We start from the raw sequence: 144,179 nt of genomic DNA, 5'->3' as shown, positions 1-144,179 counted from the left end.
TTTTTTGAAAAAAAGGACCACAATATCGTTCTCCATCTAAATTAGGTTTGAAACAGTGTCGTAAGGTCACAAAAGACGCTCGTTCGTCGTATTGTTAAAATTGGTGTCAACGGAAAAATGGCGGATATATTTTACGCCTGTAGCCCATTCTCAACAACTTTACAGCATTCAATTGTGATGGACTTCTTTAATTGTTGTTCTATACATATAAGATTTATAAATAATATTGTTGTGTGAATCAATTTTGTACTTTATTGAAAGTAGCCTACAATAATAGAGTGACAATATGTTTTCCGGTCTGTATGTTCGTACTGTCTCTTATCAGGTTAAATTTTTCTTTAAGGTAGGTTAAAGTTTAGATTAATGCTGATTCTGGTTCCTTCATCTTGAAACTTAGTACACATGCTCATCATGAAGTAAAAATGAAAAAAAACAAACTATACGAATTTCTAAACAAAGTAGAAAAGCGTTTTCGCTGAATCGTCATACTTTCCCCGAAACTTTCCTCTGCTGTCTCGCTGGGTCCTCTAAATTAACTTAGGCGATTCTTACTTTGTTGAGTAACAATAATAAGAATATATTCATCTACGAGCTTCAATTACAATGAGTAATTATTTTTTTGCAACACAAAAATGTACACATCATGCTTTTTACACATCTATAAAGAATATCAATCAGTTGGTATAGGGAATCGTTCTCTTATATCTAAAATCATTTGAGGAACGCTACTGTATGTTATTCAAAACTTATCGGCCGATATCTATGAGAAATAAAATTCAATATTCGATTTTTCTTTCCAGATCAAATATCCAACTGATTGTTTACAAGATATTTCAACAGTCAGCCACAATCTGCTATTTTGAAAAAAAAATGCACAATGTGAATCTTATATGCGTTTAGGTCTTACAGATCAGACATTAATATATATATAAAAAAGTAAAATAACATAAATACCAAGCTCAAAGGAAAATTCGAAACGGAAAATCCCTTATTAAATTTCAAAATGAAATGCTCAAACACATCAAACAAATCGAAAACAAATGTCATATTCCTGACTTGGTACAGGCATTTTCTTGTGTATAAAAGTATAATTAAACCTGGTTTGATAGCTAGCAAAACCTCTCACTTGTATGACAGTAGATGAATCTTTTAACCACATGTTGTATATTTTAAAAAAAAAAAAAAAAAAAACTGATATGGGTTCGTAATGAGATAAATACTCACAACAGACCAAAGAACAAGGAAGTAAACTCCTTCGGTCAATATATATTTGATTTTAAAGACGACGCTGGTTTTATCTTGAAAGGGGGATACACTTTAGTAAAAAAAAATCGAAATGATAATATATATGAAGTTCTTATTGGAAAAACTAGCATTGTAGTGGTTTTTTAAACAATGTATGTATTAGTAAACCCTAGTAAAACTAGTTCATAACTCTAACCTGTAGTCGTATTTATTACTATCCAAAACTAAAACCGTATTGGAGAAATTTCATATAAAATCCAAAATCTATATTGGTAAATAATATAAAGTTATTTTAAGAACCTTTCTGAAGATTAATTTATCAATAGTCTATCCTTTTGTCAGTTAACTATCGGATTCTGTTATAACATATTTTTAACAAAAATGTTTTCTCTTTGCAATTTCTATATAAGAAAAATGGTCTGCTGCCCATGTAAAGTATGATTAGTCGAAAGTCATATATATATATATATATATATATATACGTTTTAACCAATTTGTAACGAAAAATAACTATATATATTAAATTGTGTTTAGCTTAACAAAAAAAAAAAAACGTCATTTAAAGATTTTAAAAACTTAAAGATTAAACACAATACGCACAGATAAACTTGCTGTTTCTGCTAGCTCTTCATTCCAATGTAAATTTATGTCACTCATACTGGAAACAACTCGTTAATGAATCTCTAATTTCAATTTCAAACTGTATCGGCAAAAAGACTATAAACTGAATGTCTTGATGTACTCTTGTTGCAGTCGCAATATTTTCGATACTATAGCAACATCTACTGTTTAATGATTACCAAGAACAAGTCTTTTCTTGGGCATGGAGAATATATCTGGTAAGACCAACAACAAAGGAAGGACGAGTTTAATTGTTTTCAATTGTTTCCTAATTTTGTTTAATGAATAGCTTACACTTAATAATATAATAGTTTTATTTGTTCATTATGTAAACAAACTGTAAACAAAAAGTGTACAATCTTGCCTTGAAAATATGTTATAAATCTCAAACACTTATTTTGATATGTTCCTTATGTCGTAACTACAATACCTTTCCCTTTTTACGAATGTGACTTACCGAATTAGACTATTTACCGGATTTGTAATAACATAAGCAACACGACGGGTGCCACATGTGGAGCAGGATCTGCTTACCCTCCCGGAGCACCTGAGATCACCCCCAGTTTTTGGTGGGGCTCGTGTTGCTTAGTCTTTAGTTTTCTATGTTGTGTCATCTGTACTATTATTTGTCTGTTTGTCTTTTTAATTTTTGGCCATTGCGTTGTCAGTTTGTTTTCGATCTATGAGTTTGATTGTCCCTCTGGTATCTTTCGTCCCTCTTTTTGAACCTGTGGCAAATCATCCATATCAACATTTACAAAACATAACGCTTTTTTCAAATGAATACCCATTTTGATGACAACAAATTAGTATTACTCTGTATGCCGCGGATTAAATCAATTATAGAAAAGGATCTTATCTCAGGAATTGAATAAGTGTATGTGTGTAGACATTTGTGGTTTATATATCATGTTGTGCTTATTATCTTTGATGATTTCTTTCCATCTACTGCACTTGAACCAGGATATCATGCTTATCTGGTATTAAAATAGAGGTAAGAGGTGAACTCGAACAGTTCGATTTATCGAAATTAACGGTTATGGAAAGACCAAGCAAATACAAAAAATCCTACCACAACGCAAAAACTTATTGTTCTTCCAGTTTGTTAGTAGATATTATTCTCAATTATAAACATACAGGCTAACTTTTATTGTATCAGGCTATATAAGGCTCCGACATTAAAAATATGAAACAATTCAATGGAGAAAACTCCCGGCATAATTTATAACAAAACAATTTACGAAAAACAAATATGACAGACATAAACCAACGAAAACCACTGAACTGCAGGCCCCTGACTTGGGACAGGCACATTACAAATGTGGCGCGGTTTAACATATTTGTGAGCGCTCAATCTTCCACCTTAAATTGGACATTGGTCTTACAGCACAACATAAGAACTATGAAATCAGTTGAAAAGGGCTTAACTCATCAGATGGATTCAAAGCAGAAATTTCTAACAAAAACACAGACCGGACGTGGCAGGGTATTTAAACATCCCTAATAACAAAAAAGACATAAAGTACAGATCTTAGTGTATTCGTAGTTACTGACAGCTAGTTCAAAGTTAATAACAACTAATACAAAAAATTATGTATCTTAGACTAAAATACCAACATCCAATGGATTTAGTGTAAAGACGATATTAACAGTCAACGAAAAACATGACCATGTGCAATGTCAAAATGAAGGTATCGACATATTAGTGTACCGTGAAAGTGCATATGTGTATAACAATGATATTTAGTATGGTTTTAATCTACTGAGAACAAATCAATATTTATACCAATAAAAACAATATTAAAAGATCTAATTTCAGTGTTGAATTGGTAACCTTTTAGAATAAGTTTATTTTTTCGAGTTCGTCAACCTGAATTTGTCAACTTCTTTAGTATCGCAGAAAAAAGGTACCGAAGATTTTTACATGTTGTAAATTTCAAGCCAGAGCTCATTCTTTTTGACATCTTTTCCGTATAATTTGTGTTTCCAGTTGTTGTTTTCCTACTATATAATATCACTGGTTACCCCCCTTTTTTACAAAAAAATTAATCTCCAGTATTGCTACTTTGCTTTTGTGAATCTTGTTCTAGAAAAGAAATATTTTCAATACTGACTTGCTTCCAAAATATTCCGAAGCTTGCTTTTCCTTTATTTTTACTCGCACTGTGTATGCCTACATACATATTTTAATGTTCGTACAAATAGTGAAACGGTAACGACCTTTTCGACGATATTTACACTATTACTCGTAGGACATTGTTATGAAATACAACATACGGAATTTAATTGTTATAATAATGTTAAGTGTCGAATGATGATTGAAAAGTATGAATGAATTTTTTTAATAGTCTTTGCAACTTGTAAATTCATCTGAGTTTCCCAAATCTGTGTTTCGTTTCAGCACTCTTTGAAGGCTCCCGAAATTAATGTGTATATATTTTCATTGAAATAATGTCTCACAATGGGTTTATATTTACCCCGTATAAAGTCATCTGAAACACTTTTGAATGCAAAATTGTGAAGACAGTAATCTACATAACGTTTTTTTTTCCTCCAGTACTCGTTTCTAAATGGTCACTCAAAGGTATTCAGGTTGCCTGATTTGCTGCTTGTGAATCATGATTCTTTCGCAAGTATTGTTCCTAGTATGCCCAATGTAGATTTTTCAGTTTGGACAAATTATGCAATATAAAGAGTTTTCTGACTTACATGTCATGTTTGCATTTATATTAAATATTTTGCTGTTTTTAAAGTGTTTTGTATTTGCTAGTTCTAAATAGTTGTTATTGTCTCTACAACAAACTCCACCATGATAAAGAGATGATAACAATTTTGTTTTTTTATCAAATCCAGTTATTTAATTTTGAAAATTTGGAAACGAGCATTGGCGAGATTCTAGGTTATCTAAATTAACTAAATTTACTAATGACAAACGTGAATACAAAGGTAATACTTTTCAACATACATGTATGTAACTTGTTGAATAATTTTGAGATGACGACACATACGTCGAGTTCAAGAATTTACAGGTTCTCAAGCAGTGGCAACATTATGAGAAATATTTTATTCTTCATCTTTTTTACTTACAAGCTATGTCCTTAATATTCCGAAGTTTGTCAGCCAGGTAGTAAAATGAGGCAATAATGTCTGTTTTCATGTGCAAATCAACCTGAAAAAAAGATGGTTATAGAAATTAATTATATTGAAGAATACCTAAGGAATTTCCAATTATTTGAATTCCCAGCAAACACACAACATTTTAAAAACATTTTTTAAATGTCATATGGACGTCTCTCACAAAATATTTCAATAAGATATCATTTAAACATAAAAAAAAATTTTATTTTATTGTTTTTGAAATGTTTTATTTCTAACATTTAAGTAAAATGTTTTTACAACATTAACAAAATATTATTTGCTAATATCTTTTATTCATGTTCTCAAACATTGTTCTAATATATCCCGTAGATATTTTATAATATAAAAAAAATAATATTTTCTTCAATTGGTATTTTATATTTTAACAACATTTAGAGTAAATATTTTCCAAATATCCAAAAAACATTCTGCAAAAAAATGTTTTACAGAAAATATAGTTTTGCTATTTGCATAAAATGTTTTATAACGTAAAATTTAAATGTTTTACATAAAACATCTGAAAAATATCAGCTAATTGTTTTCTATAAAATATTCTGACATACACATTACTAAATAGTCTTACTGATATTTTATTCAACATTTTACGGATATAAAAATAACATTTTATTTAAACTTTATTCAAAACCCCACAAACAACGTTTTGTGGAATTAGCTCGTTTTTTTTTCAGGATAAGATATAGTACTACATTTCATCAATATGATGACAAGCAAGATACTATGGTTGAAATCCTTAATTGATATCTTGAAGATCCTTGAAGTCAGATTTTATTACTTCTTATATTAAAATTCAAAAGAGTCAACATTAAATTAAGCAATAATGTATTAATCAACGATCACCGTTCTTTAATGTTTATTCATTTCGTTCGTGTATATTTTAGAAATTAAGAAATGAAAGCTGAAACTGTACTAAGTTCAATTTTCGTATCGTTTATATGCCTTACGGAAAACCGACCTTTTCCGGAATCGACTTTTGTTTTATCACCGGAAATGATTTTGAAATTTGAATTTCGAAACGAAGACAGGATATCAACAAAGAGAGCCAAGAAAATTGTTTGTTACGCGATATATACTCACTTGGTAAGAATGCTTAATCTGTTAAGATGAAACTTGTGCATTCATTGTGTGTGTTCAATCATAATCGGAACCAAATTACATATGTTTCTGGAGGTGCGGATCAAGGTTTTGAAAAAAAGGGGGCCCCTGCCCAAGGCAAGCAAACGTTTGGAGTGATACTTGTAAATAGTCTATACATTTATCTTATAAGTAGCTCCATAAGGGGTTCGGGCCCCTAAATCCGCCACTGTTCAAGCATCTACCTCCACCAATTATGAATTTGTTCATTGATATAAAAAAATTATAAGGATATGTGGCTTGTGTGTTTGATTGCCAATACACCTTATCGCTATTTGTCCGCCATTACTGGCCATGGACATCACAAAAGTTCCCGTAAAATGTTGACGTTATATTAGAAAATATTTGACACCACAATTGAAAGTAATACACCTTATCGCTATAATTTTTGTCCGCCATTACTGGACATCACACAACTGTCACAAGTTCCCTTAAAATTTTGACATCATCATAAAAAATATCTGATGCCACAATGGAAAAGTGATTGTTGTTTGACGTCAAAAGTTCAAGCAGGATAGATTCTCGGGTCAAGCGGGAATAGCGATAAGGTGTATTATTGTATGACGTATGCTGACGTAAAAAGTTCAAGCGGGACAGATTTCCAAATACTGAAATAGCGATAAGGTGTATGAGACAGCTATCCACCAGAATTTAAATGACTTGGATAAAAGAAATTATAGGTCACTGTACGGCTTTCAAAACTGAGAAAACCAATGCCATATAGTCCACTTTGAAGCCTTGACAAACAAATGTTAAATTTTTCTCAACACAATTGAAACAAAACAACTAACTGCCTACATTAAATACATACATGTATTATGAAAAAGAAATTTGACAGACTTAAACCAACAACAACTATTGCAATAAGCATGACTCAATACCTTGTTTCCGAGGCACACAAACAAGTTACAATAGCACTAATATAAGCACCATTTGAATATGGAGATTTTTTTTTTCTAGTAAAATCAGTGTATGTATGTATTTGCAAAACAGTAAATTATATTTCCCTTAACAGCTTAATGAACATTACAAAGACTATGTAAGACTTCAGCACAAGCAAGATAATATAAACTGTTGCTTAAAATTATATTTATTGCTTCATACACACAATGTACATACAATGTATCTTTTATTTTTTAACAGGAGCTAAAAGAAAAGCCACAAAGGACAAGTTCAATATGCAGGTTTACAATTTGGAAGTGGCACAGGTTCTTTGAAATGTCTACAACCTTTCAGGAGAATTTTTTTTTGAAGTAAGATTTTCATACAGAATTACTGTTATTCCATATTTAATTCAAATATTTAGCATTAACAATGCATTACATTCAAGATTAAGGGCATACAATACAGAAAAGATATCTGGATATTTGAATAAATTATTTTTTTTGTGACAAAATAGAAACAAGTTGTTTATTTAAATCAATCTTTTAGTCCAACAGTGTGCTTTCATAAACATATTTGCTTTCCTTTGAAGTATTTCAAATACATATAAACAACTCATTTAATGTGTTTCTCGGAAGTTAAGTTATATTATAATCATCATTGCGAAAACAATGCGTAACACTTCGATAAGTTATGTGCCTATAGTATACTTCTAGGACTGTATCATATGCCCTTAGATACAAATGACAAGTTATAAACTATGTCACTCTACAGAGTTTAACACTTAAAAAGGACAATAAGATGTTTAATGACATTATGTAGCAGGGCTTTTAAAGGCCCTTACATGATACAATGCATTTAATTAAAACTAAAAAAAACAAGAAAAACAACAGCCTGATTTATACAAAACAATAAAAGAAAAAAAATATGATAGACAACAATCAACGAGTATAATGAAATAAGACTCTGGACTGGACACATATCTAGTCTAAAGTTTTTTATGTGTTTTTTTTTAATAACTAAATGAAGTTCAGCGTGGCATATTGCTCTCTCTTAACACGGTCAGCCATTTATCGTCCCCTTCCGACAGACTATCATCGTTATTTGTTTCAAAACTTTAAATGGGAGTGGATGTATATCCTTCAGGCAAAGTGAATCGTTCTATAATAAAGGAATGTGCAAGAAGTTCATAAATGAATGTAAGATTAATTTTTTTTTTCAGAAGCATGGCACAGCAAGAAAAAGATATAAGACACTACAAGACATTCCAAGTGATTTTGAATAAGACAATTGATTGACATTTTCAATGTATTCTTAAATAAATCAAATAGTTGATGTAAAATGGTGTTTTGTTCTCATCTGTTCAGCCAATTATCAATGATTATTGACTTAAAATGTAACCCTATTAGAAGTGTAGCGTTTTAGTTTAGAAAGAGAAGTTATATTGAAAAATCTGAATTTGGGACAAAAGTTTTAGTCAATGTAACTTGAACTTAAAAATGTGTATAATGTTTGCATAATGTCCAATGGCATATATGTCATGCATGTTCAGGTTGACATATGCATGATGTGTATAAGATAGGTAATAAAAGTTGAGAGTGAAAAACTAAACATTATACCATTGTGGTTGGAAAGTGGGCTTTCTTGCACTGTCTGTCGTCTGTCCACCTATATTTGTCGGATTTTGTCCAACAAATATTTTCATCAAGTGCTGTTTTTCCCAAAACTGCTGATAAAGATGAGTTCATATTTAATGAGCTGCTTGATAGTGATGAACTGTGATGTGTGAACATTTTTGTATCTGGCACCTGTTTCCTGTTTGCTTATACTTTGTATTTCAAAATGTTGAATGTTCTCAAATTTTTCATTACTTTAATTAGTAATGCTGATGAACAGAATGACTTCATATTTGGTAAGTGGCTTGACCATGATGAGTTGTGTCTGCCATTTTGGATGTGTCAAAATTTGTAGATACTTCTTGTTTTTAGATTTTTAGAGACTCTGAATTGTGAATTTCATATGCTTAGCAAAACAACTGATTTATTCTTGTTTGTATATAGAATTAATCACTGTGTATAAATTAATTTAACTAATGATTTGTTATTTAAAAAAGCAGGAAACTCAATCAAAAGTATAGACATTTTTTTATTGATATGATCTAGATATCAACCAAAAACATCTTCTTAAAACATTTTGAAAACATTTTTTAGGCACAGTCTCACTTGCAAGAAAACATCCAAAAAACATTTTTATAACATTATTTGATGTTCATGATATTTTTCAAACGTTCAGAAAATATTTCTAGAAAATATTTTTTAAAAGATTATCAAAATGTTTTATACGCCATTGTTTTTCACATTATCATGATATTTCTTTACAACATTTTAATTATATTATGCAAATATTTTAGAAAATATATTAGAAAACGTTTTAGCGATATATATTCTACCATACATTTAATGTTTTTCTGACGTTTTTTTGTGATATTTTCATGACATTAGACACAACATTTTAAAAACATTTTAAAGATGTTTTTGTGTTTGCTGGGTTAGTCACTAGTTTTGAAAACCATGTAAGTATCGGTACAACTGTGTATAAATATACTGTCTGTTCAATTTTGTTTTTTGGCGATTTTTTATTGGTTTTTTTTTTGGAAAATTATTGTCAAAAGCAGGGGGTTTTGTTGTGACACCCCTGTGAGTGTATGTTGTTAATTGACACATTTATCTACAGGTTCTCCGTAAAAAAAACAATAAAAAACAGACAAGCTTAGGCCGTCAGTAGATCTACACGTACTTGCCGACATATTCTGAATGTAAAATATGTGTTAACACATCTTATTATGAAATAAAGAATAATGAAATCAAAGACATATACTTTTATCAGTCATTTTGGCATTCACTTTGATGTCAACTAGTTGATTACACACACGAATATTGCTGTGGCGACTAACCCAATCCATATGGGGTAACTCGCCACCTCTTGTATTTGCACGTTTTCTGTATTCACCGATATGAAATGGCACACCTGAGGTTTACAATCATATAATGTAGATGTCGAAGACTTCGCTTGATTTGATCACATAGAAGTTATTTTACGTTTTTACGCAAGTAAAACATTTGGTTCTCATTGAAATAATTGATTTCCATTACACCATGACGTCACAAGTCACAAAAAAGGCGGAGCTTTCAGCAAATCATGACCACGGTTGCATGAAGTTTTCTACATTATCTCACCTCACAGCACTAGAATGTTGCATATTTAAATAAATACAAACCATATAATTATATTTATGCAATTTTTTTGTGTTTAATATTATATATTTTGTTGAAAAAATATGATATTGGTGCCATCCCCCTTTTTTGCGGGAATATCTGAGACTGTGATCCATAAGTACGTGAAATTAGATTAAAAATTGTAAGATTTTAATTTCATAGCTTGCCATAAATCTTATTTTTGACATGTGCCTACACTGTTTTTGTGTTTTGACACAATTTTCCAAAACGGAGTATTTAACTTTCAATAATCAATCCGGAACTACACCGTTCCAACATTCTAGGGAGTAAATATGCGGTTTCAAAATATGCTGAAATGTGGTGCATTTTTCTGTCTTACTATTTTTCCAAAGAATAAAATGCACCTACCTGTAAAAGTTTCCACTTCCAATATCTTGACTCAAATGAGCTTGATGACGACTGAGACGCGATGACGTAAATGACGGATGTTGTAACGTTCAGACGTAATCAACTTTATACAAAGAGAGACAACTCAAATATAAATAAATGACAGAGATGTAAAAGGTGGCGAGTTACCCCTTATGGCGAGTTACCTTACCCTCCCCCTAATTTATTACTATTGTCCAAAACTGCATAGTTTCATGTTGTGCCTTAATACAGAAATAAACAGGGTGTGAACTTTTATTAGTTTTATGTCTCTGTGAAGCCAAAAACAGTTAAAGTTATAGTAAAAGGTCGAACCCTTTTGGAGGTATATATTTAACATATATACACATTAATATGTCGTCGTCTCATCAATGGTCATTGCGCTGACGGGAGATACACGCTGTGGTGGCGACGTAACAGTAATATCCCCAATTCTAGACTGCTGGATTTGCTAAGAATTGCTCATTGATTGAGTTTAAACCATACAAACAATTTAAGCATAGTACTACTAATTAAGATAATTTTCATAACAATTATTTTATAGCAAAAATACCAGAAAAATAGTGGGGACACCCGGGGGGTGGGGGGTGGGGGAGGGGGTTACTTCCTATGTTTTTAGTGATACGAGTGTGCCGCAAAACAGGGTCGGTTTTTTCATGCCTTGCTGGTTAGAACAGGGTCCCTTTTTCATGTCCTGCTGCTTAGAACAGGGTCGCTTTTTCATGCCCTGCTGGTGAGAACAGGGTCTTTTTTTAAACAAAGTATTTGTCTAGAACAGGATCGCTTATTTAACTGTTTAAGATACAGTCTAGAACCCGGGTCTAGAACAGCATCTATTTTATACGGATTAGAACAGGATCATTCCCGGTGCATATTTTAACAACTGTCATCTTTAACAGTTTAACAATATGCCAAACTATCGTATTTCTATTTTGTTTTAACGTTAGTATAGACTGTCCCTGCTTGAACTGGTCGGGACCAGCTGCCATGCCGATTCAGATTGTTCCAATCGGATCTACTCTGCCTTTCTGGTTGCACGAAGAATAACGGTTATTGTACTGCGTAGCGAGAATGGCCGAGTAGTTACGATTGAGCGTCTGTCTGTTCCTATATTTTAATAGGATTGCTATATTTAGTTTTAGTTGCTCACCAATGAATCGTTTGTCTGCCTCTTCCATGACTCTATATATTTATGTTTAAGTCCGGGGGTTTAGTGCGATCTTAAACTAAAATAAGAATTCAAATTTCACTTTTTTAAAATCTGACTTCAGTTATAAAAGTTGGGATTTCAAAAAGATTAGAATGGGATTAGTGTTTCAGTGATTTATTTGGTGACAGGGTATATATTTCTGAACTAGTCTAGAACATTATAGGTCTCTGTCTAGAACAAGGTATACATTTTCTGAGCGTGTCTAGAACAGGGTATACATTTTCTGAGCGTGTCTAGAACAGGTTATACATTTTCTGAGCGGGTCTATAGAACAGAGTATGTTTTTCAATGTTTTCTGGTTAGAACAGGGTATGATTTGGCAAGTGCTGTCGGCACAGTTATACCCGAAAGGATAGTCAGTAACCCCCCCGCCCCCTCCCCCCCGGGGGGGGACATAACACTATAAAAATACTTTTCTGTAAACTAACCAGATGAATAAGCCAATGGTAATGTGGAGATAGAACAGTGGAGTTCTGACAAAAACTTGTAGTATTGTATTATAGTTGTATAGGGATATATACCATTGCACTTGAATTTTTGAATTTTCCTCGGAGTTCGGTATTTCTGTTATTTTACTTTTTTGGCATATCAAAAATATAGATATCTCCATTTTTATCAAAATTGGACATATAAAAGACTACACGACGATTTGCTAATCAAATACAGTCGATATATAAAATTTAATTTAACAAAATAAAGGCTGGATTAATGTTCTTCAGTCAGAGTTTGTGTTCCATTAATTTTGATGTAATTTTAGATTTTGGAGGATTTCATTTGACTGGTGATTTATTTTTTATTTAATTTTGTTGTTTTTTGTGTGAGCCACATTGATTTTGGTGTTACATTACTTACTCTTGTGAAGGGAGTGTTAAAATATCACAAGTATAAGAAAACCCTGCCACAAACTTAATGTCGCTGTCCTTCGCCAATTCCGCGAGAGTTCCTTGCAGACCGTTGGATGATCTGTGAATGTTTCGTGAATTTATCTCTTAGGCAATTATATCACACAGGTATAGAATGACTGAATAATAACATGAGCTAACACATAATATCAATTTATTGCAACAAGTTGAGAATTTTTATGGTGCAGCTGTGGGTGCAGCTGTGGGGTGTCCAAATCGATGAGCAAAGCTTTGGAGACTGCAAAAGAATAAGTAAAAAAAATATATCAATCATTATTCAAAAGGATAGGGTATTCCCAATGCTAGGTATAAGATTTACTTAAACTACATATTTTCAACACACAAAAAAACACAACACGTTTGTTAATCTACTTGAATAGTGTTTGTTTATATCTGTTTGAAATATTGGTGTAGAACAAATAAGTTTTTAAATTCTTTCCAAAAATAAACATAAATAACTGATACAATCAATTGATTGAGTTACCTAAACCAGTCCAATGCGACGGTCTCAACGAGCAAACTGATATTTATTTAATGTATTTTATTAAAATTATTCTCTTATTATTCATGAACAGAATTTAATTATTTCTAACGTTTAGTCATTAGTCATGCTAAAATTTCATGCATGAGTTGTTGCAAAATACACGTTTCCTTTTAAACTTTTGAAATACGTAAACTTCAGAATTAAATCTGAAGTCCTCTACTCTGCCTGATATATTGTTGATTCATGTGACATTAATTCTGGATAAATTCAGATTTGGAGAAGGAAGAAAAGAATCTGAATTCAAGGACAGAATACCGATGTGTTTTGTTAAGTTAAAACATCTTCTTTTATTCTCCCTACACAATAACAAGTTGAAGTCAATATAATCCTTTAGTAAATAGTTTTATATACATAAGGGTAAGGCTTTGGCGCCAACAAACATGTCAAACCCCGCCACATTCTGCTTATGTCTGTCCTAAGTCAGGAGCCACTAATTTAGTGGTTGTCGTTTGTTTCTGTATATCATATTTATTTTTCGTTTATTTGTTTTACATATAAACTAGGCCGTTAGTTTACTCGTTTGAATTGTTTAACATTTGTCATTTCGATACCTTTTATAGCTTATCATACGGTATGGGTATTACTTGTTATCGAAGGCTGCATGGTGACATATAGTTGTTAATTTTATGTCGTTCGGTCTCTGTTGGAGAGTTGTCGCATTAGCAATCATACCACATCTTAATTTTATATATAAATAAAGTGCTAAAATAACGTTCAAACAATTGCCATTATGTACAAAATATTTTTCTTTGGAACGAAACTTAAAAAAACAGTCCCTTATATTCTAATTCATTTACGGAGTAAAAGTTTTTTTGGTGAACACTACTTATAGCTGTTCATGCTTTCCAGTTATATCGTTTTTATATACATTAGACCATTGGTTTTCCCGTTTGAATGGTTTTACACTAGTAATTTTTGGGGCCCTTTGTAGCTTGCTGTTTGTTGTGAGCCAATGCTCCGTTTTGAAGGCCGTACCTTGTACTATAATGGTTTACTTTTATAAATTGTTACTTGAATGGAGAATTGTCTCATTGGCACTCATACCACATCTTCCTATATCTATATACAATATCGCAATATAATTAGTACTGCATCGTATTGATTTTACTTAATAGTTTTTAGTTGTTTTTTCCCCCGTTGGAATGAATGACCCGTTTAGTTTGTATGATTACCAAATTTACATTCCAATGAATTTTCTATCACAGTTTAAATACTTCAATACATTTAACAATACCTTTTGCATATAAGTGGACATCCAAACTGAAGAAGATGATCTTGTTGGATGAGTGTGTGGCATTCACTTTCGCATGCTTGTTCACTGGCATCTGAACCCAATTGCCCAACTATTCCATCAACTAAAGTTTTGAGTTCAGCTCCTTGCAATAAACTATCTGAAAAAAAAATATGTTTTCACATTACCCTTCAGTATGATGCATTGCCACTTGTATGTGTACAAATAACGAGATAATGGCAGAAATAAAAAAAAACTCAAGTATAAGTTATAGCTTATAATAAGATAACAACTGTACATTACAATGATTAACACTGAAAAACAGACATTAAAAACAATAAGTAAAGTTAATATTAAAACTTAAAGCCAGCTTCTTCGGTTGTGAAAAATAAAAGCCGTTCACTTGTGGATGTGAAAATTTGTACTTTCACTGCTTTGTTCTGTTGTTGAGTCGATTCGGCAACCATATCATATTTCCTTATTTTCATATAAAAATACTGGTTGGATCTTAACATTAATTCAAACGTATCTTTAGTTTTAATCTTTATTATTATTTTAATTTTTTTTTTAAATAATAATAGATACTGGAATCGAAAGCATTAGACCCTAAACAGAGTCTTTGTTGGTTTTATTGCTTTCCATACAAATATACGTCGTCTGGTCTGCTAAGTATCGAACTTGACCTTTTCCCAAAAACGACTATTTTGCTGAGTGTGAATTCGCATTGCTATACGTCGTGTCTCGGTATTCATACATCCAACATTCATATATTTAGTTATAATTTGTCTTCTGTAAGGCTGGTTCGGTATTGTTTTATGTCTTATCGTTTGGGTTTGAATTCTATTTTTATTTTCTATATGCATGTAAAAATTAAATTAATTAATCAGCTATTTCATTTATATGATTTTTAGTTTAAAGCAACTATTTCCACAGGATTTTTTTGTTTATACACAATTTTGATTTAGAAGAAAAACCGAAAAAAAAAGAAAAACCGACATGGTTAGAAAATACAAATAATTACACCATTACAAACACTATTTCATTTTAATATTCTTGTCAAGATTAGAAAATACATAAAATAGCACAATTACAAACTCAATTCAAATTTTATATTCTAGTTTACGAAATTTAAATTTGATAGAATAAACGTCACAAAAAAAACGTCACTTTTTCCGGCGTTGATACATTCGTGTGACGCAAAATTTATAATTCTATTGTGGTGTCATGGTGTACTGTCGTGAGTTCATGGGAGGTGTCTGTTGTTATTCTGTTGTTATGTACTATTATATTATTTATCATGTATTTCTTTGTCCTGAATGTTCTTGCGTTTATTTGTACTGTATTCCTGTCACGTAATATTGTCATTTTAACGGTATTTTTAACATTGCCATATAAGCGGGAGGTTTGACTAGCCATAAAACAAGGTTCAACCCACCATTTTTTCTTAAAATGTCCTGTACCAAGTCAGAAATATGGCAGTTGTTATCAAATATTCCGTGTCTATGTATGTTGGCGTTTGTTTTTGTTGCAGTTCAATATTTCTGTTGTTCCGTAGTTTCCCTCGGTTTTGGTTCGTGGCCCGGATTTGTTTTCGATTTATGACTATTGAACAGCGGAGCAGCAGTATACTACTGTTGCCTTTATTAGATGCTCTGTGAAAGTTTTATGATTTTTATCTTGAGTGAAGTTCTCAATTCGATTAAATGATTTTTAAAATAAAATTACTTTCAACAAAGGTTGGTTCATTTTCTATTTTCATGCTGTTTGATTTCTGCATAGAACTATTTAATATAAAAAAAGAGAAACACCATTTGTTTAGTGTAAGATTTTTATTTTATTTTCTTGTTTAGTCAGATTGTTTTTCTCTGCATGGCATGCCTTAAAAGACCAAAAACAATCGCAGTGGAAAGGAGGTGCTTATTATATCAGTCGCAACAGTAGCACTCCTTTTTTTCATACTTTATTCTATGTTCTCATATTGCAATTTTGTATCTGTCTGAAGAATTTTCTATATTATATTCAATAAAATCGGACAAAAAATGTACAAAAACTAGTACACTACAAATGCGTATCGTTGAATCATATCCCTGACTAATTGTGAATGCTATTCTATTGGAATGGAATTTGGTTGGAGTCAGGACTAATACACGATACTTCTCAAGATTTTAATAATTGTGGGGGTTAATTCATTAAATAGAAATGAGACACGCTACTTCACAATGCGTTTTGTAATTAACAAAAAACAGTGTTGACCAAACACACATATACGTAAATCGGTGTTTCTATGTTTAAACTCTATTACTTACGTATAACTACATAAAAAATAGGAAAAATACGCGTTTTGTTGGTTAGATATGGAAAAAATTAGGATCATTGTGTCGAAAATGCGTCATGAAACATTATACATAGAATTCAATACATTTTGTTCGATTTACTAGTGATATAATGTTTTTGTAAAACTGTCCGAGTCGTGATTTCAAAAAAACAAAAGGTGAATAGATATGCAACATATAAATCACTCGGACCATTCAGATTTCGTTCTGGGATTTATTTGTAGAACGTATATGAATTTAAGCATTAATTTCAATTTAATATGACGTCTGATTGATGTACTATATAACGATTGACGGTTATAAAGAAATAACTTACCAAGAAGTAATCTCCTTTCTGGCATAGAAAATACCATAGGTAAAATTACTAAGAGGGCAAATGCTATCTTCATAGTGACTGTTGAAGTAAGATGAATGATAATGCATTAAAAAACAAACATGCACTTTTCAGTATGGTAACTCCACCAAATCTAGTTAAAGACAATAGGTCATGCGCGGTCGGTTTTAATAATTAAAAGCATTTTTATGATATGTTCATATTAATAAAGTTTGATAAGCAGTTTGTCTGAAAATGTATAATATATAAGTCTATCCTTTTTTGTCATGGTGTTTTCTGCCTCTCTACGAATTATTGTTTTTGATTTCTCCTTTTGTTTTATATAAAATTTTAATCAGTGTCATATTTATTGAGCTTATAAGTATTTCAAGACATATTTTGTTTAAATACCATAACGCCGAACAAACATCATTTAAAAAAAAATGTGACGTTTTATAATTGACATAAACGATGAAATAAATTTAAGAGAAATTGTCTACTTCAATACTTTAATGCAAGTTGTTCTATCTTTTCGTCCATTTTTTTTTTACTTATAACTGATGCACGAAATACAGTTCCATAGTTGTTTGATATTTTGTATCAAATATGAAGAATATTTACCTTTTTCAGTAAGTAATTGTGAAGTACACTTCTAGTTGATCATTTACCCTTATATAAACCACCAGGCTGGTGTTATCTATGCTAATTGTTTACCTTAAGACATGTCCAGTACAGGTTCAAATGGTTTAAATTTATTTTTGGCCCAGTTGACCATTTATCGTGACCATTTTCAGATTGGATAACAGGATATCAATACTTCATGCCTTTCTCGGTGGTTATCATTACATAGCTTCTTTTGATTTCGGTAACCCTTCCACTTGTTTTGACAACTTGAAGTCACAAACGTCATTATTCAAAAGACTGAAAAATTTAAAAGAAAACAAATACAGTTTGGTTTAGCTATTTGCAGAAAGAGTGTTTCTATTATAATTCAATCAAAGATCAGTTAATGCAGCGTTTAAATCTTTAACAACTTAACCATTTCGTTTGATAACATCAATATAAGTTGAGTAATGAATCTTAAAGTACAGGAACATGTACATGCACATATTTATGTACCAAATGAATTCTTTGTGAATCCATCTGTTGTATTTGACAGTTTTTCTACTCTTCTAGCATATGCCAACCTAAATTTCAAACTCCCTTCAAACGTTTTATGGGTAAGATCATAACGTTTATACAATTGAGTTATATCATTCGTCTAAGCATAATTCTGTTTTTCATTCCTCGTTCATGATGTCATAAAATTTGACTTATAATCAAACATATCTTGGTACAGGATTTTGCACTTGGTATCAGCAAAACGACAGATGTCGCTATTAAAACAGGAACCACAAACCCTTCCTAATTAACCTAAGTTCATCTCCGTTTTTTACTTGTGTTTGTATAGTTAATCTTTTTCTGTATATATTTCGTTGACTATTGCCTTTGTTTCTCGTATGTTTTGTCATTGCTTGCTAATGTTGTTGTATGTCTTTCTTCTTCTTATAACTAATATGAGGCAGATCCCACCTAGTGACCTTTTTGGTCACAGATTTTATCTATATATATTGTCTTTATATAATACTAATTCATGAAATAAAAATCTAGAATTCAGAAGCAAGCAAAATTACTTTTAAAAATCTGCCTTCTGGAATACAATTGATGTTTTTACTTGGTCAAAGCAGTGACACGTTCTGCAACAAACATATAAATATAAAAAAAAGTTCTGGACAATAATAAATAACAAGAAATTATCTTGTATTGGATACAATGTGAACAAGAAATGATTGTAACAGGATGCTGTTACGAAGTCTCCCAAACGAAGCTCCCGTAATTCGTAATTCCCAGGGTCGCCTGACATTGGGCAAATTCCAGTGAAAATTGGTTTGGTCCAGTAAAGTTATATGCATTAGTGATGCCTGAGGACTAACCCTGCATATCATTCAAATCATCTTCGCATGACAACTAGAATATATATGGTTTAGGGGTAGAGATCTCGACCATTTACAAGATACTAGAACATTGGGGGTGGGGGAACCCCTGGGGACTGACCCTATACGTCACTCAAATGTTTGAGATACGACGGACAGGAATATATATGGTTTAGGGGTGGGGATCTCGACCATTTACAAGATATTAGAACTTTATCAAATGGCAGGGGGTCGGGATGACCCCTGGTGACAAATCCTGTATATCATTCAAATCATCTTCGCATGACAAACCAGAATATATATGGTTTAGGGGTGGGGATCTCGACCATTTGCAAGATACTAGAACATTGGGGGTAGGGGGAACCCCTGGGGACTGACAATATACGTCATTCAAATGTTCGAGACATGACGAACAGGAATACATATGGTTAAGGGGTGGGATCTCGACCATTTACAAGATATTAGAACTTTCTCAAATGGCAGGCGGTCGGGATGACCCCTGGGGACTAACCTGTATATAATTCAAACTTTCTTCGCATGACAAACAAGAATGTATATGGTTTAGGGGTGGGGATCTCGACCATTTACAAGATACTAGAACATTCGGAGTGGGGGGGACCCCTGGGGACTGACCCTATACGTCATTCAAATGTTCGAGACATGACGAACAGGAATATATATGGTTTAGGGATGTGGATCTCGACCATTTACAAGATATTAGAACTTTATCAAATAGCAGGGGGTCGAAATGAACCCTGGGAACTAACCCTGTACATCATTCAAACCATCTTTGAATGACAAACCAGCATATATATGGTTTAAGGTGCAGATCTCGACCATTTACAAGATACTAGAAAATAGGGGTGGGGGAACCCCTGGCGACTGACCCTATACGTCATTCAAATGTTCGAGACATGACGAACAGGAATGCATTTGGTTTCGGGGTGGGGATCTCGACCATTTACAAGATATTAGAACTTTCTCAAATGGTAGGGGGTCGGGATGACCCCTGGGGACTCACCCTGGATATCATTCAAACCATCTTTGCATGACAAACCAGAATATATATGGTTTAGGGGTGGGGATCTCGACCATTTACAAGATACTAGAACATTCGGGGTGGGGGACCCCTGATGACTGACCCTATACGTCATTCAAATGTTCGAGACATGACGAACAGGAATATATATGGTTTAGGGATGTGGATCTCGACCATTTACAAGATATTAGAACTTCATCAAAGGGCAGGGGGTCGAAATGAACCCTGGGAACTAACCCTGTACATCATTCAAACCATCTTTGAATGACAAACCAGCATATATATGGTTTAAGGTGCAGATCTCGACCATTTACAAGATACTAGAAAATAGGGGTGGGGGAACCCCTGGGGACTGACCCTATACGTCATTCAAATGTTCAAGACATGACGAACAGGAATGCATATGGTTTAGGGGTGGGGATCTCGACCATTTACAAGATATAAGAACTTTCTCAAATGGTAGGGGGTCGGGATGACCCCTGGGGACTCACCCTGGATATCATTCAAACCATCTTTGCATGACAAACCAGAATATATATGGTCTAGGGGTGGGGATCTTGACCACTTACAAGGTATTAGAACTTTCTTAAATAGCAGGTGGTGGGGTTACCCCTGGGGACTAACCCTGTATTTCATTTGATGTGCTTTATCATGACAAACCAGAATATATATGGCTTAGGGGTGGGGATCTCAACCATTTACAAGATATTAGAACTTTCTCAAATGGCAGGGGGTCGGGTTGACCCCTGGGGACTAACCCTGTGTATCATTCAAACCATCTAAGCATGACAAACCAGCATATATATGGTTTAGGGGTGGGAATCTTGACCACTTACAAGATATTAGAACTTTCTTAAATGGCAGGGGGTAGGGGTGACCCCTGGGACTAACCCTGTATTTCATTTGATGTGCTTTATCATGACTAACCAGAATCTATATGGTTTAGGGGTAGGGATCTCGACCATTTACAAGATATTAGAACTTTCTCAAATGGCAGGGGGTCAGGATGACCCCTGGTGACTAACCCTGTATATCATTCAAACCATCTTAGCAAGACAAACCAGAATATATATAGTTTAGGGGTGGGGATTTTGACCACTTACAAGGTATTAGAACAAACGGTTTTCAATTTATAATAATTTTAAAATTTTAAAAGATAAAATCCCATAGAAGAAGAAGAAGAAGAAGAAGAAGAAGGAGAAGAAGAAGAAGAATAAGAACTGAGCAAAACCAATAAGTCTTTATAGAAGTTTGGGAGACTAAATTACTTAGGTATTTTTAATGGTGGAGCATTACAATCAATGAATAAAACGTTAGCTTCTGATAATGTATTCGGTATCACACACAATAAAAGGCTATTTTGCTCGTCGGAGAATACGTTTGAGCCGAAACGAAAGATAATAGAGTCAACTTTGACGGGAAGGACTGAAAGGGAAGCCAATATTCCTTGTCTTCAATTCGTGTATATTAGACATGGTAACAGGAAGTGACTATGCGAGTAGCATTAAGCTGGCTATTTTCAAGTATATCAATCATATTCTGATTTCAGTAGTCAAATACGACGTCCGCCTATTTTAGAACAAAGAACAGCAATAAAAGCTTGTTCCTCTGCTTTTTGAATTTTTTGCTGTGCATGTACTGATTATGTGTCATGGATGGATACCCCATATCCTTTGTTTTTCTATTATCAAAACAAAATGATGTATAAATTTAATCAAAAGTAAACCAAGTCAATGTTCCCTTTCCTCGTAACATTTATTCTGTTTCAAGATTTAGTGAAAATATATTCAATACGGTCATTCAATTTCTGTTGTTGGTAAAAATAACATTTAAGTGTTTGTGTTTGTCCTCTATTGATAAGGTTTATTTTATGGAGGGTTTTTTGGGGGGTTGGGGGTTGGGGGTTGGGGGGGGCAATTTTCAAGCTTTCGGTCTTTTGAGCTTTTGATTTCACATGTCATTTCTTTAAGGTATTATTTGAAAATGTAGCTCCTTCTTTTTTTTTCTTTTTTTTCTGTCAAAAAAATATGTACTGTGTATGATGAAATTTACAAAAAAAAAAAAAAGCGGAAAGAAGTTTCATCGCCGATATGCTGTGGGTTTTTCAGTGCAATAGTTTGTTTAGGTTAACAGTAAATTTGTTAAATCAGGGATTTGAAAAAAAATTAGTGATTTTATTAAATCACTAGCAGTTTCAGTGATTTTGTAAATTTCCTGAAACTGTTAGGAATCTTATATAAGATCTTTATAAATATTGCCAGGGATTTTGTAAAACTTTTAACTATAAATTTGAACTTAATATCAAAAATGTATTTGCCTTAATACAGAAAGACCATTGATTCTTCAAAGGTATTTATTTGATTTAGATTTTACCGATTACAACGGTTTCACAATGACTATGAATAATATATCGAGACAACACCGCCTGCACTGTGTCCAGCGCTCTGGACCACTCGGCCACCTAGACTGAACTAAAACAATTCAGCTTTCGATGGCTTAGTGTTACCTTTCCTCGTCAGTAGAATCTAGAGTTGTAACACAGTACATGATACATTAGGCATGAAGATGGAATTGATTGCAGATTAGCTAAATTATCTATCATAAAGGATCGTGCGATGCAGTCACAGATATAATTATATGATAAGTACGTCTTAACATCAGCACAACAATGTTAAATCTGCAAATTTGCGAAAGCAAATTTTTGTTCTTCCCTCTCCGGGATTCGAACTCATGCTATTAAGATATCGAGACAATACAGCCTGCACTGTGTCCAGTTCTCTAGACCACGCGGCCACCTAGACTGAATTAAAAAAATCATACTCTACTGGCGAGGAAAGGTAACACTAGGCCACCGAACGCTGATTTTTTAGTTCAGTCTAGGTGGCAGAGTGGTCTCAGAGTTTCACTGCATAAATCATTGTAATGCATGTGTCATAAGTCAGAAACATAGAAAAAAATAAGATGATTTGATTTCGATGCACAATGCAGTCCAAGCGCACGCTAATATTTTCCTTTTCGGTGTTTTTATTCCCAATGCAGTGTAGAAGATCACGATTTTGCGCAACGCTAAACTAAAAGTATCAACAGGATGTTGGACAATAAGTGTTCTTTGCATATGTAGTTTGAATATGCATATTCAGGACGAGAAAATGAATATGAACCCGACTTTGTACTAAACCTTCACGCTGGTACAAATTTTTAACATGCTAGTTCACAAAGTCCACAGGATGACATGACACTCTACCCGGACACATAATTCTGACTCCGGACCATAAATTTTGCTGTAACTTACTACTATACCATATATCGCGTGCTTAGCAGAGATGCAGCCAATCTTTGATTTGAACCAGCCGAGTATCGAACCCAGGACCTCCCGCACCCGAGGCGAGCAAGCTACTACAGAACCACAGAGGCGGTTATAAATATTGAAGATACGCATACATGTACATGTGTGTCCCCTGACATTATCACATTTCCATGTTCAGAAAACGACTTAATTTAGGTAAAATCCTTATTTTGTATATGTAATTCTAAAAGTTTTAAGATTAGAACGGGACGGATGAACGGACGGACAAACAGACAAGAAATATATAATAACCCCTTGCTATCATAAAAGGGAAAAAAAGGGACTTTCAAACTCGAAAGTCGAAAAAAAACTGACAACACCATGGTTAAAAAAAATAAAAGACAAACAGACAAACAACAGTACACAAAACACAACATAAAAAATCCAAAGACTGAGCAACACGAACCCCAACAAAAACTGTGGGTGATCTCAGATGCATCGGAAGGGTAAGCAGATCCTGCTCCACATAAGTTTGTAATAAAATAAAAGAATCCTTCTCAACAAAACTACAATAAAAAATTCCATACATGTTTATGTCCGTTTTTTAGACGCTTTTGTTTAAGCTGCTTTTCAAACATTTCACAAAAACAATTTGTGAGCAATGACGTTGAATTATACCCATGCATCTTTAAAAAAAGAAGGGGAAAAAACACTGATTTAGTGAAGTGTAATCATGTTTTTCTTGAAAATGCATTTCAATAAAGGATGCTTCTATAATTGAAACTTTATGTAAGAACTAATCTGCTCTTTAAATTTGGTTTATATCAAGTTCAATGTCCTGATCATTGATAAAGTATTTTGAGTTATAAAAATATCCCCCTCATCATCATCAATATTAGCTACTGGATTGACTCAGATTAATTAAACTGGTTCCTTGAAAGTCATTTTAATTTTAACCCATTTATTTATGTAAACAATAAACAAAACAACGATATAAAGATCGACGCTTTCACACTTTGACGATTTTTTAATCGTTTGTTTTGTTTTGTTTTTTTTTGTTTTTTTTTTCTGCCAATTGTTGAAGATGCACATATACCTAGGAGAGCGACGCATGCTTTTAAGAGCCTCTAGTATATAAATATACTAACTCAAATAAACTTTAGAAGTAAAATTAATTCATTACGATTGATCATTTTAGTCTACGAACTTCAATATCATTTTGTAAAAATTCTAAAGTTCATATATTGCTTGATTTACTCCGTATAAAAGTGTATATAGGTTCACTTCTTCTTTCTTCAAATAGTATATCTTAGATAAGGAAAATATAAACAAATGGTTTAAAATATGCAAGATCATTGGCATAAAAAAATAACCGAAGTGGTTACGACAACAAGAATATTAAAAAATTAAAACAAAAATAGCATGTTAAAGACGACTGCAACTAAACGGATATTTATACATATAAACAACACTAGAGACTCAACTTAGAGCAAAAAGAACATTCACGAAACCAAATATTAGATATTAAACATGTTCTTTATATTTCGTTTGTTAAAAAACGGATGTTCAACGTAAATAATAATTTTGAGTAAGCTTGATTCTTGATTGTGAACAGTTGCTGAAAATGACATCATCAAGATGGTTGATAAATACATTTGTTATAAGCATTCTATTTTTTATGTTATGTGAACTTGTTTTTCAATGGACCGTCGATACTCCTATGGAAAATGTCTGTATTTCTCTCCTTGCTGACTTGTTTTGTTAATTGTATGTAAAAGATTTTATACAAGTGCAGCATTCCCAAAGGCATTAAAGAGGCTGGCGTTAGGCGTTTATTTCACTAATTGCATGAAGTGGATCCAAGCAATTATAGTCAACCGTAAGGCCTTCAACAATGAGAAAATCCCATACCGTATAGTCGGTTATAAAAGGCCCGAACATGAAAAATGTGAAACAATTCAATTGAGAAAACTAACGGTCTAATTTATAACAAAACAATTTAGGGAAAACAAATATGAAAGACATGAACCAACGGATTTAGTGTAAAGACGTCATTAACAGCTAGAGAAAAACATGACCTCGTACAATGCCAAAATATAGGAATCGACAGATTGTAGTACCATGGAAGGGTATATGTGTATAACAATACTATTTAGTATGGTTTTAATCTACAAATAACAAAATCAATATACAAATAAAAACAATATTCAAAGTTCTAATTACAGTGTTGAATTAGTAACCTTTTAGAATAAGTTTATTCAAAAGGTTGATAAGTTTACCTGGATCGTATATAGATTCACACAGTCAATTAAGATTGAAGTACACCTGCCACGTGCAGGGTTCGAACTCACAACTACATCGTTGACAGACTAATGTTACATGCAGTAATTGAACTACTAAGATCACTCGGCCAACGAGGCCCCCAACTAGACAGTGAAGGTTGGGTTAGAACTTAGTTTTACGACATGTATATTATTTTTGTTCATTGAGGAATCCTTTTTTATGAATCAACACTCTAGGATCACTTTCATACGAAGCATGTTTCTCCCAATTGATACAATTTTCTAAAAACTCAAAATTTATAAACGTATATTGTATCTTTGTTCGGAGCACATAACTATTTCTGTAAAATTTCCCCAGTTACGATCAACAGATTTGTTTCTCAGTAAGATTTACTTACAATTATAACAATAAAATTAATATCTGATATAAATTGAAATAAATAAAATAAAGGCTTGGATGAATGCTTTTCAGTAAGAGTTTGTGTTTCACTAGTCTTTATATTATTTGGCAGATTTTATTTTTTCTGATGATTTATTTTCATTATGATTGATTGTTTTTTGTGTAGGTATAGAACCACTAATTCAGGCCCGGTCGGAAAGAACATACAAGAAAGTAGTACATATTTTAAACAAAATAGTTCCTACGCATAGCTGTATCTTTGTCAATAGTGGGAATATTTGGGTAGTTTTAGTATCAAATGAAAGATTTGGGACTTGGGATCACTGTAGAACCCTAATTGAAAGTTTTATTTGAATAATAAAGAAGTATATGAAATTTTGACAGGAGGGCTCATTTGGCCTGTTGTTCAGATCAGAAGTTCCTGTTTCTGTACTATCAAACTTCCGGGAACCAGTACGCTCTAATATGCAATTAAAGGTATGTTGATTTTTTCAGCACAAGTCAGCATAAGGTACAGTTTTGACATGAAATAACTGCCACTTAATTTGAACTTAAGACAAAGTAGCCATTTATGCTTGAAATTGCAGAATTTAACATAGAAATCAATGGGGCTATGAATTAGTGGTTTTATACCTGTATGCAGCATTGACTTGGTGTAACATCATACTCTCTTATGGAGAGGATTATAAGCTATCACACGTATGAGAAAAACCCTGCCACATACTTAATGTCTCTGTCCTTCTTCAGTGCTGTGACTCCGGTAATAGCTGTCCATGTAGACCGTTGAATAATCTGTGAATGTTTTGTTTTCGAGTATCTATCCTTTTTTTCAGTTATATCACATGCGTATAGAATGACTGAATAATAACATGAGCTAAAACTGAATAACAATTTATTGCAAAAAAGTTGATAATTTTTTATGGTGCTGCTGTGACGTGTCCAAATCGATGAGCTAAGCTCTGGAGACTACAAAAGAATAAGTCAAGTATATTATCTCAAAAAAATCATTATTTCAAGTGGAAAGAGCATTTCCAATGATAGGTATGAGATTTACTTAAACTACATATTTCCCCCCTCAAAACCAACACCTTTGTTAAACTATTTGAACTCTGTTTGTTTATATCAGTCTGAAATATTGGTGTAGAACAAATAAAATTTTAAAGTTCTTTACAAGATAAACAAAACAGTGATACAGGTAATTGCTCGAGTTACCTATGTCAGTCGAATGCGACGGTCTCAACGCTTAAACTGATCTTTATTCAATACATTTTACCACGATCAGCTAACTTTTTTCAAATAGAAAATCGCGAAGGAAAAATAAAAACATAAAATGTATGAGAGAACTGTACTCTTCATTAACAGAATTTAATTATTTTCAACATTTAATCACAAAAATGATTATGGTTTTAAAAAATCAATACAAAATATTGCAAATTCGTAGTCAATAAGGAAAAGTATGAGTCATGCTGAAATTTTATGTCTAAGTTTGATTTAGAATACAAGTTTCTTTTAAAATTTAAAACTTTTAAAAAACGTTAATTTCAGACTTATATTTATATTCCTCTACTCTACTTCAGATATTGTTGATTTCAAGTGACATAAAGTCTTGATATATTCAGATTTGGAGAAGAAAGAAAAGAATCTGAATACAAGTACAGAATACCGATGTGTTTTGTCGCAAAAAAAATGTTAAACCTCGCCACATTCTGTATGTGCCTTACCATGCGGTATGGGTTTTGCTCATTGTTGAAGGCCTTACGGTGACCTATAGTTGTTAATTTCTATGTCGTTTGGTCACTGGTAGACAGTTGTCTCATTGACAATCATTCCACATCTTCTTATCTTTATATATGAATAAAGTGTAGAAATAATGTTCAAACAATCGCCATTATGAACAAAATATTTCTCTTTGCAAAAACAAAATTACACAGTCCCTTATGTTCTAATTTATTAATAGGGTAAATGTCTTTTTGATAAACACTAATGTTAGTTTTTCATGTTTCCCAGTCAAATATAAAACAATATAAATGATAATTCATTGTATAGATTTTACTTGTTAGTTTAACTTTTTTGATTGTTTATTTTTACTGTTGGCCTTTTTAGCTTGGTTACCGAATTCACATTCATAGGTAATTGCTGTCACAGTTTAAGTACTTCTATACGTTAAACAATACCTTTTGCATATCAGTGGACATCCAAATTGAAGAAGATGATCTTGCTGGATGAGTGTGTGGCATTCTGTTTCGCATGCCTGTTCACTGGCATCTGAACCCAGTGTTCCAACTATTCCATCAACTAAAGTTTTCAGTTCATCTCCTTTTAACAAAGTATCTGAAAAAATAATATTCATATTACCCTTCATTATGATGCATTGTCACTTGTATACGTACAAATGACGTGATACTTGCAGAATATGAATAAAAACTCATGTACAAGTGACAGCTTATTATAAGACAACAACAACTGTACAATACAATGATTAAGGTAGATCGGGTATATTCTGCCACCATGGATTGTAAAATTGTAGAACACAAATGGCCTAGATCTTTAATAAGATATTCAAATTTTGAGAGAAAAGGTATTTTATCTGTAAGACTTACATCTAAATGAAGAAAAGCATGTGTAATATTAGGGAAGACAAGTCAGATAACTTTTACAAAGAAATAATTTGTTTTGTAGCAGGAAAACGAGTCCCGTGACCCTAAGTATTATTTTTATTTTCAGAAAGCACATTGACAGAGCTATCTTCTCAATTTTTATCGTAAAATTTTATTGTTTAGTTTTATGTCTTTCACACAAAAGTGGGTTTGTCGTGTATATTCTAACACAACCTGGTAATTTTTCACAACCTGTAGCTTGAAAAATTCCCCTAGACCCATGCTTTGTATTATATTTTTGTAAAAAACATGACATAAACTACATTTTGGCAATTTATTAAAAAAAAAATTGATCGGTTTTAATTTAGATACTTGATCTACTTTAAAACTGAAAACAAACTTTAAATACGAAAAGCAATTGAAAGTTTATATCAAAACCTAAACAGCAGTTGATTTTTCCGATTGTGAAAAATAAAAGTCCGTTCACCTGTGAATGTGACAACTGGTACTTTCAATGCTTTAATCTTTGATTGGTAGTCGAATCAGCAACCATTTCACAGTTCCTCGTTTTCATATAAAATACCGTTTTGATCTTAACGCCAATATTAATGTATCCTTTGTTTTAATCTTCTTTTTTTTTGTTATTTTCATTTTTCCAAGTAATAATTAATGTTGGGATCGAAAGAATTAGAGCCCAAAATGAGTATTTTCTGGTATTATTGCTTTTCATAAACCTTTAATTGTTTATTTTAAAAAATTATCATTGCATTTTAACCAGGAATTGTGATATATTTGGGTTGCAATGCATCTTTCGATTGGTACGGGTTTTATTTATACCCTCGCTTTTATTCCGTACATTATATCATCTAAGACCCCGTTCACACAAGCATTTTTTTAATAGATTTAAATTTGAATCGATCTTAATAAAACCAGTTAGCGTTCATCATGTTCATATTATCATTAATCCTAACGATCTCTATCGGTCTAAAGGCCGCGGTCTAATCTGAACCACTGCGTGCACACTACAAGTAAAAATGCATTCGAACTGACCTACTTTACCCGGGATTTGTAAAAATTGTGTATAAATAGAAACATTTAATCAAATTAATGTGTTGATACACACACTTGCAAAAAAATAATGGATGAAGTAATTGTTTCACTTGAATTACAAGTTCAAATGTTGATACTGCTATTTGTATAGTTTTCGTTAATTTTCAGTCCTTTTATGTTGGTCGTTCATTTTGTAATAAATTACACGTGTAATTTTTTCCGCCATACATTTTTTTTCGATTCAATCGTACTAGTTTAGATCGGTCTCTGTGTTCACATTTAAAGTTAGATCGGTTCACTTTAGATCGATTCAAACTAAACTACTTCGTTTGGTGTTTTAGTTTAGACCGCCGATTCAAGATCGATTCAAAGCGTTCACATTGGGCTTAAATCGATCTCTAGTTTAAATCGATCTAAAGTAAACCGATCTAGTTTAAATCGATCTAAAGTGAACCGATCTAGTTTAAATCGATCTAAAGTGAACCGATCTAGTTTAAATCGATCTAAATGTCCAAGTGTGAACGAGGTCGTAGTCCTCCTAGACCAGTGAATGGTTTTCAATGAATAATTTTATTTATGTTTTGTGCACTTCTTGGTCTATTTTTTATATACATTAATGTTTGTTGTTTCGTTGTACATAATATCTGTAGGAAAGGGGGCGGTGTGTGTATGCTATCGTCACAGGGTTTATAGTTCTAATCTCCAAACAAAAGGGTTCATTTTCATTCTGATTTTGTTTTTCGTTTTTTCTCTTTTCGTGTATCTCTGCAAATCAACAAACAAAAACTTACTTTCAACATAGATTGGTTTATGTTTCATTTTTCTGCATTTTTATTCTCCTTACATTATACTATGTACTCATATATCTATTTTGTATCTGTCTGAAGAGCAATTACTATCTTATATTCAATAAAATTGCACACAAATGTAAACATTTTGAACAACTAGTACTGAAAATACGTATTGTTAGATTATATCACTGACTAATTTTGAATGCTATTCTATTGATGTGAAATTTTGGTAGGAGCTAGGACTAATAAACGATACTACTCAACACTATAACAATTGTGGGGGATATTAATTAAATAGACGTGAGACACGTTACTTAATATAGTCACTATGCTTTATGCTATTAATAAAAACAGTGTTGACCGAACGTAGATTTACGTAAGTTGATGTTTCTATGTTAACTCTATAACTTAGGTATTACAATATAAAAAATTGTATCAATATGCGTTGTGTCGGTAAAATATGTTAAAAAAACTAGAATTACAGTGTCCAAAATGCGTCATTAAACATTATTCAAAGAATTCAATAGATTTTGCTGGACATTAAAGTTATAGACTTTGGTTTGTGAAACTGTCCTGGTTGTGATTTCAAAAAAACAAAAAATGGATAGAAATTTTACATATAAATGTATCGGACCATTCAGATTTCGTTATGGGATTCATTTGTAGAACATTAATATGAATGTAAGCATTACTTTCAATTTGATATGATGCCAGATTGATGAATCATATGACGATTAACGTTTTTAAAGAAATAACTTACCAAGAAGTAATCTCTTTTCTGGCATCGAAAATACCAAAGGTAAAATTACCAAGAGGGCAAATGCGATCTTCATAGTGACTGTTGAAGAAAGTTGAATTGAATAAAAACAAAAGTATTCCGTTTTCAGTATGGTAACTTCACCGAATCTAGTTAAAGACAAATGTCAGTCGGGGTCGGTTTTAACAATTAAAAGCAAAAAAACTGTTCAAATCAATAAAGTTTGATAACCATTTGTTAAATTGGACTCCAGTTTGTCTGAAATTGTATAATGCATAATTCTATCCTTTTTTGTCCTGGTGTAGTCTGCCTCTCTACGAATTGTTTTTTTTTATTTCTCCTTTTTTCATATAACATTTTAAACAGTGTCATATATTTGAATTATTATAAACTTTTTTCTTCTTTATTGAGCTTATAAGTATTTCAAGACATAGTTTTTTTAAATACCATAAAGCTGAACAATCATCATTTAAGAAAGTTATGAAAGTGCATGTGACCTTTTACAAATGGCAAGTAAATTTAGTAGAAATTGTCTCTAATTTAATACTTTAATACAAGTTATTTTATCTTTTCTGTCATTTATTTTTTACTTATAACAGTTGCACAAAATACAGTTCCATAGTAGTTATTTTGTATTAAATATAAAGAATATTTACCTTTTTCAGTAAGTAATGGTCAAGTACACTTCTAGTTGATCATTTACCCTTATATATACCACTAGGCCGGTTTTATCTATGCTAATTGATGACCTTAAGACATGTTCAGTACAGGTTCAAATGGCTTAAATCTATTTTTGGCCCAGTTGACCAAAATTATCCTTACCATTTTCAGATTGGATAACAGGATATCAAAACTTCATGCCTTTCTCGGTTGTTATCATTACATAGCCACTTTTCATTCCGGTAATCTTTCCACTTGTTTCAGCAATTTGCAGTCACAAACTTCATTACCCACAAAAAATAAAAAGATAAAAAGAAAACAAAAACAGTTTGGTTTAGATATTTGAAGAAAGATTGTTTCTAGTATAATTCAATCAAAGATCAGTTAATGCAGCGTTTAAATCTTTATCAACTTAACTATTTCGTTTGATAACATCAATATAAGTTAAGTAATAATGAATCTTAAAGTACATGAACATGCTCATGTACATATTTATGTACCAAATGAATTCTTTGTGAATCCATCTGTTGTATTTGACAGTTTTTCTACTCTACTAGCATATGCCAACCTAAATTTCAAACACCCTTCAAACGTTTTATGGGCAAGATCATAACGTTTATATAATTGAGTTATATCATTCGTGTAAGCACAATTCTGTCTTGCATTCCTCGTTCATGATGTCATAAAATGTGACTTATAATCAAACATAATTATCTTGGTACAGGATTTTGCACTTGGTATCAGCAAAACGACAGATGTCACTATTGAAACAGGAACCACAAACCCTTCCTAATTAACCTAAGTTCATCTCCGTTTTTTACTTGTGTTTGTATAGTTAATCTTTATTTTTCTGTATATTTTTCGTTGACTATTGCCTTTGTTTCTCGTATGTTTTGTCATTGCTAATGTTGTTGTCTGTCTTTCTTCTTCTTGTAACTAATATGAGGCAGATCCCACCTAGTGAACTTTTTGGTTACAGATTTTATCTATATATATTGTCTTTATATAATACTAATTCATGAAATAAAAATCTAGAATTCAGAAGCAAGCAAAATTACTTTTAAAAATCTGCCTTCTGGTAAACAATTGATGTTCTTACTTGGTCAAAGCAGTGACACGTTCTGCAACAAACATATAAATATAAAACAAAGTTCTGGACAATAATAAATAACAAGAAATTATCTTGTATTGGATACAATGTGAATTACTTAGGTATTTTTAATGGTAAAGCATTACAATCAATGAAAAAAACGTTAGCTTCTGATAATGTATTCGGTATCACACACAATAGAAGGCTATTTTGCTCGTCGGAGAATACGGTTGAGACGAAACGAAAGATAATAGTGTCAACTTTGACGGGAAGGTCTGAAAGGGAAACCCATATTCCTTGTCTTCAATTCGTGTATATTAGACATGGTAACAGGAAGTGACAATGCGAGTAGCATTAAGCTGGCTATTTTCAAGTATATCAATCAAATTCTGATTTCAGTAGTCAAATACGACGTCCGACTATCTTAGAACGAAGAACAGCAATAAAAGCTTGTTCCTTTGCTTTTTGTATTTTTTTGCTGTGCATGTACTGATTATGTGTCATGGATGGATACCCCATATCCTTTGTTTTTCTATTATCAAAACAAAATGATGTATAAATTTAATCAAAACAAAATGATGCATAAATTTAATCAAAACAAAATGATGTATAAATTTAATCAAAACAAAATCATGTATAAATTTAATCAAAAGTAAACCAAGTCAATGTTCCCTTTTCCTCATAACATTTATTCTGTTCAAGATTTAGTGAAAATATATTCAATAAGGTCATTCAATTTCTGTTGTTGGTTAAAATAACATCTAAGTGTTTGTGTTTGTCTTCTATTGATACGGTTTATTTTATGGAGTTTTTTTTTGGAGGGGGCAATTATTAAGCTTTCGGTCTTTTGAGCTTTTGATTTCTTTAAGGTATTGTTTGAAATTGTAGCTGCTTCTTTTTTTTCTGTCAAAAAAATATGTACTGTGTACTCATTAATGAACAAAAAACGGAAAGAAGTTTCATCGCCGATACGCTGTGGGTTTTTCAGTACAATAGTTTTTTAAGGTTTACAGTAAATTTGTTAAATCAGGGATTTGAAGAAATTAGTGATTTTATTAAATCACTAGCAGTTTCAGTGATTTTGTAAATTTCCTGAAACTGTTAGGAATCTTATATAAGATCTCTATAAATATTTCCAGGGATTTTGTAAAACTTTAAACTATAAATTTGAACTTAATATCAAAAATGTATTTGTCTTAATACAGAAAGACCATTGATTCTTCAAAGGTATCTATTTAAATTAGATTTTACCAATTAAAACTGTTTCACAATGACTATGAATAATATATCGAGACAACACCGCCTGCACTGTGTCCAGCACTCTAGACCACTCGGCCACCTAGACTGAACTAAAACAATTCAGCTTTCGGTGGCCTAGTGTTACCTTTCTTCGTCAGTAGAATCTAGAGTTGTAACACAGTACATGATATATTAGGCATGGAATTGATTGCAGATTAGCTAAATCATCTATCATAAAGGATCGTACGATGCAGACACAGAAATAATTATATGATAAGTACGTCTAAACATCAGCACAACAATGTTAAATCTGCAGCAAATTTTTTGTTCTTCCCTCTCCGGGATTCGAACTCATGCTATTGGGATATCGAGACAACACAGCCTGCACTGTGTCCAGTTCTCATACCACTCGGCCACCTAGACTGAACTAAAAAAAATTCAGATTCTACTGACGAGGAAAGGTAACACTAGGCCAACGAAAGCTGCTTTTTAGTTCAGTCTAGGTAGCAGAGTGGTCTCAGAGTTTCACTGCATAAATCATTGTAATGCATGTGTCATAAGTCAGAAACATAGAAAAAAATAAAATTATATGATTTCGATGCACAATGCAGTCCAAGCGCACGCTAATATTTTCCTTTTCGGTGTTTTTATTCCCAATGTAGTGTAGAAGATCACGACTTTGCGCAACGCTAAACTAAAAGTATCAAAAGGGTGTTGGACAATAAGTGTTCTTTGCATATGTAGTTTGAATATGCATATTCAGGACGAGAAAATGAATACCAACCCGACTTTGTACAAGACCTTTACGCTGGTCCAATTTTTTTAACATGCTAGTTCACAAGGTCCACAGGATGACATGATACTCTACCCGGACCATAAATTTTGCTGTAACTTACTCCTAAACCATATATCGCGTGCTTAGCAGAGATACAGCCAATATTTGATTTGAACCAGCCGAGTATCGAACCAATGACCTCCCGCACCCGAGGCGAGCAAGCTACTACAGAACCACAGAGGTGGTTATGAATATTGAAGATACGCATACATGTACATGTGTGCCCCCTGCGATTATCACATTTCCATGTTCAGAAAACCACTTAATTTAGGTAAAACCCTTATTTGGTATATGTAATTCTAAAAGTTTTAAGATTAGAACGGGACGGATGAACGGACGGACAAACAAACAAGAAAATATAATAACCCTTGCTATCATAAAAGGAAAAAAAAAAGGGAAATTCAAACTCGAAAGTCGAAAAAAAACTGACAACACCATGGTTAAAAAAAATAAAAGACAAACAGACAAATAACAGTACACAAAGCACAACATAGAAAACCAAAGACTGAGCAACACGAACCCCAACAAAATGTAGGTGATCTCAGATGCATCGGAAGGGTAAGCAGATCCTGCTCCACATAAGTTTGTAATAAAAATAAAAGAATCCTTCTCAACAAAACTACAATAAAAAATTCCATACATGTCTATGTCCGTTTTTCAGACGCTTTTGTTTCAATTGCTTTCCAAACATTTCAAAAAAAAACAATTTGTGAGCAATGACGTTAAACTATACCCATGCATCTTTAAAAAAAGAAAGGGAAAAATACTGATTTAGTGAAGTGTAATCATGTTTTTCTTGAAGATGCATTTCAATAAATTCTATATTCCATTTTATTAAATTCTACGGAAAGATGACAAAGTGCTGTCAGATAGAAGTATTGTTATCTATTTTGAGTCGGACAAAAGTGTCTTGAAATAAATTAGAGAATTGTGCTAAAAAAAGAAGTTTGTCGTGTACACCTTTTACATTCCGGCGTGTTTGAAACTCTTGTTTTCACATCACTATTTAAAGATCAAAAATGAGAATATCATCTCGCTTCAGATTCATTATTTTCATTTTTTCAAACTTAATTTTTATTGTAGCGGTTTTGAAAATTCCTCATTTGAGAACTAAATATATGGGTCAAGTGAAATGACCAAGTAACGATCGGTGCATATGATTTCGGTAACTGAATTATTTATTCTCTCAAAGGTCGTTGTCAATAAAATCTTCCAGAATTCGATAACAAAATATGTAAAGATTTAAAATAGTAGATTGGGATAATTTTTTAATAACATGTATTGCAACATAATATATACATATATACAAGGCTCCGTGTTGAAGACCGTCTTTTGACCTATAATGGTTTACTTTTATAAATTTTGACTTGGATGGAGAGTTGTCTAATTGGCACTCATACCACATTTTCTTATATCTATATAATGTATTCAACGAGCAAAAAATCATGCAGTCTATGCGCCCCTCAGTCATGCTTCAATGCAATAGGCCGAGATACGTTCAGATGCGTTGGTTATGTAGAGTAATGTCATTTTATTGGAAATCTCTATCTCTACTAGAGATTTCCAAGAGATTTCCAATAGAGATTTCCAATAAAATGACATACGTACGTAACTCGACGTACGGACCTAATGGGACTGGTTATTGCCAACCATTGAATTTAATTAAATACGTCGCCCAAGTTTAAATAAAGTATTCAAAGACTTTTAAAATCACACATTGGAATTTTCGTTCATACAAAATAATTTTATCATTACAAAAAATGATAGAAATCTTGCATTATTCGTGGTTTTCCAGATTCCCGCCTTTATTTTCACTGACATAAGATCACGTATAAACACACGTATCCCATACCTATCATACGTACGATTTGAGTTATCTTTCATGGTTTTGATTATGACATTTATTTTTCAATAGACTTTGCAGATGAACGCCCCATAATACTTTTTTTCGGTCTTTCTTTATAGTTTATCTATCTTTTTATAATATTTGTTGCGGGGAAAATATAAAGAAGGATATTTTTCTAACAATTTCAGAAATATCGAACCAGAGTTTGTCAGAATATTTCTCTTTATAAAATTTGAAAATTCAGATAAAACTATCGCTTCCATTTAATTTCTAAACAAAAGTTTTTTTCATTTATTATAAAATGTATTGATAAAAAAATCCCTATAAATGTTGTTTTCTAGAATTAAGGTGTGTTCGATTAGGGATTGTTCTGTATTGATTTGTTTAACGGGAATGTTATCGGAGTCCAAATAGAAAAGACATTTCCAGGCAATTTTTTTTTATATCCTTTGAAGTAAATTAACTTATTGTATTTTATCCATTTTATTGATAAACAATTAAAACGAGGTCACCGAATTCAGTTATATGAATAAATCGTTAACGGAAATGTGTAAGGTAAGTAACACTGAACAACATAACATAATAAGATTTCGTTGTATAAGCGGATCCAGGATTTTGAAAGGTGGGATATAGGCAACGTTAGAAGCGGGACAAAAAATAGAAGTATTAATAGGATGTAGGGCCATATATATAAGTGTTCGTTGCATATGTATTTTACGTATATCTAGGACAAGAAGATGAATATGAACCAGACTTTGTATTATACCGCAGGAAGACATGTCATCCTACCCAGACATATGATTTTGACCCCGGACCGACCAAACTTTGCTCTTACTCCTAAATATTACGTGCTTGGCAGAGTCAGACAATCTTCGATTTGAAACGGGCGAGGATCGAGCCCAAGACTTCCTGTATTCGAGGAGTGGTGTAGCTTTCATTGACGCAATGAGGCAACCGCCTCACTAAATTTTTGACCATTAAAAAAGAGAGATAAAGAGAATTATATACCATGTCCCTCATAGTATAAAGTATACTGAGTGACGACGGTTCAAAACGTTGACTGCTTTACTCTTTATATATACTCACTCATTCCTCATTTTTAACGTCTTGAAATTTTTCTTTCATATAAAATGAACAAGGTAAATGCAAATATCTTTTTTAAGTAACAGACAAAGTATACCTCGCAAAAGAACTGATTTAAACAAGAGGTCATAACTGTGAAACTGATATGATGCTTGATTTTCTTTTCTTTTTTTTTTTAACTTGTTACTATTGGTGGACAAAGTTTTCAACAGACACTTGGCATTCCTACATTTTATGTAGTTCTCTTCTACCTTGGTTAATATAAGCTAGACTTCATAGTTAACCCAGTTATTATCAACCATACCTTTTGACAACAGCTAAAAGTATAAAGTTAAAAGGCATAGTGGATCTTAAACTTAATATCCCCAAATCTGTACAAAAGCATTTTAGAGGAGATCATACATATAATTCTGTCATTTATTTATTTTTGTTTTGATCAGGAGCTGTCTGTAACTGAATATTGAGAATTAAACCTTTAAGCAGCAGTTTCATTGAAATATATTGATTTAATGCGCACTAGAAATATTATTTCATAATGAAATTCCACAAATCTGGATTTTTCATAAACAGGATCTTATTGCCAGTGTGTGACCTATCAAGAGTATGATCACCTACACTTATTTTTGCGATTCATATTTTCAATTAACTGTCTACTCCCTATTGGCATTGACGTCTTTTAACCAAGGTGAGGCTTTGACTGCCAAGATTCAAATCATTTTCCTCACCAGAAATAAAATTCAAGTTACCCTCCTGTCATGGCGTAGCTTACGTTGAGGCAACCGAGGCAGTTGTGAATTCAAGGCTTATGGAAACATTGCCCTTCTCTACTTGGAAATCCCCTTTACGGTAGCTTTCTGTAATCTAAATTTGTCGGAGTAAAAAAAATCGACAACAGATTTATTTAGTCCTACCCCATTGCAAGCAAAATCAGTAGAATAGATGATGATCCAACTTACGAGTCTTCCCCGATCGAATCACTCTACCACTGAATCGGGTAAATTATTTAATTTTGTGTGAGAATAATTTCTAGTATATGAGGGTCTGGATGAGATTTATAGAAAACAGAAAAATGCCCTGAAATGAATTTAAACTTAAAAGAATAGAAATTTAAAATGGTGCTTAAATATAAAAGAAAGGAAAATCAAATTATGGGAGAAAATAATTAGAAATAAATATTTGAAAACCCCATTCTTAGACTTCAAACCCTCATTTATAACCGTGACGTCTAAAATTGAAACATCGTTGTGTTTTGAAATTTTTCCCTACGTGTAGAACTTCAAATACACAGTTTTTCATTGACTTTGATACCAATCAAAATGAAATATGCATCAATCAACATGCACAGAAAATAATTTATATGTTGCGGTTCTCAAGTTTTATTCTCGCTATTTTGAATTTATAGTTTTCACTAGGGAATTTAAAATATTTAAAGGAATCAATAATTCCAGAGAAATATTTATTATATGTCTGTTAGTTAATACATAATGTCAGTTTATATTTAAAAATTCCAACCAAATACTGTTTTCCTTTATCATCGAACAAGGTCATGATTTCTTTTGATATGACGTTAAATCATATGTCACAGTGAGATACAGCCACCTATATTAGAGTGTACGACGGCTTGGAAATATATTGGGAGATTAGGCTTTTGCGCTGGCTTTCAGTTACTGCTAGCAAGTCAGGAAACTGACTTGTCAGTGGTTGTCTTGTGTGATATCTTCACGTGTTTTGTTGTTTTTATAACTTTGAGTTGACCGTAGATTAGATAGTATCGGTTTAAATCATACACAACTTTCTATATATATAGACTCAGGGCAATTTTGATCTTGACAGATCAATCTCCTGTATCCGTAAAGAATTTAAAATCTGGGAAGTTCACTGAAAGGATTTGATTTGAAAAAGTGGTATATGTTTTTGATTTATGTATTCATCTGATCATTGAAAATGATGCAGGTACCAGAAATTAACTAATAAATCGGTAGTATAACTTAGAGAAAGGCATATTAACATTAAAATGATGAAATAAAATTAAACAAGAACTATTATTTTTAATAGATTCTTCTTGTTCAAATTGTAAAAACCTCGATAGCTTCTGGGGGCCTGCGCCCCAAGACTCCCTGCCTCGGTAAAAACATGAATTAAGGAAAGCTACACCACTGTTAAATATTGGAAATCTCTGCTAGACGTTTAGATACAACATGGAGTTACCTTTTCATACTATTCTGTCATTTTACTTTGTCATGAAGATATTCTTTTATACTATGAAGACATCTTGTTATAACACAAAGCTACCTTTTCATACTGATTTGTCATTTTACTATACTATTATGTCATATTAATATCTTATGACGATTAAGTCGTATACTACAAAGACATCGTGATATAATATGGAGCCACCTTTTCATACTATCTTATCACATCACTGTGCTATTCTGACAGATTACTATGATATCATCACGATACATCTTTATACTATAAAGACGTAATGATATAACAGTAATGCTGACCAAGGAATCTAAAAAAAGGCGCAAGTTTTTTTTTATGTAGAATTTATTTAATAATATCGAGGTGCATATGGCATGTGAAAAATTGCCTCCACTCCTTTTATATCAAAAAAGTCCATAACTCTGGAAGGAAAAATCAAAATTTCACCAAAAATTATACAGACCATTAGACTATCATTAAAAACAAGTGTAAAGTTAAAAGTTTATTTTCATCGTGACAAAATTCTTTAATTTTGGATATGATAGTCTTTGTTATAAAGTGTACTTATTCTGGTAATATGCAATAAGTCTTAGATACATGATTTTTTTCATTAGTTGTTATTGGCTTTGAACTAGCTGTCAGTAACTGCGAGTACTCTCAGATCTGTACTTATTGTCTTTTTGTTTTTGGGTTGTATAACTACCCGTCCAAGTCCACTTTTTTGTTATTGTTAGATGTATTTCTATTTGTATCCATCTGATGAGTTAAGCCTTTTTCAACTGATTTTTATAGTGTGTTCTTATGTTGTACTGTTACACCACTGTCCCAGGTTAGGGGGAGGGTGAGCGCTCACAAACATGTTTAACCCCGTCACATTCTTTATGTCAGGAGCCTGTAGTTCAGTGGTTGTCGTTGGTTCATGTCTGTCATATTTGTTTTTCGTAAACTGTTTTGTGATAAATTAGGCCGTTAGTTTTCTCAATTGAATTGTTTCATATTTTTCATGTCGGGGCTTTTTATAGCCGACCAAACGGTATGGGTTTTTCTCATTGTTGAAGGCCGTACGGTTGCCTATAATTGCTTACATCCACTTCATTGAACTTTGGTGGATAGTTGTCTCATTGGCAATCATACCACATCTCCTTATTTGTATATCAACTTTAGATTAGAAATGATACTTATATAAATAAACTCATCATAATACCAGGATTGAAATTTTGTATGTGCGTCAGACTCGCGTTTCGTCTACAAAAGACTCATCAATAATTTTGCATGTGCTAAAAGTTGTATGCCCATGTAATCTGCACTTTTTATGAACCTACAACTTTCTCAAAGTTTTGATGCCCTTCTTTTGCAAAAGATATTGCTATTGATATTAACTGTTACCCTTTTAAGTCAGCAATTAAAACAATTGAATTTTATCACTGTAAAAATATAGCAGTGGCTCCGCAAACAAATAATTTGTACGATTGGCCGCCAGGCTCCTCGTACGAAAACTTTTTTTAACCAAAACAAATTCCAGAAATTGTTTGTATGATTAGTTGTGAGGCTCCTGGTATGAATACCAGGATTGTCGTCGTACTTACATTTATTAACTGCGACGGTTGTGCACCAGTTTAAAACTATTAAATTCCAGAAGGAATTAAAAAAATATGTATTCTAAATAATTTCATAAAGAAGTGTGAGCAAGACTGTGTGTTACCAATGCCAAAAATCTTCAAAACAATATTAGGGAAATTAAATTTACATGCAGTAACAATTTCGTTACTGAATTTGTTATTTTTCTCCAAATCTGTGCAGCTCAGAAAACAAGGTCCCGTTTTTCAGCTTCTGTCTGTTCAAATTGTAACAGTTGGCCTGTGTTTAATGCATTGCATTCATTGTTGATTTTTGTTGCTAGTTCAAGTTCTTGTTTTCATGTTTAGATATTTTGTTACGAACTGCCGAAATGGTCAAGTTTGTTCGTGTACCTCAAGTTACGTTCACATCCCAATATTATAAAGGACGAAGTGGTTAATTGGTAGGAATTTTTTCTCAAGATAGACAAATGCTATCTTTTTTTTTTTCTTTATATCAACATTTATTCCTTTATACGGCGTATCTTGAAAATGCCTTGCTTGACTAAATTCAAACTTGACACAGTTGTGTTTTATGATAGTTTTACGGTAGATCTGTATACTTTTTGGTGAAATTTTGATTTTCTTCTTTCCAGAGTTATGGACTTGATTCTTTCAAAAAACAAGGAGGCAATTGTTCGCTTCCTCGTGCAAAAATGGTCACGGTGACCTACTTTTGCCTGGTTGGTTCTCTATCTTTTGAAATGCAGCAGGGTCCTATTCAAAGTGTGTTGTTCGGATTATTAGTTGTCTATTTTTGTTAATTTTTCTTTTGAAAATAGAAATTATTTTTCTATATGGAGCATATTGATAAGACAACACTTACATGCACTTACTTGCTTTTCTTTTCACTAATCAACGATTGACGATATTATTTGACTTGTTTCCAAAGTCTGTATTTATTCAAAAGATTGAAACCGCTCCATCAGACCAAAGACTTGAAAATTGTCATTTGCTGCTTCTCTTCTATACACGCAGGATGAAGGAGTAAGAGACAAGACTGATCGGCTGGAGTCGAAATAATCTGTAATGTCCGTGTAGGGTGACATGTTTTCCTGCGGACTGTTATATTGTGAACTAATATGTTAAAAATTCTGGCTGAGCGTGTTAGTCTAGCACAGGGTTTATATGCATATCTCATTAACATGTTTTTGTCATAATATGCATGTTATATTTGCCACTGGATGGCATGGCATAAACCAATCAATTTCTAACTCTTTCCATGTGGTTTCTCCTTTAATGACGGTTATTAATTCAATGTACTGCCCATAGATTGGTTTTACTTTTACTAGTAGAGATATTTGTTTCTACTCTTCAATGTTTACAGAAGCACTATACGAAACATAAACTCGTTGTTTTCATTCGTAAGATGTGTTTGAGCTTATGATTTTGCTATTTTATAAAAGGACTTTCCGTTTTGAATTTCAGTTTGGAGTTCGGTATTTTTGTTATTTTACTTTTTTCCAACAAGTTAGCTGTATAAGCTGGCGATGTCTTCTTTCTGCGGTTCTTAAGCAATAAGTTCCACAATTTTCTCATATTTTCCCGGTTCCATATATTACATTTTGATTTTCTTTCTGTTTTTTTAAAGTAACTTCTGTGTGTAAGTTTGCTCATGATTTAAAGACATCTCTGCCTGAGCCATCTCTCTGAACAATGCTGAAGTATGTCAGTTGTTAAGTGAAATATGAGTCGCTTTGTATTAATTTCAAAAGTAGGACAAATTAATCTCAGACTTGTAGAGTGATACTGTTCTGGGCTATTTTTTTTTTTTCGATGAATTATGTAAACAAAAAGAATTATTATTTTTTTTACAAATTACCTTAACTAATACAGAGAATCTGTAAAAAAAATCTTAATAATATCAGTGAAGTTGTAAAATCCCTCGTCAACATCAGGGATTTCATAAAATCCCTTTTCACTTCAGTGATAATACAAAACTCATGAAATTTCGCTGTAACATTTATTCATGTATACCCAACCATTTATACTCTTTTCGGGATAACAGTAATATCGATGCCTCCTTGTAATTGTTCGTGAAACGGGACAAGATGATTAGTGGAAATTGCTCGTTGTGACATTACCGAATTAGACTCATCGCCGAATGTGTACTGCATTGAAGACCTGTTAGTGACCTTCTGCTGTTGTCTGTTCTATGGTCGGGTTGTTGTCTCTTTGACACATTCCCCATTTCCATTCTCAATTTTATTACCATGAGTAACACGGCGGGTGCCACTAGTGGAGTCTGCTTTCCCTTCCAACGCACGTAAAGCTACTACAGTTTTGTAGTGGTTTGTATTGCATGTAGTTTGCTATGTAATGCTTTTTTTTTACTTGTTATTTTTTCGGCGTCTTTCGTTTTTTTGACATGGCATTGCGAGTTTCTCTCGACTTACGAGTTTTGAATGTCCCTTGGTATCTTCCGCCTCTTTTTCTTATCAACAGAATTATTTTGTCAGGTTTTTAAGTGCTTTTTTTTTTGTAAATGACTCATACGTAAACAGATATCTTTTACATACATATGCCAGACCTACAAGGATTTCAATGTCACTAAACTGTGATATTTGAAATGTCAGTAGTGAAAAAATCTTAAAGCAACAAGGTAAATGAGATGTAATGATTAATTATGGAACGCCACAGCTGTCTTATATGGAACTCTGATATTACTTTATGTTGTTTTATTATTACTTGATGATATTTTGTCTTTACTTAATATGGTTTTGACATTACGTAATGATGTTTTGATATGACTCAATATGGAATAGTCATTACTTAATGATATTTCGATATTACACGATATGGTTTCGTATTGACTTGATATAGTTTTGTCATTACTCAATATGGTTTTGTCATTACTCGATGTGGTTTCACCATTATTTAATGTGGTTTCATCATTATTTAATGTGGTTGTGTCATTAGTCAATGTGGTTTTAACATTACTTGATGTGAATGTGACTTAACGTTATGTAGTTTGTTTCATTACATGATGTGGTTTTGTTATTTTGTAATGATGATTTGCCTATTCTTTATATGGTTTTAACATTACGTAATGATGTTTCAAAATTTGACGATTTTACACTACATGATGTGTTTGTTTAATTATTTGATGTGGTCCTGTCATTCTTTGATGTGGTTATCCCATTACTTGATGAGGTAAAATCACGTGACCAATTCGGAAAAACCTGTTCTATTTTTAGATAGATTTCCATGTTGTATGTGCCTTGGATGAGTTTGGCCATCCATCGAATTAGCTGATACTACAAATGTCAAACTTTTATTTTTTTTAAATACAAATGTTATATAATTAGTGTTTAAAATGCACTACAATGCTTAAATAGATATAAGAAGATGTGGTATGAGTGCCAATGAGACAACTCTCCATCCAAGTCAAAATTTATAAAAGCAAACCATTATAGGTCACAGTACGGTCTTCAACACGGAGCCTTGGCTCACACCGAACAGTAAGCTATAAAGGGCCCCAAAAAATTACTAGTGTAAAACCATTGAAACGGGATAACCAACGGTCTAATCTATATAAAAAACGAGAAACGAGAAACACTTATGAACCACATCAACAAACGACAACTACTGAACATGTTAAATGTTTACCGGTATTTCTACTGTTATGAATTCACAATACACTACAAGGATAAATTGTTTATTTCTACTTTTATGAATTTACAATACACTACAAGGCTAAATTGTTTATTTCTACTTTTATGAATTCACAATACACTACAAGGCTAAATTGTGTATTTCTACTGTTATGAATTCACAATACAATACAAGGCTAAATTGTTTATTTCTACTGTTATGAATTCACAATACACTACAAGGCTAAATTGTTTACTTCTACTGTTATGAATTCACAATACAATACAAGGCTAAATTGTTTATTTCTACTGTTATGAATTCACAATACACTACAAGGCTAAAATGTTTATTTCTACTGTTATGAATTCACAATACAATACAAGGCTAAATTGTTTATTTCTAAGGAGTAAATACTGACAGTGAAGTTCATTATATTAATTTTGTATTAGTCAAAATTCTCTCACTGAATCTTGGCTTTAGGTATCTTTCTAAGGAGTAAATACGAACAGTGAAATTCATTTTATTAGTCTAGTATAGCATATCAGTCAAAACTCGCACTCAATATTGGCTTTAGGTATCTTTAGTAAAGACATAGAGCATCTTCGACAACATAAAACTAAAAATTAACATTGGTGTTAGGGATACATGATTATAGTAATCAATTTTTCTGCTATTTGCTAAATAATAACAATAACAATTCGGGTTACTGTTTGAGTTAAACTTTGAGTTAGTTTTCGATTTCGAATTCAAGTCATTATTAGAATTAAAGTTTTAGTTAGCATTGAGTTTCGAGTTGGACTTCGAGTGTGAGTCACATTTACAGGTAGAGATCTAGTTACAACATTAAATTTGAGTCACTTTTTGAGGTAGTCTAGAGTTTGAGCATGGAAGTAATATTTAAAAGGAATAACAACGACTAATTAGCATGTATTAACAGCCTGCAGAGCTCTGTACTAAAGTCATATGATTTTATCCAATTATAGTCTCAGCGGCAAGACCCCTTTGGTTACTATCTGTGATACCGCGGTTGTAAAATGGCATCTGGAATTTCTTATCAGTCACGTGATTTTATCGAGTCCGGTAATTACAAAGCACCTGTGTGAAATCCGAGGTTTATTAATAAGAAGGTGGCGCTGTATCATATAAAACCTCTACCCTCAGAAAGAAGTCGTATGATGTAAAAAACTTGAAAAACGGACGAGAATTGTTCAACCTACAACAGTTTAGCTTGGAAAATTGTATTTAATTTAGCATATTTTTGCTTTTTACCGTTTGTTTTAAACTGTTCTAAAAGTATTTTCCGGTTAAAAGCGGATCCCGAGTAAAACAGTTAAATACCGATGAATCGATCAGGTTTCACATGATGTTGAACAAAATAATGTAGACAGATGTAGACATAGAATATTTTACTGTTGAAATGTGCCAAGTTTATCGAGATTTATAAAAATATTTACTTTCAAGTAATTGATTACGTTATTGAAACTGGACAATGAAAATCGGGATCAAAAGTTCGTAAACATGTTAAATTTATATCTATTTTAAAAAAGTGTTTACAATTGAATTCTAATATTAATGTAGCACGTTACAGCAAAAAGAAAATCAACCATACAATACGAGCTTGACGCTATCTGTCTAACCGCAAATTTATTTTATATGAATTTGTTTATGTACAAATTAAAGAATAGAAACGTTTAAAATTGTGAATATTTAATTTGCCTGGTATACACGGAAGACTTGGATTATTCGTATTTAATAAAAGGGGGTCGAAACATATTTTTTGTACAATCATCTTCTTAACTTTCAGAAATGTCTTCTTAATTAACTGCATGGTTTTAAGTATTAAAATTGAAAATGATCCACCCTTTTTCTTAAATTCAATATGTGATAACTGTCGGCCTAAACTATTAAGATCGAAAAAGACATAAATAGGAAAAATAGACTAAAATCAACATTGAATGACTGACTCTATTCGGTAGCGTACAGCAGCGGAATGTAACGAGTGAACTATTCGGGTTACTTCGTACGTACATACGACAACAACTGGTCTATTCGTAATTTTCCGGGAACACGAAAATGACCGAAAAGTGTCAGTGATTTGATCTATCACATGTCGAGAGTCAATTACCATGCCATATATTTAACCAATTAACGAGTTATCGAAAGATGGGCGGTAACGCAGATGAAACCTTTGAAGTGACGACGATGTTATTCCTTTCAATATTACTTCCATGGTTTGAGTAAGATTCGAATTGAAGTCTCATTTAGATTAATTAAGATTTTGAGTTGAAATTCGAGCTATCTTATATGAATTCGTAATTAAATTTTCTATCGCGGAACAAGGACTTTTGCTCGGGCTTCCGAAAAGAGGGCTCCGGGGTATGCGTACAAAAGATAAACAATGTTACAGTATACAAAACGCAACATAGAAGTTGAAATAAAGTTAGATGTGGTGTGATTGACAATGAGACAACTATCCACCAGAGTTTAAATGCAGTGGATGTAAGAAATCATATATAGGCAACCGTACAGCATTCAACACACCGTAAAGTCAGCTACAAAAAGCCACCATGCACCATGTGAAAAAATTCAAACGAAAAAACAAACGGTCTTATTTATAGATAAACAATCTACAAAAAAAATGACACACATTTATACAACGACAACAATTGAACTTCATGCTCCAGCGGCTCTTTTCACAAAAAATCTTAAGAGTAAAAATACTCGTAAGTCATACACATTTCAGTATAACTTAGGATCAATTTTAATCGTAAGATTTTTTTGTGAAAAGAGCCGCTGACTTGGGGCAGGTAAATGTACATAAAGAAAGTGCACGTGGCGGAGTTTAACATGTATGTGAGCGCTAAATCCTAACCTTACATCGGACTGTTACAGTTGTGTAACAGCACAACACGAGAAAAAATGTAAACTAGACAAAATGATGCCCCCGCACTCAACTCATTTAACCGCTTATACCCCAAAAATGACAAAAAAGTTCAATTATCTCCCAAAAGAGCAAAAGATGATAAAAATAAAAACCTTGACCACATGCACACCTTCAATATATGTACAAACAGCCAGCAGAGTGAAAAATTCCTAGCATTCAAACTGTAGGAGGAGTTATCTGGAAACGCTCTTCTTATGCAAGTAAATTTCCCCAAAAAATACAAAGTTCAACTCTCTCCCAAAAGAGCAAATATTAATAAACATTAAACCCTGACCACATGCACACCTTCAATATATGTACAAACAGACAGTAAAGAGAAAACGTCCTAGGATTCAAACTGTAGGAGGAGTTATGCGGAATAACTTTATACCCATAATGGGACGGACGGACGGACGGACGGACGGACGGACAGGGGTAAAACAATATGTCCCCAACTTTCAGTTGCGGTGGCATACAAAATAGTTTCATTTGGCTGATTCAATAGGTCGGTATTACTGGGTAATATAAATCCATCGGGGTGATCTCGGATGCTACAGAAAGGCACCCATCGTGTTATTCGAGAAAGTACAAACCCAGTGATTTGGTTTTATTTGGTAGTTTACATTCAATGAAAAGATGAAGGTATTATGGTTACGACCACTGAAACATGTCCGTCGTCAAATGTGAAACAGATATTCCAAAAAAGTTTATTTTTTCAATTAGTGCGAGGTAGATCAGGGAATTCAATTGATTACAAATAAAAGATTGATATTCGTATAAGACGCTAAAAAAAATCGAAGAATTCTTATTTCATAGTATTGATGCTTTGTCGCTAAGTACGAGCCCCCCTCCCCCCGTTTCCCTGTAACTTTAGTGTGAGTTGATTTGAAGTGTTTAATTTGTTAACAATAAAGTTCAAGTATTTTGATTTGTGTCGAGCCTGTGACATCAATGTAGCGGCAGTGAGACACAACAAACCTATATTTCGTCGTCTCCATCTCCATTCTTTTTTATTTCTATTGAGTTTAACCTTTCATTATACATGTTAGTAAACATGTATGCCATCATAATTTTGTACTTTTAGAATATCATACTGTATTTGCTTACCTCGACTATTGTATCTGTATTTATATTGAATGTTTCTCTGCAAACTTGTATTTAGTTTTTAGAGAATAAAGTATCTATCTATCTATCTATCTATATATCGTTAGGTTTCTAGTTTTTCTCATTTTTCATTTCGGGACCTTTTATAGCTTACTATAGGGTATGGGTTTTGCTCATTGTTGAAAACCATACAGTTTTGTTTTAGTTACATAAAACCGAATTAAACTGTTTTGACATGATAAATTTGTAAACCTCCATGAAGTGTTTTAAAACTTGTATAGGAGTTATTCCTCAATTTCAAGAAAAAACATCTACAGAAAAACATTTTTTTTTTTAATTTTGTTTTTACCGATAAATGTATAGATAAATGTACAGCCGATCAACATGGCGCTTTTACACTTACAGCAGCAATATCAGGCAAGACACAGGGTTCCGTGGAATATTTTACAAAATTACAAAAATACTGCTTCCGTTTGAGAACTTAGGATAAAAACAACAGGACCAAGTGGTTTGGGGATATCCCAATTATGTCCGAAATAGTGTAAACTTTTTAATACTTTTTTCTTATTATTGTCTGCCGTTCCCCTTTTTCTTACCAAATTACTCTGAACAACCACTCGAACTTTAATTTGAACTTTAACTCAATGGATAGAGATACCCATCCAAAGCACATTAAACAAACGATATATTGAAATCTGTTTAAAAATAGAACATATTTTTTCCGAATTGGTCACGTGGTTTTACCTCATCAAGTAATGGGATAACCACATCAAAGAATGACAGGACCACATCAAATAATAAAACAAACACATCATGTAGTGTAAAATCGTCAAATTTTGAAACATCATTACGTAATGTTAAAACCATATAAAGAATAGGCAAATCATCATTACGAAATAACAAAACCACATCATGTAATGAAACAAACTACATAACGTTAAGTCACATTCACATCAAGTAATGTTAAAACCACATTGACTAATGACACAACCACAATAAATAATGGTGAAACCACATAGAGTAATGACAAAACCATATTGAGTAATGACAAATCTATATCAAGTCAATACGAAACCATATCGTGTAATATCGAAATATCATTAAGTAATGACTATTCCATATTGAGTTATATCAAAACATCATTACGTAATGTCAAAACCATATTAAGTAAAGACAAAATATCATCAAGTAATAATAAAACAACATAAAGTAATATCAGCTAGAGTTCCACATAAGACAGCTGTGGCGTTCCATAATTATTATACAACCGCTTACCAATCGTCATGTTTGATTGATCGCCGGGTTCCTGTTTAAGTGACCTTATTACAAATGTAACCGTAAAGAGCCGACATCAGTCGTTTCTTTTATTGTGTTTTATATGAGTTGTTTTAAATTACTTCAGAAAGTTGATGGTCAATACTTTTATCAATTTTATGACGTTCATTTTGATTAATGATGTCGGACCTTTCATGCGGTACGTGGGATGCACTGTAGAGCTAATATAATAAATATAATCTTAATCATATATCTCCTGAGAAAAGTTAGAGTGGTCAGTTTAGGTTAAAATATTTTAATTGTACGCACGCGGTGTAATTTGTGAAACTTGTACAAAATTATAGCAATGACGACGATTTCGAAATGCCATACGTAAAGAAATACCATTCAAACTACCAAATAAACGTAGGTTTTAATTCCATAAGAAAAGTTCTTCGACTTCGTTCGCATGAATAATTTTGTTGTATTATCTTTCTAAATCGTGACCAAGAAAACTTCATGTCATGACTTTGAACAAATGTTAGTTCACAAACTTCGTATAAGTTGGTCATTCTTCTGACGTAAATTCTCCTGAATGTTAAATTATGGAAATCCATGTACACTTCGTATAGGATTATTTTCACATTCTCAAATTGTTCACCTTCAAAACCTGTGATTTTCATTGTGTGGCTTTGAGTTGCATAGATTTGAAAGATGCATAGACTAACAAGGCATCACAATATTCAAAATTCGGACTGTTTCCGTCTTTTTCTCGTTAGAAAGTTTCTCACTTCGTGTGCTCGACCAAATAAAATGCAAAATGTATCACAGAAAAAATAAACGCGTACGTTCAATCACATAAAAGATCACAAATTGAATAATATTGTGAATCAATTTAGTCCTAAAAAGGCATTAGATCACTCAACCAAAATCTTATCCAGGTACAGACAAGCAAAGATGGGAGAAAACAATAAGAAGCATGAACTTCAAACAGAGTGAGACTTGCTGCATCCACAGAGTGAGAAAATTTATTCTACCACTGGCGAAAATCAGAATATAGCAACGTTATTTTTAAAATAAATTATGAAAGTTTCAATAGAATTGAGAATAGAAACGGAGAATGTGTCAAAGAGACAACAACCCGACCAAAGAGCAGAAAAACAGTCCAAGGCCAAGGGTCTTCAATGCAGCGAGAAAATCCCGCACCAGGAGGCGTGCTTCAGTTAGCCCTTTAACAATAAATTGTATACTAGTTCAGCCAAATGGACGCCACACTAAGCTCCGAAACATATAAATAAAAAATAAATTAAAAAAGAACACAAGAGACAACAAAGGTTCCTGATTTGGGACAAGCGCAAGAATGGTTTGGATAATTACACACACTTGGTACCATACATCGTATATATTGCTGAAAATTCAGCGAGTTTCTCTTTTGGAGGAACACTTGTTAAAATGTATAGAATACATAGTGCGGTGTACCATTATCGAAAGTTGAAGGCTCGTGTTAAAAGTGAGAGATTTGCTCAACAGTATTTTGAAGAAAGACGCTCTGAAAATTTGACACATTAAAAATAGTCTTAAGAGGAAGATATATTCTGTCATTGAAAGTTTAAAGAAAAAGTTTTGAAATCTTATAAAAGAGACTAAATTCGTGTTTACTTATACATATAACCTTTTACTTTCGGAATTCCTTAATACAGCAACACAGTTTTTCTTTATAAGAAAAATCTTCACAACAAGTTATGTTTCTGTTTTGAATTTAACAAATCATTATATTGTTCACACCTTAGACCGTTTTTCTTTTTCTCGCTAATACTTTGCAAGGACTTATCAAACAGGTATATTACGTTTAAGATCGTTTAAATTATTATGAGTGGTATGGCAAACCAGGCAGAAATCATTCGAACACATTGGAATGTCGGTTATAGTACATTGTTTAAGTACTTGAAGATAAGGCATATTTGAAGTTCTTTTACCTTTGGAACATGACCTAAACTGTCGCTATGTCTTCCGCCTATCATAATATAATTCTTCAGAGGTTAAAATTATTATTATTCGTAAACTCTTAAAAATATGAATCAAATTAGGGTAACACCAGTATCTATAAAATCCAAAGTAGGTTAGGTAGAATTTAGGTTTGTTTATATGCATGTTTTTACAGCTAGTAGTTTCAATATAATATGATTTGACTAATTTTTTTTAAAGTGTTATGATTATGCGATTAATTTATTTAGCTTTGCTTTTATAATTTTGTTTGTTTTATCATATTTTTACTCATGGCTATATGGAAGGTATCCCCTCCCTTACTTTACAAATCCTTGGGGACACTCAGCTGTTACCATCTGAGTTATGGACATTTATGAAATTTTATCACCGGTTGTTTCAAAAATTTTACTCTTCCCCTAAGAATTTCTGGGGATAAACAGTCAAATTTCATACAAATTCATTCCAACACCAATTTAACATCACCACTACTTTGCTTCCTCATAGCCTCATACTAGGTTTCCTCATACCCTCATACTACGCTTCCTCATGAAACCATCGTTTCAAACGCATTTATTTGGAACCATCGTTCCAATTGGAATGGTGTGATGTCAAGACAGGGGTATATACTTTGCTACTTTTCAGTACGCACTTAGGCTCTTGGTTTAGACATGGAGCAAAAATTATAATTTTTTAGCTGAGTAGATTCCCCAAGGGCCAAATTGAGTAATTAATATAAAATGATAAAATTTTATTTCATTTATGATTTATGTTTCATTCAAACCTGGATACAACTGGCACTGCTGCATAATACATATATTTACACAGGAGTTTATTTATATGGGCTAGAGCAAGACTTTGAATTATGTTGATTATATTGTTGATATGAGAACTAAATGCTTAATTTTACGTATAGCGATATTAAATGGAGAGTTCTGGAGGAGATCAGGGATAATTAAAATATTGCTTATATTACATGTACTAGGAACTCATTATGTGTGATTTGGCTCATTGACATATATTTCAGCAAGTTGGAATTAAGGTCAGAGACTTACTTAGGCAGGTTTTTAATGTCAGGTCTAAAGATTTTTGCAAGGAGGTAACTGTTTTTCAGGATGTTTACTCAGGTGTTATATATCTTTCATTATTACAAAACACACATTCACCGACCATAGGAGAAATACATGCAGTATAAACAATAGACAATCAAATACGATCACAACATTACAACAAATTATAAATGGACCGCTAATATATTTACAATCCAAGAATCAGTACACTAGTCAAACATGGAACAAATGACAGTTAAACATATTCTGGATCGTTTCTGAGGACTTTGTATAAACTATAATAGTAATATAACTCTTCAGAGGTTAACATTCAGTCAGTTATATTTGTAAAATTTTTATCAAATAAACACAAACTCTCACATGGGAGTCGCCACTTGCAGAGACAAGTGCAAATTTTTTATTCGTATTTGTATAAAAGTGTGGAAAATTCGTGAAAATACATCGAAATTTAGCAGCTGGTACTGGTTTCCGCTTACTCATGGTCAACAAATCTGAAAATAAATAATATAAATTATTATATTTTTCATTTGGTAAAATGTCACTGTGTGTACACTTTGACTGCAATGGTTCTAATGACTTAAAACTGCCTACATTTACTCGTGCATGAAACAAAATACCCCAATCGAACCAACCTTGAAATAAATATCCAAACACGTGTTTTAACTATAAAGCCCCAGTCACACTGTCACGTTTCGGCTATCCCGTTTTGCTACGTTTTCAAAACGTAGCTAGCGAAACGGCAATATACGTACTAGCGAATCGTATCGATCCGTACTTAAAACGGCAATATACATAGCTATGCGTGGATTGATACGTGATCGGTCCCGTTTGTATTGGTCTGCACAATACAAACGTCACTAAAAATAATAAAATGCTCCGCTTGGGCGCAGCTTGATACGACCGCAGAGGTCGAACCCTGAACAGTTTGGGCAAGTATGGAAACAACATTCAAGCTTGATACAGCACTGAATTTGGATTGTAATTAAATATTTGACACAGCATAGGTTTCTGACACAGAATGAATGTGGTCTAAGAACTTAAAATTTTTTAATTTACCTATTCAAATCATATCATAATTATTTGCTTTTATATATAAATCAGAAATAACCAATTTAAAATGGAAAATTTTAAAGAAAAAAACGAAAATAAAATCCCCCCAAATTTTTTGAACCCCCTTATGATTCATCACCCCCAAACTCAATCCCAGCCTTCCCTTTGTGGTATGGTACCTTGCAGTACAATTTCACAGAGATCCATACACTTGAACACAAGTTATTGTCTGGAAACAAGAAAATGCTTGTTTTTTGGCCCCTTTTTGGCCCCAAATTCCTAAACATTTAGGGCAATTACCCCCAAACTCAAACCCAGCTTTCCCTTTGAGATATGGAACCTTGCAGTACAATTTCATAAAGATCCATACACTTACACAAAAATTATTGTCCTGAAACTAGAAAAATGCTTGTTTTTTTTGCCCCTTATGGCCCCTAATTCCAAAAATTTTGAGGCAATTACCCCCAAAATCAATCCCAGCCTTTCCTTTGTAGTATAGTACCTTGCAGTACAATTTCACAGAGATCCATACACTTGAACACAAGTTATTGTCTGGAGACTAGAAAAATGCTTATTTTTGGCCCCTTTTTGGCCCCTTATTCCTAAACGTTTTGGGCAATTACCCCCAAACTCAATTCCAGCTTTCCCTTTGTGATATGAAACCTTGTAGTACAATTTCATAAAGATCCATACACTTACACACAAGTTATTGTCATGAAACTAGAAAAATGCTTGGTTTTTGCCCCTTTTTGGCCCCTAATTCCTAAAATTTGAAGGCAATTACCCCCAAAATCAATCCCAGCATTCCCTTTGTGATATTGAACCTTGTGGTACAATGTCAGAGAGATCCATACACTTACACACAAGTTATTGTCATGAAACTAGAAAAATGCTTGTTTTTTGCCCCTTTTTGGCCCCTTATTCCTAAAATTTAGATGCAATTACCCCTAAAATCAATCCCAGCATTTCCTTTGTGATATGGAACTTTGTGGTACAATGTCAGAGAGATCCATACACTAACACACAAGTTATGTCTGGAAGTTACAAAAATGCTTATTTTTGGCCCCTTTTTGACCCCTAATTCCTTAACTGTTGGTACCATAACCCCCAAAATCAATCCCCACCTTCCTTTTGTGGTATTGAACCTTATGGTAAAATTTCATAGAGATTCATTCAGTTAAACTAAAGTTAGAGCGCGAAAACCAATGTGTCTTCGGACGACGACGACGACGCCACGACGACGACGACGACGACGACGCCAACGTCATACCAATATACGACCGCAAAATTTTTTTTGCGGTCGTATAAAAACGTAGTAGGAACGTAGAAAAGCGCAGTAAAACGTAGAAGCAACGTAGAAATATGTATTAGAAACATTCCTGATACTATGGTGTACCATTTGGTTCAAAGGGTATTTTTATCGATTAACCGCTACTTTTATCGGTTAACCGCTATTTTTATCGGTTAACCGCTATTTTTATCGGTTAACCGCTACTTTTATGTCGGTTAACCGCTATAAATATGCCGGTTAACCGCTAGTTTTACCGGTTAACCGCTAATTTTATCGGTTAATCGCTATTTTTATCGGTTAACCGCTATTTTCATCGGTTAACCGCTATTTTTATTGCTTCATCAATTCTCATTTATCGTCTATGCACAAATAAATTATTATCTTAAATGAGTAAGTGATTGATGGACAAAGTTTATCGCTTAGCCTGTTAAAACGTAATGTGGATTGCTTACGCCTCCCATGTATCTATTTTTGGTCAATCACTTCCACCCAAGTTATGGAATTGTTAATTGACATACGCACACAAGATTTTAGTGTTGAACACGTGGCAATTCTATATAGCACTTTATCGTACTTCAACAATTTTTGTTTTATTTAATTTTACACTTTCAATATGACAAAATGTATTGGATTTCATGGATCTGAATATAAAATAATTATATGACGATGTTTTAAATTCCAAAAACTTAGTGAAAAAAACATGAAAATGCTCATTTATCAAATAGAGGTACTTGTATATATTCCACTACTACAAATCTGTATAAATGATAATTCGATTGATGATACCGTGTGTAATGAAGACGAGAAATGTTATCTTCTAACATATCTTTTTTTGGTCAATCACTCCCACCCAAGTTATAGAATTGTTAATTGACATACGCACACAAGATTTTAGTGTTGAACATGTGGCAATTCTATATAGCACATCGATCACACTTTATTGTACGTCAACAATTTTTGTTTTATTTAATTTTACACTTTTAATATGACAAAATGTATTGGATTTCATGGATCTGAATATAAAATAATTATATGACGATGTTTTAAATTCCAAAAACTTAGTGAAAACATGAAAATGCTCATTTGTCAAAAAGAGGTGCTTGTATATATTCCATTACTACAAATCTGTATAAATGATAATTCGATTGATGATACCGTGTGTAATGAAGACGAGAAATGTTATCTTCTAACATGCACATATATTTTGTGTTATTTCCAAATTAGAAATGAAAAACTGTTCTCTTTCATATTTCTCCCACAGACATGAAACGATATCTATGATACATTTTCTATATTATTGAATTAAATTATTAATGCTATTCAAAAACTCTACCAATGCTTTAATTCAATATTTTTTTAATCAATAACTTGAAGAATGTATTTTTTGTTATAATTGTATTATTGCAAATGTTATTAGAAAAAAGGTGGATTCAGCATCTACTTTCTGATTTATGTCCGATATATGTTACAAGCTGGGTGGTATAAAGTAATGGAGAGAGTTATTTAATAAGAAAGTATAACTTTATTTAATAACGAGAAACAAACGTTTTATGAAAGTTCGTCAAAATTCCGCCTAAAATGGAAAACTGTGCATCAACTAATAGAAATGTACATAACTGCTTTTTTAGCTCACCTGGCCCACAGGGCCAAGTGAGATTTTCTCATCACTTGGCGTCCGTCGTCCGTCGTGGTCGTCCGTCGTCGTCCGTCGTCGTTAACTTTTACAAAAATCTTCTCCTCTGAAACTATACTGGGCCAAATATCATCATTGGGGTATCTAGTTTAAAAAAATGTGTCCGTTGACCCGGCCAACCAACCAAGATGGCCGCCATGGCTAAAAATAGAACATGGGGGTAAAATGTAGATTTTGGCTTATATCTCTGAAACCAAAGCATTTAGAGCAAATCTGACATGGGAATAAAATTGTTTATAAGGTCAAGATCTATCTGCCCTGAAATTTTCAGATGAATCGGGCAACCCATTGTTGGGTTGCTGCCCCTGAACAAGTAATTTTAAGGAAATTTTGCCGTTTTTGTTTATTATCTTGAATATTATCATAGATAGAGATAAACTGTAAACAGCAATAATGTTCAGCAACGTAAGATCTACAAATAAGTCAACATGACCAAAATGGTCAGTTGACCCCTTAAGGAGTTATTGCCCTTTATAGTCAATTTTTAACAATTTTCATAAATTTTGTAAATTTTTGTAAATTTTTACAAAATATTTTCCACTGTAACTACTGGGCCAAGTTCATTATAGATGGAGATAATTGTAAGCAGCAAGAATGTTTCAGTAAAGCAAGATCTACAATCACAACACCATCACCAAAACACAATTTTGTCATGAATCCATCGGTGTCCTTTGTTTAATGTGCACATAGACCAAGGTGAGCGACACAGGCTCTTTAGAGCCTCTAGTTTTATACATTTTTGTTACTGCTTTTTTAGCTCACCTGGCCGGAAGGGCCAAGTGATCTATTCTCATCACTTGGCGTCCGTCGTCCGTCGTCGTCGTTAACTTTTTACATTTTGAACTTCTTCTAGAGAACCACTGAATGAAATGGAACCAAATATAGTATGACTGTTCCTTATGAGGTGCTGACCAAGAGTCAGGTGAGCGACACAGGCTCTCAGCAGTTTAATTAAAATTTAGCTACTTCGATTTTTTGTAGCCGATCCATCACCCAAGATGGCCGCCAGCGGGGAGCTTAGTTTAACAAAGGACCCTATGGGAAATACATACAAATGTCTTCTTTTAAAGAACCACTGAATGGAATGAAACCAAACATAGCATGAATGTTCCTTGTGAGGTGCTGACCAAGTGTTGTTACTTTGTAGCCGATCCATCATCCAAGATGGCCGCCATCGGGGGACTTAGTTAAACATAGGATCCTATGGGAAATACATACAATTGTCTTCTTTTAAAGAAACACTGAATGGAATGAAACCAAACATAGCATGAATGTTCCTTATGAGGTGCTGACCAAGTGTTGTTACTTTGTAGCCGATCCATCATCCAAGATGGCCGCCAGTGGGGGACTAGGCTTAACATAGGACACTAAGGGAAATACATACAGATGTCTTCTTTTAGAGAACCACTGAATGAAATGAAACCAAACATAGCATGAATGTTTCTTATGAGATGCTGAACATGTGTTGTTACTTTGTAGCCGATCCATCATCCAAGATGGCTGCAAGCAGGGGACTTAGTTTAACATAGGACCCTATGGGAAATACATACAAATGTCTTCTTTTAGATAACCACTGAATGGAATAAAACCAAACATAGCATGAATGTTCCTTACAAGGTGCTGACCAAGTGTTGTTACTTTGTAGCTGATCCTTTATCCAAGATGGCCGCTAGAGGGGACTTAGTTTAACATAGGACCCTATGGGAAATACATACAAATGTCTTCTTTTAGAGAACCACTCAATAGAATGAAACAAACATGTCATAAATGTTCCTTGTGAGGTGCTGATGAAGTGTTGCTTCTTTGTTGCTGATTTACTGTTCAAGATGGCCACCGGGATTAATTATTAAATTACATGGCCAATATCAACCAAATCTGGCCTCAAACATTATTTAAGGATCTGTTATGATTTTTATCTTTTTTTTATGATTTCAAAAACCCAAGTTGAGTCAGGTGAGCGACACAGGCTCTCATCAGTTTAATTAAAATTTAGCTACTTCGATTTTTTTGTGATTTTTGTGTGACTTTTCTAAGTTATTTGATAACGTTGGATAAAGATTCTTCTATAAAAAAAGAAATGAAAGAATATGCAGATTGATGTGACTTGTTAAATAGTTTATGAGTGACCTACAAAGGAGACAAAAAGAGCGAAAATAAAAAAAATAAACCATCTGTATTTGGTCACTTTCCCGCTGAAGTCCTTCAAGAATCAGTAAGAACCTTAGACTAAAATATTTCATATATATATAAACTAATGACATATATGATTAACTTGTTTTCTTAGTAGACATTTTGCTGATGATGTTTGGACGAGCAGCTCGGTCTTAATACGCTGCCAATCAAACCAGTTGTTGACCATGACTTGAATAAGCTGGACGAATAGTTAAGGAAATGGCATTTTTTTTTACTATTTAGATAAGACTGAGGACACAGTAGTTACTAATTTTACTTTCCAGATCTAAACTTTATTTCATATAGCCAGGACATTCGCATTGCTAAGTCATATAAACATTCGGTTGTAACATTTGACCCTGAATTGGAACACTCATATATATATTGAATTATTAATTGAGCCACCAGCTTATCCCTCGATCTTCCCCTCCTCTCCAACTCTGAATTGTACATGTAGTTCTTGTCATAATTCTGGCGTTTATAATTTGATGACTTGATAAGCCAAACATGTAAAGTAAAAACATTTGCGATACTATGAATTTAAGTAAAAAATGAAAGACTGTTTTTCCTTTTGACCATTCATTTTTAATAGAACATGCTCATGTTTTATATTTTAACACATTTGGCAAATATTCCTGGTTTAATCTTTATTTTTTAAGGATATACTGCATCAAATTTTGGGAGCATCAGTACAAGTAACGGGGGAAATCAGTACTGGGAATAGGTTGATCTGAACCATTTGTGCACAAAGGTTCAAGTTAAATTACCAGATATTTTTATCATTTATAATCTTATTTTGTGCATATTTCTACATGAATTTGTCAATTTTTATATTTGAAAAAAATCAGGAAATGAAAACAATATCTAATATACTGAGGGTTTTCTTATTGAAACTGAAAACTGAAAACTTTGGACTTAAATCATTTGCATTAGAATCAAAATAAAGAAAAGGGAAGGTCATGATGTAACTTCAAGGCAATCCTTCCTCGGGATATTACTTACTAAAGACACAATCAATTATCTTTATCAAATTGATCATTTCCAGCTACTTAAATAAACTAAGGTAGTCAGAGTTTATATTCCAACAAAAAAATCACCGTCTTGAAACGGAGAAGTTAAAACAAATAAAACAGGCTGGATTAAATGAACTTGAATGTAATTTCACCTGGTAGGCGAATCATATCACAGTGTGGTTCAGTAATTGATCGGTCATTTACAAGGTTTTATTTTGATGTTGGGTTAGATTCACGATTGCAGATTTATTTTCTGTAACTCATATAAAGCCTTTTTCTGCAACTGTAATAAGAGCATTAATTGCCAATCTCAGAAAAGATCCGTCTGAAGTAAATTTAATTGATAAATTTAAAAACATTTACCGTTATCTTGATGATATTTTTGCTCTCGAAAAAACACGTACAATGTTAAATGCTGAATTTGAAGTAAAACAGTGCTCTAAATGAGGGTCGTCTAGTTGGTTATTAATTTCTCATTCCTTAGTCGTTAATTATCCTTTTTCCTTATTCGATCTCTATTCGTTACTTATTCCTTATTGGTTACCTATTCGTTACTTATTCGTTACTTATTCGTTACTTATTCCTTATTCGTTAGCTATTCGTTACTTATTCCTTATTCGTTACCTATTCGTTACTTATTCCTTATTCGTTACTTATTCCTTATTCGTTTCCTATTCGTTACTTAATCCTTATTCGTTACCTATTCGTTACTTATTCCTTATTCGTTACCTATTCGTTACTTATTCGTTATTCGTTACCTATTTGTTACTTATTCCTTATTCGTTACCTATTCGTTACTTATTCCTTATTCGTTACCTATTCGTTACTTATTCCTTATTCGTTACCTATTCGTTACTTATTTCTTATTCGTTAAATATTCGTTACTTATTCCTTATTCCTTATTCCTTATTTATTACTTAATCGATTTTAGTATGAGTTCTCTTTTCGTGCTTTACTTTCTTATCTCTGGTGATAGTTCTTTGTGTGTAGAGGTGAATTACACTTTTAGCACGAATGTACCCGTATCACCGCTTGACTGATACTCTATTACTTAATCGTTCCTTATTCGCTTGTAATACATGTGGTATACGTTGCACCTTTTAAAAACAATTTTAATTTTTTTTCTTGTCTCTTGTGTTAGCAATGGGTTCTTGCAGGTGAAATAACCCTATTAGCGCATATGTAACCGTTTTAGCGCTCGACTGATACCCTGTTACTTATTCGTTCCTTATTCGCTTGTAACATGTGTAATGCGTGTGTTATACGTTGCACCTCTTAAATAAATTCTTTTCAATTTTTATCATGTCTCTGCTGTTAGCTTTGAGTTCTTAGAGGTGAAAAACCCTATTAGAGCGTATGTACTCATTTCAGCGCTCGACTGATACCCTGTTAGTTATTAGTCCCTTATTCGATTGTAATACGTGTGTTATACTTTGCACCTTTTAAAAAATGGTTGTAAATTTTTTCTTGTCTTTAGTTTAAGTTATGGGTACTTGCACGTAGAAGTAAAATAACCCTATTAGTGTGTATGTACCAGTTTCAGCTCTCGACTGATACGCTGTTACCTTTTTTTTCCTTATTCGCTTGTAATGCGTGTGTAATACGTTGCACCTTTTAAAATGTGTTCATGTCTCTGGTGTTAGCTATGGGTTCTTAGAGGTGAAATAACCCGCGCGTAAGGTAACGAATAAGGAATAAGAAACGAATAAGGAATAAGTAACCAATTTGATGGCCCTCTGAAAATGAGAGTTTCTAAAAAGTGGAAAAGGAATATGGAAAGGAAACGGAAACTAGAAACAGAGAAATACATGTAAGAATGTAGTCATCTCCTGTTTTGGAATTTGTGTCAACTGTTCGGACTCCTTGTTTTTTTTTAACGATACAGGGTAAAATAATTTCCCCATACATGTATCACCCTCTTTTCATTACATATTAGACTTCAATATAGCATACCCAAAGGGTGATTGGGGAATAGAAGTATGGTCATCATTGGTCTTCCTTCCACCGGTAGTAAAACCCTCGTCAAAGTAGATCGTCCGTTTGGCTGTGCGGGATGTATAAATAATCAGGTGTTTGCCAGAATAAACGATCAGATGCGTAGTGTAACTTAAAGGGTATTTTTTCGTCATAAAAAAGAACACGTAGAGAATAATGATTTTTCAGTTATCTTTTTATAGCACTACAATCTTTACAATCTACAAATATATATATATATACATATCATATAGGAGTAACTTTCAAATTTCAACATTCCTTTTGGGTGAATGAATATACATGCATGTCTATGCTAATGTTTTCGATCATAGTAATGCTTAAAACAGCAAACTGAATGAGTGACAATATTTTCAATTGTACTATTGTAAAATTAAATTCATGGCTACATGAATGGGATTGAAATTTCGGACAAAGAATTAAGCGGCATGACATTCAAAGCACTGTGAACAATTTGATTTTTAGAACTTGCGAAAGACACTGTGCAAATCGTAAATCCATGTACTGACTTTGCGCCAGTTTTTATCACTACAATTAATGCACAATTTGAAAGAAAAATGATGAAAAGCGTTTCCCCCAAAAATGTATTACTTCACAACCTATCTAGAACCGAGGCGAATATCCATATTTTTAGGCCGTATGTAGATCTTTTTAGTGTTGTTGGGTTACTGTGTTATTGACGTTTATCCAATATCTTTATTATTTACTTCTTAAGAAAAGTCAAACAAACTTTAGTTAATCGCATGATCGCTCCTTTACGACGTACGTCCATGGTCACAAGTAGAATTCAAAATAAACGAACCACTGGAGCAATTGCAAGCGGTTTACGCCATCAAATTACGTGCAATTAATATTTTAAAAACATAGTCTCATCATCTCATGCCAATTATATCAATACGTTATGCTTTAAAATCTTTTATCTTGAATACTGGAGTTAGGTGAAATTAAACAAATATCTGGAATTTAAGGATGTACTTAGGTGAAATTTAAAAAATCAAGAATTTAAAATTGATACTGTCGAAAAAGCATTAGTTAAGGAACAAAATAAGATAAAAATATTGATAGATCATGGAGCTCCTTTTCAAGATATTTGATTTTTAAAATATGACGGGAAAAGGCTGAATCGGACTTTTACCTTATATTTGTATTGGTATTATTTGGGTCTCAAATCAAAAGAAAAGAAATTAAGAATCTGCTTAAATTTTTATGAGCTATTAATTCTTGTATGAAAAGATAGATGAGTGTATTTTACCTTGTATCGTATGGAAAAAAACAAGGAGTCCGAACATCTGACACAATTCCAAAATCTCACCTAAGTACATCCTTTAAATTGATACTAGTACTATAAATCCGAAGAGTATTAGTTTAAGGACAAATCAGGTAAAAATTTGATAGGTAATGGATCTCCTTTCGCGACAATATTTTTAAAGCGGGAATAGGCTGGCTTGGACTTTTATCTTATTTAGCATAGGCAATATTTTGGCTCTCAAATCGTATAGAATCGGCTTGACTTTGGTTAATGACCTTTTATGAGATATTGATTGATTGATAGTTGGTTGCTTAGTGTCCAGTAGCAAATATTTCATGCATATTCAGGACGAGAACTAAAAAAAATAGGTAGGTTCTGTAATAGAGGCGTCCGGGATTTAGGTCAGAGAAATTTAGACAACCACGGGAAATGAGGGTATATTGGATAGGAATAGAAATTTAGTCTTGCAACAGGTCACCTGCGGACTCATAAAAGAGTTGCTGCAAGGGTTCTTAACGTTTAAAGGGCCTGGCACTCTCTTTACACGAGGCATCGGATTTAATGTTCCCATTCTGACCGGACGTGGCTGCAAATTTAATACTTTGCGAGAAGTGTGATAATTTTGCTGCATTCTAACCTTTTGTCAAAATAAAACCTTAAAAATCCTCTATAATTATGACTGATGAATCTCTCTGAACTGTAGACATGAGACAGCACTACCACATGAAAACTAAATATGAATTTGTGCGTAAAATATATTCATATTTAGCGCACAAAATATTAATTGATACCACAAATATTTTATATCGTGCAATCAACATATTTATTTGTGCGCACTATAAATTTATATTAAACGCACAAAATATATAATGAGCGCACAAAATATTGTGTATTGTCGAACGATTTATATATTGTGTCTGCATAGATCCCTACCGAGCTTCGTAAAAATCAGTCTACCTGTATAACAGATCTGTACTTTCAACTTTCATTAATATCAATGAGAAATAGCCTGTCGGTTTCGTTTGATACAACACAAATATTTACAAATCTTCCTAAAATTGTTCTATTAGTTGCAGTTAAAGGAGCCTATGCCACTGAAAAGTATAACAAAAAAGACTCCAAGGTTTTTTTCAAAAAGGAGGGGCATGGGATTGGGGATGGGATGGGGTGGGGTCCATATAAAATTACAAAATCAAACATTATCAATAAACGGAACGAGTGAAAAACAACCGTCATATCTCTATTTTGGTAAAAGCATTTTCGGAGGAAAATAGTGAGGTAAACCTGATTTTGTAGCTAGCTAAACCTCAAACTTGTATGACAGTTGTTTATAGAGCAATCCAAACTGACATATTCAAAGTCGATGTCCCAACGGTCAATGTAATAAAATACTTCTGTTGACTGATACTCATTATAGATTACTTTTTATTTTAATTTGATTGGAAAATATAAAAAAAATACTAGGTACGATAATTGGCGGCAGTTTTTCAACCGGAAATCTGTGGCATACTTATGTTTGAAATAATGATTAAGATAGTTTCTGCATTTCGACATAAAAAACATGGAAAATATAGGGTGATGGATTTATAATATATACTAGTTATGGAGCATCAGATGAAGTTAAAGATTTTTTTCGTCTGGACAATCCTTTACTGAAGTCTAACCATGAAATCTCAAACTACTCAGTCAAAGATTTACAACATATGGCATTCTTGACCTTGAAATACATTTAATAGAAACAAATGTTATCAATCTGAATCGAAATAGCTGTCTATCACAGCATGTATTCCAATGATGTATTAAAGATGAAGCGGCCGATACAGAAACAATAAGTGACCATAACAAATTAATACAAATCTAACAAATTTTAGAGGTTATGATAACGTCAAAAACGACAAAACTAGTATAATAACATATGCTCTATTGATTGATTCTACTGAAATATTGCAGCACAAAAACTTAGATAAAAAAGAATATATTCATTATTTTTAATAACAAAATATAACCCATGTATTCGTAAAAAAAGTATCATAAAATATTAGCATTTATTGCAATCTGACGAAGATTGTGGGCAAGTGTTTAATGTTGAACCAACAGTTATGTAGAGCAATCACAAAAGTCTAGGGGACATGCTTACTAGATCAAGAAGCGGCCGATACAGAAACAATAAGTGACCATAACAAATTAATACAAATCTAACAAATTTTAGAGGTTATGATAACGTCAAAAACGACAAAACTAGTATAATAACATATGCTCTATTGATTGATTCTACTGAAATATTGCAGCACAAAAACTTAGATAAAAAAGAATATATTCATTATTTTTAATAACAAAATATAACCCATGTATTCGTAAAAAAAGTATCATAAAATATTAGCATTTATTGCAATCTGACGAAGATTGTGGGCAAGTGTTTAATGTTGAACCAACAGTTATGTAGAGCAATCACAAAAGTCTAGGGGACATGCTTACTAGATCAAGACTTAAAAACAAACAATTGACAGTTGGACACCTGATGATGGCAGATCTGTCATGATATGTATTGATGAATCATTTAAATATTTATAATTTAACATGTACTAGTATATGAATAATTTTTATATTTGATCGTATTCAAGTCTAAGAGGACCAACCCAAGCTTTATAACTGCCGAAATACTAAAACAGTGTTGGGTCCTATCAGACGACATTGGATGCATGGTTGCATCGTTTTATGATTATAATAAATGTACACAAAAATCTTTTCATTTTACAATCGGTGGAAATACTCGAATAGTCAATTAAATCATCGAGCCTGACTCTCACGAACATATACAGTTATTTTGGTGTTGTTGCTTAAGCTAGGTTCACACTGCCGATCAGATCAACTCGATGATCCCGATTGTCCAAATTTGCAAGCGTAACCAAATTCTCGATCGGGCCTGTTTACGACTTCTACCTGACCACTATCCGACTGTACACGACTTGAACTCGACAATTCACAACTCCTTTTAAATGACTCCATCACGACTCCAACCCGACCATTAATTGTATACATATTCGATTATTCCGACCAGTTCACGATCGCTATACACGATCTTTACTCGACTAGCTAGACCAAATCAATTATACTCGATCTCAGCCCGATCTCATCAGACCATATAGACCTGAGTGTTACCCTTGTCTGTCCGTACATACGTACGTCCCAACAAATAGTTTCCGTTCTCTAACTTAATTGTATACAATATGCTTATTACCATAAAAAAAAACAGTTCAAGTGCGAATTTGGGTGGCGTCACTTTTACCGTTCTGGAGTAATGATCTTTTATAACGTTATATGCAAGCCGGGGCATTATATATGTCCCACGAACACATTCTCCATTTAGTTGGTTAGATTCAGTAGTTCACAGAATGTAAAGTAACACAATTAATATATCTACATGGAAATAAAGCAGTTGGGTTTGTGGGCAAGGTAGTAAGAGCTCAAGAGAGACAGGTTAATAGCTGTTACGGAGCTTGAAGAGATCGTAGAAGACGAACAAGAAGGCATAGACAGCAAGCGGTGCCGAGAAATCTAGGTGAGGTAGAAGCTGACACGGCGAAAACACCGTGCATGTATTTGATAAAGCATATTGCAAAAAGTGGGGAAAGATGTCACGTATATATTTCCCAAAAATTTGGTCAAAAGTAAAATTTCAATGCCTTGAAGTGATACATTTTGAACCTTGTCTGAAACTGTATACATATATCTATCAAGAGATCAAATAAAAATCATTTGTAAAATTGAGTCAAAAAGTTCTTATGAGAAAAGTGTTTGTAAACAATTGGCCGTACGGTGACTTATAGTTGTTAATTTCTGTGTCATTTGGTGTTTTGTGGAGAGTTGGCAATTATACCACACCTTCTTATTTTTATACAACAAAAATGTCTGGCCAAAATGAAAGATCTACTTCCGTTCCAGAGCACCTGAGATCATCCCAGTTTTTTGTTGGGTTTCGTGTTCTAAGTTTTTAGTTTTCTATGTTGTGTTATGTTGACTGCTTCTTGTCTCCTCGTCGGTTTTCCTTTGTTCGCCATGGCTGTGTCGGTTTGTATTTCGACCTTTGAGTTTGATTGTTACTTTGGTATATCTTTCGCCTATCTTATAAAATTGTAACCCTCCTTTCAAAAGTACAGAAAAGTACTGTACATGGAAGAATTTTTGCGGAGTTAATCTTTTGTACAATTAAAAATAAACATGGACAATTTATTTTTGCGAAAGTTATGAGAGTTAATCAGATCTGCACTCTTTTAGAGAATCATGTAACATACATGTGTATTCGTGTATAGCCGAGTAGAGATCGAAGAGTGGTCGAATGTGGTCACGTAGGGATCGGGTATTTGTCGAGTTGGTCTGGGATAAAAAAAAAAGAAATAATAGAAGTCGCAGTGATCTGGAAGCCATCGGGCATTAGTCGAGTAAATCTATACCAAATATCAAACAGGTTAGCGTTGATCGGGAAATGATAGGATATTAGTCGAGCAAAGGTCGAGTTGATCGAGTACTGATCGGTAAAATATTTGTATTCCAAACTCGATCTTTACACAACCATTTCCAGATCAATTTGACCGCTACTCGACGAATTTCCGATCTCTTCTCGAGTGAATGAGGAATAAAAAATTAATGCAAAACAATTGTGGGATGATATAATTTTAGCCCCAAATATTTTGTCCATTAATTTGCATTAAGATTTTAGGGTAAATGTGCTATGAAGTATATTCGTAAAGGTTTTCACACTGTCAGAGGTTTTTTTCAGTCGTTAGTGATTCGGCATCTGTCTCTTAAAGATTTAAATATTGTTATGAATTGGCATACACAATTATACACGAAAAATTCGGGATATATATGGTTTCTATAATTTAAACTTTATGTAAAGCTGTTTAATTCAACTTGGCCAATTAAGTTGAATTTGGTTTTGAAATGGTGATATATGACAGCTAAACATTTTCTAGGTGAAAATTTAATATTTATGCAACAAAGAAGTCTAATATTGGTGAAGCTAATTTTGACTTAACTTTGCCTAAATGCATAGTGCCGATCGGAGATTTAATGCAATACATAATAAGTTGACATTGATTGTTTCGTCGTCTTACGACAGTTCTTCTGCTCATTCTTTACATTTGAAAAAAAACTTTTCAAACGTAGCTGTCTCTATTAATTAGTAAGCATTAATTTTGTACGATTTATCTATATATATCCTTAAACATAACAGAGATTTTTTTTATTTTTGGTTATTTGTTTGCAATACATTCTTATTTATGATGCACACTGTTTCCCAATGAAATTTTGTTTTGAAAGTAGAAATCTAATTTATAAAAAGGATGATGTGTGAAAATACGAGGAATTGTACCACTATTAATACAATTTCGCTGAGAAACTCATTCGTTTTTTAATGGTCGCCAAAAAACACCTCTAGCAAAATCGAAAAAGGAAAATTAATGTAACTGGAACAGATTACGAAAAAAATCAGGCATAAAAGCCCCGAGGGCAGACATTCAAACTCGGATAGAAAATAGTTGTTTGGCATGGAATGAAGAAAAGAAAGTTTAATTTGGTTATTTGACCGAAAAACTTTCCCTGTGTTCCAAGTGTAAACAGTCTCTGAAATGTATTGGACTGTTCAGAAGAAATCCTATATAGCTATGAAACTATTTGCTAGCTTTGGATTCGTATATGCGCAGTCTAAACAGGACAGCAACATCGGAATGAGGAGAAAGTGAACAAAGGCTTGAAATACATGTGCACTTGGTTAGGACGAAATGAAAGTAAATAATTCAGATCTAATTTTTTCAAATTATTTTCTCGAAATTTACAAACAAATAAATCATCAAAATAAATGCGTGGCTCCGCAATAAGAGATGATCTGCGTTCTGATGAAAGTAAATCCAGAAAAGCGCTTCGAACGCAAAACAAAATTAATTATTAAGAGATATTTTCATTTACCTATATTATTCAAACGAAAGAAACAAACTGAAACAAAACCAGCGATATCTTAAAATCATTTAGGTCTTATATTCATTCGCTTGGATATTAGGGGATGGGTGTGTTTTTGGTGTTTTGAGTTGGACATAATGTACAAGTATAGATTATGAAAATTGTTAACGCACCATTTCACAAAGTGGGGGGACACAACGACTGAAAGACGATTATCAAAGTTGCCTTTTTTGGGAGAGGCATATGTTCACATAGGCGTAAGGAAAAGCCCTAGGGTGTTCGCTGTCTTATAAGGAGTTTTTATAACAAGTATACAAGTATGTATGTGAAAAAGGTGTTCAAAGTGTTGGCAATTTTGTGTGTGAATGAATGGATATATAGATTCCACAACTGCAACAAGTGTATTACGATATTTCTCTACTCGAGACAGTTACATTTTAATATTTAAAGCGCGAGGCTTGCACATGTTCACAACAATAGCCAGATTTTAATTATCACAGTAGCATATTTAGTACACATTTGTTAAAGTCTAAAATTCTTGAATTTCGGGAGAAAACTGAAACCATTATGAAATCAGGAGTTGTGGTATGATTGCCAATAAGACAAGTTCCACCAAAGACCAAATGATGTAGATGTTAGCTTGCTTACATTGCTACAAATTACCTTTCAACTATGAACTACTGCATATATTCAAAAAATTATTTTGTCACCAAATGCTTTATAAAATAGAACATCATCATATATACGCTAACATACAATTTGCTCCCACGAAAAAATGACAGTTTTTCGACCGTCCATCCATTACTTGGTATAAGGTTTATGGGTCATTATAAAAAAAACATGCAAAACTATGTTATTTGGTCTTTTCAAGTCAAAAGACATGAAACTATATCAAAATGTATCAAAATAACTATTGCATATGAAAGATATGAATGTTTTGTGATACACTATACACAGTTTACAGTATGAAATGTTATAAAAACATTCTTAATTTTTTCTCAAACCCTTGGATATAGCCAGAATCAACTGTTATTTTTTACTATAAATCCCTTCAGACCTGAAATAGGGTTATTATTCATATCATTTGTTATTAGAAATTATCACTTTTTATTGCATTTGATACATACAAACATTTTTTTAATGATTTGGAAGGTGTATGTTGGTTTTATAATAAAAAATTTAACCAAAAGGAAAAGTCTAATTTTTTAAGTCAATGGTGTAACCAAAAGACAAATTGGTAGGGTAAGAGTTATCTTTCTCAATATTTCAGCATTTACAATAGTTTCTTTCTTAGCAATGTTACCTGTAAGCATGTTATGCAAAAGAAAACAAACATTTATGCTGAAAATTTAGTAAAAAAATATTAAAAGTAAGTACAAGCTATATCGTAATTGAAAATAGTGTCCATGGTGTACCCTTATAAAAATCTTTTTTTTTTTTAAATTCCTGAACTTTGAATTATGAAATATATTGATTGTAGAAACATGCACCAGGAACAACATATAAAATAGGGGAATGGAGCCCTTATTTTGTAACTAAACCTTAAAATACACCTGAAAATCAATGGTGTTACTGTCAATGGTGAGACCATTTTAATAAAATAACACCATTGACCAGCTTAGTAACAACACTGAATATATTATGACAATCAGCATTTTTTGGTGTTTCTTTCATGTTTAACAAGCGAAACATCATATTATTTATAACCAACAATACTTATTTAACAATGTTTTAACAATATCATGTATTACATATACAAAGTTTTCAAAAACTGGTGTATGCTGGTAACACCAATGACACTATTTAGTAACACTACTGACATTTTTAGTTATTGATATTATGTTATATAATTTGAGATTTTTAAGCCAAAGAATTATTTTTTCTTCTTTTTCTTTTGCTCAGTGTTCTCTGTTTTGTGTTCAGTACTTAATAAAAGTAAAATTTGAAATGTGTTGTCAATGGTGATATTTTTGTGTCATTGGAGTTACTGAAGAGTCAGTGGTGTTACTATATAAAAATGCGATACTTTTTAATTTTTATTCATAAATGAAAGCGTTTTTAGGTTGTATACGAAGGATTAAGCATATTCTTATCATTTCATCTTATACATTATACATATATTCAATTTAAGTGTATTTTTTAGTATTTACAACAGCCATAATTAGGACAGCCAACTTTTTAACGACAATGTATTCTGAAATTTATGTTTAAAAAAGAATGTATAGCTAGAGGAATAATGTCAATAAGTAGTAATTTAAACCTTAACAACAAATTGGAACAGTTGTTTGATGTTTAACAATAATATTTAGTACCTAAATGCATGTTTTAAATTGGTAACACCATTGACACGATTCTATCAAAGGATGACCTAACATTGTTAAAATTGAAGGAACCCTTCATTTTTCCCATTGCATATTTCTGAAAATAGTTGCTACCATACTATAGAATAGAGGGACACATTTAAATGTTTTAAACAATGACATCGTTTTTCCAAATATTACTTCATCGAAATTTGCATGTTTTTTGATAATGACCCTTATACGACTAATTTCTTAGGACTACAGTTTTTAAAAGCTTTATTTTTTAAATTAGTTTCTTAATGTTACTGCATATACTTAAGGTGTGCATTTCGTCAGGATTATTTTTCTAAATGACAGGTTGTTGAATATGGCATTTTGATAATAAATAAAGGCACGCGGAGTACAGACTCCGGTTTACTCCTCCCGAATGTATAATTTCAAGCTGGAACTTTAATGTTGCGCAGAGTGTTTTACTTATAAAGAGGGTGCATATATAGATATTCTCAGATTTATTTTTGGTCTAATTTTCCACGAATGACATGCAGAATGTTGAACTTTTTTTAAGAGAAATTTTGCATACAGTTTGGAAGGTTTGTCTGACTAACTACGCACACAGAATATATTATATTAATGCCTGTATCAATTCAGGAATATGACAGTTGTTTTCCATTCATTGTTGTGTTTGGGCTTTTTATCCTGCCAGTCGATAAGCATGAAATGGTCTTTTCGTTTTGAATTTTCCTTGGATTTGTTATTTTACATTTTCGAATGTGTATTTGATCAGGATATTTGTTTTCTGAATAATTTTCACACCAGAATTTTAATATTTTTGACCGGTGCATACAATGTGTCCTAAAGACAAAACTGTTTCAAATTTTATTGTATCGTTCTGGGCATGAATGAAATATTTGCCAATGAACGTACAGCAACAATCAATCAATCAGTTTAAATTGTACTTCAACATCTCTGTTTACTGAACAAATTTTTGGAGCACTTTATTCATGCATGGATGCAGCGGTGGCATCACCATCGACAAGTATGGTAAAATAAATATGATATTTTTCATAATTTTAACTAGATATGAAAATTTAGATATTATATGAATAACTGTTATTTGAATTCACGTGAATTTCACTTGTACAAAGTTCTTGTGATTTATACATGAAATTATCATAAAATTCACGTGGAAATCAGTTCACGTGAGTTTCACGTTTAAGCTCGTTTGAGGTGAAATTCGTGTGGATTTCACACGATAGTGAAATATCCCTGTGTAGGACGAAATAAATTAAATCAGTAGAAATTCATATTTAATAACTATAAAATTTACGAAAAATAACAGGCAAAATAAAACTAAAATAAACACCTGTCAGATCCCGACACATATTTTTTTTTCAAAACCTCAGCGACTGAGTAAAGAATAACGTTTAATTTTTTTCTATATTCAATAACGTCACTGATGTACACGTTTTCGGTCAAATTCTAAACGTATTGATTGATCAACTTTGAAGCAATTTATCTAAAAAAACAAGGGATGGTGACATTAGTATTTTTATACATGCATGCAATTACATGTAGTATACAATCCAGGATATTATGTCAGTCTTATTTCTCCATATATAAGAAAATAGCCATACATTGAAAAATCTAAATAGATACAGTGGAGATCACTTCTAACCTCTCATCAAATCTGTCAGGAGAACTGTTCTAGGACAGTATGTAGAACTGTCACCCTGACACCTTTTAGACAGTTCTAGCTAGAACAGTTCTGATCTAGAACTGATTTGGTCAGTTCTACCTAGAACTGATTTAGACATTTCTACCTAGAACTGATCCTGACAGTTCTACCCTAGAACAGTTTTAGACAGTTCTACCTAGAACTGACCAAATCTTTGGTCAGTTCTACGACTAGAACAGTTCTACGGCTAGAACAGTTCTACGACTAGAATAGTTCTACGATTAGAACTGATTTGGTCAGTTCTACGGCTAGAATTGATTTAGTCAGTTCTATCCATAGACCAGTTTTAAGAACTCTCTGTCTGAAATATAAATAAGTCAAAAAAATATAAAAAGTCTAAATTGAAAACAACGTTCAAACCTATGATTGCGTTAGATAAAAACCGCAATTTTAATACGTGTGCATGCAAAACAAATTTCTTGGTAGAGGGGTCTAAATACAGCACAAACAACAATTTCCAAAAGACCAAAAAAAAGTGAAAAAGTCTATTTTAACAAAACGCATTTGACTAACAGGTCGAACAACTGATGTTCTTAAACCCTGCTGACTGCCATTGGCGATTGCCAAATAAATTGATCACCAGATCTAACAAAATGGATCTTAATATTAATTAAATACCAAACAGAAAACAATAAACTTGTGGAAAAGATGGTATACTACAAACATGAGGTGCAAAAATTTGTACACCATATCCGGATTTCGACAATAAATGTCTCTTCAGTGATGTTAGGGATCGAAACGGTATTTGGAAGGCCATATGATTTACCTCAATTTAGGATAGACTCTTGAATTTTAAAGAGTCGAAATAGGTTGAACGGATCATATAAACCCGAAGGAAAATATAATACAAGCCCAAACGAAAAAATATAAAAAGTTTAAATTGAAAACAACGTTCAAAAAAATATAATATATATTAAAAATTTCTCATTTTGCGTGTGTCTTTATTAACGATAATAATAACACTGAATGGTGACCAGTGAGATGCCCTAAGTGCAGTGACGTCATTTAGAACTGTTCTACAATCATGACAGGTTTGGTCATTTCTACGGCTAGAACTGATTTGTTCAGTTCTGCTGACAGTTCGGGCGCATTGCATTTGCGCCAATTTTTTTTTACAAAATCCAATCTTTCATTTGCGCCACAAGGTTATATTTCATTTGCGCCAAAAAATAAAAACTACTTTTGCGCCATTGTACATGTAACTTTTAACGGAAAAGTAAAAAATATAAATCGTTTTATCGTGAATAAGATTTTTTTAGGGTATTCCCCTTTGATATCTAAGTAAGTTCATGCTCATTTCTTATACATTAAACTGATAGTCACTTAGATATAAAACTATAAATATAAAATAAGTCTGTAATCTTTTATTTTGACCACACATATAGTTTATCCAGTGTACATGAGTACATCCGGGCCGTTGCTTACAAGTCTTGTGTCAGAACGAACTTTTGGTCTTACTCCAGTGTATAGTGCTTCCTTTTGGGTTTGATGATCTCGTTAATTTATAACAGAATTGTATTATGAAATATCTGTTATCAAGAACGTATCCGTGTATATTGCTTTCATTATGGTTACGACGACTGATTTCGGAGACATATATTTTATGATGCAATCAAAAATTGTGTTTTGAGGTTATTATGAAAAGTCTGCTTTAAATATAACTATTTGTTTTACTAATTACCTGTATTAACCTGTATCATTGGCGCAAATGAAATGTTTTATTTTGGCGCAAATGAAATATGGTTTGTGGCGCAAATGAAAGATTATTTTAGCGCAAATGAAATGCCAATTGGCGCAAAAGTAAAGCTCCGGACAGTTCTATGGTTAGAACTGATTTCTTCAGTTCTGCTGACAGTTCTACGACTAGAACTGATTTAAACAGTTCTATATAGAACAGTTTTAGACAGTTCTACCCTAGAACTGATCCTGACAGTTCTACCTAGAACTGATTTGGTAAGTTCTACCTGGAACTGATTCTGAAAGTTCTACTTAGAACAGTTCTAGGGTAGAACTTTTCTAGGTAGAACTGTTCTAGGACAGTTTAGAACAGTTTTATAACAGATTATTCTGACAGTTCTAATGAGAGGTTAGAAGTGATCTCCACTGTAAGTCGAAAAAGGCTTTTTCCTTATTATATCCATGTAAGTTCACGAAGGTTTAACATTGGCCGTAAGATTTTGATGGGGTTTTTTTTTTAAACAGGCCATAATACTACACAGATCGCATATAAATAGTCATGATATTACTTTTATTTAAGGAATGACTGTAATATTTTTTCTGTACGTCTATGAAGAAATAACATCAAAAATATGGTGCACACTGAATAACCCGCGTAGCGGGTTATTTTAAAGTGTGCACCACATTTTTTATGTTATTTCGCATAGACAGAAAAAATATTACAGTCATTTTTTATAATTTAATTCTAAATTTCATTTTAAACCGGAGTAAACCATGAAAAAACGTTGATGACGTCACGGTCACATGACAAAATTATGTCTATGAGCTGATAAACAAAACAACGTCCAAAATTAAATTATTACAAAATAACTTCAATTTGGCACATCATATTACATATGACGAAGTATTGACTCTTTAAGTTTTCTTTATTTGATTTGGTCAATAATTCTTAACATGTTTTTGCATAATTTACTTTTGCCACCATACAAATTCAGAAAGTTTTGTGTCTAGGGATTCAATATCATCATTGGCAACAATTGGTTACAGAACATTTTGAATCATAGGTTGCAGCCAAGGGTTTTCTCAAGCTTATAGGTCCGGAATTTTCCGAAATTCACAAAATCATCCTATTTTGACAAAATATAAAAAATGTGCTGATTTTGAAGCAAAGAATGCACTCTTATGAAGAGATTTCTTTTACCAAGAAAGTAAATCTTTTAAAAACAGATCCATTTAAGATTTTGAAATGTTACGATAAAGCTGAAATTCAGGGCTATATTTGGCCTAAAGTGATCATTGTCCTATGCCACCAAAATTGAAGTTTTCCTATGAAAATTACAAGAAAACAAAAATGGTGACCCCCATTTTGTATTTCATATTCCAAAATAACTCGGATCAAATTCAAAGTGTGCAAAATATTTTAGAAATAGGGAGATATGCCATTCGGTATCGTGTTACTTGTGCCATAAAATGTATTGTAAACTCCCGTGGCACATTCCATGCATCTATTTTATTGCCATCCAATGTTTTTTGGTTTATAATATATCTTAACCATTTCCAAAGAAACATTTTATTCTCATAATTCTATGAGCATTCTTTTTAGACTTTTCTGCATGTATCATTAGAAACAATGGTATATGTCATTTAGACAGCAATCCAACGACACGAATTACTACTAGACTCTTATAGGTCACAGTATATGGTTTTAGTTTTATATCATCACATGAAGGATTCTGGGTTCATGTGATAGTAAAATGTGTTTTACCTAAACAAAACACCGCTTCATAAAAACTCAAGTGATACATTTTCAAGAAAAAAGCTACCGGTATTCATAAATTTTCTGAAAAATGTATTCTAGTTTAACCCAACCACATTCTGTATCTGCCTCTCCCAAGTCAGGAGCTTGTATTTCAGTGGTTGTCTTTTGTTGCTGTTACATATTTGTTTTTCGTTCATTATTTTGTACATAAATTAGGTCGTCAGTTTTCTCGTTTGAATTTTTTTACATTTGTCATTTCGAGGCCTTTTCTAGCTGACTATGCGGTATGGGCTTTTCTCATTGTTGAAGGCCTTACGGTGACCTATTATAATACATGTAGTTGTTAATTTCTGTGTCATTTGGTATCTTGTGGAAGCGTTAAAGATGCTTAATAAGCCAAAAACAACCAGTGCATAATATTTTTTCCAATGTTTTATAAAGAGAATGAACAAAAAAAAAATACCCAACAAATCACGAATCGATCTAGAAATTATGATATGTAGGAATAAAGAGGTAAAATTGTAAATTCCATCACCAGGAAAGCGTCTACCGCTTTGTTTTGTCGGCGTAGATATAAAAAAAGGTGAGGGCGGGAGAAGATGAGAATCTGAGAGGTAAATTAATCCATTCTTTGGTGATTTATTCACGCAAAGCAATACGTTTTGTCATAAATAAAATAAAGATTGCTGATGTGCAATATAGTGCTATGTGCTATGATATTGCCACGTGCTCAACGCTCGAAACAAGTGGGCGTTCGTCAAACAATTCTTTAAGTTGGGTGGGAATAATTGACCAACATGGGAGGAGTCAGCAATTCAAATTACTGTTGAAACAGGTTAAGCGATAAACTTCCTCCATCAATCACTTACTTATTTCTAGTAATTAGTTGTTTTGTTCATAAACGATAAATTAGAAGTGACTAACAATAAAAAATAGCGGTTAACCGATAAAAATAGCGGTTAACCGATAAATTAATAGCGGTTAACCGTTTAATTAATAGCGATTAACCGATAAAAAAGGCGGTTAACCGATAAAATTAGCGGTTAACCGACAAATATATAGCGGTTAATCGATAAAAATAGCGATTAACCGACATTAAATAGCGGTTAACCGATAAAAATAGCGGTTAACCGGTATATAAATAGCGGTTAACCGATAAAAATACCTTTTGAACCAAATGGTACACCATATGATACGTACTAAAACGTATTTGATTCAAATCACTATTACGTTTTAGTACGTATCTGCCACGTTTCATTAAGTTTTTGTACGGTATGTTACGCTTCATGGTACGCATTACTAGGTTTCATTACGTTATTCTAGGCATTATTACGTGTCGATGCGTATTACTACGCATGTTTACCTTCTTCTACGTATAATCAATACACGTCAGAATTAATATTTTGTGTTTGCTTATTTGTATCACTTGTATTAGTAACTTCATTATCAGGCGACGGACTAACTTTGCGGCTTCTACCACGCCCTGCACGACCCCTTCCTCTGCCTCTGGTCCTCATCAGAACGGTCTGGTTTGAAACACACGAAAAAGATAAATCAAATACCGGTAGGAGGGAAATTGGAATTAAAACGACAATGTGCAACATAAAACATTTCAAAAGAGCAATTAACATAAAAGGGAAAGCATTGACAAGGTTCCCACCAAGGCTTTGAAATATTTTCATGATTCATGTATCCACTAAACAAAAAATGTTATCTGAAAAAAAAACCAAAACATCTTGCTTTTAGAGTACAAAAAAATCAAAATTTTTAGACCATAAAATAGCTCTGTTGAAGTCTCTTGATTTTCTGGACTTATTTTGCTGCCTCTCTACATCTCTGTCTTTTCTGAATTTTAATAATTAATGACGCCGTTTCATAGATCAATGATCACAGCGTATTGACATGTGATACTACGTAGATTAAACGTGCAAAACCGTAGGAAAACGTGCGAAAACGTACTTCAACCGAAGTGAACCGATTTAGAAACGTACTGAACCCTTTTTAATATAGAGCATTTGCATTATTCACGTATCTATATACGTGCACGGATCGACGTATACGTATCGGGCAGATTTGTATAAAATAATGTTTTAGTCCCGACCTCAATTAAAACTAAACAGATGTAAAATATGAACCAAATATTGATGATATATAGTTAAAACACTAAATAGGCATTGCTTTTATAAGATCAGGAACATACATGCTTCGTATTTAAGAACTGTGTGTGATAAGTGTATCTTTTTTATATACAAATATGAAAGGATCAAATCGAACACACCTTGCCTACGCCTTGAAAATTTACAGGAACATTATGTATCAATAAAAGTGTGTTTATTGCCAGAGGCAGGTTAAGAGGGGGAACAAGGGGCCCGGTCCCCCCTTATCTAGGATTTATTTAAATATTCTCATTGAATTTTGGCAGAATATGGTCCGGGCCCCAAACTGCTTGTAAAACCGTAAAATTAAGCGAGACTATCCCCATCCCCATCTCCCTTCTAAAAAAAATCTGGATCCACCACTGATTGCTATACAAGTTATGATTGTTGCTTTACTACCACAGTTTATATTTAAATCTGTTCCTGTATGTATTTCCCCTAAATTCCAGCTATTTAAAGTTCTTACGACACAAAGGTATTGATTTGGGTAAGTGGGGCTGCATTTTTGTATGCTTTGTCTTTAAAAAAAAAAGTGGCTATTCTATAACATCATTTGTGTATTCTACACATTTTTTTTTTGGAATTTAGTATACTTTCATCAAATTCTTCATATTTTGCAGCTATTCAGTTTAAAAAGGAAAAACATTTAATAATATTATTTAATTGAGGTCTGGAGCTGGCATATCAGTAACTGCTAGTAGTCCTTTGTTAATTTATGTATCATTGTCATTTTGTTTAGTTTCTTTTGTTGCCTGTTCTGACATCGGATTCGGAATTCTTTTACACTGAGTTTTATTGTGCTTATTTCTGTATGTTTCTTTATTCTACATTGGCTAGAGGTATAGGGGAGGTTGAGATCTATCAAAACATGTTTAACCCCACCGCATGTCCCAAGTCAGGAGCCTCTGACCTTTGTTAGTCTTGTATGTTTTTTTCTTTTAATTTTAGTTCATTTATATGTTTTGAAGTCGAGGATGACGCCCATTTTCACTGAACTAGTACACATTTGTATTTAGGGGCCAGATGAGGCCCACCTCTGGGGGCTGGATTTTCTCGCTGCGTTGAAGACCCATTGGTAGCCTTCGGTTGTTTTCTGCCGTTTGGTCCGGTTGTTGTCTCTTTGACATATTACCCATTTCAATTCTCAATTTTATTAGTGTTTTAAAGGAGGCACACGGACGTTATATCCGTCCCTGTCAGCATCCTTTATTCTGTGTTCTATATATTTTTTAAACAAATGAAAGAACACAAACCCCAATCTGTTAAAAGTTCGTTCCCTTACCACTAAATTGAACAAGCATTTCATGTATATTTTGTTATATTTAATACCAATGTACATTATTCCATGGACTCAGTATCGGAAGAGCCTGATGAAGAGATTCCAAAGATATCATGTCGATATCTATAAAAATATTTCAACATTTTGTGCCTCAAAATTTCATTTTTCCGCATCAATTGTCTTGTGGAAATCTTGCAGGATCTTTCAATATTTCTGGCCATGCGTCTTCCATTCCAAGACGCACATCATCGTCTGAGGATTCCTGATGTTGCTGATCAGGCTGAGCGACTCCATCTAGATCCCTTAAATGACGGCGAACTCACTCGTTGATATTGTGTATTGGGGCTGGAATTCTGCGAGACGCTGGTTGTTGTGGCCTGATGTGAGATGTAGAGGACTGATTAAGAGAGGCGGAGGACTGCTTGCGAGATGTTGACGGCGGGTTGCGAGATGTTGACGGCGGGTTGTGAGATGTGGATGTTGGTTATGAGATGTGGACGTTAGGTTTATAGACGTTGACGGCGGGTTGAAGGCCGTATGGTGACCTATAGTTGTTAATTTCTGTGTCATTTTGGTCTCTTGTGGAGAGTTGTCTCATTTGCTATCACACCACATTTTGTTTTTTATATTTATCAATCAGACGGAAGAACAACTTTGATGACAATTTCCCCATGTCCAAATAATGGGATCGTCCGTTTTATTGCTGTAACTGGCACATGTTGCTTGGATAGTTTAATTTTCCTGTTTTCTACATCCCTTTCAATCACAAAATTAAATCTTCAAGAAATATTCATTTTCATCTCTTTTATGTATTTTTCACTCGTAACAGTGTGAAAAACATGAACTACTTTTTGTGGATATCCAGACGGGGGCATTGAAGGCGTGCGCCATCCCCTTAGAACGCATTTAAGGTTTATGACCCCTTCTGTAGCCAAGAAATTACGAAATTTTTAAACCGCAATAGTATCATAACAGCAAAAATAATGAATAATAGAGATGGACCATTTTGAACATGAACTCAGGGGAAACTTCGTGCAAAGCATTATTATTAATTGTTTCATTGTGTTTAATAGAAAAAGGGGATTTTGTGGCAAATAAAACAAGATTTTTGTAGAAAATCCACAGACTTTAAAAAAGAGTTTTTTGTTATAAAATTTTAAACATAGGTTACTCACTTGTTTTTTTATGATGTGCTAGCATTTATCGTTTACAAAAATTCCTAAACAACCTTTAAATTCCTAAAAACCTCGTGCTGAGTCACTAAAGTCGAGCGCACCCTAGAAAGTGTACTTGGATTTGTCCTTATTTATATTAGTTTTAACCAATATCTAAATTTATAAACTTGTCTTATTGGAAATCATTGTAGCACTGCATGCAATAATCTCGATCTATCAAGCACCGAATTGCCAAAAATGAGAGTACAAGGGCTGTGGATTTTCTATAAAATTTCCTTATGTTTAGCATTGAATCAACACAAGGGTACATAATCCTTAATTATTATTATTTTTTTTTTTTTTTTTTTTTTTTTTTTTTTATTATTTTCCTAATTTGTTTTATCCTATATTTTCCATAGACGTGCACCTCTAAATAGCAAATCATGCATCCGCCCCTCGTGTGCTATTTCGATGATCAGGATTTTTAGAATAATGCAACCCATCCCCTTTAAAATGATATGACTAATAACAAATGGTTAATTTGTACAATCATTTTTAGTTTCTCAATAATGAGAGACGCTAGAGACAGATGAGTTTTTTTTATTGTGTTTTACAAAATAAGAATGAAAAATGAAATACAAGTTGCCGAAAAAAGGGGTTGGGGTTGCTCAATTGCTTCGGACTGAGAGTATCAATCAAATCCAGCACACCTTTTCTTCACTGGAAACTGTATTTAGCATCAATTATGGTATGTACTATTTACATTTATATTGTCAAGTATACTATTAATATTATACATCTAAAAATCGTAAATAAAGTACAGTAAACACATAAAATACATACTCATATCTTTATTCGACATGTATTCAAGTTGTCTACGTCTGTAAGGTGCACTCGTGCTGACGGTTTCTGATACGTACGCCGATACGTGTAAAATGGGCGCACGAGGATAGTTTCTAACTTTTGTCAAACACTACCAGGCGGAAACCCAGTTGAAATAGAACAAAAGAATCGAAGCTCTTTGTTAGAGAAGGCGATAAATGCTTACTGTAATGTTTGCTATAGTAACAAAAATTTTAAAAGTTAATAGAAACAAATAAAATGACAGTTTTCGGCTAAATTACGAAGTATTTTATCATAAAAATACAATTTGCATAAGTTTTCAATTTATCTATTACATAATTAAGCAGAACAATTAGAAATCAAGTCGACGACATGGGTGTCTATTCAGTTGGATCTAAAAAATGCATAACCGCCGATTTTTATTTTTTTATTACCACGGACGGAGAACATATCAATCTATTTGTTCCTTAATTTTCGTTTCTGCCCTTCCATTATGTAACTCAAGAAAAAATTCAAAAAAATGGGTAACAATTGCACCGAAAAGATAAAATCGAGTGCACCTTTTTATGTTAGGGCGTGTTTGGGTTAAATATTTTGTCTTGAAAACGTATAAAGCAAGAGTATTTGATACATCATCTCGCTTCAGATTCTATTATTTTTATATATCAAGGCTACAGGTTGACTTTATAACATCGAAAGTTCACAGTACTAAAACACTAAATATATGGGTCAAGTGAAATACCTTTCTAATGAATCACAAAAACTGAGTAGGTGTGTTCGAATAGCAAATTTTTACTAAAAGTACTTGACGACTGACTTTTAAGTTGGATCTTCAAAATGCATATCTTCGAAAAAACTTCATTTTTTGTGTGTGATAATTAGGGTTTATAGTTTTGAACCACTGACAATTTTTAGTCTGCCCTTCCACGAAATGTTTAATTAGAATTTTTTTAAATGTTTATTAATTTCCGAAAATTCCACCTGACAACCGATCCGACAATAGTTTTAAGTTGACTGAATGCAGACAAGTACATTAACTGATGCTCATTAGCTAGTAGATACATTTGTCTTTTAAAATACACCTGGCATATAAGGATCGTAATGGTGCTATGTGGATAAATTTATCGGTTTTCAAGAGCTAAATTGGAAGCGCGTCATCCCTACAATGGCTTCCATTTTTTACGATTGTAAAAATGAACTGGCGTAATGGGGAGATAATTTTGACGAAGTAGAATCCTGACTGCTACCATAACTCAAGGATCTATTCTTCAGGGAAAAAAAATTGAGTATATATCGCTATTAAAATACATTTTTTGATATAAACTCGGATTTTATAACTTCTTTGATATAAATTGATCAACTCAAACAATCAGACACAATCAACATTCAGAGCCTCATATATCTGATTTAAGAATGAGGGTGTACTCGATTCAGAAAAACGTATCCAAAACGTTCAATTTTAATGCCCCCTTTTTTTTTTACAACATTCACCTTTGCGAATAAAAATATATTTTGATCAGAGAGATTAAGAAAATAAAAGCTATTTGTGTGTTTTATAATGTTTATTTATATTTTCCTTATTGTTTTAGGATCAACGTAGAATGGTATTTGTTATATTTTGGTTCCTTCTTCATTCTTCTTCTAGAAATGATGCCGGTATGGACTTCGTTTTGCAAGTCCTTGAAATGCTCTGAAACTTTTCATCGCCTATTGATGTAGATTTGAATGAATTGTTTTCGATGATTACCGCTCCACCAGAACGTTCTATGACAAATTCTAGAAACTTATTATTTTGGGATGATCCCCCATTTCCACACCGCCAGGGGAGAAATGTGTTTGGATCATTAATTCTGCGACGTCGCCAATTTTATAATTCGACAGGGGAAACAACAGAAACATTTTTAGATATTTATCATTCATTTTATCAGAATATGCTTCCTACTACCCGACGTAGACCCTCCCGGATTGATCGCCGAAATCAGTTGTTGATGACATTTATGTGGTTGAAATCATACCCTTTGATGAATCAACTTTCTCTGATCTTTGACTTGAGCATTTCCCAAACATCACGCATTGTTCACGCATCCTGGCAATTACTTGAGGCTCATTTATGCCATACTATAACTTGCCCAAGCAGCGAGGAATGGTTGGGTATGCGGGGCAGATGGAGATATATTCCCGTGGTCGTAGGTTGTATAAATGGCACCTCGCACGAAATATATCGCCCGAACAACGAAATACAACAGATGTATTACAGTGGTAATCGTCGTTTTCATTGCATACATACGCAAGTTGTTATTGACAATGAATTGCGAATACGACATGTAGAGTCTGGACTTTTAGGACATACTAACGATGCTCAATCGTTTGCTCTGATGTAGGAGATTTCCGTAAACGGACAGCTCCCTATTCCGCTACACTGTTTTTTACTTGGCGACTGCATATATCCATCGAGACATCCCTTGATAACACCATTCACTTCATCTCAAATCAATCGACGTCCGTTTGCCCGTAGGCGAAGTTTAAGACATTTTAACCGTGTTGTGAGAAGGTATCGTGTCTATGTAGAGCATGTTATTCGGTTACTCAAACTTTTTAGAGTTGTTGGAACGTTTTACAGACGTCATAGGGATACTTTAAGTAGGGTTGTTTGTTTGTGTGCAGCTCTTGCGGCCCGAAGAACCAATTTGTTCATTTAATCTTATATTGGGTTTATTAGTATTATAGGTATGTGACTTTTTATATACGATTAACTATTCTTATTGTATGTTTTGCATTAAAAAATATCTTCATCGGGACCAACCTGGCTTAATTTATCCTTTCCTCATATACGTGTTATACGATACGTCGATACGGATACGCCAGCAAATACGTGAATAATGCAAATGCTCTATTAATACGTAGTGAAACGTAGTAAAACGTAGTTTATACGTAATGAAACTCATTAAAACTTAGTTGAAAATGCCCCGTGTATTTATCGAAAAACCTAACAATACGTAGAAGAACGTAACAAAACGTGGCATAAACCTAGTAAAATGTACGGACCATTAAAAAATGACAAAAAATTACATGAAACGTAGCATTTCTAAACGTACTAAAACATAGCTGTCGAAACGTGACAGTGTGACATGGGCTTAAACAAACAAAATTTTATATGTTCGAATGTTTGTACAACTCTGATAAATACATTTATATTCTAATTCGTAAACTGAAACGAACATAAAATATTTATCAAATAAACACAAACTCTCACATGGGAGACGCAAATTGCAGAAACAAGTGCAAATTCAAAACACAAAGAACGGGGAAAAAGAATTAAAGTTTTTATGAAATTCCGCTAAATTTTGATTAAAACAGATAACTGGACTTTCGAGTCTTCTTAAAAGTAACCAGCCTTTGCTCTGTCCGATCTCCATCTGCCATGTTTCTTTAAAGTCCTAACAGAAATACCAGCGTTAGCAACTGAAGCAGCACCGACACATCTTCATGAGTGTTATCCAAACTTAGACTTTGTCAAGTCCTAAATATTGTGATTAGTTCTAGTAATAATTCCCTGGCTCTTGCATATGAGATATGACTGGAATCATTTCGAAGTTTATGAATATTTGAATTTCTTATAGAATGTTATTTGACGAAAAATAGATTTATAATTTTTAATATAACTATATTTAAAAAATTAACTGGACATATTATTTTATTACTTTTCGCAAAAATAACACAATATTTTATTGCCTGTATTTGTAAGTCTTGTTTTTCTCTATAAAAATTGACACATGGGTAGGATACAATTGAATATCACATGCCCTGATAGAGATTTCCAACAAAATGACATTACTCGACATAAACAACATATCTGAACGTATCTTGGCCCAATGCATTGAAGCATGACGGATGGGGAGCATAGCCTGCATGAAATGCTTGCTTGTTAAATACACATATTTTGTTGGAACAGATTTTATTTCAAAATATAATCTGAAGTGATATTTTAAATCTTTACACATTTTGTTGTTAAAATTGGATGACTTTATTGACAATAGCATTTTAATGTAATAATTAATCCAGTTGCGTGTAATCAGATGCACTGATCATTACTTGGTCATTTCACTTGACCCATATATTTAGTTCCTTTCAAGGGGTGAATTATAAAAACTACTTAATCAAAATTAAGTCTGAGAAAATAAAATCTGAAGCGATATACTATAATCATTTCATTTGTTTTTAGAAGTTATAAGTTTAAACACGAAGTTTCAAACACGTCCGGATTTAAAAGGTGTACCCAACTTACTTCTTTAACGTACTTTAATAATTCATATCAAGATAATTTTGTCTGAGGCAGAAATTCAGATCATTTATGTATTTACCAGATTGCATTTTTTCATCTTCCGTAGAATTTTATAAAATTTAATTTATGAGAATGAATCTTCAAGATGAAAAAATATAATTACACGTTACCCAAATCAGTTGTTATTTTATTTCTTGTCTTTGGTTAAAATGATGCATGGGAGGAGTCTTACTTAAATGTCGTTGCTCACAAATTGGTTTTTAAGAAATCTGAAAAACGGTTATGTATGGAATATTTCATTGCAGACAGTTTAAGGATCCTTTTAGTTTATGTCCAACCGATGATAGTAGGGGGTATAATATTTTCTGGTCAGAACGTTTGACAGTTCGTTCATCCCTTACCAGATTTAAAACTTTTAAAATTGTTTATCAAATTGGAGTTTTGACACGGAATTAGTGTCTCACTGAACATATAAATGTAATACTGTTAGGGAGCACGCGGTGTCATATATCACATAGTTGAACAATAAACAAATTTGTACAAACTTCGAAATTCATCCTTTCGAAAAATGAAATAAAATAAAAGGGACGAGAGAAAGCTCCGTCATAAAACTTGGAACTTTTTCATTTTTTTTTCCAATTCTTAAATCAGTGTCATCTAAATTCTACGGAAAAAGTTAAAGTTAGTTAGAGAATTAAAATCAAAATAATCAAAACTAGATTTCTTTAGTGGTGTGCTCAATGGAATTTATTACGAATTTTTAAATATTTAGTCCTGTTCAGGAACTATATTTCCGAATTCGGGACCGAGTTTAATGAGAACACATTTCAAGTATGTGCCTTAACAGGAGAAATATAAAGATGCAGATCAATAGACCTCGTTAAGATGTAGATGCGGTATGTCTTCCACATTGGTCGCCAAACACAGAAGAAATGGGGGTGGGAAGGGGGGGGTGGGGGAGGGGATATGTTTTTTTCGTTTTACTGTGTTCAATTGGTTTTGGCACATCTTTCTTTAATTAATTTTCTTCGAATAATATAATATAAAGAAGAAAAAACGCTAAAATATAAACACAATAAGCCGTTCAATTGTGACTTGCCACGGACCCATTTTGAAGTACATCAAACGGAACTTAACATGAGTGAATAAAAGGAGATGTGGGGTGTACGTCAATGAGACAGCATCGCAACGGCAATTAACAGTAACCAAAGGACATACAAAGGAGTCTACTAGTCTATTGTTGAATACTATATGTTGAAGGTGTCAACACAAAATGTCAAACTCTAAATCGTCCCGAATCTGTATAATCATACAAATTGTAAATATATTTCACAAAAAACAATCAAAAAAACTTAAAACTGAATTCCTCAAATAACATGAACTTTAAGGAAAAGCTGGCAAATCAGAAAAGTTTTAAATGTAAAAATACCCACGTTTTACTGCAATTTTAAGTTTTATGTTTTCCTTCTTAAGGCACTCAATTTGATAGTCTTTTAAAGTTGATGGCTTAATATTTTTTCTTTTTAAACCTTCTCTGTTGTTGTTGAAGTGCTTAGACTTACAGTTTTATCCACAACTTTTGGTCTGGAGTCAACAGTCTGAATACATGTACCTGTGTAAAAAATATAAATAAATAATAATCTAACTGCTTTTGTACATTTCATAACATTGAAAGCACATTATTCAATTTGTTGTTTAAGTCTTTTCTGGGGCCAATTTGGGATGTCTTCCAACCCCCATCCCCTAAGCCTACATCTCACAGACCCTAGAGCTTATAGTTTCTTCATTGAAAACAGACCAGACCACAAAAAATTAACATTGACGAATGAACATGAGGTCAAGGTAATATGAACATGATGAAACCTGCCAGACAGACATGTACACCTTACATTAACTGATTAACTGACCAAGGAACCATGAAAATGAGGTCAAGGTCAGATGAACCCTGCCAGACACACATGTACACTGTACAAGTGTTCCATACACCAAATATAATTATTCTACTGCTTATTTTTTAAGTCAGTGACTCATATATTAAATGCACAAGTGTTTAAGGAAACGACCATTTAACTTCAAAAGGGGGGGGGGGGGGGGGGGGGGTTATGGTTTTTTCCTAAAAAACATATTCTGATCTCCAATTTGATAGCAAAAATATTGTGGTCAAGCAGATGAAAAAAAAAATATTCTGAATCCAGTTACACGAGAACAAATTACAAATCAAATACAATAAATGACAGAATAGACAGGAAACTAATAACAAAAGTGTACTTTCTAAAGATACATGCATCTTACTAAATGAAAGTAGATAGTTTCTTGATAAATATAGCTAAATTTTGCAATAACTGACAGTGACACAATGACAGCATATTTTGCATTTTCAGTACAGATGGGTATGTTGTATAATATTTCGGTATATATTTCTTCCGAAGTTCAGTTATAGTACTATTATTACATACATATAAATAATGATATTCATCACCAATACATTCATTACATAAAGTACATATGCGATCGGTTCTAGCGATGTTGTAATTTCTGCCAGTTTCCATAGGAATTTTAAGATTGCATGTTCTCAGTTTTGAAATCCAGATTCTTTTATCCTCTGGAAGACGTAGTAATTTTCAAAACCAAACGAGTTTAAAATAACTTATAATATTTGCCACGAGACGAGTTATCAATATTACTGAACCACTTTTGAAGAAACTGATCTTGAAGAATCTGTTTTATAACAGGTTTGATAGTTAAATAATCAAAGTATTGGTTGAAAAACATATAACCTAATCCTGAATTGTCAAATATAGATTTCACAAGTGACACCCATTTAAATCCACAAATATCATCAGTATGTAATTTAAAAATAAGCTTATACATAAAACTACTAAGTTTATTTTCATTTTTAGCCATTCTACTCCAAAACGATAACATTCTTAATTTTACTTTTATTTCTAGTGGAAACCTTCCTAATTCTCCATATACTATAAAATTTGGAGTACTTGATCTCACATTTAAAATTCTCTTGCAAAATTGTAGATGAACTTTTTCAATTATATCAATGTTTTCAAATCCCCATATTTCTGATCCATATAATAAAATAGGTTCTACAAGATAATCAAACAACTTAAGTTGTAAATCAATGGGTAAATGTAAATTTCTAATCTTTGTATAAACAGCAAAAAGTGCTTTTTGCGACTGTTCCACAAGTTTTTTCTTTGCACAAACAAATGATCCATTATAATTTAGCAAAAGACCAAGGTATGTATAGCTATCTACAATTTCAAGAGATGTACCATTAAGTTTAAAATCAAAATCCATTCTCGTTTTTCTTTTGCTAAAAACCATCACTTTAGTTTCACCAATATTCACACTAAGTTTCCACATTTTACAGTAATTTTCTAAAATTTTGAGAGCATTTTGCATTTCATCATAATTATCAGCAAAAATAACGGTATCATCTGCATACAACAAAACAAAAATTTCTAAAAATTCATGTAATTCATTATAATTAATTTAATCAATTCTAGAGGTAAAACATGAAGTTCTCTGAAGTAATGTTCTAAGTCATTTAAGAATATGGAAAACAAAAAAGGGGAAAGATTTTCACCCTGACGAACTCCAATCATACAAGGGAAGAAATCTGATTTTACCTAAGAGTGTTAAATTTTGAAAGAAATAATTTGATTGGTAGCGTCGAAAAACTAAAAAAAAATGTTCGTGCTTTGAGCGAAACAAAAATTCTGACTCGGACAAAAAACCATAAACCCCCCGTGAAGTTAAATGGTTGCTCCCTAAGATGAAATTTATCCTGAATTGTGCAAACACAGAAGCACATGTAAACAATCCAAATTTACTAACTTGACAATTTCTACCTCCTCTAGTATTTTTGTATGATTTTAAGTGGATTTCAGACTAATAATGACTACATTATTTTACAAATTCAAATGATCTGAAATAAGTCTTTTAAATAAATAAAAAGAAATGTAATCACACTAATGTTTAGAAAAAGCAAAATATTAATAAAAATATTCTATTTTTTAGTGAACAAAGCTCTCATAATAAGCTCAAAATTAAACTCAACATTATTTAGCTCTGTACCAAATATGAAATCATTGACATTCCCAACCCATGTGTACAGAGAAATCTTGGACAAAAATGCCGGAAAGTCAGACAATGTGAATGCAGTATACCACCCATCCAAGTAATTTTACACTACAAACCAAAATTTATGAATTTAGCTAAATTGAGCAATAAATCAGGCAAAAAGGTTACATTTTGTGGTAAAATAGCAACTTTGTTTAAAAAAAGTATTAAAACCAGAACATTTCTTTCATAAATCATTTTTTGTAGTTAGCCCAGGAAACAGCAAACAAACAGTAGCTGTGCGAGATATCTGTACCTGTATAATTTAAATATTGCAGAATAAATGCAATAGTATCATATGTACCATTGATGGTATATCTGGAACAGACCAGTTAATTTCTTTAAAAGTACTAATATAGTTGGTTAGTTCATCTCTCAATTCCTCTGTAATGCCCTTTGTGGAATCTTGATATTCATTCACTCTAAGTATGTTTTCACCAATTTTTGGTAATGACTTGGAATTACATGTATACTTTTCCAGAAATTTCTTTATCTTAAGGTTCATCTCTTTTGCTTGGTCAAGTACCATACATGTTTAATCTTATATCCTAAATTAAATAGAAGGGACTTTACTGTTTTACTTTTGTAAAACTACGTGTCCTGGTGACAGTTTACTTTGACAGATATTTAGAGTGATCCCTACTTCTATATAAAGTAACCATGATGGAAACAGTGGCTGTCATGGATGGAAGGTGGTACTGTCTAAAATATTTTTGACAGGGATCCAATAAATACACAAAACAAGAGCTGTCAGAATAGACAGTAAACCAGATTGTTCTTTTACATTAATTTTATTAGTGTCATGCCATTTTTAATCTTTCAACATCCTTAACTTCTGAATGATGAAATTGAAAATCATCAACATCCTTTGGATATAGGCAAAAACCTGTAACATATGTTATCCTACTAATTAAAATGGACCAATAGCAAAGTGTGGGAAAAAATATTTAGAATTAAACATGTACAAAATGTACATTAAAACCCCAAAGGCTGTTTCTAAAGTCTAATGGTTAAATTGTGTATTATGGAAGAAATAAACATGAAATATTCAAAAGAGGGAACCTCAATAAGAACTTGTCTTATTTGCAGTGCAAAAACAAACAACAACGATAAGGCAAACATTCAATTTCGCTTGCCATCGTGACTGCATTGTACATTGAAATCTTAGTTTCTTATTGTTTTTGTTCCTTACTTATGTCAAAGGCACTTCAAACATATATGTTCCTTACTTATGTCAAAGGCACTTCAAACATATATGTAGTCTAAGCCAATTCAATGATGCCTATCAATTGTATATCACTAAAAAGGATGAAAAAAATATGTACATATAAAAGATATTGCCTAGAAAAGTCGTTTGTATTTTGACTCATATAATAGCATTTTTAAATGTCATACCTATTAAACAAAACCACTCGCTACAATTCCTAATCGAGCACACCTTCTTGAAAATACAATCTATAATATAGGGAATTTCTTCTATAAATTCAATTAAATGCTTGAAAGCGATTTATTAAAGTTTCTTCTTCATTGTGAATTATTTTTTTATTCATAGTTATTTAGTGTCAGTTATTTTGAAAAAGGGGGGTCGTCTAATTTGACAGCGAGCTATTATGACACTGTAAAACTCGAAGAAGTGCTGCGCAAGGACTGCATCTTTCAATACGAGTTTAGTGAATGGTTTAGCTGAACACATTCTTTCTTCTTTAAGAATCCTTTCTGACGTTTCTGTAAATGAACACATTTATGGAACATTCATTTGCAAAGTATCAGTGATAAATGTCGCAAAAAAGACAATGAATTATAACTCAAATCAATCGTTTGATAGGTAAGGGATACGTGTATGACAATGTAAATTTGAGCGGGAATCATAAGAATCACGTGATGATAAAAAAATACACGATTTATCTCATTTTTCATCACCTAAAAATTATAAGATACTGACGAAAATTGAAGTTTATGGTTTTTATAGTCGTGGAATACTTTGTTTAAACTTGAGCGACGTATTTAACAAAATTCTAGGTTGACAATAACCGGTCACATTAGGTCCGTACGTCGAATTGCGTACGTATGTCATTTTATTGGAAATCTCTATTAAGAACTATTTTTGAAAACCTGAATATATACTATCGGGCACATAGTAACAATTCGTTTATCAAACAAATTATTAGTAGAAGAACAAACAACAGCCCCCTAAACACTACACTGAACAACAAGTTTGAGCAACAACTATAGTCAACAATATCTGATGATAGAATGATATATAAAATTTGAATAAAAGAAATACTGTCAATAGTGTGTAATAAATATATACAACTTTTCTACATGTTCACTTTAAACTAATGAAATTCATGCATAAAAGTCTATAGTAGGCAAGAAGACTGTCTTGAAATAAAATACCTGAATTTACTTAATTTATTTCTTTATATTTCCGGCTCTGTGTATTGTCCTGTTGTCTCATATGAGAACCATGTTCGTCATTTGAATCCATCAAATGATCGTTTATGGCAAATACCGTTGGATACTACGGTTTTTCTACGGACTTTGATGTTTAGTTTTATAATATGTCCATTGTGATTGAAAAATAAACTTGGCACATTTATGTTATAACTCAATAAGAGGTGTAATTTGTCTCTTACATATACATATCAATCAATACGAGCAACTGCAGCAACATTATTGTCAAAATACATGTATGGATCTGCCCCAATTATAGCCGTTAAGGGACATAAGTCTGTACAGTCACTGACAACATACCAGCGTGTTGATAGAGATGAGAAAATTAAAATGATCGTAATGTGTACATGTCTGTCTGGAAGGTCGCCTATATTTGGTGTATAGAATGATTGTATCAAAGGTGCTACACAGTACATGTCTGTCTGGATTGGTTTATCTGACGGTGGCCATGCCCCATTTTCATGGATCGTTCATATTGATTCTTGTAGTAACACTTTATCTTTAGGACTATCAACATAATGATACCCAATTCTTCTTGAGCAGGGAAACAAATATCGATTACACAGATACTCGTCTCTGAGAAAGAAAAAAAAACCTACATACCGAGGCTTACTTTAACCTGAGAGACCGTGATATATGTATACATATATATGTATATGTATGTCTCTGCAATAACACATCATCCGAGTACGTATAGTTACAGGATCTTACAGAGACAAGTGCTTGTGGTCGATCAGATGAGAAGACAAGAATTGGACGTCGATTTGAGAGAGCGAAAAAGGACTTCAAACAAAGAATTCTATGAAGACGTTAGATTGTACGTCGATTTGATAAGTACCTAACGTGAGGGTACCCAAATTGCAATTATGTTGACAGTTTTTTCGCCTAGCTACGTTTATTCATGTTTCACAAAAGTTTCCATTTTGTGTTTATTTTGTAGATGTATCCTTATTTACTATATAGTTCCACCAATTTAATTTTGAATCCATATTGAATCATAGAAAGATGGGTTTGAACCGACCTCCAAACGATCCCTGGTTCTGTAATGAGGAGTACCCAAATTGCATCTATGCTTAAATTCACGTCCTCAAATTTGGAAGAACAGATGTTTTTCATTTTTATTTTTTCAAACATTTAGAACAATTTGACATTTGTCCATGCGTACTATTCATTTTTTAAGAAATGGATGCTCGTAACATATTTTATTTGCTCATTTTTAAAAGAAGACTTTTTGTGGACGTCGCATGGCGACGTTTCCGTAGATTTTACTTTTTCCAGTGATTACTTTATCTGTTTAAATATACTGTGAATGTTTTGTGAATATTCAAATATAGACGTGCATAATGTCAAATGATAAAATAAAAAATACAAAAAGTTTAGTCTCTAGGAAAACTTGTAAAATTTTCGCTGCTATTTTGCTAAAAAGGTGCAATTTGGGTACTGTGACGTTACATAGCATGTATTTCCACGTGTAAAGAACATTGAAGGTACCGACATATATATGCATAATTAACATTTAATAATTTATCATCAAATCACCAAAACAAAATTCATATAAAAATTCCCGAATTATTATTCCTGAAAATATAGATATTTTTTTATATACATACCCTAGACAATCTAATAATTCAGAATCAACCTATTTCAATAAAAAATAGGGTGCGAACGGACCCAGGGAGCGAACGTGTGGGGTGCGAACGTGCAGTGTGCGAACGTGTTTTGGGAGCGAACGCACCCGATACCATATAATGCAGAGCATCGGGAAAAAATCTGCTACAATCGGATATTCAGGTCTAATCCGTATCAACTCAAATTCTTAATATATCAAAACAGAGTTATTTCCCGTTGTTTACAAAACAGCAGGTTTCTGACTTGCTTGTTGTTTTGCCTGATAATCTCTCGCTGCTTCAGAAGAAAACATGGATGGCCCAAGTCCAAAAAAGAAAGCCAAAACAACTGATTTACCAGTCTGTCCGTATGGGTCAGGATGTTATCGAAAAAATCCACAGCACTTCAAAGAATTTTCTCATGCAGACGATGATAGTAAACCAGCCTCATCAAAACCAAAAGATTCTTCGCCATTAGTTGACAGTACTTCACTCCCAATTTGCAAATATGGAGCCAATTGTTACAGGAAAAATCTTTTACATTTTGCTGAGTACTCTCACCCAACAGCAGTGACATCTACAGACAGTGGAAGTGACACTGATCCAGTGTCAGATGATGATGATACTGATGATAAAAAGGTGGAATTGCCATTAAAATATATTCTCGTCTCATGGGTTTTCTTGTGTTACAAGGCAGCGCGTATACCGACTGAGCTAAAGAAGTACTTCCTTAGCTCAACCGCTTACGGCTGACTAAGTATCTACTAATGAAGGGAAGCAATCCCGTCACACTATTAAGAATGCATTGTGACGTCACAATTTCCATTGAAAAAGCATGCATAGTACGAATTGGATAATTGAGTGAAATAGTTTTGAAAGTTTTTTCAATTGCATATCATGCTAATTCCAATTCACCCCTCAACCAAATATCAAATTGGGTTTTTCACCACCAAGCTCCAGAATGTATTGGGTTTTTTTTATCATCAAAGTATTGAATTGAGGCATGGCATGATATAATGTAAATTAATTATATCAAACAAAAATGTTCATCCACTGTTATCTTAAATATGTTTCTTTCAGCATGTTCAAGTATATGTTATAGCAGTGGTTTATTTGGTTTATACAGTAACAAGCAATTTTTTGTTTGATATGTGTCTGATTTGTTTCAACCTTGGATTGATACATTGAATTTATCCTTATGCTTACCAGGGATACAGCTTTGAGCTTGGGACAAATTTAAATCCACCAGGACCCAGATCAGCTATTTAATATAATATGCTATACTGTAGATTAATACGACAACAATTTATCGATTAGGAACATTGTGTTAGGCTAATCAATAAATTGTTGTCATGTAAGTCTACAGAAAGGGTTCTGGGTGGAATGGTTTTTAAGGGTAAATAACGCACACGACAGTGACCATGGTGACTAGAAGGGTTGAAAGCCCATAGTTTTTGTCATATATTTGGTTTTTCTTTGCATGGATTGGGCTTTTGAGTGCTGCAATCATCAATTGAATAGGGGTTTCAATTGCTTTTATTGCGGAAAATTTAATAATAGAAAAAGGTTTCTGCTGGATCACATTCACTTACAAATATGTACTACATATATATCACAGGTTCAAGACGAGACACACTGTAATCAGCATATATACATATATCAAACAAATTCAGTTTTGTACCTGTATACAATTACAAGTGTCTGGTAAATCCACTAATCTAAGGCTTTTTCATGTTTTTATAAACAATTCACAGTGCTGCTCTCAAAAGGTTTTAAGAATAATTGTACGGTGTGTTTTATTGAAGGCTCGAAATGCTCAAGTCACGAAAAAACTATTTTAATGAAACACAAACTTAAAACCATCCGTTATCCCTTATAACAATGCAAGTTGGCTAAACATGTTTTTATTGGCTATTGCTACAACCATGTAATAACGCCTGTAGTGGATATTGCTTTTATACAACAGTATATTTTGTTGTAATTCAACAATAAACTTTTAAGATTCAACTGAAAATGGTTTCCCAAGTAAAATCAGGCAATCTAGGAAAATTCTATTCATAATAAATTCAAATGGTTTGTCATTCCAATAGGTTATACAAATCTCAATTCTTTTTGTAATAAAAGTATAAATAGGGACGATAGGGTAAACATCAATATTTGAACAGCCAGATATCCATATTTGTCGATCAGTAGTTAACTTTGAAGGAATATTTAGGAAGTGCATATAAGGATCCATATGAAAATGAAATGTTGATGTCCATCCTTTAGTCTATCTGTCCGTCCAACTTTATAAGTGCTTTCCCTCCAGTACTTCAGACTTTAATAAAATAGTATTTATGTCAAAGATTAACATCAGTAATATCTCTAATGGTTTAGAAATAGGGCTGATCAATAATATATATTATATACATTGAACACAATGCATTTTTGTCTCGCCTTGACAAACAGGCACTTGTCTCAGAAAAATAATTTCCTATATACCTTAATATAACAAGTGCCTGTGCCTTGACAGAGTCAAAAAGTGAGACATAGGCATGCTGTTTCCGGCGGCAGCGGCGTCTACAATGTATTAGTTTGTGATTAGGTCTAGTTTATGGTGAACCATTGGTGGTAGGTCAATGATATTTGGTATGCAGATGTATAAGCATTGGCACATCTCATTTCCATGTAGATTATTTGGACCTGCAACCTCAGTCATGGTCTATTGACTTTGAAACTTTTGCTTAGTTTACATGTATTAGTTTGTGATTAGGTCAGTTTATGCGGAACCACTAGTGGTAGGTCAATGATATTTGGTATGCAGTTGTATAAGCATCGGCATATCTCATTTCCATGGAGATTATTTGGCTCCGCCCCCTCAGGCAAGGTCTATTGACTTTGAAACTTTTGCTTAGTTTACATGTATTAGTTTGAGATTAGGTCAGTTCTAGGGGAACCATTAGTGGTAGGCCAATGTTAATTGGTATGCAGTTGTATAAGCATTCACACATTTCATTTCCAATGAGAATATTTGGCTTCGCCCCCTCAGTCAAGGTCTATTGACTTTGAACTTTTGCTTAGTTTACATGTATTAGTTTGTGATTAGATCAGTTTAAGATGAACCGCTACTGTTAAGTCAATGATATTTGGTATGCAAATTTATTGGCGCAAACTTTTCATTTCTGTAAGGGTAAATAGGGTAAACATCAATATTTGAACTGCCAGATATCCATATTTGTCAGAAGTTAACTTTTAAAGGAATATTTAGGAGATGCATATATTTAGGATTCATATGAAAATGAAATGTTGATGTCCATCCTTTAGTTCATCTGTCTGTCCAACATTATAAGTGCTCTCCCTCCAGTACTTCAGACTTCAATTAAATACATGTATTTATGTCAAAGGTTAACATCAGCAATATCTCTAATGGTTTAAGGGGCCTCGGTGGCTGAGTGGTCTAAGTAGTTACTACTCCGGGCACTCCGGCTTCCTCCACCAATAAAAAACTGGCCGCCACGAAATAGCCCAAAAGCGGTGCTTAAAAATGGTGTTAAAACACCAAAAATCAAAATCTAATGGTTTAAAAACAGGGCTGATCAATAATATTGTTGGGGTTACAAGAGATGATGGACAGGGGTAATGGAACATGGGAAATAGGGGCAGGAGTCGGGGGAGGGAAGCAGAAACTGAGGGAACAAGGTGGGCAAAAATAAGGCTATTCTGTGAAAATAAAATTTGAATGATTTTTGTCTGGGAGTAAGGGGGAGGGAATTGGGAGTAGGGGGAATTAGGGTAGAGGGGGAGGGAAGTTGGAATCAAACCCCCCCCACAAGTCCACCCCCTCTTACAAATGTATGCCCTTTGGAAAGTAGCTGAATATTATTGGAAATTGACATTGTTTACAAATACATTCATATGTGCCCTCACACTTACAGTTTTAATCAGATTGCAATAAGATTTAAGTCAAAATTAAACATCAGAAGTATTTTAGATACATGTTGTAAGTTAAAAAATTACAGTTGATCACACTTTTTGGGGGGAAATTATGCCCCTTGAAAATGTAAATAATATGGAAATTGACATTGTAAGTGCCCTAATAGTACAATACTTCAAATTATAATGATATTTTGGACCAAAAAATAAATTGGAATTTCTCCCTGATATTGTTTCGAAAGATGTAAAATGCTATTGGAATCCAGGTCATTTCTTATCAAATTTAACTTAATACATTTCATGTATACACACTGAAACTTGTCCCCTGGGCCAGGCTTAAAGGGGAGATTTTTAGGCAGTTAAGCTGCCTTATGCTACCACCCTAGATTTGTGTTCTTCCAACTAAATGGTGTAAAAAGTGCTATTGTTATTATCTAGCTGGCTAATATGTTATTAATAACTAATTGGGCACTTTTTTCATACTTTCAATTCTGGAATACAAAAAATATGACCAGAAAAACCTTAAATGATCGTCGAACTACCCAAAACTTTTGAAGTTGCACATAGGAAGTAGTGCTCAATAGAAATCTGTACGTAGTTTATCATCCCATGTGCTTTTGGCTAAGATGTCAAAGAACAATTGTATGAAATATTTCATTGCCGAAAATCTCTAATTACAAGTCGTTTACATTTCCCAAATGGCCAAAGGCGCAGGAAAATTGTTCATGTACACCAAATCTCTATGATAGAGGAAATAAAGTTATATGTAGTAGTCTAAGTTGGCGGTAATTTTAACTTACACAAAACATTAGGTAATTATATATATAAATATTCTGATGTTTTAAAGAAAGTTTTGTTAATAATGATGTTCTTTTCGTTTAAGAAGATTGTGATTATTTTATTTATTTCAATTAAATGTATGCACATTTAAATTCCTTTCTTTTATTATATTATCCCGTTTATCACTGACCTTGGCAGTTGTTGTTGTTTTTATGAATGTTGTCTTTATGAATGAAAAAGATCCGAAAATCGACGTTGATGGGATATTTTAAGAAATGTGGACAACACGTCCCCGAGACAAGTCGGACGGAGTCCACTCTGACCGTCTTAGAAGACAACTCGGACCGCTTGTCAGATTTACTTAGGGTTCTATAAAATGTTAGACTAACATGTCTAGCGGAGTTATCAATTTTTCGTTTGTGCATTGGGGTCTATTTAGGGGTATTTTGAAGGGCCTAAATAAGGAAAGGGTTTACTATAGAACCCTAAAAAGTCCCTATGGGATTTTATTTTTTTCAATTTTTAAATGACTATTACTTGAAAACAGTAAGTGATGAGACACATGATCTTCAGTAATGATAACAGGACAATAGAGCAAATCAAATGAAATATAGGATGAGTCCCTGGGGGTCATCCCACCCCTTCAATTTGAAAATGTGTTTTTATCTTGTAAACGGTAGCAATCCCCACCCCTAAACCATATATATACTTGTATGGAACAATAAAACAAATCAAATGAAAATAATTTGGGGGAGTCCCAGGTGTCACCCCCACCCCTTCTGTTTGAGAACTTGTAAATGGTGGAGATCCCCACTCCTAAACCATATATATTCATTTATGGGACAATATAACAAATCAAATGAAATATAAGGGGAGTCCCTGGGGGTCATCCCCTTCTGTAAAGAACTGTTAACGGTTGAGATCCCCATCCCTAAACCATACATAGTTTTGTATGGTACAATAAAACAAATAAAATGAAATATAGGAGGAGTCCACAGGGGGTCAACCCCACCACCTCCTGTTTTAAAACTTGTTAATGGTCTAGATCCCCACCCTTAACCATACATATTCTTGTATGGTACAATAAAACAAATGAAATAAAATATAGGGGGAGTCCACGGGGGTCAACCCCACCCCCTCCTGTTTGAGAACTTGTTAACGGTTGAAATCCCCACCCCTAAACCATACATATTCTTGTATGGAACAATAAAACAAATCAAATTAAATATAGGGGAGCCCCTGGGGGTCACCCCATCCCTCCTGTTTGAGAACTTGTAAACTGTTGAGATCCCCACCCCTACACCATATATATTCTTGTATGGGACAATAAAACAAATAAAATAAAATATAGGGGATTTGTCCATGGGGGTCTTCCCCATCCCTCTTCTTTTTGAAATTTTGCAAACGGTCGAGATCCCCACCCTGAAACCATATATATTCTTGTATGGGACATTAAAACAAATCAAATGAAATAAAGGGAGAGTCCCCTGGGGATCAATCCCCACCTTTTGAGAACTTGAAAACGGTCGAGATCCTCACCCCTAAACCATATATATTCCTGTTCGTCAACTCAAGAGTGTTTGAATGACATACAGGGTCAATCTCCTAGGCGTCACATATGCATATCACTTTACTTGACCAAACCAATTTGTACTGTACTTTGCCCAATGTCAGGCGACCAAGGGAATGACTAATTATAGGAGCTTTGTTTGGGAGACTTCGTTACAGTATCCTGTTACAATTATTTCTTGTTTATTATAGAATTTAATTGATGCAAGAAATAAGTCTAGGTTAAATTTACTTTAATTATTTTTTGAGTTATTTCTGGGCCTATAAGAATTTTCATTTAAGGCTTATTTTAAAGGAAACATATTTAAGATAAATTAGAAATAACTTTTGAAAATGGAAGGATTGGATAGCAGAAACATTAAGGTACAAACATTTTTTTAAATTTAAAATGGCTGAGATAAAAATTAAACCAATTCTTCCACAATATTCATCTTAACTTAAGCTTCTGCCACGTTTGCCTTGGGGTTTTTTAATTAACTGCCTATAGCGCCCTTGGTGCTTTGATTGTTCAATAAGTAATTTACTGTTACTTTCTCTCATTTGTTAAGGCAATGACTGTCTTTATTGATGTGGCATAGATCATAAATGCTGTATTTATGACTGACCAGGATCAAACTCAAAGCTGATACTGCTGCTCTATGTAAATTATCCTTTGTTTTCTAGTTAGATAAATATAGAAAAAAACATTAAAACAGTAGTGGTTGTATTCCATAGTAGTTACAAAGTAATATCACAAAATTCATATTTTCATGCCAGTACCGTTCAATTGAACTTAAAAGATTTCATGAATATGACATTTTTGCTCAGTTTTCTTTTTTATCTATTGTCAATTTTGGTATGTAATTGTGGAAAATCAATTTTTTGCAATTCCTCTAATCTATGATATAGTAAGGTAGAATTTTTACACATGCAGGGTTAGGAATGAAATAAATATTAAATTTCATAGTTTCGAATTTAAGATGATGTGAGATGTTCCCACATGTGTTTGTTGTAAATTTTATAGTATTATGATATACCGTTGTCCGTCTGTCTGTCCGTCCTCCCGTCTGTCCGTCTGTCGTCAACATGTCGGACAATAACTCAAAAACCCTTTAACCAATCTGCATGAAACTTTGGTGAATTGTTTATATGTATTGACGTGAGCTCCCTTTCATTTTTTATAAATTTTAGATTTTAAGTTTCCGAGTTGTGGGGTTTTATTCATTAAAAAAGGGGGATTTTCCAGTTTTCGGATAATAACTCAAAAACACTTTCACCAATTTGCAAGAAACTTTGGTGAATTGTTTACGGGTATATCTATTGACATGAGCTCCCTTTCGATTTTTATTAATTTTAGATTTTATGTTTCTGAGTTATTGGGTTTTATTCATTAAAAAAAGGTTTTTTTTCCAGTTTTTCGTACAACTCAAAAATGCTTTCAGCAGTTTTCATGAAAGTTTGGTGGATTGTTCATATCTATTGACATAAGCTCCCTTTCGATTTTTATGAATTTTAGAATTTACGTTTCCGATTTTATTCATAAAAAGGGGGTGATTTTCCAGTTTTCGGACAATATCTTTAAAGTGCTTGGAGCAGTTTTCATGAAACTTTGTTGACTGATAAATTTCTGAAATGACATTGAGAAGTTATTGAACTTTATTCTTTAAAAAAGCAACTGCCGTATCATGCGCTCATGGCGCAGCTGTTTATTTTTTATGTTGTGTTATTGTATTATTGAGGAAAGACACCCTCCCTATTGACAATATAATGGTATATATAGAATACCTGCCCATGTTTTTCTGAATGGGGTTCAGAATAGTTCATACTGCATTTTCTCAAATAGTTGCAAATAGTAAAATTGTAAAATATAGAAGGAATTTTAATATAGGACAATCAGAACCTTTGGACTAATATACCTTTGCACTAATAGTCATTTGGACCAATAGACCTTTGTACTAATAGACATTTGGACCAATAGGCCTTTGCACTAATAGACATTTGGACCAATATTTATTGATTTTATTCTTTTTAGAAATCACCAAAGAAAAAAGTGAAGGATATTGACATTTTAAAGAGAGGGGTTTCCCTAGTGAAAAACTATTCACAGATGTCAGAAGAAGAAAGAAAAGAACTGATTAAGAAGGCCATGGCTGCTAAGAAACAGCTAGAGGAAGAATTACAAGCAACAAAGAATGAAGTAAAGAAGAAAGATGAAGAATTAAATAGGTTACAGAAAGAGGTATTTAGTGAAAATTTTACATGAACCTACCACTTTCACTGAAGAATGAGCTTGAAACTGGTTTGATATAAAAAAATAAAAATTACAAGTATTAATACTTTGTATTGAAAAATTTTCAGCCACAAAAAGGTCAAAGAGACAAATTATAATATTTCAAATGATTCTGTCGAAAATCATTTGTGAAATTTTATTAGATAAATTTATTATGAGACAGCTAGTGTTTTTTACCCTGAAGATATACTGGTATGTTTCTCTGTACTTTTCGAGAAATAAGGGCGATGATAAGCTGCTAACAGTTTACATTAATTGTCAATTCCAGTGTCACAAATATCAATATGTAGTTAGTATATACTATTCTATGAAATATGGGAGATAATTAGCTGCTTCTAGTTTCCTTCATGAACATGATGAAATTAATAGATAGTTGACATTTCATTGATTACAAAAATGTATATATTAATAGTACTTTATATGAATGAAGGTAGATAATTATCAATTACCAGGTTACACAAAGTCACTTCTGGTGTCATACAATAGCTTACTAAACACTGAATACTAAAACAAATAGTTTATTTTTTATTTGTCTTAAGTCAATTTTAGTTTACAAACATTAGCTCACTTTGTTCTGATTTATACAAATAAATATGGTTGCTAGGTACTTTTTGTGAAATAAGGGAGCTAGTAAGATACTTCCAGTTTACACCTAGTCATTTTCTAGCTAATATAACACTGATTCTCATTGCTATGCACATTTTTTTGAAATAAGTGTAAAAAAAAAAATATTGCCAGTCAGCACCAGGTCACTCCTAGTTGACTTTTTTCAAGGCTTCATTGACTCAGATCATTATACAAAAACAGAATGACTTTGTCATGTACCAATTTGGAGTTATAATCAGTGAACTTTAAAAAATTAAAATGTTTAATGGACAATTTATCTCTTATAACACCATAGGTCTATATTGTTAATGAAATCTACCACTTAGCTTAATGGTTTTGGGGAGATAACTCAAAACACTTGATCACTTTAATCATAATTGATTATGGATATAACTAACAATTTAAAGAAAAAAAAATTGGTAAAAAAGGAGATACAATCACAAGAAAAATAGTGTTTGAGTAGATAACCTTTCCAAGGTAAGTGTTCAGTCCAAGTGTTTGAACATCAAGTTGCATTAAATGGTGCATGCAGTATTATCGGTTATACCTACAGTTACTGACAAAGGGAGATAATTCATTTCAAAATATTGTAAATATGTTTCTTTGCTTAATACAATGCAATGTTTCTTTATAAGTACTCAATGAAAAATGAAAGCAATATTTAACTCTGCAGTGCTCATGAGACTTTGATGATAAAAAACACAATTGGCAGACTGACAATTACTGTAAAAGTAGCACTAAAAAAAATTAACACTATATTTAGTGTATCAAAAACCTATGCACTTAGATCCCAATTAATATAATAATTTGTGCTAACTGACTTTTGTAAAATTAATGACCTCTGTTACAGAGGCAATAAAAAGCACAGGAAACATAAGACTTTTGAGATAGGCATTTAAATAGGAGTGCTACTGAAATGTCATACCATTGTCATTTTAGTCTGCACAAATATGTTTATACTTAATGTAAATTCAGAAATTATTGTGAGGTTTTATTCATGCAAATAATGAGACTGGGTAGGTATCACAAGAATAATAAGAACTCGTATTCTGATACAAATATATATGTATGCCACTTTTCCTGAAGACACAATAATTAATCTCAAATGTTTGTTGATCATGCCTAAATAGCACTAATAGATGCTTGCAATGATTTATGAATTTACGATCGTGCAGTATAGAAAATTCTGTATAAGGTAAAATGATATGTTATCAGTTTAAGTCCCTAATTTATATTATTATATATCTAATAGGTTGCAGCTGGTGCTTTATTGATGGAGGGAGAAAAAGAAGCAATGGAAGGAAACAAAGTTGTGTACTTTGATTTGTTTCCTGAGAGATCATATAAAGAAGGATCAGCTGCACAAACCCACTTCAGACTTGCAGAGTCACAGTTTTATAGGCTGATCAGTGGCAGTGGAAATAAGTAATGCCTCAAATATGTTCCAGAAAATGATTAATATGAGGCAACATCTCACAGGAAACTTAATTCTGTCTTTTTTCTGCCCCCGCTGTAGCGGTGGAGGCATTAAGTTTTACCCTTGTCCGTCTGTTCGTACGTACATCTGTCCGTACGTACATCTGTCCGTACGTCCCAAAATTGGTTTCCGTTCTCTAACTTGAGTTTGCCTCAACCAAATGTTATGAAACTTATACACAATGCTTATTACCACAAAACACAGATCAAGTTTGAATTTTGGTGGCGTCACTCTAACCGTTCTAGAGTTATGCCCCTTTATAAATGGAAAAATTGCAAAATTTTTAGTTTGTTTCCGTTCCCTAATTTAAGTTTGCCTCAACCAAATGTAATGAAACTTATACACAATGCTTATTACCACAAAATACAGATCAAGTATGAATTTTGGTTGCTTCACTTTAACCGTTCTAGAGTTATGCCCCTTTATAAATGGAAAAATTGCAAAATTTTTAGTTTCCGTTCTCTAACTTAAGTTTGCCTCAACTAAATGTTATGAAACATATACACAATGCTTATTACCATAAAACACAGATCAAGTTTGAATTTTGGTGGCGTCACTCTAACCGTTCTAGAGTTATGCCCCTTTATAAATGGAAAAATTGCAAAATTTTTAGTTTCCGTTCTCTAACTTAAGTTTGCCTCAACCAAATGTTGTGAAACTTATACACAATGCTTATTTCCACAAAACACAGATCAAGTTTGAATTTTGGTGGTGTCACTTTAACCGTTCTAGAGTTATGCCCCTTTATAAATGGAAAAATTGCAAAATTTTTAGTTTCCGTTCTCTAACTTAAGTTTGCCTCAACCAAATGTTATGAAACTTATACACAATGCTTATTACTACAAAACACAGATCAAGTTTGAATTTTAGTGGCGACACTTCATCTGTTCAAGAGTTATTCCCCTTTATAAATGGAAAAATTGCAAAATTTTTATTTTCTTCTCAATATCAACTAATTTTTTAAATTGGAGTTATCTTCCTTTGTCCATGATGATAGTTGAATCAACTACAATCAATGCTTTATACAATGCAATGTTTAGTTTTGACTTCCACTGATAAAACACAGGTCAAGTTGAATTAGGGTAGTGTCACTTTAATCATTATTGAGTTATGCCCCTGTATAAATCGAAAGATTGCAAAATTTTTAGTTTCCGTTCTGTAACTTAAGTTTGCCCCAACCAAACATTATGAAACCTATACACAAAATTCATTACCACAAAACTAAAATCAAGTACAAAGTTTTTGTTTCCGTTTTCTAACTTTAGTTTGCCTCAACCAAATGTTATGAAACTTATACACAATGCTTATTACTACATAATACAGATTAAGTACAAAATCTGGTGGCTACACTTTTACCATTCTTGATTAAATTGCTGAATTTTTCGTTTCCGTTCTCTAACTTAAGTTTGTCTCAACCAAATGTTATAAAACTTATTCACAACCGCTCTAGAGTTATGCGTGTTTACAAATAGAAAAGTTGCTGAATTTTTAGTTTCTGTTCTCTTCTTAAGTTAGCCTCAACTAAATGTTATGAGACTTACACACAAAGCTTATTACCACAAAACTCAGATCAAGTTCAAATTTGGGTAGCGTCACTTTTACCGTTCTTCAGTTATGTCCCTTTATAACTATATGATATGCAAGGGGGGGCATCATCTGTGTCCACATGTGGACACTATCCACATTTTTTGTTTTTATACGACCGCAAAAAATTTTGCGGTTGTATATTGGTATCACATCATCGTTGTCAGCGTCAGCATCGTCTGAAGACATTTGGTTTCCGGACAATAACTTTAATATAAGTAAATAGAAATCTATGAAATTTAAACACAAGGTTTAAAACCACAAAAGGAAGGTTGGGATTGATTTTTGGGGTTATGGTCCCAACAGTTTAGGAATTAGGGACCAAAAAGGGGCCCAAATAAGCATTTTTCTAGTTTCCAGACAATAACTTGTGGAACAATGTATGGACCTCTCTGAAATTATACCACAAGTTTCCATACCACAAAGGAATGGTTATGATTGGCTTTGGGAGTTATAGATCAAACCATTTAGGAATTAGGGGCAAAAAAAGGGGAAAAACAAGGGTTTCTTGGTTAATGGACAATTACTTAAGTATTGGTCTTTGGATCTCTATGAAATAGATATTGGACCATTAAGCATTATATAAGGGATAGCATTGATTGATTCATGATGTTTTACAGTATATAGAAGAGAACAATATTTTGGGATTTTGATTTTGAGAAAGCTTTGATTCTTTATGTTGGGAATTTTTGCTATAAGTATTACAATTTTTCATGCTATTAGTATTACAATTTTTTTCATATGCTGAATCTAACTGTGTATTTGGTTGTTGGGCCCATTTTCTAATTGGTCCAAATTTTGGTCCTAAGGCTTTAAAATTTGTTTTGTTTGATTTAATAAACATTAAATAAAATTTAAAAGATAATAATTACAATGTTATATTTGAATTACCTCCCTTACATTGCTTTTAAATTATGTAAAGTTGTCAATTAGTTCTAGTATGAACTATTTTTTAGCTGTTTCTAGAAACATTAAATACTGAGATGGAAGTATATATAATATAATAATACTGTATATCAAAGGGTTCAGTGGTAATAAATTTTCATATTCAGAATTGTTTATTTGTGATCAATATCATTTGTTTGGGGTTTTATAGCATTAAGAGTTACCTCCCTTACAATGGTTTTGTTATAAAGAAATGTTGTATTGTCTTGAGGTGATTAGCTGTCAATTTATTTTTGGAAGTTACTATTAAATGCTGATGAAGGTATATTAATTTTAGCCATGATTATGTATGTCATTTTCTATTTCAATACTTTTATGATGTATTTAAATGGGTTTTTATGGTTGCAAACTCCATTGGAAATTTGAATTGAGATTATGACCATATCTTGAGGGAAAGAATTTTTTTTGGAAAAAGGGGGAAGGAGGTTAAAAAAAATTAAATTTGGGGGGGGGGATTGTCAATTTTCCAAAGAAAAATTGTGTCACAATTGCTAATTCTTTGTATATCGTCTGAAAACAGATTAACAAAGTATTGCACAACAGCACAGTGTATTGCACAAAAGCAAGAAATTGAATATAAATTCAAATCATAAAACCAATTCTAAGTTTTTTTACTACAGTTATTCTGTGTCAGAAACCTATTATGTGTCAAATATTTAATTACAATCCAAATTCAGATCTGTATCAAGCACGAAGATTGTGTCAATTTTTGCCCCAACTGTTCAGGGTTGGACCTCTGCGGTCTTATCCAGCTGTGCTTTGAAAAGCAATTTATTTTAATTGAAAGCAATTATAAAGTATACTAAAAGAACTAGCCAAGGAATTTGTTTTTGTCCCGGCCGATAAAGCTGCTAATAATATTATTGTTTGACGTAAATTTTACATTGAGGTTCTGAAAAAAGAAATCACCAATTCACCAACATTCCAACTGACTTCATTTTCAGAAAACGACATCTGTAACAAACATAAACTTTTAGCTACCGCTTTACAAGCAGAACCAAATACAATGAAAGTCCCAACTATGTATTGGCTTCCGAAGCTACACAAAACACCTTACAAATATAGATTCATTTCGTCTTCAAGCCATTGTTCCACTACTAAATTGTCTATTCTTCTTACCAGTACACTTGGTACAATCAAAAACCTGATAATAAATTGTTCAAATAAGGCCTTCGAAAATAGTGGAATTAATTACTTTTGGAGTGTCAAGAACTCGTTGGAAGTACTTGATAAATTGCATGCATATTGGTGATTTTGAATCTGTTCAAAGTTTTGATTTTTCTACCCTATATACCACATTGCCTCACATTCTCATTAAGAAAAACTTCACACACCTAATTAAATGGGCATTTAAAAAGTCAGAATGTGAATATATATGTTCAAACTCTTTTAGGTCATTTTTTAGTAGCAATAAACAAAAAAACTATGTCAATTGGACATGCTTTGATACTATATATGCCCTTGAATTTTTACTAGATAACATTTTTGTTCGCTTTGGAGATTCCGTATATCGTCAGGTTATCGAAATTCCAATGGGGACTAACTGTGCACCACTTATTGCGGACCTTTTTTTGTATTGCTATGAGTTACAATTTATGACAAAAATCAGCAAAGACCCATCGAAACAACATCTGATACACAAATTTAATAATACTTTTAGATATTTGGATGATATTTTGGCTCTCAATAATGACGACTTCAGTATGTATACTAAAGAAATTTATCCTGTTGAACTTACTTTAAATAAAGCTAATACTAACAATGACCACTGCCCTTTCCTCGATCTTGATATCTATATCATTAACGGAAAGCTTAATACTAAAATATATATTAAAAGAGATGATTTTTCATTTCCTATCGTTAATTATCCATTTTTAGATGGTGACGTTCCCTTGTCACCATCTTACGGTGTTTATATATCTCAACTTGTATGATTCGCTCGTGTATGTAACAATGTTTTAGATTTTAACGAGAGAAATTTATGTGTATTACTGAAAAATTATTACACCAGGGTTTTCGATATCACAAACTAGGCAAAACATTTACTAAATTTTATCATCGGTATAAGGACATCATTCGTAAATATAGCTCAACATGCAGACTTCTTATAAGTTCAGGTATTTCACATCCAATTTTTTATGGAAATATTCTTTATAAAGCACAAAAATGTCAGTATTCACCTCTGAAGCTAACAAAACCTTTAAATAGACTTATTAAGAAGGGATATAGTTACGATACTGTTGTCAGGTCATTAAAGATTGCATATTTTGGCGTTAATATTGATTCACTTATAGGGTCTTTGCATCGGCACTAAACACATTTATTTAAAATCAGTTGTTGGCATGACACGGGTTATGTTCTTCTCATATATGTTATGATGGTATGATACTAAACCCCTAACGGGAAGGATTGTGCCTGATATTCATATGATGAAGACATAATCTTTCAATCAGTTTAATTGAAGTCTGGAGCTGGCATGTCAGTTAACTGCTAGTAGTCTGTTGTTATTTATGTATTATTGTCATTTTGTTTATTTTCTTTGGTTACATCTTCTGACATCAGACTCGGACTTCTCTTGAACTGAATTTTAATGTGCATATTGTTATGCGTTTACTTTTCTACATTGGCTAGAGGTATAGGGGGAGGGTTGAGATCTCATAAACATGTTTAACCCCGCCGCATTTTTGCGCCTGTCCCAAGTCAGGAGCCTCTAGCCTTTGTTAGTCTTGTATTATTTTGAATTTTAGTTTCTTGTGTACAATTTGGAGTTTAGTATGGCATTCATTATCACTGAACTAGTATATATATTTGTTTAGGGACCAGCTGAAGGACGCCTCCGGGTGCGGGAATTTCTCGCTGCATTGAAGACCTGTTGGTGACCTTCTGCTGTTGTCTGTTCTATGGTCGGGTTGTTGTCTCTTTGACACATTCCCCATTTCCATTCTCAATTTTATTGCTAAAACGAACATTCTAAGGTTACTCACTAACAGAATCAATAAAAGTAAAAAAAAATGTTGTATTAAAATGTAACAGGATTTGCTTCTGGTGTAAAACCACCAAATCATAGTACGTCACATCCGGTTTCATACTAATGTATGAAAAAGGGTTAAAAAAAATATTTCATTGAATTTGACAGTTGTAGGAAATTAATCCTACATTTCATTGCAATAAAAAAATTCCGAGTCATAATCATATATCTTGGGTGTTTCAAAGCACCATTCCTTTTTTATTTGGTGTTTCTATAAAATATTTTGGAAACTTGAGTTGACTTGGTCATTAAAGCTTGTAAACAGGAAAAAAAGGGGTTAAAAATTTGACTGGTTTACTTCTGGTGATGGTTATCTTTTGTGCAATGAAATGTTATGTGAAATTTTCATTGTAGTACTGCCAATTAGTTCTTTATTTGAACAAAGATAAATTCTGCACAATTTTTATACTCCTGCCATTGCGGAGGGAGCATTTAGGTTTACCCTTGTTCGTCTGTAGGTACGTCAGTCCGTACGTACGTCCCTAAATTGGTTTCCATTCCCTTACTTTAGTTTGCCTCAACCAAATGTTATGAAACTTATACACAATGCTTATTGCCACAAAAATCAGATCAAGTTAGAATATGGGTGGCGTTTCTTTTACCTTTCTGGAGTTATGCCCTTTATAATGTTCTATGCATGCAGGCACATCATCTGTGTCCCATGGACACATTCTCCATTTATTTGGAAAATGCCAATTTAAAAAAGACTAATAGGGGAAAAACAATGGTGGTATTACTCCTAAATGAGAAGCTGCACATGCACCTTTGACCTTGTATGTACCAGTACTCTCATTTGTTAAAATGTCATGCTATTTTAGTGAATTATTATATAGAATATGTTTGCCTTCATAAAATAATTTTTGCATTCATTTGAATGCATGTTCTTGTCAGCAAGGGTTTTTAACAGTTATATTAATGTGGATAACCTTCTGTATAGGAAGCGTAAACCATTATTGTTACTAGAACCTTAAGTGGTTAAATAAATAACAATCAGAATAGGGAATTTGCCCAGATCAGACTTCTTATTTGGATAATGTTCCAGACAGGAAGCTTATACCATTATTCTTACTTGAACCTAAAATGAAATTTTCTGAGTGGATTGTAGTCTCAAAAACAGATTTTAAGAGAAGATTGCCTTGAAATAAGGCTTTTCCATGAATATTAGTAGGCAGAGTAAGCCATACTCAGTTTTTTGGGGAGCTTTTTCTTACTTATTTCCTTAATTTTTTTGGAGAGCTTTTTCTCCTTATTTCCTTTATTTTTCTATAAAAGAACACTTTTTCCTTTAGAGTATTCTCTAAGGAATATACAGACTACAGTTATAAGTGAATGAAATAATTTTTGAAGCAGTAACAACAAACTATTGACTAATTTTCTTAAGGATATTTTATTGTTGAAGTGATTACTACAGAAATGTGATTCTACCATTTTTTAGTTTGATATAATTACTATGTGTTTGATAATTTCAGTTATACAGTTACTAAAGTACAGTATGCTGTCAATCCACCACTTGTTAAACAATTCCAGTAAGTCATTTTGATTCCACATGAATGGATTTAAAAGAAAGATGTGTATCTTTTAGTTTATTGCACATGACATATAATGTAACAGTTAAAATTATTTATTTTTAGCTCACCTGGCCCAAAAGGGCCAAGTAAGCTTTTCTCATCACTTGGCGTCTGTCGTCTGTCGTCTTTGTCGTCGTCCGTTAACTTTTACAAAAATCTTCTTCTCTGAAACTACTGGGCTAAATGAAACCAAACTTGGCCTAAATCATCCTTAGGGTATCTAGTTTAAAAAATGTATCCAATGACCCTGCCCATCAACCAAGATGGCCGCCATGTCTAAAAAAGAACATGAAGGTAAAATGCAGTTTGGCTTATATCTCTGAAACTAAAGCATTTAGAGCAAATCTGACTTGGGGTAAAATGTTCATCAGGACAAGATCTATCTGCCCCGAAAGTTTCAGACGCATCAGACAACCTGTTGTTGGGTTGCTGCCCCTGAATTGGTAATTTTAAGGAAATTTTGCTGTTTTTGGTTATTATCTTGAATATTATAATAGATAGAGATAAACTGTAAACAGCAAAAATGTTCAGCAAAGTAAGCTCTACAAATAAGTCAAAATTTTCAATTGACCCCTACAGGAGTTATTGCCTTTTAAAGTCAATTTTTCACAATTTTTCGTAAATTTTTGTAATCTTTTACAGATATCACACGTCAAGTATGTAAGGATGAATTTACTATCAACTTGAGGCTGTTGTTGGGATTGGTTAAAGTAAGCTACTTTTCTATCTTTGATATTTCCTCGTTTGTCTTTGCAGATTAAAGAAAAGTCAACCAAAAATTTTCAAATGACAAGCACTAGCACTATTATGTTCAGATCAATTTTCTTGAAACTGCACACATTTGTTGGGGTTAGTAGGAGAAAGCAAAGTTCAATTTTGAAAATTTTTTGAATAATCATTCCCAAGTTATTGGACTTAATGTTCAAGTATATGTCTATTTTGCAGTTGTCATGCACTTACTTTAGTATGCCTAGTTCAATTTACTTCAAAATGTTTATTGTTGTTTGGATTGATGAACGTGAGCACTCTTTCCTTTTTTTTTTTAATTGTGAATTGGAAGTTCAGAATTATGAGATTTTAACCTTAAACTGTCAGGAAATATGTATATGCCTATAAAGGATTCACCCCCCCCCCCCCCCCCCCCCCCCCCCCCCCCCCCCCCCCCCTCTCCTTGTTATTCTGCAGGGTCTTTCTTCTGACTTCTGATTTAAAGCCTTCTACAATATTCAAATTTATTCTTCAATAAATAATTTCAATATACATTTGACGGGCATTTCATCTGCACCTAGCTATATATTTGGTTTTGGCTATAATAATAGATCAACTGAAACTGTGAAAAGCAAAAAGGATAAGCAGTACAAGATATGTAATTAGATCATCATTAGAATTCTTTCAGGAGTTGTTGCCTCTAAATCACAATTTTAACCCATTTTACCTATTTTCTAGAAGACTGTTATGGATAAACTCTGTTAAATTAAAACCACTGAGATATTTTGGCCCACATAGTTTCCATTCAACACAAATTTTCTTGTTACATTGTAACATTTTGATGCAAAAATGCCAGGCTAGCAATACAGGCTCCGGTAGTTTTGTGAGTGCACAACCATTCTATGTTATATACACTTGTTTTTCTATAGACCTTGTCTGTCGGAGGTCAGATATGTACTCATTTATAGAGAATAATGCATATCATTTTTATTTTACATACAGTAAAGTTTGGTGGTCAGCTACGGTTCTGCTGATGAAAAATCAATATACATGTTCTTTGAAAGAAAAACAAACATTTCAAAACTCATTTTCCTTATAATTTTAGTGAATCAATGGAAGATTTGAAGAAACAAAGAGGAGAAGAGTTATCTTTTCCAGTGCTAGCTTTTCATGGAACTGAACAGAAAAATATCAAACCTATTGTTGAAAATAATTTTAAAGTGCCAGGTAATATCCATATAATAAGTTTGACACAATTCTTAAAAATATATGAATTTCAAAACAATCATGATTTTTAATTAAATCTTATTAATATTTGGAAGCATAGAAATTATTGTTATATATTTAAAGAAAAACATGAAAAATTATATTTTACTATATTATATAGTTGTAAGGCAGAATATAGTTTCAGGAACAAAATATCTTGATTTTTTTTCTGATTTGAAATTTAGAATGGCTTTCAGACAGTAACTTCAGACCTGCCAACTATCCCAATTTTGGCGTTATCATCCCGATTATCATACCTCAACCCAAATCCCGATATCGGGATCGTAAAACAAGTCAAAATCCTGATTTTCACAAATCTACCAGGAAAAATCATCGGTTACCGATTTTGAAGTTTTTCTGATCAATTTCTATAAATCTATAATTTTACCTGGCGACATATTTATGACAAATTTACAACCCTACACTAATCAACGTTCACAACAGGTGTCATAATTTGTTGTTACAGGTAATCTGCTTATCTGATGGGTCATAACAATCCTCAGAATTAATTAATTTGTAAACAGAATCGGTCAGTCGGCATTTCAATTTTCATCAATTTATCATACAATCATAATTTGCAACGTTTACCGTAGTTTCATGACAAAATTGTAATTAACCGAAAGACAAAAACTGTAATGAACTCATTAAAAAACAGTGTTTATCTTGAAATCGGTTAAAAAATTTTGAAATCAGATGTGTTTCTGTCCAGTTCTGATTCTATTGTGTATAAGACTCCGCCGGTAAGAGCACCTCTGAACACTTAACAGAAAGTTAACTCAAATTTTGTCCATTTTCTCATTAATACTGATAGACTAACTCAAGATCTGTCTTCATCCTATTAACTTTAGGACATTTAGGTTTAGGTCTTTTGAGTCGTGGTGCAAAGATAAGAAGGCCTTTGGAGGAGGAAAGGGGTGGGTTTCACTTGGTATCCTTTATTTCTTTATTTTTTAGGCCATTTTTATAGGACCGCAAAAAAATTTTGGGGTCGTATATTGGTATCACGTCATCGGCGGCAATAACTTGAGTTTAAATGTATGGGTCTCTATGAAATTTAACCAAAAGGTTCAATACCACAAAAGGAAGGTTGTTATTGTTTTTGGGGGTGATGGTCCCAACCATTTAGGAATAAGGGGCCAAAACAAGCATTTTTCTAGTTTCAAGGCAAATAACTTGTGTATAAGTATTTTGATTGCTCTCAAATTGTTCCACAAGGTTTAATACCACACGTAGAAGGTTGGGATTCATTTTGGGGGTAATTGCCCAAACCGTTCAGGAATTAGGGGCCAATAAGGGTCTAGAACAAGCATTTTTATACGCCCGTTTACGGGACGTATTATGGTATACCGTTGTACGTCCGTCTGTCCGTCCGTCTGTCCGTCCGTCCGTCGTCAACATGTCGGACATTAACTCAAAAACACTTTAACCAATTTGCATAAAACTTTGGTGAATTGTTTATATCTATTGACGTGAGCTCCCTTTTGTTTTTTATAAATTTTAGATTTTATGTTTCCGAGTTATGGGGTTTTATTCATTAAAAAAAGGGGGATTTTCCAATTTTTCGGACAATGACTCAAGAATGCTTTCACCAACTTGCAAGAAATTTTGGTTGATTGTTTATATCTATTGACATGAGCTCCCTTTGGATTTTTATGAATTTTAGATTTTACGTTTCCGAGTTATGGGGTTTTATTCATAAAAAAAAGGGGGATTTTCCAGTTTTCGGACAATTTCTCAAAAATGCTTTCAGCAGTTCTCATGAAACTTTGATGAATTGTTGATATCTATTGATGTAAGCTCCCTTTTGAATTTTATAAATTTTAGATTTTACATTTCCGAATTATGGGGTTTATTCATTAAAAAAGGGGGGATTTTCCATTTTTCAGACAATAACTCAAAAATGCTTTCAGCAATTCATATGAAACTTTGGTGAACTGTTTATATCTATTGATGTAAGCTCCCTATAGAATTTTATAAATTTTATTTGTTTATAGTCTGACAACAGATTTACTAAGTATTGAGCAACAGCACAGTGTATTGCACAACAGCAAGAAATCTTTAATTGAATATAAATTCAATTCATATAACCAACTTTAAGTTCTTTGACTACATTTATTCAGAAACCTATAATACATGTATGTCAAATATTTAATTACAATCCAAATTCAGACCTGTATCAAGCTTGAATATTGTATCCATTTTTGCCCTAACTGTTCAGGGTTAGACCTCTGCGGGCGTATCCAGCTGCGCTCAGCGAAGCAGTTTATTCTAGATTTCAGACAATAACTTGTGTTTAAGTGTATGGATGTCACTTAATTAGGGCCCTGCCAAATGTTGGACGCCCTATAGTGATCAGTCTGTCTGTCCGTCCGTCTGTCCATCGTCCGTTTGTCCATCCGTCCGTAACAAATTGTGTCCTCTAAATCTAGAGAACCGTTATGATTTCAAAGTTTATACTTGACATGTATATTAACCAACACCAGAGGGTGTGTCATGATGTATGTATAACTTCCTAGGTCAAAGGTCAAGGTCAAAAACTTTGGTTTTAGTTGACAACCCCATGACCTATGGTAAAGATCGTGTCCGCTCTATATCTTGAGAACCGTTATGGTTTCAAAGTTTATACTTGACATGTATATAAACCAACACCAGAGGGTGTGTCATAATTTATGTACAACTTCCTAGGTCAAGGTCAAAAACTTTGGTTTCAGTTGACAACCCCATATCTAATGATAAAGATACAAATTTTTTACCACACATTATTCAAAGCGGGGCCCACAGAGATGGCTTCCATCTCAATGATATCTAGTTTGTACCACATTTTACAAAAAGAAAATTTCTTCAAAATTAATTTTTGGAAGGGGGGTAAAATTTTTTTTTTTTGGGGGGGGCAATTTTTTTTCCTCAAAAGAAAATTCTCTTCAAATATTATTTTTTTGGAGGGGGTAAACAAAAAATTTTTTTTTGGGGGGAGTCAATTTTTTTTTCCCTCAAGATTTAAGAAATTGTCAATTTTACAAAGAAAAAAATTGGGGGTCACAATTTATTTTGCTTATTCTTTGTATATAGTCTGAAAACAGATTTACTAAGTATTGCGCAACAGCACAGTGTATTGCACAACAGCAAGAAATCTTCAATTGAATATAAATTCAAATCATACAACCAATTTCATATTCTTTGACTACATTTGTTCTGTGTCAGAAACCTATAATGTGTCAAATATTTAATTACAATCCAAATTTCAGACCTGTATCAAGCTTGAATATTGTGTCCATTTTTGCCCCAACTGTTCAGGGTTGGACCTCTGCGGTCGTATCCAGCTGCGCTCGGCTAAGCAGTTTATTCTCTATTCTTAAATTATTTTGCCAATTAATAAGTACAAGAATCATGCAAATAACAGAAGTCAAGGCATATTAGCTCATCATCAGTATACCAAAAGAAAAGAGAAGAGATATGATACTATTTCAAGAGTAAAAAACAGTGCACACAGAAACTCTGCAAAAATTGTAACCCTTAAAAATCTGGTTGCACACTAAATCCCCCATGGAGATTTTGAAAAGTTGGCAGGTCTGTAACTTGTCTAATTGGGCTACTACGTATTAGTTTACTTGACTGTCCAAATGACCAATGACTTGCCTGTCCAACTGACAAATGACTTGCCTTTGGATTTGAGCAAATTTTATTTTAAGACAGATTAAAGGAAGAAGAAGAATATTTATTTCAATTAAGGGCCCCAAAGGGCACAAACATTTGACATGACAATAACATCAATAATTCGAGATTAAAACAATTAAATAACATTCAATATGAGACTCTGGTGACAACATTAAATCCAACATTCTCATCACTGCAGATGGTGCAGAATACTAAGTTGAAGACATGTCATGAAACTAATTATGTGTTTTTATGACTTGCAGAATCTTTCTACACCATTTTAATCATCAACTGCCAACTTTTGACATGTTATTTGCCCTTAAATTAAGAAAAGATTGGTCAAACAACCCTTTTATTTTAGATATCCACTTGCATATAGTTCCTTTGTAAATCAAAATTTATAATGATTTACTATTTATGAAATAAATTGAAAAAGTATTTTTACATCAATTGAATCAGTTGATAACAATTTTGAAAGTATTATATTATTATCTTATGCTTGTGTAAGTTTTTGGTCTATGAAATTTAGGTCAACATGTGTATTAATATATCTAAGTTGATTCCCACACTTTTTATACGATTACAAAATTTAATTTTGCGGTCGTATATTGGTATGATGTTGGCGTCGTCGTCCGAAGACAAATTGGTTTTCGCACTCTAACTTTAGTTTAAGTGAATGGAACTTTATGAAATTTTACCATAAGGTTCAATACCACAAAAGGAAGGTGGGGATTGATTTTGGGGGTTATGGTACCAACTGTTAAGGAATTAGGGGCCAAAAAGAGGCCAAAAATAGGCATTTTTGTAACTTCCAGACATAACTTGTGTGTTAGTGTATGGATCTCTCTGACATTGTACCACAAGGTTCCATATCACAAAGGGAATGCTGGGATTGATTTTGGGAGTAATTGCTTCCAAATTTTAGGAATAAGGGGCCAAAAAGGGGCAAAAAACAAGCATTTTTCTAGTTTCATGACAATAACTTGTGTGTAAGTGTATGGATCTTTTGGAATTGTACTACAAGGTTCCATATCACAAAAGGAAAGCTGGAATTGAGTTTGGGGGTAATTGCCCAAAACGTTTAGGAATAAGGGGCCAAAAAGGGGCCAAAAATAAGCATGTTTCTAGTTTCCAGACAATAACTTGTGTTCAAGTGTATGGATCTCTCTGAAATTGTACTGCAAGGTACCATACCACAAAGGGAAGGCTGGGATTGATTTTGGGGGTAATTGCCTCAAAATTTTAGGAATTAGGGGCCATAAAGGGACAAAAAAAAAGCATTTTTCTAGTTTCAGGACAATAACTTGTGTGTAAGTGTATGGATCTTTATGAAATTGTACTACAAGGTTCCATATCACAAAGGGAAGGCTGGGCTTGAGTTTGGGGGTGATGAATCATAAGGGGGTTCAAAAAATTTGGGAGGGGGGGACTTTTTTTTCCTTTTTTTTCTTTAAAATTTTCCATTTCAAATTGGTTATTTCTGATTTATATATAAAAGCAAATAATAATGATATGGTTTGAATTGGTAAATTAAAATTTTTTAAGTTCTTAGACCACATTCATTCTGTGTCAGAAACCTATGCTGTGTCAAATATTTAATTACAATCCAAATTCAGTGCTGTATCAAGCTTGAATGTTGTGTCCATACTTGCCCTAACTGTTCAGGGTTCGACCTCTGTGGTCGTATCAAGCTGCGCCCCAGCGGAGCATTTTATTTAAAATGGTATAACTCCAATTCTTTCCATAGGCAAGTAAGAGTCAGTATGATGATAAACTGTCATGATTTTCTAATAATTACACTCAAAGGTGTAAGTATTAATTGGAAACAACCCCAGTCTTAATAAACCACATTTAATATCTCATGACCTGTTACATAATTAAATAGGCACAATTTATTACACACCTAACTGAATACACACATTCTTGACCTCAATAGTAAACCTACAAATGTATTATTTATTTTGATCTACACTACGTTAAAATATTCTGTTAGTTTTGCTAGCTAGCTGAATGAAAAAAGTGTGGATAAAAAATGCAAGCAAATTTTATTTCACTTGTAAAATCAGTGTCATTATCATCTGACATATGTCAATAATCAAGATCTAATGAATTAGTTACAATTATCAGAAATTTGGTTGAAACAATAAACAAAATTGCTTAACTCTTACATGAGCATTTTCTGCAATAAAATTTATTTGTTTGTTCTACATTTATATCCCATTATATTTCTATTTAACAGTAATTGGAAATATCTCAGCATTAGGTATTTGTACATTTAAATTTGAATACAGGAATTTGAAATGTATTTTTTCTTAGTGAAGAATGAACACCAATTTAGATAAAAATTAGTTATTATTTTTTTTTCAGTTTTGTTGTTGAGAAAGTGCATTTCCAAGGCCTCTTTGTGGAAATTATTAAGCCAGTTATGATTAATGGCATATTAAAAAATATATTACTTGTTTGACGATTTCACTTTCCATTCATGTCACTACCATTAAATTGCAAATATTTATAAAAAAAAATATCTGACATTGAGTCTAAAATTGAAATATCAATATATATATATCATTATTTGCATCAATATTGCGAAATTCCCTACCTGTGGGCAATAACATTGAAATTTAACAGTAAGATTGGAAATGAAAAGAGAAAAAAATATTGAAAAAAGTATGGTCAGAAAGAATATCAGACTAGCTATGAATATGGCTGGATCACAACATCAACGATGATTTGATTTGTTTTGCTTTAATGCCACATTTTTTAAGAAAGCAGTTCAAAATGTGACATGACATTATCAGTTATTTTCAAAACTTAATCTGTAAATTGTTTATTTCACAACAGATTTTTTTTTACTATATATTAGTTTACCAGAATCATCTCTTTTTTTCTAGGTGAAAAAGGTTTTACACATCGTACAGATACTGGATGGTATGGTAAAGGTGTTTACTTCAGTGAATACCCCTCATACTCCATGGGATATATTTCAGGAGCCAGTCAGCTGCTTCTTTGTCAGGTTTTGCCAGGGAAAGTATTCCATTGTACAAATCTGATCCATGGAGCAGCACTGAAAAAAGGATATGACTCGCATATGTCACCAGACAAGAAAGAATTGGTTGTTTTCAACTGCCATCATATAATCCCAGCTTACATTGTGCATTACACTGGATCAAAAGGAGACTTCAAATATAAAGTGAGTTCTTAAGAATTATCAATTATAAGATGTGTCATATTTATATAGTATTCATTGCTAACTGTGGTAGAAGCAATGGAAAAAATGCCACACATTGTAAGTCAGACTTTCAGTTCAGTAAAAATGTTTTTTAATAACAGTGGAGACACAATTAATTTGAAATATAAAAATCAAAAAAATATAAACAAATAGGAAAAATAATATTCTTACAGTTTGTATATCCACTATCAAAGAGTGGCTGCTACATTACAATCACTTTGTCCATCTGTCGATCTGTTCATCCTAGAGATATTTTCTTCAAGCTTTTTTCAGGTACTATTGAACAGAATGACTTTATATTTGGTCATCAGCTTAACAGTGATGAACTGTTTTCAGATTTGTTTTACAACTTCTCCTTGTTTGCAGATACTTTGCATTTTTCAATATGTTGACTGAGGTAATTTTTTTCATCACATATTTCTTTAGTACCACTGAACAGAAAGATTTCATAATTTATCTTCAGCTTGGCAGTGATGTCTTGTAACATGCAAGTGTTTTTCAGTTCTGTTAGACACCAATTCTTCCTCTTTTCTGATATTAAGATTGAATAACAAGTAAGGTATACTTTGCAATGCATGCAACTTCATGTTAATATTTGAAATAATTTTAGGCACCAACAGGTAAAGGAACAGGTAAAGGAGGGGCATCATCTAACAAAGCTTCTGGTGATGATAATCAGCAACTTGATCTTATTTGTGACGAAGCAGAGCTTTCAAAAAAAGGAATGCTTGCAGTGAGTGCTAAGGCTACAAAGTTAGTATAACATTGGATTTTAAGATATTCCTTGCCTTAGGATAGAACTAATAAAAACATTAAGTAAACAGGGAAGACACTTTTAAATTACTACCAAAAGTGGTTGTATCCAAACTTCAATCTCAGTTGAAATACATCAACATAATTCTGATTTGTTTTTATACGACCGCAAAATTTTTTTTGTCATATATTGGTATCACGTTGTCGTCGTCGTCAGCGTTGTCCGAAGACAGATGGTTTCCGGATAATAACTTTAGTATAAGTAAATAGAAATCAATAAAATTTTAACACAAGGTTTATAACCACTAAAGGAAGGTTGGGATTGATTTTGGGGGTTATGGTCCCAACTGTTTAGGAATTAGGGGCCAAAAAAGGGGCCTAAATAAGCATTTTTGTAGTTTCCAGACAATAACTTGTGTTAAAGTGTATGAATCTCTCTGAAATTATACCACAAGTTTCCATACAACAAAGGGATGGTTAGGATTGACTATGGGGGGTTATGGCTCAAACCATTTAGGAATTAGAGGCAAAAAAGGGGGAAAAACAAGTTTTTTTCTGTTTAAAGGACAAGACAATTTAAAGCAGTCTAAGGTAGGTAATCCAATCCCAATTAAAAACAACAATGTTTGATTACCTCCCTTACACTGCTTTGTAAATGATGTATTAAGAAATGATGATTGTCTTGAGGTGATTAGCTGTCAATTTATTTTTAAAAGTTACTATTAATTATTGATAATTTCAGCCATGACTATGTATGTCATTTTATATTTTAAGACTTGTATGATGTATTTAAAAGGGTAATTATGGTTGCAAATTTTATTAAAATTTGAATTTAAATTATGACTATATCTTGAGGGAATGATTTTTTTTGGAATAAGGGAAAGGGGGAGGTGAAAAAATTGGGGGGGGGGGGGGGGGGGGGGGGGGGGGGGGTGACTATTTTTTCTCATTTCAGATTTCAGAAATTAAAAAGAAAATGTCTTCAAATATATTTTTTTGGGGGTAATATTCAGCAGGATAGTGTATTGCACAAAAGCAAAAAAATGGGGTCAATTTTATTTAGGGGGAGGGGTTCAATTCGCAACAGCATAGTGTATTGCACAAAAGCAAAAAAATTGAATATAAATTCAAATCATATAACCAATTTTTAAGTTCTTTGACTACAGTTATTCTGTGGCAGAAACCTATTATGTGTCAAATATTTAATTACAATCCAAATTCAAACCTGTATCAAGCGTGAATATTGTATCCATTTTGGCCCCAACTTTTCAGGGTTTGGACATCTGCAGTCGTATCCAGCAAGTAATGAAGTTGGGATGATGATATGTCTAGGTGAGTTTAATGACAGTTATCAAAACTGGGTCCCTTGACATAGTTAGATTTAACAGGTATTTGGATGAGTATGTTTGTTGATGATAGCTAAATTCGCATCAAATTAAGGTCATTATGACCTACATTTATTCTTTTCATATTTCTTTTAGTGCTTAGTTTAAATTTAAAAGTCATTTTAGGGAACACTACACACTTTGATATCTTTGATAACCTGTGTTCTGATTTATCTCAGAAATTAGTATAGTGATTTAGTATAAATTGGTTGTAATACCAGTATCAGTATTTTGAATGCCAATAAATTAACAAAATAAAGCAAAATATCAGAGTTGGTCATCAATGTAATGAATTATGTTATTTTATTTACAGAGTATTTAAAGGTCAACAGATTACATTTACTGGCATCTTTCAACATACACAAGCAGAAATGTATAAATTAGTTGAGAAACATGGTGCCAAGAAAGGTAAACTGCAATGTCATATTGTAATCACATATTTCTTAGAGGCTGTTCTCATTAGTAAGTAAAATGTCTGATAAACTAGTAGGGGTATACTTTGCAACTTCTTGTTACAGTATTACAAGTAAAATATAACTTCTCTTTAAGAGCAAATCCACCAGTTTTATCCTACTTTCAGATTTGATTATATATACATGTATTATGTGTGTACCTTTATTATTATCAATCAAAATTGTTGAGAAATAAAGTAAAGGTCAAAGACTTTGTTTTTCAAGATAATGGAGTAAAAAAAAAGACAAAAAAAACATACTAATTTCCAGAGACCAAAGGACAAACCATTAACAACTTTAAGTCACAGTACAGTCTTAGCATGTTTTGATGATCCTTTTTAAAGAATTGATTGTGCTTATCAAAGAGATGTTACACTTCCACAAAACTAGTGGACTAAAATTTGATTCAAGTTAGTTTGAATTTGTTTCTTCAGACTGATCAACTGCATCTTTGCTAGCCAAGGGTAACGATCCACTTCCCTCCTCTCCACCCTTGGCAGATTAAGCCAACATTTGTGATAACAATGTTGCACCATCTATCGGTAGATTAAAGTCACGCCCATTCCGAATACATTATTCTTGACCAATGGTAGCACTTGAACTCTTCAATTCGGAGGTAAAAACACGGTAGCGTCTAGATTCTACACACTTGGTAAAGCAGGAAACGAAAATATACATTGACATTCATGCATTTGTGCAAGAAACATACACAGGAACTTCTATTAGTTGATTAAAAACATTCAAATTGTCACTAAATATAGTCGTATGTTTAGGGATGTAAAGACTTGTTGCACAATAAGCATGTGGCAATTGTTTACATACACTTTCTACATTTACACGTGATCATGTTATAGGCACTTTTATATTGGATGCAGCGAGTTTCGACTGCAACCAATGAAAATCATTACCTTGTGTCTCCGAAATTCTATCTCAATCCGCCAAGGGTGGAGAGGAGGGAAGTGGATCGTAACCCTTGGCTAGCGAAGATGGATCAACTGGTGAACAATTTAAGCAGTTACTTAAAGATTATAAGTATAAATCAAGTGTGTGGTATGAAGATATTCTTACCATCCAATACAATGGTTACATGAGAAATTAGAAAATTCAAAAATCAAATAATTAGTTATCAGGCAGACTTATATAGATAACATATGCCTTGGATATGAAAACTGCCATTATTCATTTAACTGAAAAGGGGTATAGCTGTGTGAAAAATGGCATACCCCAGGTTAATTTGTAAGTATATTTGTAATTTATTCTTGGTAAACTGTACTATATTTATGTCATCACAACGATGTTTGTCTTTCTAATTTTAGGCACTGCTGCTTCATTTAGTTTTTTGATAGCAAGTCTAGATGAATACTGCAATTTGTCAAGCAAATGTGCACAAGCAAATAAGAAAAATGTAGGTAAATTTAATCTATTCTATAGGTATTTTGTTATAATTTAACTACATTACATTAGAATGAAAAACAGTTTTTCAATGGTATACATAATACTTACAAATAGGGAGAATTCAGGCACTTATTGAAAGCAAGCTTGGTGGCCTTGGGCTGTTTTCTACTCTTTGGTTGAGTTGTTGTCTCTTTGACACATTCCCTGTTTCCATTCACAATTTATTAAAGTATTAGGTATTTATCATTTTTGTCAGAGAATTATAACTTTCGGGTAAAACACAATAAAGGGAACAGTAAGGTTGCACTTGAGGTCAAAAATAAAGGTCAACACAATAGAAAAATAAGTTGTGAACCTGAAACAGTAATGCTTGAAATTTGTAAAACTCATTTGGTTTGTGGAAAAAACAATAAGAAATGTTTTATATTCTACTTTGTATGGGGTTAGGTAAGTGCTGGTTACAGACAATACTTGTAAAATTAACCTCTAGAAATTTATGTCTTTAATGAACTATCCCAAGACTTTTTGCACAATTATAATTCCAAATCAATTTTAAATTAACAAAATACCTACCAAAAAACACTTTTGGTGGATGATAAAGGATAGTCATTTCTACTGAACTTCATGAAATAAATGTTTTTCTATCATAAGCATATTTTGCCTCCAAATATACTTGAGTTCATTAAATTAACCTTTAAGTGTATTTTATAAGTCTTTAACAAATCTACATGCTAGTATACATGGTATAAAATCAATTGGAGAAAGAAATACATGAAATTTTGAAAAAAGAAAAATTTATTTTATTTTTTTTTTACCTGGGTTACGGACACTACAAAAAGAGTCTGAAGATATAAAAACCATGAAAATAATCATGAACATTGATGAAGATGAATTTTCTTGACCTCGCATTAGAAAAGAACATCTTTTGAGTTTATGACAAACTGTATTCCAAAACGGGGGTTTTACAATAAGATTTTCTGGTTTCAAATTAGTACGTCAAGGATTACTATCAGCTCAAATATTTTTAGCAGTTATCTGTTTTCTTTTTTTTTATGCCCCCGCCGTAGCAGAGGGGGCATGAAGTTTTACCCTTGTCCGTACATCCCAAAGTTGATTCCATTTTCTAACTTAAGTTTGCCTCAACCAAATGTTATGAAACTTATACACAATGCTTATTACCACAAAACACAGATCAAGTTTGAATTTTGATGGTGTCACTTAAACCGTTGTAGAGTTATGCCCTTTTCAAAAGGAAAAATTGCTGAATTTTTCGTTTCCGTTCTCTAACTTTAGTATGCCTCAACCAAATGTTATGAAACTTATACACAATGCTAATTACCACAAAATACAGATCAAGTTTGAATTTTGGTGGTGTCACTTTTTCTGTTCTAGAGTTATGCCCTTTACAAAAGGAAAAATTGCTGAATTTTTTGTTTCCGTTCTCAAACTTATGTTTGCCTCTACCAAATGTTATGAAACTTAAATACAATACTTATTACTAAAAAAACTCAGATCAATAACAAATTTGGGTAGCCTCACTTTTAACGTTCTTCAGTTATGTCCTTTTATAACTTTATATGATATGCAAGCGGGGGCATCATCTGTGTCCCATGGACACATTCCCCGTTTATTTTAATTTTTTTTATCAAACGATTATGATGATACAGCAAAGCAGACAACATAAAATCTACAAATTCAGCCATTATTGATGAAATAAAAATATCTATAATATCATAGTTACGGACACTACATCATTTTTGTAGTGTCCGTAACCATATTTCAAATTATTCTGACTATATGCTAATAAGAAGGTGCAAAATTTTGTTATTGTGTCAGTGTTTAGTGTCATATCTATAAAGAAAAATAGCTTATTGTTTACTGTAGCTATTCTTTCTTGGAGAATAATAAGCTGATTAGGGACACTACACTTTTCTGAAAAATATTTTTTTCTACTTTGAAAATTTAAAAAATATTCTGTATGAACCATAACATTTATATAACTGTATTTTATTTTAGTGTTGTTATATTTGAGTATGTTGACATACCTATTTAATGAATTATCTTGCAATTAATTTTATTTTCCTTGGCCATAAATGATCAACACTTAATAGATTAAAAAATGTATAACGAAGCACCACTTTTCTGCATGTTAAATTTTTGAATTAGCTCTGATTTTTGTAAAGTTGAAATCATTTTAATTGCCATTTAATAATCTGTAAATGATAACATGAGAAAGGATCATTACACTTACAGTTAAAAAGATTTTGAAGATATCCGCAAAATGTCTGAAAATGACCAAGGCACATTGATGGCCCTTATTTCTAGCTAAATTCAAAATTAAGATTTGATAGCGATTATCAGAATGTATCATAGTATCATATAATGAATACATAAGAAATAGGTCTTATTTCAGCTCACCTGGCCATTTTGGGTGTAATTGTCAATGCTTTATAATGCAAGCTATACAAAAATCTTTCTAACATACAGTATTTGTACATCAACTTGATATGTTTTACATCTTAAAAATTACTTAATATTAGGGACCAAAGAGGGAACCTACCGACTCTTTTTACAGGAAAATTTACAGGCTTAGAATTTAAGCTTAATAAATGTCTTCTGATCTTCCACTTCCAATTTAAGGATTATTTAGCCAAAGCCTGTATTTAGTAGAAAGTAAAATAACAAAAATACTGGACTCCAAGGAAAATTCCAAACAGGAAGCAGAGTTTTCCATTCAGCATTTAAGCCGGGTGTGCCGACCACCTTTCCAATTTAGGAGGTGGTCGGCTTTTTTTTCAAATTCTTGATTTTTTTGGGGTTCCAAACCGTAAAAATTTAAATATTAATTGCGCCTTGCTAATTTGTTTTTATTGACAAAAAATGGCCGATCGTCAAATTTCAATGTTTTCTTTTATTAATCGGGGGAAGAGAAAGGCAGATGAGTCGACAATGGTGATAAGGAAAATTCTAGGCCAAATAAATAAACTAAAATGGATAGTTGTATTGAAATTGTTGAAATTGAAAAAAAAGCATCAAAACAACGGAAAAGGCACGCAAGTGAAGATAAATATGAACAGGACTTTAAATGGCTAATCGTCACAGAGGAAGGATATTACTGTTCTGTGTGCCAAAAATACAGCACTAAAACAAGGAACAGGACAGACACTTGGATCGATAGGCCATGCATTCGAAGGAGGAGGGAGTCCTGCAAAAGCCATCTGCTATCCGAGATGCTAAGAGAAAAAAGGGATAAATTATTGAAAAAAATCAAATCAAAGAAGAATATTTGACAGTTTATGTGACTACATCTATTTATTTTTGTTCAATTCCATTAAATGTGAATCCCCACCCACAGTAAAAAAAAAACCCGGTTGGAAATGTTTAAAAAAAAAAAACACCTGTTTGCAAGTGTTTTTTTCAAAACACCCACCTTACCTTAGTGAAAAAAGGAGAACACTGGGAAGTCCTTTATCAAATCGCAAAATCTAAAGCTCAAACACATCAAACGAATGGAAAACAACTGTCATATTCCTGACTTGGAACAAACATTTCTTTATGTAGAAAATGGTTTTATAGTTAGCTAAACCTCTCACTTGTATGACAGTCGCTTAGAATTCCATTATATTGACAACTATGTGTGAGCAAAACAAACAGACATAATAGGTAAAAATGTCAAAAATTGGAGTACAGCAGTCAACATTGAATTATAATCTTAATCACTATAAAAAGAAATAACTATTTCAACAAAGAAAAACAAAACGCATATAAACACTCTATAGACATAGTACATAAGTAAAAATGAAAGACAAGAATTCAAAAATGACCATAACACAATAACACTATGGCGTGATGTATAAATACCAAGCCATGCCAAAAGTTTATTACCCAAAATGGACTAAACAGTTAAGGTAAAAAATATATAGAGACTAATAAAAAGAACACTATTACATGTAATTAAGATGATAAACAACTTCAGTACCTAGAATCTATACTTAGTAGAAGAATTTGGAGGCCATTAATTTTGATAAAAAAAAAAATATTTCAGGTTCCGATTTTAGGAGAAATGTTTGTTTATGACTGTATACTTCAGAAGAAAATGTTAGATCAAGATGATTACAATATGGACATCTTATTTTCAAAGTTTGTATGATTATAAGTTAAACCTTTTAATTAATTATACCCCCACTGAAAGAGTAGGGAGTATATCACATCATCTTGTCCTGTTGTCTGTCTATCCATCCATCTGTTCATTCTTTCATGCATCAAACAATCATTTTCATATCCCTTTTCTGAGATACTACTGAACATATTAACTTCATATTTGGTCAGAAGCTTGACAGTGATGATGAGTTGTAATGTGTTTGGACTTTTCTGATCAGTCAGACACCTACTCCCTTTTTTGATACTTTGAATTGGAACACATTGTATTTTTTGGATTATGAGCACACAATGAGCAGTTACTGTAATTGAAGCAACGCAGTCAAATCTTTTTTTTTTATTAGCTCACCTGGCCCAAAGGGCCAAGTGAGCTTTTCTCATCACTTGGCGTCTGTCGTCCGTCGTCGTCCGTCGTCATTAACTTTTACAAAAATCTTCTCCTCTGAAACTACTTGGCCAAATTAAACCAAACTTGGCCACAATCATCATTGGGGTATCTAGTTAAAAAAATGTGTCCGGTGACCCGGCGAACCAACCAAGATGGCCGCCATGGCTAAAAATAGAACATAGGGGTAAAATGTAGATTTTGGCTTATATCTCTGAAACCAAAGCATTTAGAGCAAATCTGACTTGGGGTAAAATTGTTTATCAGGTCAAGATCTATCTGCCCTGAAATTTTCAGATGAATCTGACAACCCATTGTTGTGTTGCTGCCCCTGAATTTGGTAATTTTAAGGAAAATTTGCCGTTTTTGGTTATTATCTTGAATATTATTATAGATAGAGATAAACTGTAAACAGCAATAATGTTCAGCAAAGTAAGATCTACAATTAAGTCAACTTGACCAAAATGGTCAGTTGATCCCTTAAGGAGTTATTGCCCTTTATAGTCATTTTTTACAATTTTTTGTAAATTTTTGTAATCTTTTACAAAAATCTTCTCCTCTGAAACTACTAAGACAAATTTAACCAAACTTGTCCACAATCATCATAAGGGTATCTAGTTTAAAAAATGTGTCCGATGACCCCGCCCGTGAACCAAGATGGCCGACATGGCTAAAAAATAGTACATAGGGTAAAATGCAGTTTTTGGCTCATATCTCTGAAACCAAAGCATTTAGAGCAAATCTGACATGGGGTAAAATTGTTTATCAGGTCAAGATCTATCTGCCCTGAAATTTTCAGATCAAGTTCGAATTTGGGTTGCATCACTTTTACCGTTCTTGAGTTATTTCCCTTTATAACCTTATATGCAAGCAGGGGCATCATCTGTGTCCATGGACACATTCTCCATTTATTTTTCTTTTGAAATAATGTTAAATAATTGTAAGGAAAACAGCCTTTTGACTGAAGTGAATAATGGTGAAAAATAATTAAAAAAATTTCATCGGCAAAAACAATTAATGTTAGTGAATTATAAATGAGAATTTAAGGTACTAAGATTTAATTTGATTTAGCCTCATTGCTGAAGTTTTATCATAGTATTTATTTGTACTGTATTGGTTTTGTTGGTTTTGGGCAATTTTGCTTTTTAGGTAATTAATTTTCAATAAGAAGTTTATGTAGCTTCGCTTGAAATATTTATCATTGGATAGATAAGTGTAGTCAGAAACTGATTTTAAAGATCTAAACTATAAATGTTATAACTTACATATATCCTGTTTAATTTCCAGGAATCAACAATGAAAGACTTGAAGGCAGCTATTTGAATGACATTCTTGAAAACATCATTTATAAAGGAAGGTAGAATTGTTTTGAAGATATCTAATTTCAATAACTCATTTAATGTTGGGATTTGATTGTGGTAAATGATCCAGAAAATACACACTTGTTCTTGTTAAATGAATTATGTTATTGACATTGGTTAACAACAGAATTGTTGGATTCTATTAGCATTGTACATTCATTTGGTAGGTATAATGCAAGCAATTATACAACTAGATTTTTATTTTATATTCAGTGTTGCAGTAGAATGCTAGGTATTGATATAGTAATAGTGTAAAATATTTTCAAAAGAAGTATGGCCACGAAGGCTTTAAATTAACCCTAAGAACCTAATCTTTGTAATACCACATGTAGCTTCAAGAGTATCAAATTTCACTAGTTTTTAACCAAATTGCATGTTTTTATGCATTTGTAAGGTTTATTTCCATCTGAAAAACATTGGCCACACCCTTTGATCAAAATGAAGTTGTTTTAAAAAGATGTTTATTTGTCAGATACACATCCTGACAAAAAATATGATGGTCCTTGCATGTGGCTAATGTTGTTTGAAGCAAAAGCTATTAAAATTTAGGCAAAAAATTAGTCAAAGTTATGATTTTCTTCATTAGAGTGCACAATAATGACGTCATAAATACAATACTATCTGTCTTTTGTCACATTGTGTATATATGATGTATTGCCATAGCATGTCATGTATGCTCTTGCAAATAAATGTTCATTTATTTATTATAATTGTTCTATTGTGTCAGAGCTTGTAGAATTTGTATTTGTCAAATAATTTTACTTATTTTGTCACCAAATTTTTATTTTTATTACTAAAGTTCAATTTCATAGAATTTCAGGGCCAATATGAACCCTTTATAAACCTACTCCTGTAGAAATTAAAGTACCATACTCATGTACAGTTTATAAAATATTTTATTCAAAATAAATGAAATCGATTGGGCATCAAAGCTGACATAATCCTCTTCTTTGTTATCCCCTGCACCATGGTTGCGGGGACATATCAATACTGTCCATCTGTCCGTCTGGTCTTGTTATCGCTCTCACTAGGTACAATTCTTGTCATATTTTTACAAAACTTATATCAAAGGTTTATGTCAGCAATGTCTAGGACGAGGTCGAAAATCAGTGCCGACCATCTATTTTTTTCCCCCACATGACGTGTTGCAGGGGACATAGAAATACTGCGTGTCAGTCCATCCTTCCGGTCTTGTTTGCACTCTCCCATGTACAATTTTTGCAAGATTTTTATAAAACTTATATCATAGGTTTATATCAGCAATGTCTCGAACAAGTTCGAAAATCAGAGCTGAATTATTTTTAAAAGAATTATGCCCCTTGGAAATATTAATTATATGGAAAATTGCATTGTTAGTGCTCTTATGTGTATAATTTTTGCCAATTTTTTATCAAATTTATATCTAAGGTTTATATGAGCAATGGACAATTTTGAAAATCAGTGCCAATCAAATATTTTTAAAAGAGTTATGTCCCTTGGAAGTATTTATTATATTTGAAATTGCATTGTATTTGCTGTCAAGCCTTCATTTGTATAAGATATTTGTAAAAAGTTTTAAAGAATAAAAAAAAAAGTTTTTTTTTTTAGTTAGTACCCTTGGATAGATAAAATATGTGCAACACAGGGGACAATGGAACTCTGTTCTTTTATTAAAAGAGTTATGCTCCTTGAAAATTTCATTTTTTGTTAGGGCTCTCATGTGTACAATTCTTGCCAGATTTTTTTAAAACTTTCATCATAGGTTTATATCAGCAATGTCTCTGACAAGTTCGAAAATCAGTGCCGATCAATTATTTTTTAAAGAGTTTTATTCCCCTTGGAAATATTGATTATATGGAAAATTGTATTGTAAGTACACTCACGTGTACATATTTTGCCAGATTTTTATCAAGTTTATGTCAAAAGAATATATAAGCAATGTCTCGGACAAGTTCGAAAATCAGTGCAGATAGATTATTTTTAAAAGAGTTATGCCCCTTGGAAATATTAGTTATATTGGAAATTGCATTGTATTTGCTCTCAAGCCTTCATATCTCTCCGATATTTATATAAAGTTTTAAAGAACAAAAAATAGATTTTTTTTTTAGTTATTGCCCTTGGATAGATAAAATGTGTGCAACACGGGGGACATTGGAACTCTGTTCTTTAGTATGTTTTAACATTATAGTTTTGCAATTGTGACAATCAGCATTTTTAAAACATGCTAATTATCTGAAAAGAAATGATTATGTCCATACCCTAACCAATAGTTAATATACATCTAGTCTTTTTGTCTTTTGGTCTTTGATGGAAATTGATGATCTTAGAATGTTGCACAGATTACACATTCACTGCTATTCTTTTCAATACTGTAATCAAAGTCTTGTCTTTCTAGTTTTTGTTGATTTGTTTCATGTATATTTTAAATCAATAGCTCAAGACTCATTTGTAATAAACTTGCAGAACAGGATTTCACCTACATTTTCATTTTGTTTCACCATTTTTAACCAGATTTTCGAAGTAAATATCGGTTATTGATTTGGTGTTGTATGGCAGGCAAGGGGGCGGGTGCCAAACTGTCCATTCAATAACATGAAAACGCTTTAATGAAATTTTTTCAAATTTAGGTATGTTGTTTCCTGTGACTAAATGAAGGTCAAGTTCAATTTTCACATTTTTGGTTTCTCCTTGTTGAGTTATCGCCCTTTTTAATATCCAAAAGTGGTATTTATAATGTGATTGAGTTATTTCTCTTTGTACAGAAATGTTTAATTATATATGTAAAGTTTGATTATAACACTAAGTTTTTAAATAATTTTCTCCTGTTATCAGATTATGACAAAGCATATGGTAAATGTCTTATCTCACAATAATAATTGGAGTGACAGATTTATTTGAAAATTCTCTGTTTCCTAAGTCCTGATGATTATAAGCTATATAGGACTGTATAAATAGAGTAAGAAATTTAGTGGTCATTTTTAGACATTTTGTAGATAATTAAGTCTCACTAAACCATATATATTCTTACCCCCCATCCCCCTTCAATTTGAGAATGTGCTTTTATCTTGTAAACAGTCGAGATCCCCACCCCTAAACCATATATATTCTTGTATGGGACAATAAAACAAATCAAATGAAATATTGGGGGAGTCCCAGGGTTCACCGCGACCCCCTTCTTTTTGAAATCTTGCAAACAGTCAAGATCCCCACCCTGAACCCATATATATTCTTGTATGGGACAATAAAACAAATCAAATGAAATATAGGGGAAGTCCACGGGGGTAACCCCCACCCCCCTTCTTTTTGAAAACTTGTAAACGGTCGAGATCCCCGCCCCGAAACCATATATATTCTTGTATGGGACAATAAAACAAATCAAATGAAATATAGGGGAAGTCCCCTGGGGTAACCCCCACCCCCCCACCCCTTCTTTTTGAAAACTTGTAAACGGTCAAGATCCCCACCCCTAAACAATATATATTCTTGTATGGGACAATAAAACATATCAAATGAAATAAAAAGTGAGTCCCCTGGGGGTTTATAGATTTTGAAAAGACATTGTATTAATAATAAATAAAATTTTGGTTTTTTTTCTTCTTTTCTTTGGTAAATTGTTTGAAGAATTTTGTGGCAAGTTTGTTTGTTATTCTGTAAAAACTAATTTTCTGAATGCTATATATTTTTTTTTGTTGAAGTGAACTCCATTAAAAACTAAGCTTATATTGTCTATTAATAAACATATATTTAGATTTCTGATTTTGGGCCCAGTTTTCAAGTTGGTCCAAATGGGGGTACAAAATTAAACTGTATTTGATTTCAACATAAATTGAATATATATAGGGTTCTTTGAAATGCTTAATCTAAACCTGTATTTATTTGCATTATTAATAAGATAATACCACATTGAGGACCAAAGGGTCCTAAATTAAACTTTTGTTTAATTTCATCAAAAATTGAATTCTTTGGTTCTTTGATATGCTGATTCTAACAATGTTTGAGTGTTAAATCATATTTAATTTTAGAGAACTTAGTCATCACTGGTTGTTGTTATTATATTATTGATTATAATTTGAAAAATTGCATCATATCTTATTTTAGAGAACTATTCATCCAGTTTGAGTTATTTCCCTTTGCACAGAAAATATTATGGATAGAATTAAACTGTGTTTCATTTCAAAATAAATTAAATATATATAGGGTTATTTCAAATGCTGAATCTAAACCTGTATTTAAATATTAGATTTTTGGGCCCAGTTTTCAAGTTGGTCCAAATCAAACTTTGTTTAATTCAACAAAAATTGAATTTATAGGGTTCTTTGAAATGCTGAATCTAACCATGTATTGAGAGATTTTGGATTGTGGGCTCCTTTATCAAATTGGTCCACATTGAGGTCCAGAGGGTCCTAAATTAAACTTTTGTCTGATTTCATCTAAAATTGAATTCTTGGGGTTCTTTGATATGCTGTACTTAGATTTTGGATATTGGACCATAATAGGTAAATGTCCAATTTCAAATATTTCAGTTCTTTGACCACATTCATTTTGTGTCAAACCTATGCTGTGTCAAATATTCAATCACAATCAAAATTCAGAGCTGTTTTAAGCTTAAATGTAGTGTCCATACTTAACTGTTCCGGGTTCGACCTCTGCAGGAAAATCCGGTTTGCTGTCACTCTGACAGCCTCTTGTCATTTATGAAAGCCTGATGGACTTTATAACCTTTTACATGTAAAGTTAAAAAAAAACTTTTTTTTACAACTGCAAAATTTTTGTGCTAGTGTAATGGTATGATGTTGCATTGGTGTCATCATCGTTGTCATCCGAAGACATTTGAGTGTATGGATTTTTATGAAATTTTACCACAAGGTTCCATACCACAAAAGGAAGATTGGGATTGATTTTGGAGGTTATTGTTTTAACTGTTTTGGAATAAGGGGCCCAAAACAAGCATTTTTCTTGTTTCAGGTCAACAACTTGTGTATAAGTGTATGGATCTCTATGAAATTGTACCACAAGGTTCCATACCTCAAAAGGAAGGTTGAGATTGATTTTGGGGGTTATGGCCAAAACTGTTTAGGAATAAGGTGACCAAAAATACAAGGATTTTATAGTTTCCAGACAATCATTTGAGTACAAGGCTATGCATCTCTATGAAATTGTACCACAAAGTTCCGAAAAAAGGGAGGTTTGGATTTGTTTTTGGGGGTTATGGTCAAAATGGTTTAGGAAAAAGGGACTAAAAACAATATTTTTCTAATACTTTGTATAAATTGCTTATTTCGTGCACAATTTCAATGGGGTTTAATTTAAAGTTTAATTCATGGGGTTCTTTAAGAAGGTGAATCTAACCATTTATTAGGATTATTTTAAATTGGTCCATATTGAGGTCCAAACGGTCCAAAATTGAACTTGGTTTGATTTCATCAAAACTGATTGGGTTCTTTGATATGCTGAACCTAAGCGTGTATTTAGTTTTTGATTTTGGGCCCGGTTTTTCAATGGGTTCACAATAAGGTCCAAAAGTTCCAAAATTAAACGGAGTTTGATTTTAACAAAAATTGAATTGAAGGGGTTCTTTGAAATGCTGAATCTTAACATGTATTTAGATTTTTGATTTTGGGCCCAGTTTTCAAGTTAGTCCAAATATGGGTCCAAAATTAAACTTTGATTGATTTCAACAAAATGTGATACATGTAGGTTCTTTGATATGCTGAACCTAACTGTTTATTTAGATTTTTGATTTTGGGTCCATTTTTCTAATGGGTTCACATTAAGGTCCAAAGGGTCCAAAATTAAAATTAGTTTGATTTTAGCAAAAATTGAATTCAAGAGTTCTCTGATATGCTGAATCTTATCATGTATTTAGATTTTTTATTATTGGGCACAGTTTTCAAGTTGGTCCAAATGGGGGTCCAAAATGAAACTTTGTTTGATTTCAACAAAAATTGAATAAATGGGGTTCTTTGATATGCTGAATCTAACTGTGTATTTAGATTTTGGATGTTGGGCCCTGTTATCAAATTTGTCCACATTGCGATCCAAAGCCACATTCATTCTGTGTCAGAAACCTATGCTGTGTCAAATATTTAATCACAATCCAAATTCAGAGCTGTATCAAGCATGAATGTTGTGTCCATACTTGTCCCAACTGTTCAGGGCTCTACCTCTGCGCTCGGCGGAGCATTTTATTATTAAATGAAATGTTAGACATCCTGACATGTGCAAAAATATTCTATAAATGAACAATTTATTTATTTGTGAGTGTTCTCAGTTTTGATAAGCATACAGTCAATGACAGTTAAAGGTTATTTGTATATGCTACATTTGTATAGCAAAATGATATACAGGTAATGTGGAACAATCAAGTTACATTTGTTGGAACAAGAAATACCATAAACAAAATATACAATGGTGCAATTGATAAAGTTTTGAAACAGTTTTTGGGGAAATGTATTCCAGCTGATGGATAGTTATCCCATTTGTAATCATACCACATCTCTGTATTATTATATTACAGGAAATTTTGTTTTTCTTGCAGAAGACAATAATACTCTCCAAATGTAAATTGATTGACAGGTGAAAATTACAAGGTTTATTCTTTTTTATACATCAGTAAGTTAGTGAACTAACAATCTGCCTTTTTTTGTAATTCCTAATAAGTTTTGTGAAACAAAAGCTGCCTTTATAATTAAAGTGAGGGTACCTGTATTAAAAGTATGCATATTTTTATGAATAATACAGGTATATAGTGGAATACTCATTTCTATCTGTTAATTGTTTTATATTGTTAAGTTCTTGGAGATATTTTTTGCTTGACCATATTTTTGTGGGAAAGCGGTAAATGCATAAATGTAAGTGTTTAGGTCAGAATAGTATAGGTATCTTTCTCCATTTAAAGTCTTGTGAAAAAACGTAATAGTTTGAGTATTATTTGTTACAGAAAATTTCAATCTCATAACAAAACAATATTAAACTTGTACAGTTGTTTTCAAGCATTTAAATAAAGAGCAATGTTGTTGATCAGTTATAATAGAACATATTTAAAGATATACAGATATATATATATCATTTTTATTGCTTTTAAATCTTTTTTTATATCATAGATGTAAATTTTAAAAACTATAATGATTTGAATTTGTTGATATACATCATTGATTTAGGTGTGATTGCATATTTTATTGTTATATTATAAATGTTGCTAATTCATTATTTTTTAGAATAATTTATATGTATATTTTTAAAAAAACTTTTTTTTTTCCGTCATATACATTAAGCATGTTAGTAAGTATATATTTTATGTTTTTGATATTAAAGATTAAGGTTGCTTATATAAATCTAGAAATATGTTTACTATGTTTTATTCTTTGTTTCAAAATGGGATAAAAGTTTATATTCAGGTATAAACATGATAGATCTCTGAATAGATACCGGCAGGCTTTCTTCATCTATAAACTTTCTTATGGATACATGGTAGTTACTCATTTTAATTACAGTGAAATGAATTGTCACATGTTTTGTCTTGTCTGCAACAGATGGTACAAAACAAGGCATTGTGAGAAGTTCCCATCATCCATTTTTGAATAAGTTCTGATGATGCATCATTGGTATTCAGCAAACGGTTTCAGTCAGCATGCATGCAGTTTATGAGGCCTTGCCCTTCAGTCATGGTACAAAGACTTTCATATTAAATTTCATGATTTGGTTTACATGATGAAATGTTTTATATGACAGGCCATTGATATTTTGTATACTGTTGCTGTAGAGCATCCAGGCAGTATTTAAGCAAGGATTTGAGTACTTTGTAGTAAAAAAGAATTCAATCTCGTAGTATATCAAGTATTGTAAAAAGTGTATTTATGTCAAATTCGCAGGTCCCGTCCTCTTAGAATTTTTTTTAAGCCAAATATCATACAATTTACAAGTCAACCCAATTTTCTTTGGCACACCACATAAACTTTATTTTTATGAAATGAATATGTTTCAATGAAGAAAATCCCACAGATCAATTAGCAATCCAAACTATGAATGAGATATGTATGACAGAAAATCTCCCAAGATCTTTGCATACTCAATATATATCCATACAGTCATTGCTAACTGTCCAGGAGCTTTCTGTCCTATATACTACCAAATTCCTTGATTTTAGTTTCAAGGCGACTTTGAGATTGTCCATTTGTCTTGCGTCAGTAACCCCTATAAGGATTGTGCCATTGTTTAAATGTTTATATTAAATTGACAGACTTAAAAATTAACTCATCAAACATACCAGGCTTATAATTGAAGCTAGTTTTATGCTATCATAGTAGATTTTGGGGTAATTTTCTTTGGTTATAAAAAAAAAAAGATAGTTCTAAATGAATGTGTATAAGTGTTACATTAGTTGAAGTAGTTTCCTGTATACTTCTTTTTGACTGATAAGATAATGGGTTGATTTAAAATACATATATAAGTAAGCAATGAATGTGGTTGTTAGGTTTGATAGATGCTTTTTGTGCTTCTTTGTTAAATGTTTGTTTGTTTTGAGATTGTGACACAGTGATGACTGCTGTACCCATATTTTGACAATGTTACCTATTATGTCTGTTTTGTTCACGCATCGTTGTAAATGTAATGGAATTTGATGCGACTGTCATACAATTGAGAGGTTTAACGCTATAAAACCAGGTTCAATCCACCATTTTCTACATTTGAAAATGCCTGTACCAAGTCAGGAATATGACAGTTGTTGTCCATTCTTTTGATGTGTTTTATCATTTGATTTTGCCATTTGATTAGAGACTTTCCTTTTGAATTTTCCTCGGAGTTCAGTATTTTTGTGATTTTACTTTTTGATAAAGGCAAATAATTAATTCGACAGTACTTAAGACTTTTATGAAATTTGTATGCATTTTTAACTGGTTGAAGTGCATCTAAATATAAAACAAATTGATGACTTTAAGCAATACAATTAGTTAAAAAGATATATTGATTGATTGCTTAATGATTGCTTTTATGCTGCATCAGCATTAAAAAGTTATAGAATAGATCTATAAATGTATAGAATGAAAGAGAGAAGTGATGAAAATGCAAATTGAGATTTCTAGTAATTACCTCCAATGAATTCTGTTTAAAATATAATTATTTCTGTGAACACTTCTGTCTTATAATGATTAGAAAATGTTGGTGAGTCATTGGATTTGTGTTTTTTTATACTAAAATTCAATTAGTCGTGATAAGTAGAGTTAAAAAAAGCTTAAAGATAACGAAATGTGCTAACATTTTAAGACTGCAAAATCTTAACTTTTCATGTTCTTTAACATCACTCAACTTAAAAGATATAGACAGCAAAATGAAATCTGATGACCCCTATAATTGTCATAAAAACTGTTCACAGTAATAACATATAAAAAAAAAGATGTGGTATGATTGCCAATTAGAGACCAAATAATGAAGCTGTTAACAACTATAGGTCACCGTACGGCCTCCAACAATGAGCAAAACCTATACCGCATAGTAAGCTATAAAAGCCCCTGAAATGACAAATATAAAACAATTCAAACGAGAAAACTAAGCCTTATTTATGTATAAAACAATCATTGAAACGAAAATCAAATATGATATACATCAAGGATTTTTAGCTCACCATTCCGAAGGAACTGTGAGCTTTTGCCATCACTTGGCGTCTGTCGTCGTTCGTCTGGTGTAAACTATTTCAAACATCTTCTCTAAAACTATTAAACCAATTCCAACCAAACTTAAGCTGAATGATGCTTAGGGTATCTAGAATAAAATTTGTATTTAATTTACTGTTTCATCAAATAACATGGCCGCCATGGCTAAAAATAGAACATAGGGGTAAAATGCAGTTTTTGGCTTATATCTCAAAAACCAAAGCATTTAGAGCAAATCTGACATAGGTTAAAGTGTTCCTTATGTGAGGTTCTATCAGCCCTGAAATTTTCAGTTGAATCTGATAACCCATTGTTGGGTTGCTGCTACTAAATTGGTAATTTTAAGGAAATTTTGCAGTTTTTGGTTATTAACTTGAATTATTAATGATAAAGATAAACTGTAAACAGAAAAAAATGTTCAGCAAGGTAAGATCTACAAATAAGTTCATATGATCAAAATTGTCACTTTACTCCTTAAGGAGTTATTGCCCTTTAAGGACAATTTTACACAATTTGTTTATCATGTTTTTTAACTTTAAAAAATCTCTGAAACTACTGAACCAATTCCAACCAAACTTAAGCTGAATGATTCTAAGGGTATCTAGAATAAAGTTTGTGTTTTATTTTCTGTTTTGTAAAAAAACATGGCCGCCATGGCTACATATAGAACGTAGGGGTAAAATGCAATTTTTGGCTTATATCTCAAAAACCAAAGCATTTAGAGCTAATCTGATGAGAGGTAAAAATGATTATTAGGCCAAGCTCTGTCAGCCCTGAAATTTTCAGATGAATCTCAATTTCAGATGAAATTGGTAATTTTAAGGAAATTTTACAGATTTTAGTTATTATCTTGAATATTATTAATGATAAAGATAAACTGTAAACAGCAAAAATGTTCAGCAAAGTAAGATCTACAAATAAGTTTGTATGACCAAATTGTTAATTGTCCCCTTAAGGAGTTATTGCCCTTTAAAATCAATTTTTCACAATTTGTTCATTTAGTTTGCTTACTTTAAAAAATCTTCTCCTTTGAAACTGCTGAATCAATTTCAGCCAAACTTGGGCTGAATGAGTTTCAGAGCATCTAGTATAAATTTTGTATTTTATTTTCTCGTACGTCAAGAAACATAGCCACTATGGCTAAAATGAAACATAGGGGTAAAATGCATTTCTTTGATTTTGAAGAAAATATGACAGATACAAAGAACATTTCAATGGAAGTTTTAAGCCATTCATAATCATTGATGAAAGATTTAAGCAAAACATTACAGGTGAGCGATTCAGGCTCTCTTGTTTACTTTACAAATCCATGTATACTTAAACAAACGGCAACCATTGAATTACAGGCTTCTGGCTTGGGACAGGCATATACCGAATGTGGCAGGGTTAAACATGTTTGCAGGTGCCCAACCCTCCACCTAACCTGGGACAGTGGTAACAGAGCAACATAAAAATTCACTATAAATATCACCAAAAAACGTAACAAAACACAAAAGACACAAAGTACAGATCTAAGACAATCTAAAATTAGGATCTGAGAGTACTCGCAGTTATTGGAAGCTAGTTCAAAGCATATAACAACAATGGAAAAATAATGTATCTAACACTGAAACATTTTTTGATTGATGAGCCGCAATATAATCTATAAACAAAAGCAAAGTCCTAAAATTGGTCAATTGTTTAAAGATTTATGTCATTTGGTTTAAGAGTTATGAAGATAATATTTAAAGCCAAAAAAAAACAACAAAAAACGACGGATGCAATGTGACCTTATAAAGTGAGGAAATATCAGTCAACCATTTTATCAGTAAGATTAAATGGATACACCTGAATTGCGAAACATATCTTTCGATTTGCATATCTATTTATCTATTAATTTTATATGCTTTTAAACGATCTCGTATTTCATGTGTACTCGTTTAAATTTGGTTTGCTATACTAGTAGCTTTGTTATGGGAACAAGGGATACACTTTAATGTATTAAGGGTATGTATAATATATAAAAATCCCTGGGATATGTTTTAGTTGATTTTACTCTCTGATGTATGATTTTTTATTATTAATTGTTTTTGGCTTTTAACAAGCTTTCAGTAACTGCGAGTACTCTCAAATCGTACTTTCGTGTTAATTTGACCTGTTGATACAATTTCTAATGTATTTTTGTTATTTAATGTTTACTTATTCAGTGTTATATCTAATCTCACTATTTTTAATATATACCACCTTCGATAAGTGTTTAGTATGACGATAAATTTTCACTTTTGTTCTCGTACTAGGAACAACAAAATTATTTATTTTGTAAAAATTATGTCCGTACTCCATGTATACATTACAACAAAATTATTTTTATTTACCTGT

At 32.6% G+C, this 144,179-nt stretch overlaps 2 protein-coding genes and 2 long non-coding RNA genes across 4 annotated transcripts; 2 read left to right on the top strand and 2 right to left on the bottom strand.

The window, feature by feature from the left end:
• Nucleotides 1–5,930: 5,930 nt before the first annotated feature.
• LOC127730646 (uncharacterized) lies at nucleotides 5,931–8,434 on the top strand. The gene is made up of 3 exons (XR_007995208.1): nucleotides 5,931–6,102; nucleotides 7,300–7,409; nucleotides 8,261–8,434. It is a non-coding gene; the product is annotated as an uncharacterized LOC127730646 (long non-coding RNA).
• Nucleotides 8,435–12,949: 4,515 nt separating this feature from the next.
• Nucleotides 12,950–32,088, bottom strand: LOC127727741 (uncharacterized). Its single transcript, XM_052234856.1, has 8 exons — nucleotides 32,065–32,088; nucleotides 31,412–31,489; nucleotides 28,388–28,544; nucleotides 18,948–18,969; nucleotides 17,855–17,885; nucleotides 17,237–17,314; nucleotides 14,591–14,747; nucleotides 12,950–13,050 (listed from the first exon to the last, which is right to left on the bottom strand). The coding sequence occupies exons 2-8, from the start codon at nucleotides 31,482–31,484 to the stop codon at nucleotides 12,990–12,992; spliced, it is 579 nt and encodes a 192-aa protein (XP_052090816.1). The 5' UTR covers nucleotides 31,485–31,489; nucleotides 32,065–32,088; the 3' UTR covers nucleotides 12,950–12,989.
• Nucleotides 32,089–53,576: 21,488 nt separating this feature from the next.
• Nucleotides 53,577–89,124, bottom strand: LOC127730640 (uncharacterized). The gene is made up of 2 exons (XR_007995207.1): nucleotides 89,073–89,124; nucleotides 53,577–54,401 (listed from the first exon to the last, which is right to left on the bottom strand). It is a non-coding gene; the product is annotated as an uncharacterized LOC127730640 (long non-coding RNA).
• A 6,826-nt stretch (nucleotides 89,125–95,950) lies between these two features.
• Nucleotides 95,951–136,999, top strand: LOC127730639 (uncharacterized). The gene is made up of 11 exons (XM_052239136.1): nucleotides 95,951–96,347; nucleotides 103,981–104,187; nucleotides 106,097–106,269; nucleotides 113,348–113,404; nucleotides 115,260–115,381; nucleotides 121,966–122,264; nucleotides 122,914–123,056; nucleotides 124,755–124,849; nucleotides 126,210–126,298; nucleotides 130,334–130,428; nucleotides 132,119–136,999. The coding sequence occupies exons 1-11, from the start codon at nucleotides 96,021–96,023 to the stop codon at nucleotides 132,129–132,131; spliced, it is 1,620 nt and encodes a 539-aa protein (XP_052095096.1). The 5' UTR covers nucleotides 95,951–96,020; the 3' UTR covers nucleotides 132,132–136,999.
• The last annotated feature ends 7,180 nt before the right edge of the window (nucleotides 137,000–144,179 follow it).

This window comes from Mytilus californianus, unplaced genomic scaffold, assembly GCF_021869535.1.
Source record: "Mytilus californianus isolate M0D057914Y unplaced genomic scaffold, xbMytCali1.0.p SCAF_2, whole genome shotgun sequence".
Classification (NCBI taxonomy): Eukaryota; Metazoa; Mollusca; class Bivalvia; order Mytilida; family Mytilidae; genus Mytilus; species Mytilus californianus.
The sequence above is the reverse complement of the archived record's forward strand: the minus strand, read 5'-3'. Positions and strand labels throughout refer to the sequence as shown.

Bases quoted from the DNA above. Each gene is read 5' to 3' on its own strand.
- LOC127727741 (XM_052234856.1), bottom strand. From the start codon at position 31,484: ATGAAGATCGCATTTGCCCTCTTGGTAATTTTACCTTTGGTATTTTCG. The intron at 18,970-28,387 runs GTATTGTTTAAC...TGTTTGTTGCAG, and splicing joins TGTCCACTGATATGCAAAAG to AACGTGTCACTGCTTTGACC. The intron at 13,051-14,590 runs GTATTGTTAAAT...ATTCTTTTGCAG, and splicing joins TGTCCACTTATATGCAAAAG to TCTCCAAAGCTTTGCTCATC.
- LOC127730639 (XM_052239136.1), top strand. From the start codon at position 96,021: ATGGATGGCCCAAGTCCAAAAAAGAAAGCCAAAACAACTGATTTACCA. The intron at 104,188-106,096 runs GTATTTAGTGAA...TATATCTAATAG, and splicing joins TAAATAGGTTACAGAAAGAG to GTTGCAGCTGGTGCTTTATT. The intron at 124,850-126,209 runs GTAAACTGCAAT...TTCTAATTTTAG, and splicing joins GAAACATGGTGCCAAGAAAG to GCACTGCTGCTTCATTTAGT.